This window comes from Schistocerca cancellata, chromosome 2, assembly GCF_023864275.1.
Source record: "Schistocerca cancellata isolate TAMUIC-IGC-003103 chromosome 2, iqSchCanc2.1, whole genome shotgun sequence".
NCBI lineage: Eukaryota > Metazoa > Arthropoda > Insecta > Orthoptera > Acrididae > Schistocerca > Schistocerca cancellata.
This window is the reverse complement of record NC_064627.1, coordinates 588,907,864-589,052,042: the sequence shown is the minus strand read 5'-3', so window position 1 is coordinate 589,052,042 and position 144,179 is coordinate 588,907,864. Positions and strand designations below refer to the sequence as shown.

General features: G+C 41.4%; 1 protein-coding gene across 5 annotated transcripts; it reads left to right on the top strand.

Annotated features, from left to right (window-relative positions):
- Positions 1 to 69,666: 69,666 nt before the first annotated feature.
- Positions 69,667 to 141,686, top strand: LOC126162216 (delta(3,5)-Delta(2,4)-dienoyl-CoA isomerase, mitochondrial). 5 transcript variants are annotated; one of them, XM_049918564.1, is made up of 8 exons: positions 69,667 to 69,739; positions 71,984 to 72,113; positions 80,856 to 80,944; positions 90,822 to 90,949; positions 113,023 to 113,149; positions 121,089 to 121,242; positions 128,009 to 128,135; positions 141,493 to 141,686. In XM_049918564.1, exons 2-8 carry the CDS (start codon positions 71,995 to 71,997, stop codon positions 141,589 to 141,591), a joined length of 843 nt encoding a protein of 280 aa, XP_049774521.1. In that variant the 5' UTR covers positions 69,667 to 69,739; positions 71,984 to 71,994; the 3' UTR covers positions 141,592 to 141,686. The 5 variants fall into 5 exon arrangements, with proteins under 5 accessions (XP_049774521.1, XP_049774518.1, XP_049774520.1 ...); XM_049918561.1 differs by lacking the exon at positions 69,667 to 69,739 and adding an exon at positions 69,768 to 70,182 and having other exon boundaries at positions 71,987 to 72,113; XM_049918563.1 differs by lacking the exon at positions 69,667 to 69,739 and adding an exon at positions 69,770 to 70,004 and having other exon boundaries at positions 71,987 to 72,113.
- Positions 141,687 to 144,179: the final 2,493 nt, after the last annotated feature.

Below are 144,179 nucleotides of genomic sequence, written 5' to 3'. Positions count from 1 at the left end.
CGAGAAACCAGTTGCCAGATGCCGATTCTTATGAGGATAATGACATGCCTGAATAGATCAGCCAAAGGGCCGCTGAAATAGAGAGGGAAAATCGTCATGATCTCATCCTGTTAGATGATGATGACCTCTTTGAGGATGTGGTGGAGTCGCCCAATGATAACCATGTAATCGTCAGTATTCTTTCTTTCACTGCGCCAGCGGCTGCAACACAGCATGGTGCGGACACTGGTGGTGGTGACTAAACCTTCCTCTACAGAGCGGCACCTGGTAAGACATGCATCGCCTGTAAGTGCCCCGCTAGTCGCCGTGAGGGAAGCCACTGCCACCGCCGCTGCCACCACCCTGGCACCCCCGCTGTGGCGTCTGTGGGTTGAGCAACAAACTACCATCCCTCAGGTTACCGGATCAGGCTTCCAGCAGCAACAGCATTGGGAACCATTGCTGCAGCCTTGCTGTTCCCATTGGTCTGACCTGTTAGTACCACAGCATCCTCCTCCATCATCATCATCATCAACATATCAGCCTCGTTAGAATCGGCATTAATGCAAATTTTGCCGGTGAGCGTGAGTTGCATGTAAACTTGCTGCTCTTCTTTGAAGGAGACAGTTATCACTATGTTTGGATCAAAGCCATGATCCAACTCCTATTCTCTCAACTGAATAACAACAGGTCTAAAAAGCCTATTTACTTAAGGTGTCTGATTTGCCTTGGCGCATTCTGATTTGCACCTCCCCAACACCATCATCTATGGCGTGAACACAGAGTAGCATTAGTAGTAATAGAAAAGATCCTGTGGCTAGTGGCAGTTCTCTCTCCCGTCCTTTTAGTGAAGGACATCAGGTCAGTGATACCACACTGCAGTTGGAATACTTGGTGATTGCAGACGCCTTTGAGGAGTGAATCTCATTCATGAGGATTAAGAACCTGGCAGGAGGGTACCGCGACCCTGTTGGTTTTCTAAGGGCGTCCTTTCCAGTCATTGAAACGGAGCTTCTAAAAATAGTCAATGATCAGCTATATCCCGCCATGAAATGCATTGTGCTGCTCTGCATTGAACTATCGCATCCCCACCTCCCCCACCACAAAGTTGATTCTGGTGTTGAAGAGACAACGTTTCATTATCTTTGGGGGGAAAATGGTGTAATAATGCAGAGCATGTCAATTGCTGAGTGGTTTCGTTAATCCACCTTGAATGCTATAATGGCACATCTTTCCGAGATAGAAGTCAGAGGGTCAGCTAAAGCACTCAGCTGAATACTACCCCTGGGCATCCATGCATATGTTTAAGATCTGGTAAATGGAGGGTCTAGGTATATCAAGCTCCCTAAAGAAACAGCTAATAAGCAGGCATGCATAATGTCGAAAATAGAAAGGATCAGGCTTGTTCTGCACAGTCAATCCTGGCTTGCAAGAGAAATTACGATTGAAGGGGTCGTCCTGAGCGTCCCCATACATACCACATAGGTGATAATATTCGTGGGTGTTATAACTTTGATCGTATCGAATTTCCTGTCAAGATCCAGGACATACCTAAATTAGAGGTGCAGAATACCAGAATATCGATTCATGTTTATGGCCTGGAGAAGAAAAGCAAGTCAGATGAGCAAGACAAGCATATTGTTGTCAGCCCCCTCCATTTCTCAAAATTTTGCTGGTGAGCATGAGTTGCATGTATACTTGCTGCTCTTCTTTGAAGGTGACAGTTATCACTATGTTTGGATCAAAGCCATGTCCCGACTCCTATTCTCTCAACTGAATAACAACAGGTCTAAAAAGCCTATTTGCTTAAGGTGTCTGAATTATTTCTCCTCAGACATGGCATGTAGTATATTGCGCTTCCAAGGACCTGGTACATGTTATTATGCCTGCTGAAGAAAACAATATCGTAAAGTTTAAGAATGTTCACCACCAGAAGCGATGCCCCTTTGTTGTGTACACCAACTTTGAACACCTTCTTGCTTCTCTGACCCACTGTGAAGGTGACCCCATGACCTTACATACAACCTTTACAGAAAAACACACACCATATGCAACAACATACCAAATTGTATTGTCCTATGATTCCAGTCTTAACCGCTACAAACCTTTTGTCAGGGATAATACTTCGGTTTACTGAGCTTGAAAACTTTAATGGGAGGTTGATACGCTTTACAGCGACAACATTCCCATATCTAAATTGAAGGAGAGTGGAGATATGTATAATAAAGTGGACTGCTGTTAGACAGAAAGGCATAGGGACCACTGTCATCTTACGGGGAATTTCCGTGGCCCAGCTCACAATGTGTGCAATTTGAAGTACTGCGTCAAGAAATACATTTCATTCTTCATACGAATGAAGCCAAGAATTATGCTTCGCTTCTTTGATATGCTACGTTTTATGCAGGCACCACTCCAGAAACTTATTGAAACCTTAGCTCAGGAGGATATGCATATCACTCGAGCTGCATTTCCCGATGAGGAAAAGTTTCAGCTTGTCACTAGGAAGGGGCTTTTCCCATATGAATATGTGGATAGTATGGCGAAACTCAATGAAAGCAGGATACCCAACATAACTGCATTCTCCAGTAACCTTACAGGCGATGCCATAACAGATACAGAGTATGAGCATGCCGTGAATGTCTGGTGGGAATTCAACATCTCTACTTCAGGAGAGTACGCATGGCATTACATGGACACAGATGTGCACTTGCTTGCAGACATATTCCAGAAATTCCGTAGTTTATGCATTGCCACATATTCTCTGGATCTCGCCTTTTATTACACGGTACCTGGGTTCTTTTAGGATGCAATGCTCAAGAAAACGATGTGCAGCATAGAATTATTGACCGATGCTGACATGCTTCCTTTCTTTGAGTGAGGGATCCCTGGGGTGCTGGGGTGCTTTGCCAACGTGTCCATAGGCATGGGAAAGCAAATAACCCATATATTGGTGACAAGTTCAACGTATCCCTTGATTTGAGTTACCTGATGTATCTGGATGTAAATAACTTATAGAGGCATGCCATGCATCAATCAGCACCTATTTGTGAGTTTCTATATGTGCCCAAAGATGAATACAAGGGATTCGATGGAAAAATCATAGGGGGTATGGCAGCTGATTTTGATGTATTGTATGTGGTGGAGGCAGAACTCACATACCCTAATAGTTAGCATGATGTGCACGCTGTTTGCCACTGTGTCCAGTGCAACTAGTTCTGTGAGGAGGCTCTATGCCAAAACTGATGACAACACTGGGGTATATGCGGAGATACATCATTCATTAGAGACACGGAGCTTCTGCGATGTGTGACTTTGAGAAAGATTTTTACAAATGAATGGATAATTCAATTTTGGGTAAAACAATGGAGAATTTGACAGAACGACGTGTAATTTTGATTAGAACCGAATGGCATGGGCGGGATGGCATAAGAAAATGCATTGCCAGACTTCGAAGGCAGCAGTAGAGTTTACAAAACCTATTTATGTGGGGATGTGCCTACTAGACCTATCCAAACTCCACATGTACAGCTTTCATTAAGAGTTTGTGAAAACTCATTTCACAGATCCTAAATTACTTTATATGGCTACAGACAGCTTCATGTATTGGGTGAAGAACTCCAATCCTGTAATGAGGTACCATGGTAATGAATCTGAAGTGTCCTCATACACAACCGATAATCCTTATGCTATTGTATATTCTTTCACAAACATTCCACGTGGGAAAAATATATCTAAAAACAAAGATGATGAGACTTACCAAACAAAAGTGCTGGCAGGTCGATAGACACACAAACAAACACAAACATACACTCAAAATTCAAGCTTTCGCAACAAACGGTTGCTTCGTCAGGAAAGAGGGAAGGAGAGGGAAAGACGAAAGGATGTGGGTTTTAAGGGAGAGGGTAAGGAGTCATTCCAATCCTGGGAGCGGAAAGACTTACCTTAGGGGGAAAAAAGGACAGGTATACACTCACACACACACACATATCTATCCGCACATACACAGACAAAAGCAGACATTTGTAGAGGCAAAGAGTTTCCCCTTTGCCATCCAGACCTGACACAATCAAACTAAATAAGAGGGTGAAAACTAACACAGACAATCAGATGAACATGTGTGTAAGTAAAGCACACTAGGTACAGATTATTCATTTCAGTTCGCATCAACTTGTTCTGTTCAAGAACAGAAAAGCCCAAATCATTGCAACTATACAATACAGAGACAAAGTTTCCCCAACCAATGTGAAATGAAAATGTGACAAGGATGGTACTCAGAATATCTAGACACATCATCAGTTTCATGGCATGTGTAAGCTACAATCTTGGCTACTCCTTTTGTAAACATTAAGTTATCCACTGTTCATACTATTTGACCTAAATTTTATGAAAATGAATAAAAGTAAAAATTCATAAATGTCCTATTACACAATACAGTAAAGAATCTCATTCTAATCTCACTGAATAAAGTAACCTACAAACATACAGATAGAAACCTATATACCACAAAAGGTATTTTAAACAGTTCATATAACTTCTTGTACACTATTTCATTCCCATCCCCTGACCAGTCAGTCTCGTCTAAACTCCATGATATGAACTTCACTCCATGCACCAAAAATAAGCTTGGCCTGTGACCAAAATAACCATATACACAAGAGTGCATCCCTATTTGCCACCTTCCAAAATAACAGTAAGTAACATTTCATCTACAAAGTTCCTCAACCTTCTTTTATATCCTATCATACTCATGTGCTGCACAATAACTACAACTGCTGTAGCTTGTAGCACAGCAGTCTTAAGTTCTCCATTAGCTGTACCTCACATCTGTTACTCCACAGTTCTCATCCCTCAATATATCTATCCCCTCCAAAATTTCAACTGGGCTGTGCAGTAAATATTACCCCTAAAGTAAACAAATTCCCATGTCATAAATTACCGTTCCTCAATTCTTACACTACGTGCACATATATACAATAAAATAGCCACAATAAAAATGAAACTAACATACACATGACAAAATAACCCCCAAAATATTAACCTAAATATGTACAATTTAACAAACATATATATTTCATATCGGGCAACAGCCTTGCTGCAGTGGATTCACCGGTTCCCGTGAGATCACTGAAGTTAAGCACTATTGGGCATGGCTGGCACTTGGATGTGTGACCATCCAGCAGCCATGTGCTATTACCAGTTTTCAGGGTGCACTCAGCTTCATGATGCCAACTGAGGAGCTACTTGACCAAATAGTAGCGGCTTCGGTCAAGAATACCAACATAACAACCAGGAGAGTGGTGTGCTGACCCCATGCCCATAGCGCTGATGACCTCAATGTTGAGCGCCCATAAACCCCAACACACACACCCATGCACGTCCTATCCGCATCCTCCTCTGAGGATGACACGGCAGTCGGATGGTCCCGGTAGGCCGCTCATGGCCTGAAGACGGAGTGCTTTATGTATTTCATATCATCAAAATTATGTACCTCTCACTATACTGGCTGTTTGTACAGCTGGAGCTGAGTTCCCATTGTCTCTGTGACTTGGGGTACTTCAAGCTGTAGGCATTTGAGTGAAGGTGGCTTGCTACAACAAATGGTCCATTAGAGAGTTAAAAAATGCTTTTTGGTCTCACCATTTATTTTCTTTGACTATTCCTTTATTTTTAAGAGCACCAGGTCACCGACCCTATACTTTGTTCGCACATATCTAAAATCATGCCTACATTTCCTCTGTAATGCTCTTCTTGCCATTTGTTCTGCAATTAGTTTCTGTTTCTCCTGCTCAGAGATTGGTGTACCTGGTGGGAAAGTCACTGCCTCAGCTATCAGGTTGGCTGCCTTCTCGTTTCACATCACTTCATGTGGTGTAAACCCTGTAGTACTACTTTTCACACTGTTCATCACATCCTCAAATGTGGTTACATTTTCTGCCCAGGTAGTATATCTGTGCCTGCAGTATATCCAGCATGCACATTCAAGCTCATGCATGTACCATTCAGTCAGATTTCCTGCTCGGTGATGATAAACTGAGGTCCTGATGTGCTTCACACCTTCCTGCTCCGTGAAATGTTCCCATGTCTTTGAGATAAATTGGGATCCAGTGTCAGAAAGCACTACCTTTCGCTTACCTAGGTTCTTGTCCGCCCCAGTAGCTGAGTGGTCAGCGTGACGGATTGCCGTCCTCCGGGCCCGGGTTCGATTCCCGGCTGGGTCGGAGATTTTCTCCGCTCAGGGACTGGGTGTTGTGTTGTGTTCATCATCATTTCATCCCCATCCGGCGTGCAGGTCGCCCAATGTGGCGCCGAATGTAATAAGACCTGCGCCAAGGCGGCCGGACCTGCCCCGCGAGGGGCCTCCCGGCCAATGACGCCAAACGCTCATCATCATCAACCTAGGTTCTTAAAGTTAGACAGTTTCTTTATTATATTTCTACTAGTGGTCTTTTTCATTCCATACCACTTTACATGTTTAGAAAACACATCTGCAGTAAGCAGAATGTATTTTTGTCCACCTCTACTAGTTGGCAATCAGCCGAGCACATCAATCACGAGAAATTCGCTCACATTTTTGGGCAAGATGTTCTTTATTTCCCCTTGACTCACAATGGTGCTGTTTTTTACCCTTTGGCACCTGTCACATGCACCTAGTTACTTTTGCACTCTACAGTCTATGTTGTTGAACAGTACATAGCCCTGTAACACTCCTACACATTTCTGTGCCCCATAATGTCAATAGTTCAGATGCACATACCGTAATGAGGGCTGTCCATGTTTGTCAGGCCAGCACAGTCACCACTCCTCTTTATTTTCATTCTGCCTGTGGAACAACACTCATTTTTTAATCTTATAAAATTTATTCAACTTCTTATTCCCCTCGGTTCCCAAACTAGTCTTTACTAACTTCAAATTATAATCAACATTCTATAGCCATCTCATGTCCTTACATATACTTCTAACCTCTTCTACACCCCCTCCCCCCCATGTACATCATCCTTAACTCCCTCCTCTCTTCCCTTTCTTAATTATTCCCATCACTTCCATATTATCTGTGTCATTGACATACTCTATCTGATACTGAAATCTGTGCAAGAACATTGACCACTAAGTGAACCTTTTATTCATTAGGTTACAGTTGAAGCAGGAACGTGTGGTATCTCCACTTACAGTCACTCAAGTGCAGTGAACTGGCTTTATCGCCGCGCCAACGCACTATGCTCAAGGGAGAGGCTTGGTGACAGAAAACGACTAAAGAAGTTTCGGGACAGCGAACATTTATTCTTCCTACCGTTACAATAAATGACAAACAACATTCGTCGCTAATGTCCGTCCATACAGGTGCGTTGCACTGGCAGCATGGCTCGATCACCGGTCCCACAGGGTATACACTCCAGTGATGAGCCGTGGTGCGACCGCGTGAGACAAAAAGCTGCGTCACAGAATGTTCTGCTCCTGGCGCGACCGGAGGCGCCGTAACGTCCGCAAAGGAGGGAAAGACACTTTAACGGTGACTGTGTTTACGACCGCTCATACGCATTTACGGCGGAGTCACATTGACTCGACGCATGTGGTCCGCGGTGGGAGAACTGAGAGACGTGTGTCGCGTCACGTCGACTAGCTCACACTGTCCGCCTGCTTTGTTCCCGTGCGGTCCGGTGTGCCACGCACCGTTGCCGGAATTCGGCATAACGGTACAGCTGCCCCTACTTGTGTTGGCAGTGCCGTAGTTCAGCCCTTCGTGCGTTGGATGGTGCTGCCGCAACACAGATCCCCCCTTGGAGAGCGGAGCTCCGTAGCTGCGAAAACGCGGCAATCGTAGAGTGGCGCGCGTGTTTTTAAAGTTAGCGCGCTGTGTGATGGCAGTGCGGCAGCGTTAGTGGGGGTCGGTCAGCATTGGAAGGCATGCGTGCGGCAGGCGTGTCCTGGCAGGCGTGTCCTCGCGCTGTCGGCTAGTGACAGCGGCAGTGGGCTGCGACTGTCCGTAGCAATGCGCGTGAAGGAATGCGGTAAACTGGCGCGGATGCCGATCTGGCCTGAACGCCAAGCGCGGCGGAGGCAAAGCGACATGAACGCGGGTCCAGGAGATGTGACGAACGCAGGAGACGGTGTCCAGGGCTCGACTGGAGTTACCGGCCGAAGGCAGTTGCAGCTGGAGGCTGCGTCTCTACAGCGGACGGCGGCTCGTGGGCGCTGGATTCTGACGGCGTTCGGCGGCTCAGGCGTGTGATTGCTGGTTTGGGTATCGTGGCACGCTGGCGACGCAGCATGGCCGTTTGAATCGGACGCGGCGGCCGGCGCGCGTGACGTAGTCTGCTGGCGGCTGCGGTGGGGGCGACCAGTGCACCTGTGGTGGGCGTGGTATGGGCGGCCATGCCAGCTGCCTGGGCATGGTGGTGGGAGGTGCATGTGGCGGCGCGATGACAGCAGGCTGCAGCTGTACATCACCAGCGGCTCCGGGTGCGGGTTCTGTCTGACCGCTGGCAGAGGGAGTGTCGTCCGTGATCAGATCTTCGGCCGGGTCGAAGAAATGCGTGGCTGATGGAGCGGGCAAGACGTAGGCTGGTTTGACACGGTCGACTGACACTGTCGACGGCTTCTCGTTGTACTTGATCACCAGCGTTTTTTCTCCTCGGGCGATCACGCGGTGCGGTCCACTGTAGGGCGGTCGGAGAGGTGGCTGTACTGCGTCGGTACGCAACATGATGTGCGTGCAGCACTGCAGGTCAGCACGGACGAATATCTTCACGGTGCTGTGCCGCGTCGGAGCGTGCGCTCAGAGGCCGACCATGTGAGTGCGCAGACGTTCTGCCAGAGTGGGTGCCACAGCGTCATGTGGGAGCCTTACATCTTCGACAAAATCGGCTGGGATTGTCAGAGATTGCCCGTAAACGAGGTTGGCAGGTGACGCGTCGATCTCCTCCTTCGGCGTGACTCGTAGGCCGATCAGCACCAGTGGGAGCGCCTCTGGCCATGAGGTGTTGTGGCAGGTTAGAGCGGCTTTCAGAGTCCTGTGAAACCGTTCGACCATGCCATTCGACGCCGGATGGTAGCTGGTTGTCCTGTGTAACCGGGTGCCACACAGTCTGGCGACATGCGTAAACAATGTGCAGTCAAACTGGTGGCTGCGGTCTGTTGTCACGTGACTGGGACATCCAAAGCGTGCCACCCAGGTGTCGACGAATGCAGTGGTGATGGTCTCGGCTGTGATGTCTGCGATGGGTGTTGCTTCCGGCCAGCAAGTGAAGCTGTCCACCATAGTTATGAGGTACCGCTTTCCTTGTGAGAGAGGAAGCGGGCCGACGAGGTCCACGTGAACGTGCACAAATCGGCGTGTCGTGTCCGGGAAGGTGCCCACGGGTGCATGGGTGTGCCTCCCAACTTTGGCGCGCTGACATGTGGTGCAAGTGCGCTCCCATTCGCGACAGTCCTTCCGAAGCCTGGGCCAGACAAAATGCGCAGCCACAAGCGTCGCAGTGGTGTTGGTGCCGGGGTGTGACAGTCCGTGGACACAGTCAAAGGCACTGCGCCGGAATTTCTCCGGGAGGAACGGTCGGTGCGTGCCGGTTGAGATGTCACACCAAATCTTCCGTGCGGAATCGGGGACAGGCACCAGCTCCAGTTGCAGGCTGCTGGAAGTGTCGTGACGGAAGTGGTGCAGTTCTTCGTCGCTCTGCTGTACTTGGGCCACATCCTCAAAGTTCACAGGGGGTGAAATAATGGCACGCGCTCAGGACAAACAATCGACAACGATATTGTCTATCCCCGAAATGTGTTGGATGTCTGTCGTGAATTGCGACACATACTCTAACTGCTGGAGTTGGCGTGGTGAACACTTAGTCTGGTTGTTCTCGAACACGTGGGTAATGGGTTTGTGGTCGGTGAAAATGATGAATTGTTAGGCTTCTATGGAAAGTCGTAAGTATTTCACCGCCACGTACACCACAAGCAACTCTAGGTCATAAGCGCTCCAAGCACGTTGTGGATCGGAAAGCATTTTAGAAAAAAAACCGAGAGGCTGCCAACTCCCACCGACGCGCTTTTGTAACGCTGCGCCGATGGCGGCCTGACTGGCGTCCACGACTACAGCTAAGTCCGCGTCATGTATCGGGTGCACGAGCAGCGCTGCTTCCACAAGATTCCTTTTTGAGTACGTGAAGCTCTGCTCCGTTGTGTCTGTCCAATTCATGAGGGTCTTTCCTTTTGAGGTAGGACCTTGTAACGTCTTAGTCAGCAGCTCTTGTACGGCTGCGGCGTTGGGCAGGTGTCGACAATAAAAGTTCAACATGCCGAGGTAACGTTGTAATTCTTCGTGCGTCTGCAGACGTGGCATGTTCAGTATTACTTTCACTTTCTCCGGTAGCGGTGTCGATCCGGTGGGCATAATTAAATGGCCAAGGAACTCGATTTCCGTCACACTGAAGTCGCATTTAGCGGGGTTAATAACGATGTCGGCTTCACTCAGGTGCTGAAAGACGGTCGTTAAGTTCAGGCGACTTGGAACACACCAGGATGTCGTCGACGTATGCGAAACAAAATGGCAAGCCTCGCAAGACGCCGTCCAGGAACTGCTGCCAAGTCTGGGCAGCATTCCGAAGACTGAAAGTCATAAACAGGCTTTCGAAAAGCCCAAAGGGCGTTACGATGGCTGTTTTTTCAATGTCTTCGGACACCACCGGAATTTGGGTGTACGCCTTTGCGCAGTCTATCTTGCTGAACACCGTGCAGCCCGCCAAGGCATAGCTGAAGTCTTGAAGGTGTGGGACTGGGTATCGGTCCGGCACCATTCGTGAATTAAGGGCGCGATAGTCCCCACATGGGCGCCACAAATTGTCTTTTTTGGGCACTAAATGCAACGCCGATGACCATGGGCTGCTTGATGGTCGCACAATGCCTTGCCGCAACATGGCCTCGAACACTGCCTTTGCTGCTGCAAGTCTGTCAGGCGATGTGGGCGACACGATGTGGGGGGTCAGGGTGTGGTTATTATGTGGTGCACTGTCGAATGTTTGATGTCTCTCGGTGCACCGGCTGGACGGGTGAGGTCGGGGAATTGTTCAAGGATGTCAGCGTACGGTCCGGGGCACTTCACGGGTTTAACACTGTAGTATGCAGCCTGCCAGCGCTGTCCCGCTACCTTTAAACTCGTTGTCGCGTCGATGAGCTGGCCGTTTGCGATGTCGGCTAGCAGCCCGTAGTGGCCGAGAAAGTCTGCACCCAGGATCGGCTCATTGACGTCGGCCACAGTAAAAGTCCACGAGAATATGCAACATAGGCCTAGATTTATATTGCGGCTGTGTGTGCCATAAGTTTTAATAGCGGAATTGTTCGCTGCTGTAAGGCAGAGTGCCTCGGCCCACCTGCGGTCTCGTAACATAGAATGGGGGAACATCGAGAGTTCCGAACCCATGTCGACAAGGTACCTCACGCCTGCCCCCCGTTCCGGAACAAACAGACGCTTCGATATCACACTGCAGCAGGGTGCACCTAGGTCCGGTCACAGCTGGCGTTTGGGTGCGAGCAAGGAGCGCGGCACCTGGTTGCGTCATTGCCGAAGCGGGCGTGGTACTAGCAGTAGCCACTTTGTGCATGCTCTGATGTCTGTAGGGTACCGTTGGAGTGGCTGTTGCTGCGTTGCCGGCTGCGCAAGCCGCGCCGTTTGTCGCCCGGTCTGCTGCCGCTGCGACGCGTGCTGCCCTCTCGCTGCGAGCGTGCCAACCGGCCGACTTGCGTGGAGAGAGCTGCCACCTGTGCGGTCAAGTTTTGCACTAGCTGGTGCAGGTTGGCATCCGATGTGGGTGCGGGAGGCACGTGCCGCCATAGAGGTGGGGGGACGGAGTTGTAAGCTGCCGCAGCCGTGGTGCTAGGCGCCGTTGTCCGAGCGTCGTGCACCCTGTTGGCCAAGTTAGTGACGGCGTCCAGCTGCATCTCCGTCTGTGCGGCTATCACTGCCTGCACCTGAGCTGGGAGGCTGCGCACCCAGATAGTGCATAACATGGATCTGGCACCATATCGGACTGCGCGAGGCTCCGCAAGTGGCGCAGGACTGCGAGGGCCTCAGATCGCCACATTCCTCTTGCTGCAGTAGTTGGTGCACTCGTTGTTCCTCGGACGACGAAATCCACCGGATCAGCTCCTCCTTGAGCCCTTTTTAGCTTGACTGCATCGGCGGGGTGGTGATTATATCCTGCACTTCGGCCGCATAGTTCTGGTCCAGCTGGCTCACTACGTGCCCAAATTTCGCCAGGTCGCAGGTCACGTGGTTGCTCATAAATACCGCCTCAACTTGGCTGAACCACATTACAGGGTCATGCGGCCAAAAGGGAGGCAGCCTGATCAATGCCCGTCCAGCGCTTGTCGGCGTTCCGGCGGTTGTAGGAGGCTTCGGTGCAGCGGGGATTTGCGCGCCAACATTGTCCTGAGCTGTCTGTGGCTGCGCAGCGTCCGCGCGTGTAGTCTGTGCTTGTAGCTCACTCTCTAGCCTCGCATTGCGTGTGAACAGTTCTTCAACGGTCTTTTGCAACTCCTCTAATGTCGCCATCTTAGTTCAGAGTCGAATCCTTGTACAAGAGGAAGGTACACAGTGAAAATAACACGACAAGGGAAACACGAAAAAAGAATAACACTATGCAGTCCGCGATCAAAACAGAAGCGCACAAAAACAATACAAAAAAAGTTAGTTAAAAAAATTTACTACGGAGCACTGTTCGGCGCGGGCGTATACGCGCAAGCCTACTCGCGGTTCCACGTCTCTCATACTGACGAACGTTCTTCACCACGTGTTTTTTTTTTTAGCCTCAGATCACGTCGGGGTCACCAGTGAAGCGGGAACGTGTGGTATCTCCGCTTACAGTCACTCACGTGCAGTGAGCCGGCTTTATCGCCGCGCCCACGCACTATGCTCAAGGGAGAGGCTTGGTGACAGAAAACGACTAATGAAGTTTCGGGACAGGACACATTTATTCTTCCTACCGTTACAATAAATGACAAACAACATTCGTCGCTAATGTCCGTCCGTACAGGTGCGTTGCACTGGCGGCACGGCTCGATCACCGATCCCGGAGGGTATACACTCCAGTGATGAGCCGTGGCACGACTGCATGGACCGAGCAAGACAAAAGGCTGCGTCACAGAATGTTCTGCTCCTGGCGCGACCGGAGGCTCCGTAACGCCCGCGAAGGAGCGAAAGACACTTTAACGGCGACTGCGTTTAAAACCACGCGCACGCGTTTACGGCAGAGTCACATTGACTTGACGCACGTGGTCCGCGGCGGGAGAACTGAGAGACATGTGTCGCGTCGCGTCGACTAGCTCGCACTGTCCGCCTGCTTCGTTCCCGTGCGGTCCGGTGTGCCACGCACCGTTGCCGGAATTCGGCGTAACGGTACAGCTGCCCCTGCTTGTGTCGGCAGTGCCGTAGTTCAGCCCTTCGTGCGTTTGACGGTGCTGCCGCCACACAGTCCTATAAGTAACTAAGAGCGTTATGATCTGTCATCTCAAATAAATCCGAAATTTCAAGAATCCCCATATCACTGCCAGTAATTCCTTTTCTGATATGCCATAGGCTTGCTCATATTTAGTCAGCCCCTTACTGGCTAATGATACACTCCGGTGTTTCACCTTTACATCCACTAACTTACCCTGAAATAGAAAAGCACCTATTCCATAGCCTGCGCTGTCTGTGGCAAGGTAAAATGAGAGATGCATTTCTGGGTAAAAGGGGAAACTACTACTACTGAAACTGTTCGTTATTTTATTAAAATCCCAACCACACTCAGCTGTTCACAACCATGATCCATTTTTCATAGGCAACCATTACAAATTTGGTGAAATTAAACTCCAATCACCAACTAATATCTGGTAGAAACTCATCATTCTGAGGAACGACTTTAACTGCTTATGATTCCTTGACTAGGCACACTCTGTTATTGCTTTTGTTTTGTCTCCGTTAGGTACAAGACCATTGGATGACAACATGTGTACTAAGAAATTTATTTCTGCCCTGACAAACTCACACTTTTTCAAGTTTAGAGTCATACTACCACTTCGCAAAGCTGCAAACATATCCTGCAACAAACAGTAGTGGTGCCTTGAAGTTGACATCAGTAGGTCATCAGTCTTCTCATCAGCTCATTTTCCAGGATGTGATTTAGAGCCCTCACAAATACACCAACAGATACGCGAAGTCCAAAAGGAACTACTTTGTACTGGTCTTTCAAACAGAGAGGTTGTATATGTTCTGGTGTAACCACAAGCACCAAAACGAATATGCGGAATACATGACCAGAGAAGGCGGTGAGGAATTGGACCATGCCACACCAAGAGTGACACCTGGAAGAAGTAAATATAAGTGTCGCTCCTGCTAGCCTCGGCCACTCAGGTCGCCTCAGAGTCCTGGCATTAGTGGAATGTATTTGTGGAGTATGCTACAAGAACAACAAGTTGTGATCCTTAATTGTCTGGACTTTGTCTATAGCAATGACTATTACTGTTTGCATGTTACTTGGGACAAAGACATATCTCCAGAGGTAAGTACTGTCATTTGTTTTATAGCAATAAAAATACTAATGTTATTTGTTTGAATTGTTGTATAGCATTCCGAGATCGCTGCATCCCTTAGGCACCCTATTAGCGATGATTGGGCAAGATTCCAGAACTGGTAACGAGTCATCCACCAAACTACGTGCCGATGACCACAGCCATATTTTTGCATGCACTTTAATTCTCTCTTGTCTTTACTTTGCAGGGGTGCATATTGCTTTACCAGTTTCTTGTCATTTTTGCTAATAAGTGTTTTCAGGTGGGTGTTGCAGAACATTTCTTTGCTTTGTCATAATTTTTGTCTTTTTGTTGCATTTGTGTCTTCCAGCATGCCCACCAATCGTGACCCCCCCCCCCCCCCCCCTGCTCCAGCACCACAGCCACAAGCGTTAGATGCCACACAGCTAATGTAGTTGTTTCAGTTTTAGACACACCAAATATCTACCCCATTCAACACAGTGCAGCAGCTAATGGACAACACTGCATGCCCACCGGAACAAGCTTCGCTTACTACAGCTACTCTATCGCCTTTTCGACAGTTTTGTGACCAAGAAGAGGAATGGCTTGTGTGGTTGTCCCAGTTTGAGGCACACATCATCCCCCACAACGTACCAGGTACTGTGGAACATCCCTATATATTATCAACGGTGTTCTACTCCATTCAAAAACTTTTTCCTAACACCACTTTGAGTGTACTCAATTACGATCAGGTGGCACAGGCCCTAACAAACTATTATGACCAACAAATGAATGTGGTAGCAGCTAGGTATCAATTCTTTATTTGCAAAAAACGGTCAGAAGAAACGTATCGTGGGTAACAGATTTGCAAGGTATGACAAGGAAATGCAAATTCAAATGTGGGTGCGGTGCTTTATATTCCGATATGTTGTGTGGTGCAATCGTGTACAATGTGCCTGATGTCAAAGTCAGAGAACAAATTTTGAAACAGCCCAGTCCATCATTTCAGCAGGTAGTACAAATATTAGATCAGTACAATTTCGATGCCTTATCGGCTCATACATTTGAGCAGCCAGCTATTTGTTGGGTTTAGGCCCTTAGTTCTGATCACCCCACTCTGCACCGGCAGCGTATGCTAGCCACGCTGAGTAAACAACCTTCCATGCTGTGTAAGCAGTTCGCTACACAGGCAGCTATACAGGGGAACAAAATTAAGTCTTGCACTCGCTATTATACACAGCACAAACGCCAAGATTGCCCCTCCCACCGGATTTAATGTTAATCTTGTGGTAGGAAAGGACATGTGCAATCCGTGTGTTTGCAATGCAACAAACATTAGAATTCGGCCCACTCACAAAAATCTAGTCACAAGGCCCATGTCATTAATGCACTATATTCAAAGTCTGGAACAGGCATTAGCAAACTTAGCAAACATACAATTTCATCAGAGATATGCCAGTCAAACAAACTTTTTGTTCATTTACTTATTTGTGGGAAATGTGTGAAATTGCAGTTGAACACAGGTGCCTCTGTAACACTGCTAAATCATCGCACATATGAACTGTTAGGCTCTCCACGCCTGTCTAAAACGAGCACACAACTAACAGCTTATAATGGACAAGACATTCCCATTCTCAGAAGGTGTACTTTACCTGCCATGTCTTGCTCGCATTCGTGAAAAGTGACATTTACAGTGCTACAATCACACGGGAATGAGAACATATTTGGACTTGACTCTTTTGATTTGTTTGACTTTAACATTCAGGACAATGTGTTGTCAGTGTCTGCATTCAATGTCAAAGACAGTATTGATATAATTCCCAGAACTCTTTTCCGATGGTTTAAGCAAAGCTAACAATTTTGTTGCACTTATTACACTGAAAGACAATGCTCAGCCAAAATTTTGGTGAGCCCGAACTGTTCCCATTACATTATAGGACAAAGTTGCTGCTGAACATAAAGAATTGTAAGAGAATGGAGTTATTGCACCCATATCAGCTAGTCAATGGGCAAGTCCACTGGTTTTGTTCTCCAAACCTTCAGGTCGTATTCGCCTCTGTGTTGACTTTAAGTCTACAGTCAACCCACAAATTGTCATTGTTACTTATCCATTGCCACGCCTGGAGGACTCAAGGACAGATTGTGCACTGGACGCTTTGATCTGAGTGACATGTATCTTCAAATACTGCTCGATGAAGAATCTCAGAAAGTGTGTGTAGCAAATACTCACTTGGACTTGTTTAAATATTTGCGTTTGCCTTTTGGCAGTGCTTCTGCACCTGCCATTTTCCAACGGTATTTGGAACAGCTGACTGCGTACGTGTCAAACTGTGCAAACTATTACAAATTAACGTGCTTTGTTTCGTGTGTTGTCTGATGCAGGACTAAAGTGCAGACTGGACAAGTGTGATTTTTTTAAAACCGGAGTTGTAGTATCTTGATCATGTCATAAACAGTCAAGGTGTACATTCTCTGCAGTCACATTTGTTAGCCATACAAGACTTGCCAATTCCTTGTAATATCACATAACTGCAGTCAACTTTAGGGAAAATGGACTATATATATTCGGTTGATTCCGAATGCTGCACCACTGCACATTCCTTGTGTTGCAAGAATGTCCCCTTTGTTTGGACAGATGAGTGCCAAGTAGCTTTTCAAAAACTTAAAGAGGCATTGCTCAGTGATCGATGCTTAGTTCACTTTGATCCTGATAAACCAGTTGTATTGCAAGTTGATGCTTCCTCTTACAGAACTGGTGCAGTGCTTTCACACAGAATTGGTGATAAAGACAGACCTATTACTTTCACATCAAAAGTGTTGTCGAGAGCTCAGTGTAACTATTCACAAATTGAGAAAGAGGCTTTGGCTATTGTGTGTCACCAAATTCCACCAATATTTGTATGGCAGAAAATTCTACTTAGTAATGGATCACAAGCCTTTGCAGTCCTTGTTTCATCAGATGAAACTTGTTCTTGTACAACTGCCCAAAAATTGCAAAGATGGGCTTTGTTGTTGTCTCAGTACCAGTACGAGATTGTGTATCGTCCAACAGCTCAAAATGGTAATGCAGATGTGCATTACATGTACCGATTGGCCCTGACACAGACTTTGATGTTTCTGCTGCCTCTTGCTGTCACATCAATGCTCAGGATTCTGAACTGCTTCAGTCTTTTCCGCTGAACTATAAGAAAATTGCATAGGCCATGGAAGCTGATCCCGATTTGAACATTTTGCTAAGATACATTCGCACATCTTGGCCTCACTCAGTGAATAGCATAAAGAACTCTGTAGAGAGCTGATACTTTGCATGTCAGCATATCCTCACTGTACAGAAAGGTGTGATTCTTGTTCAAAATGACAGTGGACAGACACATGTGTTGATCCCTAAAGCTTTGCAACAAGAAATGTTGTAGTTACTTCACCCAGGACACTGGGGGATTGTTTGTATGAAACAGTTAGCGCATTGACACTGTACTTGGAAGGGTATGGACGCCCAAATAGAACAGATGATGTCACAGTGTCGTGTGTGCGGAAAATCAATCCATTCTGCCACAAAAATTCTCTGCTTGGCCTAAGTCGCAATCGCCAAGGCAACATGTGCACATAGACTTTGTGGAACCCTTTCTGGAACACACCCTGGTTAATTGTGGTTGACTCATATAGTAAGTTTCCTTTTGCTGTGCCAATGAACTCAACAACATCACATAGCACAATTCAGGTGTTGTCATCGATTTTTTGCCCAGAAGGCTTCCCTGAAGTAATAGTGTCAGCCAACGGCCCTCAGTTCACATCACATGAATTTGAAACATTTTGTGAGCACAATGGCATACAGCATACTAGTGGACCATTCCATCCACAGTCAAACACAGTCAAACAGTGAAGCAGAATGTTTTGTCTGAACATTCAAACAGCAGTCAGCCAAACTTCACTCCATACACACACCAGTGATCAAGCATTGCAACTGTTTCTCACCTCGTATCATTTGCACCCATGCCAGCTTAATTGCTTCACGGCTGCTGCCATCACACACTGCTCCACCCTCCTCAGCATCCAGCGCCAGAGAAAGGTCGCAAGTAGGTTTTTTAGCAGCAGCAGACGATGAGCGCAAGGTGAGATCGTCCGTCGACTTGGCGCTCGCGTGTATCTTCTTTCAGGTCCCAATGGGTTGCAGTGCCACCATCAAAATCAACTTTGCCTCTGTCATGTACACAATAATCTTTCAGTCTCTCTTCCCTCAGATTCACGGGTCCAGAGGACAGCACGGCCGCAGCAGCCTCCAGAGAGTGTCATCAAGACACTGCGGGATGACCCCATGTAGACAGAACCTTCGCCTCCTCTCATCCTACCGATGGAGCTGGACCCACCCACACTGCAGTACTCACTGACTTCTTCATCTGGTTCATGACAGCAGGAGATAGACGCATACACTTATGGTAATTTTCCGGGGATGTTTCCACCATAGCGCAGGCCGGACGACAGGGTATGGTTGGAAGCTTGATGCCTCCTGCAGCCACAAGTTCTGGTCTGTCGAGGCACCCACACTCCTGCATCCCCTGCTGTGCTCCTAGTTGTGATCCTTATCAGTTACTTGTCTGGACTTTGTCTATAGCGATGACTATTACTGTTTGCATGTTACTTGTGACACCAATGTACCTCCAGAGTTAAGTATTGTCATTTGTTTTATAGAAATAAAACTACTAATGCTATTTGTTTGAATTGTTGTATAGCATTCTGAGAACACTGCTTCCCTTAAGCACCCTATTAGCGACGAGTGGGCAAGATCCCACGGTGTATTTTCTGCTTTCTACCGTTAATGGGACCTGCCAAAATAATTTCAATAATTACATCTAATATCACCTCTTTTCTTATTAGCTTATTGTAATTCCCTATGGCATTTTAATTCTCATCCCTATGACTGAAAATTCAATATTTTTCTGGTTTTTAATGTGTTCACAAAATCTCTTTGCCACGCGGCATATAGAATTTCCAGTGTCCATTAGAGCAGTTTCATAAACCCCTTCTACTTCAGTATTCATTATTGGCTGTACTTTGTCAATAAACACACCCATCAACTCAATTCCAGCGAACAGGTCCTCCTGCGTCTCATGTATACAGTCGTTAGACATAGCACACATGTGAACTTCACTAAAAGGTTCTGTATCACCGTCCCCTGCAAATAGTACTACAAAAGCCTCTCTAAATTTTAACCTTCCTACACTCAACCCACCTAGCTCTCTGGCAACCATACAATTCTCTTCCTCTCATGCCCCTGGCATTAACTGCTGGTGAAACTTTGGAAAGCGAGCCCAGTCATCTGTATCATAATCACACTCATCCTTCCCCATCCATTCAGTATTTAAATCTCTCTCATCTATAACCATTTGCTGTTCATCAATTGGAATAAGAAAGGCTTTAATTTATCATCCTGAGCACTACCACTAATTAAACCATTACATTCTGGAATTGCACACACTGTCTTTTCCTATCATGAACACAAGCTTTTCCCCCACTAACTGATAATCTTTACTCCCACTGTATATTTCTTTAACTGCAGTTTTATACTCATGATTCCCTTTATTTAGTTCGTTAATTGGGACAGCATAATCACGCTTGCTTAGCTCCCAGTCCTCAGGTGCCCACTTCTGAAATCATTTGGCCTTGGATACGCAATCATTTACATCAAAATCACTTTTCCTTTTATTCTCCCAAGTTTCCTTTGCCTGCTTCACCTTTTTGTTCACACAATTTGCAACAGAAATTATGTCATTGGATTCTGTAGAACTAATCACAGCATTTAACACTAAATTATTCTCTGCAGCACTGTTCTGCACATCACAACCACTATCAATAAAAATATTTAATGCAGGGACCCCAGCCTGCTCATCTCTACCATCATTCCCACTACTAAAACATGTACTTTCCTCCACATCTCCATGCATAATAACAATGTAATAATTTACACTAGTTGAAAATAAAAATTTTTAAGTGTATTACTTCAACATATAATAAAATCGGTGTTTCTGAGTAAAAGTGACAAATAGATTGGTAAATATCTCAAAAAGTAAAGTATGATGCAAAAACGAAGAGTTTTTAAGAAACATGGTCACCATAGCAAAAGAATTCGTAGAACATAAGAGGCAGGCTGACAGACAAAATGATTGATGAGCTACAGCAGTATTATGGGATGGCCATTAGAAATAATACGAGGATTTGTTGAAAATGAAGCAGGCAGTATGGGTTACCTTCTTCCAAGGACTGCCAACTGATGAAAAATCAGTATACCACTTTTGCCCTCCGGGACCTGATTCATGGTGCAATTACTGCAAAGCCCAGTACTCAAACAGTTCATATAGTCATAAACATTCCATCCCAGTAGCAGTCACGGATATCATAAAACCTAAACCTGGCAAATCCTGAATTACTGATGAAGTGTCTGCATGGTCAGACTCAAAATCCCAATGAGTCGTTCAATTATCTTATATGGACTCACTTGTCAAAAAATGTTTTTGTTGCAATGAAGACACTAAAATGGGGGGTCAGTGATGCTGTTATTGCTGTTAATGATGGCAACATTGGTAGGGTGAAAGTGCTACAGCAAATGGGAATTAATCGTGGAGCAAACTGCATCAGAGGACTTGTACAGATGGACAATTGATAAAGCAGAGTATGCAGCACAGTTGGCCACTAAGGAGTCCAGAAAGAAGAGAGAAGAAAGGTGGACACTTGATAAAGCAGATTATGCAGCACCATTGGCCACTAAGGAGTCCAGAAAGAAGAATAAACTTGGAAAAAGATCAAAAGGCTGATATAGAGTATGGTGCAGGGTGCTTCTGAGTGACTAAAAATAAAAAAATGAATCAAATATTAAGTGAGTTACAGTCTTTTGAAACTTTAGAAGCCATTCCTGAAAATTTACATTTTCTGTTGCATTTTTCCCTAAATATCAGAAACCACTTCAAGCAGAGTATTCAGATTTTCAGGGAGTAATAACATACATATCCTGAGTCTACTGATCTAAAAGAAGAACACAATGTTATATACAATTAAAATTATTTAGGATAATGTAAAAAAAAGTACCAAAAATTTTAACCGTGTAATTAAAAATGGCTGCAGTGCAATTATTGTACTTCAGTATATAACACTCCTTTCTGCTACTGTTATACCATAACCACAAAACTGAAGGCAATTTGTAAAACAGAATTATTTTGTTGGATTAATAATGGTATAAAGCAACAGAACAGTGTTACCCTCTGAGAGGAATTTTGCTAGGTTGACCGTGTTGTTCCTAACGGAGGTGGCTTATCAGAAATGAAAGTCAGAATTATGTAAATATTTGAATAGTAACAAACAAAATTTTGCCTAGCTATACTGTTTATAGAATAAGGGAAACGGTCGCCAGCCTAATTAGGCAAGAGAAAGATTAACGTTCTCGTTTATGAAAGTAGGTATAAGTAACTATAGTGAACAAACAACCTAGACTTAGCCACACGCGAGTGCAGTGAATTCTGCATACATACGTTTACGGTAAGATTGAAGCTAACAACTGGAGCAGCACAAACTATTTGCAAAAACATAAGAGATAGCGAAACACACTATAACTTTCAGGGCTTAAAGAAATTATGGTTTTACTAATTAGTGGTCTTTCCGTTACTTGTTACCGCGCATTAATACAATAGACAAACTGTGTATCTTGTTATACTATTAATATGCACTTCCAATACACAAGAGAGACAAACACTTAGCAATCATGAACATATAGTTTTCTACTATTGCAGTTTCCCACTTTTACTACAGCGAAACACAGTGTTGACAAAATTTCAAGAAACTGACTCACCTTTTAGAATTTACTACAGACAACAATGTGATCATTTACTTTATAAGCCTCAGTCTTAAGAACTTTTAATTTTGAAGTTGGCAACAGCACTTTAATAAGCAGTTTTAATAGGAATATTTTCAGCAAACAACATTTACTTTAACTCACTCTCTTGCCACCTTAACTTTAACTTTCTTTTTACTATGTTGAAGAGGCATTAATGAGCAAAATATTGGGCTTTAATATTCTTTTAGTAAGGACACTCGGATATCACTTTAGCTCAAACAGAGAGGAACCTGAGAGGTGTTATGATGAGGAGAAAAAATCAGGGTAGATACATAAATTCAGATATATATTACCTTATATTTGAGCACACTAACACATCCATTAAGCTGATCCTTCACTGTACATCATTGTAGTATTCCGATGTAATGATTGCGCAATGTGGTGGCAACTGCATGTTGTTAGGTTGAATTGCAGGTGGAATTGCTGGACTCTGTCATTTCTTGGTGGCGATGATTGATACCAATCCCAGAATATTTCCAGCTATTTATCCATTCTTCCAAGGCATTGGAAAGTGGCAGGAAAAGCCTCTCTCAGAACCAGCACAATATGCATCTGTTACATGGCAGTGCACGGACTCGTAGCTCGTCTCCGACTCGTAGCTCGTCTTCGACTGACTATCAGTTCCACCTTTTCTACCTAGGCCAACCACAATTTGTGCGCGCTACACAGTTCTGTTCCCGAGGGGAACCACTACACCTTTTACATACAAATTAACTAAGAACCCTAAGTGAAGGTCAGCAGTTTACATAACAGCAAACAAACACATTAAATAAAACAGAACATTTTCACATATTGACACTTCTACAAAAAATTATTCACACAAAATTACAATCATATACAGTAAGTTTTGTTCCCTCCAAATGGGACAAAGAATTTAAATTACAGATACACTACTTTGCATAGAATCAAATCACGACATCAAAGGTTTGACAAAGAAAAGAGTATACAATTTTGTGTTATCTGTTCAATCAAACACATTTACAGATACTCAATGTTATAACATTAAATAAAACAAAAGCAAAATAAATCTGTACAGCAGAAGAGGTATGGTGTTACACGTAGACTCAGAACATACAGTTTAATGTCCTGTAAAAGTTTCATGTCAATGGCTACAGTGGTTCCTGAAATACAAGGAAGCCGTGTCAGTAAATTTAACATTGTCAGGATAGTGTGTTCCAACTCCACTCATTCTCTTCCTCACAGCACACATTCAATTTATCCAGCTGCACAGCTAACATATTTTCGTTACTTAACATAGCTGCCTAGCCCACTCTGTTTATTTCACTATCTACTACATTGTGATCCATCTGATTAAACAAACCCCCAACATTAATTTCCACTTCCTGATTCCTTGAGTTTCTGTTAAATTTTTTTCTATAAGCTCTCCTATTATCAAACTGATTAAACCAACCAACCCCCCCCCCCCCCCCCCCTTTCAAGTAGCTTATCGTGGCCCAGGATGGCGTCAGTACCACATATCCTTTCCTCTCTTGCTTACATACTTATTTTTCCTATAATTATTTTCCTGTTGCCTGGACCTATTTCTGCCATAGCATCTTGTCCCAAATTGGACCCCAGTTAGAACATATCCTAGTTTAAAGAATTCTTTTCCTGTTGCCCTCTATTATTCATCTTCCCTCTCCTATCTCTATCTTCCTGCAATGGCCTTTGCTCCTTCCAGTAGTAATTTCGCCCTGGACCCAGCTGGTTTCTATTTACATAACTGTACATTCCTCTGTTTTCTCTCCAATTTTCATTTTGATTTCTATCCCTAATTCTGTTCCCCCTCCAGTTTTCACTTTGCTTTCTATCTCTGTTTGAATTTTCGTGATTGTTACCCCAACTCATATTGTTACTTTTCTCCCCATGCTCCTTATGATTATCACCTGCATTATCACCTCCTGAGCCTTGCTTATTTATAATTCATTGTTTGATCCATCCTTTCAATGAAACCAAAAAGATTTCAATAGAATCACTGGGACAATATATTAGTTCCCAATGCAAGATCTCTGGTAATCTCCTCCTTAAAGTAAAGATTTCAGTTAACACTCCCAATGGCCTGTCTAAATACACTAACTTCCTTAATTCTGCCCAACAGAATTCCCTGATTGAATTTTACCACCTTGGTACATTTAGAAATTCATTCTGTAGCCCACTCTGCTTTCCTTGGTTCTAGTATCTATTTTAAAAAAAAAGTTCAAACACATTATATAAACTGAACTGTTCAGCACACTAGTTTTCCTATCTCTGAGCAGAACCCTCCAACAATCTTTTAACAAATTTAATTTTACTGTTATCACTTGTTCCCTGTATCAAACAGTGTTTGCATGCTGCAAGAAAATCTTCGGTATGGTACTCTCTGTCCCCTCAAAAAGTTTTGCAACTGGGTGCCTGCTTCATTTTCTGAAGCATCACATAATTCTAAATTCCTTATCCTATGATTTACCTACCTTTTTAATGTCAGTATTATTAACAGCAACTATAATCTCCATTTCTTTTCTAAGATTGCCAATTGCCACCTGTGCCTCCCAATTCACCCATCAATAAAGTTTTTGTTTCATCATAGCTAGCCCCAGTTTTTTTATTTATTTATTTACACATCAAGTTCCATAGGATCAAATTGAGGGGCAATCTCCAAGGTCATGGAATGTGTCAGTACATGAAATTACAACATAAAAGTAACAACAGATAACAATAAAATGTTTATGAACCCAAAAAAAGTCAAGCCATAAGTTTAAGTAAATGCAATCAACAATATAACATTAGAATCAGTTTAATTTTTCAAGGATTTTCTCACTGGAATAGGAGTGATCCATAAGTAAACTCTTCAGTACTGATTTGAAATCGAGTGGATTGCTGTTAAGATTTTTGAGTTCTTGTGATGGCTTATTGAAAATGGATGCAGCAGTATACTGCACGCCTTCTTGCACAAGAGTTAAGGAAGTTCGATCCAAATGCAGGTTGGATTTTTGCCGAGTATTAATTGAGTGAAAGCTGCTTAACTTGGGAATAAGCTGATATCATTAACATGAAATGACAGTAAAGAATATATATATTAAGAGGCCAAAGCCAAAATACCCAGACTAGTAAATGGGGATGACAAGAGGTTCACGAACTTGCACCACTTACTGCCCGAACAGCCCATTTCTGAGGCAAAAATGGCCTTTGAGAATTGGAAAATGTAATACCATAATACATAAGCAAATGAAAATAAACAAAGTAGACTAATTTTGATGTCAAATGATCGCTTACTTCACATAATGTTTGAATAGTAAAAATGGCAGCATTAAGTGTTTGAACAAGATCCTGAACATGGGCTTTCCATGACAGTTTGCTATCTACCTGAACACCTAGAAATTTTAACAGTTCAGTTTCGCTAATCATACGCCCACTACGTGAAATTAAAATGTCAGGTTTTGTTGAATTGTGTGTTAGAAACTGTAAAAACTGAGTCTTATTGTGATTTAACATCAGTTTATTTTATTTTATTTATTTCATGTTCCGTAGACTTAGTATTGTGAGCATGTCACATGAGATGTGGAACGAGTCAAACATACAAAACAACAAACATACAAAAAGATACAAAACAGTCTTCATTAAATGTATAAAAAATGTTCTACATAACTGCATATAGTTAATACAAAGTTTAGAGGAAAAACAGATATTGTACATATAACAGCAGATTTCTTTGAGTGTTAATACAAAATTTCATGTTTTAATTTGGAGAAAAATTGCAAGCACATTTCTTTGTTACCAAGACGGATAATTCTATTTAAATGCTATTTCCCTTTTTGCATCACAAAACTCTTCTAATGTATAAACAGACATATTTAACAAATATTCCTTTAGTTTTGCTTTAAAAAGAGATTCATTTTCTCTTAAACATTTTATCTGGTCAGGGAGGTGGTTAAAAATTTTTGTTCCTGACCATTTGACACCTCTCTGAATAACTGTCAGGTTCTTAAGTTCACAATGAGGATTTTCTTTCCCTCTTGTATTATATTTGTGATAGTTCTTATTTGATGGAAATTGTGCAGGGTTCTTAATTACAAAACACATCAGCGAATATATGTACTGGGATACAGTGGTCATTATTTCAAGCTTTTCGAAAAGGTTACGGCATGATGTCCTAGGGGGTACTCTCCACATAATTCTAATAGGCCTCTTCTGGGCCACAAAAAGTTTCTTTGCCAAAGCTAAATTTCCCCAGAAGATAATTCTGTAACACATAATGGAGTGAAAATACCCATAGTATGCAGACTTCACAGTGGTTAAATCTCCAATGGAAGACATCATTCTGATAGCATACATAGCTGAGCTCAATTTTTTTAGGATCTGTTGTATATGGAAGGACCAGTTCATTTTGCTATCAATATGTACTCCAAGAAATTTAGACACATCCATTCTTTCTATTGGTTGATTTCTAAATGTTACTTTTATTTCTCTCACTTTTTTTGTTTTTGTATGGAACTGGATAAAATTTGTCTTACTTGAGTTTAGAGAGAGACCATTAACACTGAACCAGTTAATCACTTCAGAGAGTATGTTATTAACTGACTCCTCGAAATTAACATCTGATTTTCCACTCATCAAGATGGTGGTATCGTCAGCAAAAAGAGTAAATTTGCAAGGCAGGCTTGCACACAATGGTAAATCATTTATAAACATCAAAAAACAACAGTGGCCCCAGAATAGAGCCTTGAGGCACACCACAACTAATAGAAGTTCATTCAGACTGAGCGGAGGTCTCCCTTGACTCATCTGAGCTGTTTAAAATTACTTTCTGTTTTCTTTCCTGAAGATAAGATTGCAGCCAGTTACCTGCAACACCCCTTATTCCAAGTAATTTGGCTTTCTGCATGAGAATGTGGTGATTTACACAATCAAATGCCTTTGATAAGTCGCAGAAAACACCAATTCCTATCATTTTTTGATGTAGACATTCAAGTACTTCATTTGTAAGTGCATACACTGCATCCTCAGTTGAACAGTCCCTTTGAAAACCAAACTGGCTCTTGTTGATAAGTCTGTTCATTATGAGGTGTTCAGTAATTTTATTGTGCATTAATTTTTCTAGAATTTTAGAGAAGGCTGTTAACAGTGAAATAGGGCGGTAGTTAGTGAGCTCAGCTCTATCACCCTTCTTGTGTAGGGGCTTCACAATGGCATACTTGAGTCTTTCAGGAAAAATGCCATGTTGAAATGAAGCATCAAAAATATGGCACAGAATATCACTAATTCATTTACATGAAAATTTCAATAAATTATTGGATACATTATCAACTCCTGCGGAGTTCTTACACTTTAAAGACCAGATGACTGTTTGAATTTCCTCTACAGTGATAGGATTAATGTACATTTCTGGTGCTATGTTGGAGTATGCACCCTGACATAAAGTCATAGCTTCCTCAACAGAGGGCCTACAGCCAATTTGTTGGAATACTGACAAGAAATGTTTGTTAAAAATATCAGCCATACTTTTTTGATATTCTATTAAGTTACCCCCATGCCTGATTTTTAGGTCACCTGTGTCGCTTGTTTTTGTCTTTGTCTCACTTTTTATAATGTTCCAAATTGTTTTCATTTTATTATTAGATTTATCTATTTTCTCCTTATACACTCCTGGAAATTGAAATAAGAACACCGTGAATTCATTGTCCCAGGAAGGGGAAACTTTATTGACACATTCCTGGGGTCAGATACATCACATGATCACACTGACAGAACCACAGGCACATAGACACAGGCAACAGAGCATGCACAATGTCGGCACTAGTACAGTGTATATCCACCTTTCGCAGCAATGCAGGCTGCTATTCTCCCATGGAGACGATCGTAGAGATGCTGGATGTAGTCCTGTGGAACGGCTTGCCATGCCATTTCCACCTGGCGCCTCAGTTGGACCAGCATTCGTGCTGGACATGCAGACCGCGTGAGACGACGCTTCATCCAGTCCCAAAATTGCTCAATGGGGGACAGATCCGGAGATCTTGCTGGCCAGGGTAGTTGACTTACACCTTCTAGAGCATGTTGGGTGGCGCGGGATACATGCGGACGTGCATTGTCCTGTTGGAACAGCAAGTTCCCTTGCCGGTCTAGGAATGGTAGAACGATGGGTTCGATGACGGTTTGGATGTACCGTGCACTATTCAGTGTCCCCTCGACGATCACCAGTGGTGTATGGCCAGTGTAGGAGATCGCTCCCCACACCATGATGCCGGGTGTTGGCCCTGTGTGCCTCGGTCGTATGCAGTCCTGATTGTGGCGCTCACCTGCACGGCGCCAAACACGCATACGACAATCATTGGCACCAAGGCAGAAGCGACTCTCATCGCTGAAGACGACATGTCTCCATTCGTCCCTCCATTCACGCCTGTCGCGACACCACTGGAGGCGGGCTGCACGATGTTGGGGCGTGAGCGGAAGACGGCCTAACGGTGTGCGGGACTGTAGCCCAGCTTCATGGAGACGGTTGCGAATGGTCCTCGCCGATACCCCAGGAGCAACAGTGTCCCTAATTTGCTGGGAAGTGGCGGTGCGGTCCCGTACGGCACTGCGTAGGATCCTACGGTCTTGGCGTGCATCCGTGTGTCGCTGCGGTCCGGTCCCAGGTCGACGGGCACGTGCACCTTCCGCCGACCACTGGCGACAACATCGATGTACTGTGGAGACCTCACGCCCCACGTGTTGAGCAATTCGGCGGTACGTCCACCCGGCCTCCCGCATGCCCACTATACGCCCTCGCTCAAAGTCCGTCAACTGCACATACGGTTCACGTCCACGCTGTCGCGGCATGCTACCAGCGTTAAAGACTGCGATGGAGCTCCGTATGCCACGGCAAACTGGCTGACACTGACGGCGCCGGTGCACAAATGCTGCGCAGCTAGCGCCATTCGACGGCCAACACCGCGGTTCCTGGTGTGTCCGCTGTGCCGTGCGTGTGATCATTGCTTGTACAGCCCTCTCGCAGTGTCCGGAGCAAGTATGGTGGGTCTGACACACCGGTGTCAATGTGTTCTTTTTTCCATTTCCAGGAGTGTAGAAAAGGGCTTTTGACTTCTGTATTACTTTCTTTAAAATTTTGCAGTACACTCTATAATGATTCCATTTTCGTGTATCATTAGTTGTTCTGATTTTAGCATAAATTTCTCTCTTAGTTCTGCATGATTGTTTAATACCTTCTGTGATACAAGGCTTACTTACAGAATTTGGATTAATATTTTTGACCCATTTCTTTGGAAAAGATTCTTTGAAAAGGGCAGAAAAATCATTTATAAAATAGTTAAATTTGTCATTAGCATTATCAATGTTGTAAATAAAGGACCAGTCCATTAGCTGCAACTTTCAGTTGAAGGATTCTTTTGCCTCTTTGTTCATTATTCTTATACATTTCCACTGGGGAGATAGTGTAACAAGAGGGTTAACACTGTAAAGAGTGATTAATTGACCACCATGGTCTGTGAGACCATTTATAACCTGGTTTACATTAATGTTCTGGTATCTACTTACATTTAAAAATACATTGTCTATCATAGTTTGGGAATCTGATGTGATTCTAGTGGGAAAATTGATTACTGAATTCAGATTATAAGTGGACATCACATTCTGGAAGTTACTTCTATGGTTATTATCAATCAGACAGTCTACATTAAAATCACCTTAGGCTACAATATCCTTTGTTTTTGAAAATAAAATCGACAATACCTGATCCATGAGACTAAAAAACATTTTTGTATTTCCTGACGGTGCCCTGTAAACAGCCAGGACTATTAATGAATTGAGATTAGTTTTTATTTCAGTAGCACATGCTTCAATATGTTGGTCCATACAGTATTTTTTAATGTCAATTACTTTGTAGTAAAAATTTTCCTTAACATATATTGCCACCCCCCCCCCCCCCCCCCCAATTTCTTTATTTACTCTACAGTATTGGGTTGCTAAGGGCATGATGCAGTTGCTAGTAACATGGTTCTCAGCGAAGCACAATATCTGGGCATTATTTATACAGTATTTCTCATTAATGTTGGTACGCAATTGGTCTATTTTGTTAGGGAGGCTTCTCACATTTTGATGAAAAATTGTTAACCCTACCTTCTTTATTTTGTCAGTGCTGTTATTTCTTGACTGAGATTCCAGAGGAGTCTGCCTAAAGTCATGTGGTAGTAAACATTTGACACTGTTTAGGGTATTGGCGTTTTCTTCTTCAGACCTGCACATAAAAAATCATTGAAACGGGAAGGCGGCACGACCCCAGCTAGCACTCAAGCTTATTTCAAGGTGGATATTGAGTTTAGGTTCAGTTGAAAATTCAAGATTGAAAAATCAGCCTGTTACACAGCTTATTTCAAGGTGGATATTGAGTTTAGGTTCAGCTGAAAATTCAAGATTGAAAAATCAACCTGTTACACAGTTTACATCAAGCTGTAAAAATTTAGCTTGAATTAAAATAATTTTCTCAAGCTTGAAATAAACTGTAATTTCCCTGGAAGGCTGTACAGCAGATGCGCGCGCAGCATAGCTTCCACAGACGTCCACGGGAAGCGCCACAAGTGTTTATAAGCCTTGCACTGACTCTGCTAGGTTTACGGCCATTTTACCTTTGTGACGCGCGTTAATGATTGTTGACTGTTGTGAAGTTTGTTTTATACTGGAAAATAGTTCGGTAAGTGTGTGGCGTCTCCTGCCTTACTGCTGCACTGGGTCTGAAGAGGATATATAATGTAATACAGGTATGTTGGTGCATTTTTCTCTGGTGGTACGTTAATATTAGAAATGTTAAATATTATTACGTAATGTAAAGAAATATCATATTCTTTTACGTAGAAAAATTGAGCCTGGATGAAAGTGAAATGGATTACCAGCTAAGAATACATATTACAAGACGTTCAGCAAAAAGAGGTCATTTTAAACTAGCTCTCTAGTACGTGCCACCAATAAATTAAAACTTAATGTTATTTTACCTTTTTAAAATTTTGCCTTTTTTTGTTCTTTTACATTTCAGTTCCACTGAACTGGTAATTTCTGAAATTCATTTCGATTTCATCTTTTATTTCATTTTGATTCCGTTTCACTCGCCAAAAAATAATTGTGGGCAGAATAAAACGTCTACATTTTTCTAAACGATAGTTTCCTTATAAGCTTCCAGTATGAGGTGTATATGACTTCAAGTAATTGTCTCTTTATAATTCAAATTCAGATTAAATGGCCCTGAAACTGTTAGAAATAGTGATGTGTGGCTTCTTCATGAAGTCATCGCAAAATTACCCATATGTCATCTTTACTTTAAAAATTTCAAACTAAAAGTTATTTCAAATTACTTTAAAACTCTTTGGAATGAAGTCACCAGAAGCAGCTGCTTACTCAGTGACGTTTATACTAGTTAATGATTCTTACTACATCAGTGAGTTTGAAGTTATTTTGCTAATCTGGGGCATAAATTATATTTAGGTTGATCAGTTTCAACTTTTTACATTTTTTATGTTTAGGTATGGCTAACATTTTCTTTTACCTGTTACAGGATCATTATACCAGCAGGAGTCAGCGATATTTGATCCTGCTCTGGTCTGTGTGCTGGGGCCGGAGGGGCTTCAGAATAATTAAATTTTAAAATAAAACAATTTTTAACACTTTGAAAATAAAAAATTTTAAACATACATGTCTTGATAATTTTTTTCACACCATTTCCATTCTGATATTTATTTAATTAATTAGGTTCAATAAATTCAGGTTAATAATCATATAGCTTAAAACAAGCTGTAAATATCAGGCTGTATTCCACATGTGTAGATACAGCTGGAGCCAAACTTGATAAGTCAAGCTTGAAATATAGCTTGAACTCTGCCAACTTTGATGTTTGTTTCAAGCTTGAATCCAACTAACAGGCCTGAATATTCCAGCTTTGATCAAGCTAATATACACGAACTTTACATCTGGAAACAAGTTAGAAACCGGCTCGTAATAACAGACTGCAACTCTGATTTTACTGTTGCTCCAACTTTAAGATTTCTTTGACTTGAATTTCTAGAGTATGTTCACTTTGTGCAAGAGTGTCATACTAATGGGAAGAAATTTCATATTACTGCGATTAAAGAGCAGTCAAAGCTATGTAAATAAAAAAGACTGACACCTATGTAGTGACTGTTCTTGATGTACTTTTTCCTGTTCACCATGTCATTACTATTTGTATTCGCAAAGAAACTTTTCACACTTCACGATTATTCATTCATAGTGCAACACACGCGAGTACTTACAAGTAAACAAATGTAATAGGGCGATATATATATAAAAAGGCGAGATTTTAAAAAGGTAAAATAACATTAAGTTTTAATTTATTGTTGTCACGTACTAGAGAGTTAGTTTAAAATGACCTCTGTTTGCTGAACAACTTGTAATATGTATTCTTAGCTGGTAATCCATTTCACTTTCATCCAGGCTCAATTTTTCTACGTAAAAGAATATGATATTTCTTTACGTTACATAATAATATTTAACATTTGTAATATTAACGTACCACTAGAGAAAAATGCACCAACGTACCTGTAATACACTATATATCCTCTTCAGACCCGGTGTAGCAGTAAGGCAGGAGACGCCACACACTTACCAAACTATTTTACAGTATAGGCTTATAAACGCTTGTGGTGCTTCCCGTGGTCGTCTATGGAAGCTATGCTACGCGCGCATCTGCTGTACAGCCTTCCAGGGAAATTACAGTTTATTTCAAGCTTGGGAAAATTATTTTAATTCAAGCTAAATTTTTACAGCTTGATGTAAACTGAAGAACAGGTTGATTTTTCAATCTTGAATTTTCAACTGAACCTAAACTCAATATCCACCTTGAAATAAGCTGTGCAACAGGTTGATTTTTCAATCTTGAATTTTCAACTCAACCTAAACTCAATATCCACCTTGAAATAAGCTTGAGTGCTAGCTGGGGATGATCCTGTTAATGTAGCTTTTGTTGACTTCACCTTTTCAGGTAGACCTACTGAATCTGTCACTGTTCTCTCTGTTGGCATGTTATCAGGAGTTGTATTTACAGTACCATTGCTTTTGAAGTGGTAATCATCTGATACTGATAGCTGCTCGACTGTTTTTGGATACATCATTGGGATGGTTGTATTGTGAAGACTGTTATCTTGCAAACTGAGTCTTTCTAGTGTATATACAATTTTTTCACTGAGTAATCTTTTGCCACTTCTGTTCAGATGCATTCCATGTTTTGTGTAGTTGCACCTTTGTAGAAAGTCCACACTAAGAAAATGTGCATTTTGGTACATTTTGCAGATCTTGTGGAATTGCCTATTTGCCTTTTTAATTTCGAAATTTACGCAGGAAGTAGTCATCAGATCGTGTCTGTGAGGTATTCCAGTTACAATTACGATGCTCTCTCTTGCTGAATGTAAAACTTGCTTCAGATTACCGATAGCAGATGCTAGTTCATTTCTATAAACATCATTGGCTCCCCCAATCAACACAATACTTCTGTTTTTGTTTTCTAAATATTCCTGGTCGATACTTTTGATAACTTCCTTCATGGGTGCCCCAGGTTTAACAAAGCCACATGCTTTCACATTGAGTTTATAACGAAATATTTCTGAGAGATTTCGTCCATGACTGTCAGAGTAAATAACTATTTCTTCACTTTTACCAAACATCTGCGACTTCTTACACTTTTCTTGTGCTAAATTGTTCACTTCAGATTTTTCTACAGCTGCGGTGTTTGCATCTGAATGTAAGTCCTCACAGCCAGTACAACTTAAGTAGTCTGGAGATCGAGTTTTTAGAGTCTCATCATTGTATAAGCGTTTCTTATATTGGCTGTTTTTCTTCTCTAGTTCCTCACATCTGTTATGTAAAGCGCACATTTCACTTAAAAGCACTGCAATTACGTCGTCTTTACTGTCTCTTTTCTGTATACTGAGAGCAAGATTTGCATTGATACATTGCAAACAAAGCCATGTCTTTAGATTGGGATTGATGTTTACACAGTTAAAATGTTACACAGTTCTGCAATTCACGCACATTATACCTTTTACAGCACAGCAATGGCATACCTTCGAGATCTGCTGAACTTCATGAATTGACGAGCTAGTCGCACACGCAATTTTTCTATAACATTTTTCTGCTCTAAAAGTGTCCTTTTTACTACTTTTGCGACAATATAGCACGCCACACATAGCTGATCACAATACAAACCGAAATTATTGCAAGACAAACACTTTTCTTCATTTACCGAGCATTTATTTTCGGAACTCACAAACTCACTTTCCACCACCGCCGCCATCTTGCACCCTAAATCCACGAGCCATGAACTTATGTTATGAACTGCACTATTTGAAACTGAGCCAATGTTGCACACAACATCCTTTACTACCACTCTAGTGTCATCAGCAAACAGAAATATTTTAGAGTTACTCGTAATACTAGAGGGCACATCATTTATATAAATAAGGAACAGGAGTGGTCCCAACACTGAACACTGGGGCAACCCCCCGTTTGAGCGTAGCCCACTCAGACCCCACATCACAGCCATTCTCAACACTGTGAATAACAACCCTTTTCAGTCTGTTGTTAAAGTAAGAGGTGACTAATTGTGAACTACTCCTTGTATTCCATAACGATCCAACTTCTGGAGCCATATTTTTTATCAACACAATCAAAAGACTTAGTTAAATCAAAAAAATATCTCAGCATTCAAAACCTTTTGTTTAACCCATCCAGAAAAGAGAATACAGCATTCTCAGTAGTTAAACAACTTCTAAAGCCAAACTGTTCATTTGATAGCAAATTATATGATATAAAATGATCTATTATCCTTATATACATAGCCTTTTCAATAACTTCAGCAAACACTGATGTCTCAGATATAGGTCTAAAATTGTCTACATTACACCTTTATTCCTTTTGATAAATCTGCTTTACTACTGAGAATTTTAACCATTCAGGAAACTGACCATTCCTAAAGGAAAAATTACAAATACGGCTAAGTACAGGGCTTTCATGTGGAACACTGTACTTTAATATTCTGCTAGGCATTCCATCAGATCCATAAGAGTCCTTAGTCTTCAGTGATTTAATTATTGACTCAATCTCCCCTTTGTCTGTATCACAGAGGAGTATTTCAAACATCAATCTAGGAAAGGCGTTTGCCAAAAGAGCTATATGATTCCCTGTAGAAACTAAATTTTTATTTAATTCACCAGCAATGCTCAGAAAATGATTGTTAAATACTGTACATATATCTGACTTATCAGTAACATAATTATTTTTACTATGAACTGACTTTATATTGTCAACCTTGTACTGCTGACCAGACACTTCCTTCACAGCTGACCCAATGGTTTTAATTTTATCCTGTGAATTAACTATTCTATTTGCATACCACATACTCCTTGCCTTCCTAATAACATTTTTAAGTGCCTTGCAATACTATTTGTAATGGGCTACTGTAGCTTGATTGTGACTGCTTCTAACACTTTGATATAATTCCCACTTTGTTCTACACGATATCATTATCCCACTAGTCAGCCACCCAGGCTGCCTTTTACTGCTAGTACTCTGTTTAGAATTCTCTAATGGAAAGCAACTCTCAAACAGCATGAGAAATGTGTTAAGGAAAGCATTATATTTGTCATCTATGTTATTGGCACTATAAACACCTAGCCACTCTTGTTCCTTGACAAGGTTTAAGAAACTCTCTATTGCTGTAGGATTAACTTTCCTACATAGTTTGTAATTATATGTGACATTTGTTTGAGTACAAAACCTTTTTAGTGTTAAAATTTGTGCATCATGGTCTGAAAGGCCATTCACCCTTTTACAAACAGAATGCCCATCTAGTAATGAAGAATGAATAAAAATATTGTCAATGGCTGTGCTACTGTTTCCCTGCACCCTAGTTGGAAAAAAAAAACGCAGTCTGTATCAGATCATGTGAATTTAAGAGATCTACCAACATACTTTTTTTGCACAATGATACACAAAATTAATATTGAAGTCACCACATATAAATAATTTTTGGTACTTCCTATAAAGTGAACCAGGAACACTCTCCACCTTGAGCAGAAAAGCTCTGAAATCATAGTTAGGGGACCTATAAACAACAAAAACTAGAAGTTTAGTTTCATTAAATTCAAGTGCCCCTGCACAACTTCCAAATATCTGTTCAGTATGATATGTCTATGGGCTCAAATGGAATACATACATACATGGCCACTCCCCCACACCACAAGGAACTCCTTGAAAAACAGCCAACTAATCTGTATCCTGCTAAAGGAAGCCTCTGAATTGTCAAATTATTCCTTTAAGCAGGCATACCTGTGAGCTGACTTCAATCTAAAAAAGGTGCAGCTCTAACACCAACTACACAGGAATTTTTCCACGAGTGGTCCCACCACCACCCACTACACTGTTACCTATAAGCTTTGCTTGCCTGCCCTTCCCATACCTATTGAGGTGCAGGCCATGCCTAGTGAAACCCAACTACTGATAGACTGAATCGGCGCCATTGCAATGTGACCCATGCACTCTGCCATCAGTGCCTCCTCCAGCCCCACCACGTTAATGCGCCTTACAGCTGCATAAAGATGAAGCCGATCATGCTGAAGCAGTTGCACAAAATGCACATTAGTGCCACTAGTTTGAGTAGCTATGTTTACCAATTCACCATGTATGTCATATTCCCTGTCCCTATCAAGACTATTCTCTGCTCCACCCACTATCACTATCTGATCTTCCTTCGCAAAATTCCTACATAACTCCCCTATGCTTATGCTGTCAGTCACCTGAGCCCACCCTGCACTCCACCTCAACAAGAACTTGCCCTGTCTCCTCATCCCTTGCATTACACAACTTCCTGCCTGAACAATCTCAACCCTCAGTTCAGCCTCAACTGTATCAGTTCTGGCAAACACATTCTTTTCCACGTCTCAAATTTTATCGATAAATCCTGCACCTGACTTGTTAATCCCTCAATTTTACCACTCAGTTCAGCTTTTATACTCCCCACAGAACTGTCAGTTTGTCCATACTCTTTCTCAGATTTCCCATCTCATTCATCAATGACCTAAGCATGTCCATCATGGTTGTATCCTCTACCTTTTTTCTGTCTCTGTGGGCTGTGAGCCTCGCTCCCACTAGCTGTGGATTCACAATCACTAGTGTGATTTTCTGATTTCACCACTTTCATTGTCCATAGCTATGGCTGGCACAAAAAGCTGAAATTACAAAGGAAATTGTGCCTGCTCCAACACTTACCTGTCACTGCGACACTACGACTGCTGCTGAGGAATGCTCCACTACTAAGCTGATGTTGTGATGGGGTGTGGAGTGGCTTTACAGTGGTTGAGTGAGCAGCAGCTGAAACCCCTGGGTGTAGCAGGCAGTCTGCATACATGGCACATTGTATGGCAAACTGTGTAGTGCTGGTGGTGATCATGGCTGCCATGGCCTGTACCTCAGTCGTGCCGCAGCAGTGTTGGTGCACTGGCATGTAATGATGTTTGATGAAACTGTTCTACTGTCAAGGTTCTGTTTCACATGATGCAATCCTGCACTGTTTTCTGTATCTGTTCATTCTGAATTATCCTGGAAAGTAACCGCCATATGCAATCATGTGGGTTGTTTGGGAATGTGCACGTGGTGTGGATGATGAAATAAAATACAATCTCTGTCATCAACTCGCCGATAATCAAAGATCTAAACTGTTCACAATTAATTGCGTGGGTTATCTTTAGAAAACCATTAAAGTTCCATAGTATTTCAGACTATAAATTCAGCAATGGCTACATACTGACACCATGTAAGTGTGGCTTGTATCACATGCAATCTGAAAAATAACAAATCCATCAGATGTCGAAAAATGTTGGGTCCAAAAGTCTATGTCTGACCACCTCCCACAGTGTCCAAACATAGATCCCCCTCTAAAATGCCACTTTTCACCCAGGAAACCTTGGTCAAGCATCACTGAAGTCAGCTGAACTACTGAACATGAAAATTGCTGAAATTCTTATTTTTAACTTTTTATACACATATGATAAATGAAACCACATGGAAATTTTCTGAGACATATTATACTGTTATCAGCTTTCTGTAACCTGCCGTAGTTTATCTATAAATAAAAATTTTTATGGTTTTCCTCTGTTTTTAGATGTATAAGTGTTAATGTATATACTGACAAACAATTTAAATTATCCATTAAATAACTCCCTATTATCTAAAGTTTAAAATACTGCAGCTGCTTTAAATGTTTATTTATTTAGTAACAAAAGCTATTTTTAACTGTGGAAAATGTCTGCCCCCGGTAGCTGAGTGGTCAGCACGACAGCATGTCATACCTAATGGCTCGTGTTCGATTCCCAGCTGGGTCGGAGATTTTTTCCTCTCAGGGACTGGGTGTTATGTTGTCCTTATCATCATCATTTCATCCCCATTGACATGCACGTTGCTGAAGTGGCATCAACTTGAAAGACTTGCACCAGGCGAACGGTCTACCCTGATGGGAGGCCCTAGACACATGGCATTTCTATTTACTGTGCAAAATCCATTTTTCGGCCCCTCTTTTAAATATGTGGATCGTTTCAGTGAATCTACTATCACAACCCAATACAGTTCTACGAGGTGTATACCTAGACACCTCATTTGTTGCAATCATGTAATGCATTGCCAAGATATTCACTTCTATAGTTCAGGAACTATTTATAACATTTAACTTACAGTAACTAATAAACTAACACTGATGTCAAAGGCACGTCTTCACATGCGTAATCGTCCATCATTTATGCTTCAAATGAGTCTACTGGATCTTCATTGACACATATGGTTCATTATTTAATAATTTTGGCTAAGCTTACATTTTACACTGGATGCAAGAAGTGGCTATGAGAAACATGCAACCATTGTGCAGTCCAAAGGACAGGTTTTTCTAGTCATGTGGTCACCTTAGTGGCCAGTGGAAGTCCAAAGACAACCCCACCTGTGGAATATAGATTGAAACTGGTCGTCCACGTGCTCCTGTCAAGCTGATTTCATTTGTCTTCACGAATATGATCTGATCTTAGCTGCCGCCTTTGTGTCCATTGTCACATGTTTGTGACTGAAAAAAGTGTATCTTCTCGTTATAATAGGCTGCCATTTTACAGAACTAAGATTGTGGGTGACTTACAGGTTACTAATGTTGTGAATCAATTCAGTATTGTCTTGTGTGTCCCAAAGTTTGCTTCACCAAAATTCCACTATACAGGGCTGTTACCATTTGGTTTACGGAGGAAGAAGCATTGGGCTCAAATTGCATTTCAGTAAGTTCAATTTTTACTTGACAGGTACTCAAAAGTAAGGGCAGGCAGGTAAAGTAGTAGGTAGATGATGTTGAGCATTATAGTCTTCACAATCATTGCCAACAATCAGAAAGAGGTGCCTGATACATCACAGTGGGTACCATTGATTATCAAACCCAGACTCTGTAGTCTTGGGCCACGCATGTTGCCTGGATGAAACTGGATGTAATGCATGCAAATGGTGACCATCAGTCATGCCTCTGAAAAAAATGAATTTGACCCAACCTTTGGAAAACAGTGTGCCTGTCTCGCAAGGACCTGCTGAGGACACCCTATTGTGGGCTTCTCTGAGTGGAGCAGGTTCCTGGAATATTATGGATCAGTTTCATGGAGCATTATGTGATTCAATTGTATCAGCACTGTAATAATTCACAATTTCTATAATAGACCACCTCCTGACCTTAGAGTGTACGGTTAGAAAGACACAGCTACAGGGGAAATTTGGTCAATCTGCTGAATCTTATCTCTCCCATCTACCACTTCCTTTCTCCTTTTTGAGGAATCTACTAGCATCTTTGGCAGAGCTTCTGGGTATCCTTAAATTGTTGAACATCTTGATGTGCGCCACAGTGATATGACTTGGAAGCTGCAATTTCAAATTGTTCATGGTCATCAACTTGATCACCTGTTATTGTGAATCGAATTTCTTTGTTTTAGCCTTAAGAATGTAGGAGTTAGTTAGCATAGCCCAGTGTTGACTGTGGAAATGAGGCAACTTGGCTTTCCCTCTCTACATGCCTTCTTGCCACTTTGGGGATTTGGTATTAGCCTTATGTACCTCATGCCACCCACCTCTTAATTAGGGAAGGTTGACACATCATCCCCAGTTGTGGTCTGTGTAACTCAAAGGGGAAGTAATCTTCCACCCATAGACAACCCATACAGTGACAATTCTACACTCTGATGCAGTTCTGAGTTGTAAGCTACTGCTACGTACGGCACTAGAGCATCTCAGACATTATGATGATCGTTCACATAATAACTCAGCATTTTAACCATGCACTTGTACACTTGCTTTATTTTGACCTTAGACAGGAGATGCAGTGTGCTTACCTGTAATTTCCAAAATCATGGGAGCCAACATCAATGCTTCATCAGCTCAAACATAAATATTAATATCTTGGTCAGTTGGCATGATTTCCCAGGTCCCAGACTTTGAGATCCAATTTTTACCAGTGCTATAGTCTCTGCATGTTGGTTTGGCATGGCAACCATAGCTACATAAGATGCAAACTGATCATCAATGTTAAAATGTACAAATTCCCTGGTGTTTTTGCAAAAAAGCCCGTGAACATACTTACCAGTCATTTGAAATAGGCTGGTTTCTGGTAATCTCTGCAGTGATTCTTGCTGATAACTAAGTTCTGCTCTTTGGAAACAAGGCACACAGTTCTTTACATATTGCTCCATATTCTGCTTGAGTGTTTGCCACCAATAGTTCTCCACAACATGCCATTCCATAGTTTGTCACCCTCCATGCCTTTCCAAAACAGAATTGTGGACCTGCCTCAACACCTCATTGCATAAACTTGCTGTCAGAAATATGTCACCCACACTCAGTTTGTTTATACAATATCTTGCTACCAGCACAGAAATGAGTTTCCATCATGAACTGCTGACAGTCTGGGTCAGTACCTGCACCTTTGCAACTCATCTGCAGAAATGGCAACACTCACTATTGCACACACTTTCTGACTGAGACCTCCAGCATTATTGTGAGTTTTCATGAGGTGGTGTACCACTTTACAGTCAAACTCACTGAGCCATAACATTTACTGGGTCAAGTGGCTAGTTGGGCTCTTCTGGCCCTTAAACCTTCACAATGCTGCTTAATCTCTTACTACTTTGAAGTCTCTACCATACAAATAACAGTCAAGATATGTGATACCATGAACCAGGCTCATAGTCTCTTTTTCTGCGGTGAGATAATTCTGCTCTACATTATTTAGTTGCCTGGAAGCATAGGCCATTGGGTGTTCTGCTCTGGCTACTTCTTAGCTTAATGTTCGTCCTAAGGCATATCTGATACCACAGCATGACATTATAAAATGCTTCTGATAATCTGGAAAAACTGGGACACAACCTGTGGTCGTTAGTCCTTCAACTACACAAAGGCCTCTTTGCAGTCCAGTGTCCAGTGAAAATTTATCCCTTTGTCAGAGGACGTGTGAGGAGTCTTGCAACTTCTGCAACTTTCAGCACAAATTTCCTATGGTAATTAGCCAAACATGAAATGGACTACAGCTATTTTCCAGTACAAGGAGTAGGAAATTCCCACATTACTTTTATCACCCAGGATTCTGTTCACATATAATTCCAATTGATAATATGGGCTAAATAGTGAACTTCCTTTATTACAAAATGCCATTTGCCCAAAGTCAAAGTTAGCTGTGCTGTTCATGATCAATCAAACATGTCCTGTAATCATACGATGTGTTCTAGGATGACCTTGGAATACATTGCAATTTCATCTCAGAATACCATTCATTCCTTTGGTTTCAGTCCCCATATCACTCCATCTAACAGGTGTTGTAATATTGTCAGCATATTCTTTAATACACTTCGCATTCAATTATATTGGTAATGACCAGACGGAACTGTAAAATGGTGTTGGGTTGATCCTATAGTGCTACAATCAATAGATGGTATACTTTTTGCAAATCCACAGTTGCAAAAGATCAGTATTGCTGCCAAGTTACATGAAGAGCCTATGGTTTTCAGAATTGTGTACGTATTCATGATACATATTCATGACAATGTACTGATTTCAATACCAATAGTCACAACAAAATTGGTATGGCTTACCCCCATATGTGCCTTTTCTGGAAACAACAATTATATATTATTGGCAGTCCATCAAGTTCTGGTATGTTCTTCTATAAACCTGTCATGGAGGTGCTGGTTTGAAAATTCTTCCATCACTGATTGGAGGTTACGTGGAACTTGGTATGGTTTCTTGTACAACACCTTCTAATTTCCATTAGAATCCTACTCTGTGTTACCAGAGTTACTGTGAAAGGTCCTGGAGTGTTAAACAACTCTGCGTATTCTTCTAACAGTTTGTCCATTTTCTCCTTACAACTTCTCTGTGTCACACTTTCTCCCATGATGTGGTTAAATTAGTGAACCATCCAAATCTTTCTCCACTAGTACCTCTTAGTTGGTGTGGTTGCTCTCCTTCCACTGAACTGAAATTGCACATGTTGATGAGCACTAACTTATTTCCATCCCATGATACATGATTATCCACAAAAAACTGCACTTTGTCCAGCTCCTCATTTTCCACAAAAGGTTCCATTACAAACAAAGTATTGACTGGTAAATCTGATCTTACATCTACCCAGATGGGTTTTCCTGTACCCATGTAGTATTTTATCATGCCTGTAAATTCTAAAGGACTTGCATGCAGTCTAAGTGGTGCCCCTGCACCAGGTATGAACCTTGTGTCAGTTCAGTATTACAGGAAGAAGTGCCTAAATGGATTGCTGTACTGTATGATATCATAGCTGAAGCCAACTAGTAAGTCCCACATGCTACATCACTAACACCACACTCAGTGAATGGACACATTTCTTCCCCCCCCCCCTCCCCCCCTCAAGCTATTTAGTCTACAATGAGAAGATCCAAATTTCTTACGCCAGATACATCCTTATTTGCAATCCTGTGTGCAGTAACTATTTACATACTCTTTTTCCTAAAAAGCCAGACATTCAATAATCCATCACTGATTCTGCACATGGAAGTCTTGTGCTTACATTTACTGGGTGTGCCACTCAGTGGCTGCAATGCTCCCAGTTCTGTTTAATGCCAGAGTATGATTTACATTCTGTGTCCATCTACTCTGCACATATTGAAACTTATGCTGACATTCCTGCTATAGATGTCAAACCTGCTTACACTTCCCACACTGAGGTTTCCCACAGTTGCATCAGAGGTGAACAGGCTAACGACACTGGTAACATGTCACTTCAGTATTTAAGACCATCCTACTCTCTCTAGGTCTTGTCATTGCATCAATGAGTATTTCTGCCAGAGCCATTGTACATGACTTCAAAACCTCTGCTCATGTATTATGGCAAACTTCGCCTGGTAACCCCCACAGAATGCATCCAGCACCATTTCCTTTGCTTCCTGCAGAATGACTTTGTTGGCACTGTCATTGTAAGTTCATAGGTACTAATAATTAATTACCTAATTCTGTTCACAAAATTTTCTGTGTACTGTCTTACTCCACACCTTTCAGCTGTTCCTGCTAGTACCTAGAAGTATTCTTCCTCCAGTAACATTCCATTAAATCATTTTCTGCAAATCCTGGAAGGAACGAGAATTCTTCAACTTTTCAAGGCACACAACATACGCCATTGCATTCTCTGATAATTTTAGTTGAACTGTTGAATTGTACTCAACACTTGCTCATTATTCCACCCCCTAATTCAGTGTCAGTATGTAGGTTATCCATGAAAATCCAAACATCCTCCTCCGACATACCAGTGAAGTGAGTAACTAATCTGGCTGTTAGGGACACGATAGGATGGGCCTGTTCCCTCCTCTCCTCCTGTAAACTCTAGCTCCTTACATAACTTTAGTCTCCCCATAACCTTTCTAGTTCCTTACGTAACATTAAATTCTCTGTTCACATTTAAGTACACTCATGTTCAGAAAAAACAGAACACCTTGAACAACAGAATGTTCATATTCACAGGACATGTGCAGTAGTATGTTCCACAGAAATGATCAGCATTTCAGCCACCTCGCTTCATCATGTGTCCCATTATCTAATAGGCACAGTGTCCGCCATGACCCTTATAACTTGTTCCATATGCAATGGCATTAATGTGTATAAGGCGGAGGGGTATCCTGTGGTACAACTGTCCTTGCCGCTTTTGCCTGGTTCCAAAGTTCATCTACAGTGGTTGGCATTGGGTCACAGCACTGCACCCATCGTTTCACCATATGTCACACATTTTTGATTGGTGACAAGGCTGGCGATCTGTCTGGCCAGCTTAAAATGCCAACATCCTGTGACACCAAAAAGACAAGTGTTCTTGCAGCAACGTGTGGTTGTGCATTTTCTTGTCAAAAAATGGCATCTGGGGTGTTAGGCAGAAAGGGTATAGCTACAGGTCGCAGGATGTCATTCACATAGGTCACACTGGTAACAGTGCCATGGACATGCACCAACTGTGATTTGTGGTTGCACCCAATAGCACCCCACATCAGTCACAGTGATGCCAATCCCCCTGTCTGCAGCAAACTAAAATGTGGCCATTGTTTTCAAACAAACAGAACCTGAATTCATCCAACAACACTATCTGATGTCCCCAGTGATGTCGTTCCATACACCATTACTATCTAGCATGTTTCTGCACATTTGTCAAAGGTAGGCAGAAAAGAGGACAACGTGCACGAAACCCATGCAATAATGAACAGTGATGGACTGTCATTCCTGATAGTGTATGATGTGTTTCACTCTTCCACTGTTGAGCCAGCACTGAGGAGGATGTAGATTTGTCCTGCAATATCATTTGGATAAGGTGTCGATCTTCTCTTGGGGTGGTCTGGGTGGTGCTACCTGACCCACCTCATAATGTTTTATGGCCTTCTGTTAACTATTGTCCGCAGCTCGTGGTCTTGCGGTAGCGTTATTGCTTCCCACGCCCGGGTTCCCGGGTTTGATTCCAGGTGGGGTCAGGGGTTTTCTCTGCCTCGTGATGACTGGGTGTTGTGTGATGTCCTTAGGTTAGTTAGGTTTAAGTAGTTCTAAGTTCTAGGGGACTGATGACCATAGATGTTAAGTCCCATAGTGCTCAGAGCCATTTGAACCATTTTTTTGTGATCTATTCTGCACACGTCCATTTGCAATTCCAATACACTTCATCCCATATGAGCAGCAACGTCCTGGATGGACACATCACATTCTCTCATGCCTCTTTCAGACTCATTGATTTGATGACACAGTTTGCACATACATCTGGGAGGAATTCTGTATGTCTGCTCAACTCACACTGAACCATTGCCTTTGGTTTATGTTGACAACAAGAACCGCTTCCACATTTTAGCAGTAGGTGGTGTTGTGCCGTGATATCGATGTTGACCTTGGACCCGTTGGCTGACATGGTTCAAATGTTAATCATTTCTTCAGAACATACTAATGTACGTGTCCCGTGAATATACACCCTATCTCTGGTTGTTCAAGGTCTTCTGTCTTTCTGAGCATGAGTGTAACTTGATTAAGTAATTTATAGATTACCTCCTGGGTAGCCACTTTCTTACCCACAGAATCAGACGCTTTCTTGTTCAAAATCTATCACTACCGCAAGCCAAAGCTAATACAAGTAAAATATTACTCAGTTCAGAAACGGAAGAAAAAAACAAATAATGCTACAAGCCCAAATAATGCCAGTCATCAGGGCTTACTTTTCACTCTTCTCCTGAGATTTTTTCAATTGTTGCTGCTGGATCTGCTCTTGTTGCTCTATGTCGATGTCTGACACAGAATGTAGCCTGTAATAGTTCCTTTGATACCAAATATAGAGGCTCGGGGTTCTCTAGTAGGTAAGTGAGCGAAAATCCAGTCACATGCCGGTTGGAATCAGTTGATTTGTTTATTCAGCCCAGACTTGTGTAGCCGTCCACAAGAGGGAGGAGGGTTGTCAAACCAACAGCCCTTGGCAATGAATTGTTGTCATGTAGTTTCATGTGGCTGCTATGCTCAGCATGTCTTAGAAGTAAAGTGAACAGGCCTGGTAGGCATTCCAGGATAATGACAGAGTTGCATGAGATGCTGGCACTGCAGTCGGGCACTGCTATGTCACTTTTTACAGCAGGCTGAACACTGTTCTTGCGGTCAGCCAGAAAGCAATGGAGAACATACGGACCATAGTTTCCAGTCTGCAAGTCCACATTCTTCTTCTGCTCACTGAAACAAGTATTTCTACACTCTATTTACTCAGCAGGATCAGTAGTTATGATCATAAATAAAAGTGATGAGTTGTAACTTATTCATATTTTCAATAAAATTTCACACACACAACATAATAATATTGCTGATATTAATAATAATAATAATAATAATAATAATAATAATAATAATGTCTCTATCATAAACAGCATTATGAGCAGTTCAGGGGGGACCTCTATGGTAGGTTCCCATTAAACTGTCTTCCACCAGCTTGCGTCATGTTCGAAGGTGGTCCTATTTTTAGCTGTTCTGTGCATCCCCCACCATTAACTTCTAGTAGCCAATAAGATTCATTCTCTTTCCTAGTAGCCAGATGCGAGTTGCAAAGTGGACTGCGAGAATCTCTCTGCCAAATGCTGCTCTGTTGCCGCATTTTGCAGCAATGCAGTTTCATTCACAGAGCAACCAAATTATTCACTCAGATGTCGATTTTACTTTCTTGTAGCTGTATAGCTGTGAATGTATATCTGTAAAAGTTTTAGTGTGATTTCCAAATGAAAATGTTATGTCATGGCAATAAACGTGAAGTTCCTCCCTCACAAGCAACTTTAATTCAACTGCATGCCTATGGAGTATCGTCTTAGTCATGCAACTGGTTTCATGATTTGCTGTCAGAAGGATCACTGCATGTAGTTATCAATGGAAAATCATCAAATAAAACAGAAGGATAGAAGTCATGTGGTGCCTCTGGTGCGAGTGCCATTTCTTTGGACTATGTTCTTTCACTTTGCTTTTGTCTTTGTGTTCTCACGCTATGTTCAACAGCCATTTTTGTTTTTGCTCTGTTCAGTGCCAAAATAAATGTTCATTTTGTCTGAAAAAGTATGTTATTACAGATCTACACCACGTAATACCCACAGTGGTGACCCAACATCATCGTGGTGTGTTTGAGAATAATTCTGTGCTTCTTTTCATCATTAATGAACCCCGTGTGGTGGTCCATATTGTCCTCGGAACAATGGATCCACAAGTTTGTGCCAGTGCCTCCGCATCCTATTAACTGTGTTTGCGTTTTTACTAGTGTTCCCAATGTACATTTGGTTAAAAGTGAACAATTACCTGGCCCCAGCCATACCGGCAGTCACTTAACCGTTACCAGACCAACGTAGCCACCATCAAATGCTACTATGCAGGAATGCCTTCTGCATGGACAGTGCACACCGCTTAGTGACATTGTGAATAATAACTGTGTGAAGGACGTTGTGTTTCACATCTCAGCTGAACAGTCACCTTCGGGTTGATTTGATGTATCTACAAAGCTTGAGAACTGTAATTCGAAAGTTCATGTACATGGGGGTAGCAAATTTTTATATACCTGGCGCCCTCCCCCCTTCCTCCCCCCCCCCCCCCCCCCCCCACCCATGCTCGTCTTCCACCCGCTCTCGTAATGGCATCAGCCATTTCATTTGCACTGGTTTCCAGATCAGCCCCCCCCCCCCCTTGGCTACATCGCAACTGCCTCCTGCTCACTGTTGCAATGGCACCGGCTGTTACACCTGCGCTGCGCCCGCCTCCAGTGCCATCAATTGCACCAGCTCACTTCACATCACGTGCTGCCTGCAGCCATCCTCCCACGCAGACCTCGAGCGACGCATCGTCCAACCACTACTGCACTCCCGGCGTCAGGGGTTTCCTACACCGCTCACTCAGATCTTCGCCTCCCTGTACTGCATCAACATGTGTTACCTGGCAGATTTCCTAAGCTACTTGCGTTGCAAAAGGCCAACCCTAAGACTTGGTTCACATTGGTGGACCATCTACTGGATATCCACGGAATTTCGGATGACGACGCACATTTCGTCTGCCTGCTGAGCCAACACCTTGCTCGGCCTCATCAGTGATCTGCTCCTCTCACCGCCTGCCTCGCCCAAATTTTCAATGGCAAAAACATCACTGATTGAACACCTTTCTTGCCCTCCAGTGGAGGCCATGACGAGCATCTCAAAAACCGCTCATCTTCGCAACTTTGGCGGCATCTTCATGCATTGATTGATGACCAAGCTCTACCACACACCCTGCTGTGGACCCTGTGTATGGTCAAGCTTCCGTTGGACCTACAACTTCACCTATTATCTCATGTATCGGACCCTCTCGATATTCATCTATGTATGGCAGATCAGGCCTATGCATTCATTCTTCACTGACACCATCTGTCATGGACGACATTGCTTTCACCTTCAGTTGGCATGCCTGCACCTTTGGTTCTGTGGCCTGTCAGTAGGGGGCAGCGTGTGCACCTCGGCAGCTCAGCGGCCTGCCAGGAGCTGCCTCCTGTCGGCCTACAGAAAATACTGCCTGCAACCTCCTGACAGCAGCCGACCTCGCCCGAGCAGCAGCCTGAGGAGTCTCGGACAACAATGCAGCCAGCTGTGTCCCCCGCCCGTCGCGCAACACCTCACTTCCAAGTTAACCCACTTTGCTGGTACCATGCAACCTATGGGGATGCCGCTCGCAACTGCTGTGAGCCTCAACTATACCCAAACGATTCTGGCGGGCACATTTAGGCGCCACATCCTGCGATGGTCGTCAATGGCACCACCTCCCGACGCAGCACCACGTGCCCCAGTGGCGTGACGCCTCTACTTCACAGACTTGTCATTAGGCACATGCATTCTCATCGATAATGGAGCCGATGTCAGCGTTATCCTGGCCAAGCATGGGGGCAACACACTTTCTCCTGCTAACCTTGCACTGATCGCGGCAAATCACTCTCCCATCATGGTCCTTGGCTCCATCAAGATGTTGCTTCGCCTGTCACTGAGCACGACGTTTCCTTGGACCTTCCACATCACCGATGTGGATGAACTTGTGATTGGGTTGTACTTTCTACACCAGTATGAACTTTCGTCATACCTGCAGTTTGCTGTACTCTGCCACGCATCTGGTTCTACTGTTCCATGCTCGAACGAGTGCGGCACATCTCCGCTCTTCGCGTCCTTGGTTATGCTTTCCACATGTGCATCTCTGCTTAGAGATATTACGGCACGTCTCTCCAATTTACTGGACGTCCGCAAACAGATCGACGGGCTCCGCACACATAACGTGGAGTTACGTTCTCGCATTGCTACCACCTCTGCTGAATTGGCTTATGCAGTCCCTCTGCAGAGCTGCCTCTTTTGGTGCACCATCCTCTTCTCCTGCTTTGTTCACGTATCGAGCTGCACTTTCCCTGCTGCTGGTTCTGTGCTTTCGCAGTTGGACCTGCAGAATGCTCCTGTTCTCACTTCGCAGGATCCCTTGCATCGCGTGGATACTGTGCCATGTCCTCAGTCGTCACCTGCTGCTAATGCTCTGCACATGCCTTCCTGGACAGCCAAGGTCAGTGAACCGCCGCCGCTCGTGCCGCCCCCCCTTCTCGCCCCACCATGTGTGCCTCCCTTCATGGGTCTCGGCAATCAGCAACAGCACTTGTCCCTGAATCCGCACCATGGATGGCCCAACCATACGTCACAAAGCTCGACGTCTTAACGCTTCGAAATTGCTGTGAGCGAAAGAAATCGTTCAGGATTTACTGGCTTCTGGCATGCTCTGGCCATCGGACAGCAACTGGTCTTCTCCCATCCACCTTGTGCCTAAGAAAGACGGTTTGCTATGCATGTGCAGGGACTACAGGTCTCTTAATGCTAGGACAATAATAGATAACTAACTAATTCCTCATATCCAGGATTTTACTCAGTTACTGCATGGCTCAAAGTTCTTCTCTGTCTTGCACTGTTTGAAGGCGTATCACCAAATTCCCATGCGCCTGCCAGACATTCCGAAGATGGCCATCATCACACCATTCGGCCTTTTTGAATACTGTTACATGCCCTATGGCTTGTAAACCGCTGCGCAGACGTGGCAACGTTTCATTGATTAAATTTTGCTTCCTCAACCTTTCACTTTTTACTATTTGGATGACATACTGAACTTTTCCTCGTCTGCTGAGGAACACAAATTTCACCTTGATGCAGTTCGTGTGGCTCTTGCAGCCAACGGTGTCGTTATCAACCACGACAAATCGCAATTATGTTCCACATCTGTTACATTCCTTGGCCATACGGTCTCGGTCGACGGCCTCTGCCCTACAGATTCTCGTATTGCAACCATTCTTGCACTTTCAAATAACTTCCGGTAATTCAGCCAGGTAACACTTTCAGCGACCGCCGATATTTCGGCGGGAGAACACCCCGCCATTTTCAAGGCAAAATGCAACAAACAGGCAACGTACATGCAAATTTAAAACCTCGGTTCTCGGACTGAAGCAGGAAACATAACACACACACTGAACACTAGTGCTACCAAAGATGACCAAAGTCAGAGCTATCGATAGTGAGACTACGAATTCACAGGTGAGGTAGCATTGACTCTGTCCCTCTGTTTTTTGACAAGGGAGAGAGCCAGATTCCAAACAGAGTTCAAACAAAAACCTCCATCCCTGTTAACGAGGTTGCTCGCTAATTTAATCTCAACTGCCTCCTTAATGACACTGTCCCAATAGCTGGACGTGCATGCCAATATCTCGGTGTTATTATATAACATGGGGTGACCAGTATCCAAGCAATGTTCAGCAATAGCAGATCTACTTGGCTGCTGTAATCGTGTGTGCCGTTTATGCTCAGTACATCTGTCCTCCACGGTCCTGATAGTTTGACCAATATATGCCATGCCACAGCTACAAGGAATATGATATACACCCACCTTACACAGACCAAGATCATCCTTAACAGAACTCAAAAGCGCTCTAATTTTAGAGGAGGTCGGAAAACACATTTAACACCATATTTCCGTAAAATACGTCTGATCTTGTTAGAAGTGTTTCCTACATAAGGTAAAAAGGCAGTAGACTTAGGTGTTGACTCAGAATTATCATCAATCACCTGATGTACAGTTGGTCGATAGCACAACGCACGTTCAATCTGTCTATCACTATAACCATTTTGAGGAAATGTAACTTCAAGGTGGGATAGCTCAGTTGGAAAAGTCTCAGCGTCAGAAACGACATGTGCCCTGTGTACCAAGGTACGAAGTACCCCTTCACGCTGAGTCGGATCGTGACAAATATTAGCCTGTAAGTACAAGTCGGTGTGAGTACGTTTGCTGTAGACTGCATGTCCCAATGATCCATCATCCCTCCTCCTAAACAACGTGTCAAGAAAGGGAAGGCAACCATCCTCTTCCACCTCCATCGTAAAACGAATGTTCGGGTGGATCGTGTTCAGATGTTCTAGAATGGCATTCAGATTCTCCCTACCATGAGGCCAAACAACAAAGGTATCATCAACATACCGTATCTAAAGAAACAGGCGGGTTTCAAAGGCACCGACTCAATTGCACGTTCCTCAAAGTCTTCCATAAACAAATTTCTGACCACATGAGACAACGGACTACTCATCGCAACTCCATCTGTCTGCTTGTAATACTGATCATTGAATAAAAAGTAAGTGGATGTCAACACATGCCGAAAGAGATTAGTTAATTCAGCACCAAACCTAGCCTCCATTAACCGCAACGAATCAGACAGAGGAACACAAGTGAAGAGCGAGACCACATCGAAACTCACTAAAATATCAGAGTCATTCAACCGCAGTCCCTCCAAACGACGTAAAAATAAACAGAGTTCCTGATATGATGTTCACACTGACCTACTTGTGGACTCAACAGAGAAGCAAGATGCTTGGCTACCCGACATGTCGGAGTGACGATGTTACTCGCTACAGGACGGAAAGGAAACCCTTCCTTGTGAACCTTCAGAACTCTGTTTGGAATCCGGCTCTCTCCCTTGTCAAAAAACAGAGGGACAGAGTCAATGCTACCTAACCTGCGAATTCGTAGTCTCACTATCGATACCTCTGACTTTGGTCATCTTTGGTGGCACTAGTGTTCAGTGGGTGTGTTGTTTCCTGCTTCAGTCCGACAACTGAGGTTTTAAATTTGCATGTACGCCGCCTGTCCGTTGCAGTTTGCCTTGAAAATGGCGGGGTGTTCTCCCGCCGAAATATCGGCGGTCGCTGAAAGTGTTACCCGGCTGAATTCCCGAAAGTCATTTGAAAGTTGTATACGCCAGGCGAAACTCAGGTCTCATATGTTTGCACTGTCTCTCCCTGAATATTATGCGTAACTCCACCGGTTTCTGGGGATGGTGAACTTTTATCGCTGACATATCCCTCGGGCTGCCTCCGTCCAGTGGGCCCTTACTGACGCTCTCTTTGGTAATAATACAATGGGGAAGCATACGTTGGACTGGTCTAAGCCCATGCTCGACGCTTGTGACAATCTGAAATTGGGCATTGCAAAAGCTATCACTCTCGTGCATCCATGTCCAGAGGCACGCATTGCTATCAGTACCGACGCAAGCGAGTCAGCGTTGGGCACTGTCCTCCAACAGCACACCGCAGACTCCATGCAGCCACTCCTGCTAACCAGGAGTCAGTGTGAATGGTCGGCCTTCTTGTGGTTTATGAGGCAGTCATACACTTCAGGAGCGACGTGGAAGGGCGCGCTTTCACCACCTATTTGGACGATAAACCTCTTGTTGATGCAATACGCAACCCGGTGAAGGATCTCTCACCATGACGCTTCCGGCACATGGAGTTTATTTTGCCAACATTCTTCGGTCACTTATTACATCCACAGTGCAGAAATTGTAGTTGCTGACTACCTCTCCTGTATCTCAGTGATCTGCACCCCCTTGAACTTATATGAATTGGCGCGACTTCAGGCTGAGGAAGTGGACACACAGCAACTGCTTTTGGACGCCAAGTCTTCGCTCTCCATCAAACCTATTACTCTACATGCGTCGTCATCCCCTGTCCTGTGTGACGTTTCTACTGGCTCCCTACGCCCCTTGATGCCGTCCACCCTTTGGCGCGGGATCTTCGATGCGTTACACAGTCTTGCCCACCCTGGGACATGGGCAATGACAAGACTTGTCATCGAACGTTTTGTCTGGCCAGGTGTGCAGCAGGATTGCCACTCCTGGAGATGCGCGAGCGTTCCTTGCCAATGTATTAAGGTGGGCAGACACACGCAACCGCCTTTAGGATAGTTCGACATCCCCAACGGCTGCCTGCGCCACTTGCACATTGACGTTGTCAGTCCTCTCCCCCCCCCCCCCCTTCCGAGGGGTACAAATACATTCTGTCCATGATCGACCATGTAACCCATTGGCTTGAGGTGGTCCCTCTGGTAGGCATTACAGCTGAGACTATTGCTCACACTTTCATATTGGTGTGGCTGGCGAGATTGGGCTGCCCCCTTTCACTTACTATGGACCATGGCCTACAATTTGAGTCGTGGATTTTTGCTGAACTGTGTGAGCTGTGCGGGGTGGCGAAATTTCACATGACAACAAACACTACTTGCCATTAAAATTGCTATACCTAGAAGAAATGCAGATGATAAACGGGTATTCATTGGACAAATATATTATACTAGAACTGACATCTGATTACATTTTCATGCAATTTGGGTGCATAGATCCTGAGAAATCAGAACTCAGAACAACCACCTCTGGCCATAATAACGGCCTTGATACGCCTGAGCATTGAGTCAAACAGAGCTTGGATGGCGTGTACAGGTACAGCTGCCCTTGCAGCTTCAACACAATATCACAGTTCATCAAGAGTAGTGCCTGGCGTATTGTGACGAGCCAGTTGCTCGGCCACCATTGACCAGTCGTTTCCAATTGGTGAGAGATCTGGAGAATGTGCTGGCCAGGGCAGCAGTCGAACATTTTCTGTATCCAGAAAGGCCCATACAGGACCTGCAACATGTGGTCGTGCATTATCCAGCTGAAATGTAGGGTTTCGCAGGAATCGAATGAAGGGTAGAGCCATGAGTCGTAACACATCTGAAATGTAACGTCCACTGTTCAAAGTGCCGACAATGCGAACAAGAGGTGACCGAGATGTGTAACCAATGGCACCCCATACTATCACGCAGGGTGATATGCCAGTATGGCGATGACGAACACGCTTCCAATGTGTGTTCACTGCGATGTTGCCAAACATAGATGCGACCATCATGATGCTGTAAACAGAACCTGGATTCATCCGAAAAAATGACGTTTTGCCATTCGTGCACCCAGGTTCGTCATTGAGTACACCATCGCGGGCGCTCCTGTCTCTGATGCAGCATCAAGGGTAACGGCAGCCATGGTCTCCGAGCTGATAGTCCATGCTGCTGTAAACGTCATCGAACTGTTCGTGCAGATGGATTTTGTCTTGCAAACGTCCCCATCTGTTGACTCAGGGATCGAGACGTGGCTGCACGATCGATTACAGTCATGCGGATAAGATGCCTGTCATCTCGACTGCTAGTGATACGAGGCCGTTGGGATCCAGCACAGTATTCCCTATTACCCTCCTGAACCCACCGATTCCATATTCTGCTAACAGTCATTGGATCTCGACCAATGTGAGCAGCAATGTCGCGATACGCTAAACCACAATTGTGATAGGCTACAATCCGACCTTTATCAAAGTCGGAAACGTGATGGTACGCATTTCTCCTCCTTACACGAGGCATCACAATAATGTTTCACCAGGCAACGCCGGTCAACTGCTGTTTGTGTATGAGAAACCGGTTGGAAACTTTCCTCATGTCAGCACGTTGTAAGTGTCGCCATTGGCGCTAACCTTGTGTGAATGCTCTGAAAAGCTAATCATTTGCATATCACAGCATCTTCTTCCCGTTGGTTAAATTTTGCGTCTGTAGCACGTCATCTTCGTAGTGTAGCAATTTTAATGGCCAGTAGTGTATTATCTGCAGGCCAATGCCCTAGTTGAATGATGGCACAGAACTCTAAAAATCTGCATTCATGTACCATGGTGGGCTTTGGTCTGAGGCTCTGCCGTGGTCAGGCTCAGCACCCGCTCTGCACACAAGGAGCACCTCAGTGCTTCATTGGGAGAGGTCTTGTACGAAGAACCACTCGTCCTGCCAGCTGAATTCGTCGAGGACACACCCTCGAGCGACGCTATCGACCTGCCGGCCCTTATCTAATGAAAGCGTGCGCATGTGGCCTGCCTTCGCCCATCCCTGCCTCGCGCTCACTCCACGCCACCAGTGTTTGTTCACAGAGACTTGGCATCATGAAGTTTCGTTATGCTAAGAGATGACTCTGTTTGTGCAGCCCTGCAACCTCAATACTCAGGTCCACACCGTGTCTTATACCATGAATTAATACATTTGTGATTCTGCTCAATGGATGACCCAGTATGATTTCAGTAACCCGATTAAAACCTGCATGGTCACTCTCGGAGCCACTTACTGTCACCCCCGGCCAGCCTGCCTCCGCCGATGCCTCGCCCGCTGATGCCTCCGTCGCTGCCTTCTATGACTCTCGTCCACCTGTTCTGCATTCCGACACATGGGACCATGTCGACACTGCTTTTGAGGCGCTCACTTCACGCGCTGGACGCTGCCTTTGCCTGCCATGCTGGCACCAAGATTTTTTTTTTTGACTTGAGCTAGCTCTGCCCCATCGTGCTCCTCACTGCTGGAGAGGGGTGAGGGGTGAAGGGGCTCTGTGGCACCTCTGGCGCGAAGCGCCATTTGTTTGGACTATGTTCTTTGACTTTGCTTTTGTCTTTGTGTTCTCACGCTATGTTCAACAGCCATTTTTGTATTCGCTCTGTCCAGTACTGAAATAAATGTTCATTTTGTCTGCAAAAGTACACTCCTGGAAATGGAAAAAAGAACACATTGACACTGGTGTGTCAGACCCACCATACTTGCTCCGGACACTGCGAGAGGGCTGTACAAGCAATGATCACACGCACGGCACAGCGGACACACCAGGAACCGCGGTGTTGGCCGTCGAATGGCGCTAGCTGCGCAGCATTTGTGCACCGCCGCCGTCAGTGTCAGCCAGTTTGCCGTGGCATACGGAGCTCCATCGCAGTCTTTAATACTGGTAGCATGCCGCGACAGCGTGGACGTGAACCGTATGTGCAGTTGACGGACTTTGAGCGAGGGCATATAGTGGGCATGTGGGAGGCCGGGTGGACGTACCGCCGAATTGCTCAACACGTGGGGCGTGAGGTCTCCACAGTACATCGATGTTGTCGCCAGTGGTCGGCGGAAGGTGCACGTGCCCGTCGACCTGGGACCGGACCGCAGCGACGCACGGATGCACGCCAAGACCGTAGGATCCTACGCAGTGCCGTAGGGGACCGCACCGCCACTTCCCAGCAAATTAGGGACACTGTTGCTCCTGGGGTATCGGCGAGGACCATTCGCAACCATCTCCATGAAGCTGGGCTACGGTCCCGCACACCGTTAGGCCATCTTCCGCTCACGCCCCAACATCGTGCAGCCCGCCTCCAGTGGTGTCGCGACAGGCGTGAATGGAGGGACGAATGGAGACGCGTCGTCTTCAGCGATGAGAGTCGCTTCTGCCTTGGTGCCAATGATGGTCGTATGCGTGTTTGGCGCCGTGCAGGTGAGCGCCACAATCAGGACTGCATACGACCGAGGCACACAGGGCCAACACCCAGCATCATGGTGTGGGGAGCGATCTCCTACACTGGCCGTACACCACTGGTGATCGTCGAGGGGACACTGAATAGTGCACGGTACATCCAAACCGTCATCGAACCCATCGTTCTACCATTCCTAGACCGGCAAGGGAACTTGCTGTTCCAACAGGACAATGCACGTCCGCATGTATCCCGTGCCACCCAACGTGCTCTAGAAGGTGTAAGTCAACTACCCTGGCCAGCAAGATCTCCGGATCTGTCCCCCATTGAGCATGTTTGGGACTGGATGAAGCGTCGTCTCACACGGTCTGCACGTCCAGCACGAACGCTGGTCCAACTGAGGCGCCAGGTGGAAATGGCATGGCAAGCCGTTCCACAGGACTACATCCAGCATCTCTACGATCGTCTCCATGGGAGAATAGCAGGCTGCATTGCTGCGAAAGGTGGATATACACTGTACTAGTGCCGACATTGTGCATGCTCTGTTGCCTGTGTCTATGTGCCTGTGGTTCTGTCAGTGTGATCATGTGATGTATCTGACCCCAGGAATGTGTCAATAAAGTTTCCCCTTCCTGGGACAATGAATTCACGGTGTTCTTATTTCAATTTCCAGGAGTGTATGTTATTATGGACATATGCCACGTAATACCCAACATATCTGTAAAAGTTTTAGTGTAATTTCCAAATGAAAATGTCATGTGATGGCAATAAATGTGAAGTTCCTAACAAGCAACTTTAATTAAATTACATGCCTATGGAGTATCGTCTTAGTTGTGCGAATGGTTTTGTGATCTGCTGTCATAAAGATCACGTATGTAGCTATTGACGGAAAATCATCGAGTAAAACAGAAGTGATAGAAATGATACCTGGCATTTGCAAGGAAGTGTTGTAGGTGCTCCTCTGTTCCTGTTCTAATAAACTATTTAGGAGACAATCTATGCAGCCCTCTTAGACTGTTTGCAGCTGATGCTGTGATTTACCGTCTTATAAAGCCATCAGAGATTAAGACAAATTAGAAAACGACATAGCCAAAATATCTGTATGGTGAGAAAAGTGGCAATTGACCTAGATAATGAAAAGTCTGAAGTCATCCACATGAGTACTAAAAAGAATCCGCTAAATTCAGTTTACAGGATAAAACATAGGATTCTAAAGGCTGTAAATTCAACTAGATACTTAGTGATTACAGTTATGAATAACATAAAATGCAACTGTCACATGAATAACATTGTGTGGAAAGCAGACCAAAGACTGAGATGTATCGATTGAGCACTTAGTAAATGCAACAGATCTACTAAAGTGACTACATACACTATGCTTTTCTGCCCTCATTCTGGAGTATTGCTGTCAGGAGTGGGATTCACAGCAGATAGAAACGATCGAAAAAGTTCAAAGAAGGGAAAAACTTTGACAAACAGGTTTCAGGTGTTATCTGTGGAGGTCCGGGTATTCACAGAGGGTGGGTTTTGCTGGTAGTTGGGAACTCCAATGTTAGGCTCGTAATGGGGCCCCTTAGGAATATGGCTGCCAAGTAGGGGAAGGTAGCCAGCATGGTCTCCATGTGCATACAGGGGGGAGTCATTCCGGATGTGGAAAGGGTACTTCAGAATGCCAGGAAGAGTACAGAGTGCAGCCAACTGCAGGTGGTGGCTCATGTCAATGACGTGTGACGCTTTGGATCAGAGGAGATTCCCTTTGATTTTGGACAGCTAGTGCAAATGGTAAAGACTTCCAGTCTTGCTTGAGAGATTAAGGCATCATCGATAGAACCGACTGTGGTCCTTTAGTGCAGAGCCGAGTGGAGACTCTGAATCAGGGGCTCAGGAAGTTCTCTGACTGTGTAGGCTGCAGATTCATTGACTTGCACCATCGGGTGGGCGATTTCCGGCTTCTGCTTAATAGGTCAGGAGTCTACTGTATACTGGAAGTGGCTACATGGGTAGCGGGGACTATGTGGAAGGGACTGGGCGGGTTTTTAGGTTAGAGGGTCTCAGGAAACCACAGAAAGGCGTCTGTCTGAAAGGGGGCAGGTAAAACACAATAAGGTAGTTTAGAAGCGATCAGTATTGTAGTTGTAAATTCTCGTAGTTGTGTTCAGAAACAACCAGACCTCCAAGCCCTAATAGAAAGCACTGAAGCTCAAATAGTTGTAGGTAAAGAAAGTTGGTTAAAGCCAGAAATAAGTTCAGCTTAAATTTTTTCAAACAATCGGACAGTGTTCAGAAAGGATAGATTAAGTACAGTTGGTGGTGGAGTATTCATTGCTGTCAGAGGTAGTGAAATTGAAGTAGATAGTTCCTGCAAAATAGTATGGGTAGAGGTTATGCTTGACAATCGGACTAAACTATTAATTGGATCGTTTTACCGACCCCCTGACTCAGAAGATATACAGGGTGCACGTAAAGTCCGTAACACTTTCAATTATTTATTGCACAAGAACTAAACATTGTACAGATGTGATACATATTGCATTTTGAAGAGAAAATCTGTAAGTTTTTTTTACAAACATTCGATATGCAAACCAGGAGTGACCCGGCAGACGTCAATACGGTTATCAAATTCTTGCCATACCTGTCCCAGCATGGTATCTTTGACTGTAGCAGTCGCTTCCCGTATTCTCTCCCGGAGCTCTGCTACATCATGTGGTAGAGGTAGTGCATACACCAGATCTTTAATGTGTTTTCACAGAACAAAGTCACATGGAGTGAGATCTGCACCTGAACTCCCCATGTTTGTGACTAGCAGCAAATAACCAAACCACACTGTGGCGGTATACATGAAAAAAAACCTTCCAGGGTTTCTCTTCCAAATGACATATGTATGATATCTGTAAAATGATCGGTTCTTGTGCAATAAATAATTGAAAGTGTTCCCAGACTTTATGTACACCCAGTAGTTGTTGTACAGTTCAATGGAAACTTGAGCCTCATTTCAAATTGTTACCCCACTCATACATTTATAGTCGGTGGTGACTTCAATCTACTCTCGACATTCTGGAAAAATTTTTCGTTTAAAGCCGGCGGCAGGCATAAATTTTTATCCGAAATTGTACCGAATGCTTTCTCAGACAATTATTTTGAACAATTAGTTCATGAGTCCATTCTAAGCGTAAATGGTTGCGAAACTGTACTTTACCTCTTAACAACAAATAATCCTGTACAAATAGAGAGTATAGTGACAAATACAGGGATTAGTGACCATTGAAACACAAAGTATAACTATTTAAAAAAAGCTGATAAAAAAGCTCTTAACGCCTTTTTAAGAGACAGTCTTCACTCCTTCCGATCTGATCATGTAAGCGTAGAAAAGATGTGCAATGATTTCAAAGAGATAGTATCGATGGCAGTTGCGAGATATATACCAGATAAATTAATAAGTGATGGTTCTGGTCCCCCATGGTACACAAAACGGGTCAGGTCGCTGTTGCAGAAGCAACGAAAAAAGCAAATTTAAAAGAACACAGAATCCCCAAAATTGGCAAAGTTTTGTAGAAGTTCGAAGTATAACGCATACTTCAAATGTGAGAAGCTTTTAATAATTTCCACAACGAAACTCTTGTCTTGGAATCTGGCAGAAAACCCCAAGAGAGTCTGGTCATACATTAAGCACACCAGTGACAAGATGCAGTCAATACCTTCACTGTGCAATAACAATGGTGAAGTCACTGATGACAGTGCCACTAAAGGAGAGTTATTAAACACGGTTTTCCGAAGCTCCTTTACCAAAGAAGACGAATTAAATATTCCTGAATTTCAATCAAGAAGAACTGCAAAGATCAGAAACATAGAAGTAGATATTCTCGGTGTAGCAAAGCAGCTTGAATCACTTAATAAAGGCAAGGTCTCCAGTCCCTATTGTATACCAGTCAGATTCCTTTCAGAGAATGCTCATACCACAGATCCATATTTAGTAATTTTGTAAGTACACACATCAAAAAAAGTTTTACATCACCTCGGTTCCCAGAACTCCTGAAGATAGACATTGTCTGGGGATATTGTATCACAGACACAGTCCCTCTGACTGTTCAGAGATGTCACTAAACCTGACCAAAGATGTAAACAATCATGCATGAGCAGCGCCTATTAGGCGGATGGGGTCCGACAGCTGATCAGTTTCAGTCTTTCCACCAGGAAGGAGGTACACGGCTTGTGTTGTCTGTAGTTCAATCATGCCTAGACAGTCAATACTGCGGTTCAATCGTGTCCGCATTGTTACTTTGTACCAGGAAGGGCTCTCAACAAGGGAAGTGTCCAGGTGTCTCGAAGTGAACCAAAGTGATGTTGTTCGGACATGGAAAAGATACAGAGAGACAGGAACTGTTGATGACATGCCTCACTCAGGCCGCCCAAGGGCTACTATTGCAGTGGATGACCGCTACCTATGGATTATGGCTTGGAGGAACCCTGACAGCAAACAAAGCCACCATACTGAATAATGTTTTTCGTTCAGCCACAGGACGTTATATTAAGACTCAATCTGTGTGCAATAGGCCGCATGATGGGCAACTTCACTACCGAAGTCCACCGTGAGGTCCATCTTTGCCACCATAACACCATGCAGTGTGATACAGATGGGCCCAACAACATGCCAAATGGACCGCTCAGGACTGGCATCACATTCTATTCACCAATGAGTGTCTTATTTGCCTTCAACCAGACAATTGTTGGAGTCATGTTTGAAGGCAACCCAGTCAGGCTAAACCCCTTAGAAACACTGTCCAGCGAGTGCAGCAAGGTGAAGGTTCCCTGATGTTTTGGGGTGGCATTATGTGGCACTGACGTACAGCGCTGATGGTAATGAAAGGCTCTGCAACGGCTGTACGACACGTGAATGCCATCCTCTGACCGATAGTGCAACCACATCGGCAGCATATTGGCCAGGCATTCGTCTTCATGGACGACAATGCGTGCCCCCATGGTGCACATTTTGTGAATGACTTCCTGCCTCGCTCGACTAGAGTGGCCAGCATGTTCTCCAGGCATGAAGCCTATCGAACATGCCTGGGATAGATCGAAAAGGGTTGTTTATGGACGATGTGACCCACCAAATACTCTCAGAGATCTACACCGAATCGCCATTGAGGAATGGGACAATCTAGACAATCAGTGTCCACTCTAAGCGTAAATGGTTGCGAAAGCATACTTGACCTCTTAGCAACAAATAATCCTGGACAAATAGGGAGTATCGTGACGAACACAGGGATTGTGAACTTGTGGATAGTATGCCACGACAAATACAGGCATGCATCAATGCAAGAGGACATGCTACTGGGTTTGAGACGTACCGGTATGTACAGGAATCCAGGACCACCACCTCTGAAGGTCTCGCTGTATGGTGGTACAACATGCAATGAGCAGTAAAAAGGGCAGAAATGATTTTTATGTTGATCTCTGTTCCAATTTTCTGTACAGGTTCCGGAACTCTCGGAACCAAGGTGATGCAAAACTTTCTTTGATGTATGTATATACAACCACTCGCTCACAGAAAGATCCGTATCTAAAGACTGGAAAATTGCTCAAGTCACACCAATACCCAAGAAGGGAAGTAGGAGTAATCCTCTGAATTACAAGCCCATATCACTAACGTCGATTTGCAGTAGGGTTTTGGAACATATACTGTGTTTGAACATAATACAGTACCTCGAAGAAAACGATTTATTGACACATAGTCAGCACGAATTCAGAAAATATCGTTCTCGTGAAACACATCTAGCTCTTTATACTCATGAAGTAATGAGTGCTATCGACAGAGGATGTCTAATTGATTCTATATTTTTAGATTTCCAGAAGACTTTCGACACCACTCCTCACAAGCATCTTCTAATCAAACTGCATGGCTATGGAATATCGCCTCAGTTGTGCGACTGGATTCATGATTTCCTGTCAGAAAGGTCACAGTTCGTAATAATAGATGGAATGTCATCGAGTAAAACAGAAGTAATATCTGGCGTTCCCCAAGGAAGTGTTATAGTCCCTCTATTGTTCCTGATCTATATTAATGAGATAGGAGACAATCTGAGTAGCCGTCTTAGATTGTTTGCAGATGATGCTATCATTTACCATCTTGTTAAGTCATCAGATGACCAAAACGAATTGCAGAACGATTTAGATAAGTTACCTCTGTGGTGCGAAAAGTGACAGTTGACACTGAATAAAGTAAAGTGTGAAGTTATTCACATGGAAAGAAATCCACTAAATTTGAATTACGCGATAAGTCACACAAATCTGAAGGCTGTAAATTCAACTAAATGCTTAGGGATTACAATTACAAATAAGCTAAATTGGAATGATCACATAGAAAATGTTATGGGTAGAGCAAACCAAAGACTGCGATTCATTGGCAGAACACTTAGAACGTGCAACAGGTTAGCTAAAGAGACTGCTTACACTACACTTGTCCGCCCTGTTCTGGAGTATTGGTGTGCGGTGTCCAATCCACATCAGGTGGGACTAATGGGTGCCATCGAAAAAGTTCAGAGAAGGGCAGCTCGTTTTGTATTATCGCGAAATAGGGGAGATAGTGCCACAGACATAATATGTGAATTGGGGTGGCAATCATTAAAACAAAGGCGTTTTCCGTTATTGCTGGATTTTCTCTTGAAATTTCAATCACCAGTTTTCTCCTCCGATTGCGAAAACATTCTGTTGGCACCCATCTACGTAGGGAGAAATGATCATAACGATAAAATAAGAGAAATCCGGGATTGCACAGAAAAATTTAAGTGCTCGGTTTTCCCGCTCGCCATTCGAGAATGGAATGGTAGAGAGGCAGCTTGAAGGTGGTTCATTGAACCCTTCACTTAATTGTGAATAACAGAGTAATTACGTAGATGTAGATGTAAAGGGCAGCTCGTTTTGTATTTTCACGAAATAGGGGAGAGACTGCCACGGATATGATATACGCTAATTGGGGTGGCAATCATTAAAACAAAGGCGTTTGTCATTGTGGCAGTATTTTCTCATGAAATTTAAGGAGTATTAGCAGTAGTAGTAGTAGTTTTATTCATCCATAGATCTCTTTTTACAAGGATATAGGACATGTCAAACTATTTACAAGATTAGATCAATTTAAAATAAGCTAATTCGTATACACATATATTTCCAGACTTCTAGTTAGAGACAATCGTTAGATTTATTCCTGGTATACAATATTTTCTTTACAAATAACTTATTAAATAATGTAATGCCACACTGTTCACTCATATATCACTATCAGTTACTGCACACACTATACGCACATTGTTTCATAACACTTCACTAACTACACACACACATACACACACACACAAACTGGTGATCTCTGGGCCGTTTCCTGCACCGCAACTTCCCATTTGCTATCCTGAAAGACTGAGTCATCGTCCTTCCATAATGAGTGAGATGTTGAGCTCAGAAAGAGGAAGAGGTGTAGTATTATGCTATGCATAGCTTGGGGGTAATTATTTCTAGAGAGGAAAAAGAGGGAAAAAACATAGAGTGAAGGTGTTATGTGGCATGTTCGATGTTTTATAATCATTATTATTATTATTTATTTGTATATTAATTTTTATAAACCCCCTACTCATTTTATTTAAGTGATCCTTCAATGTATAAACTGTATTGCATAATAGGTACTTTTAGCTGCCTTTTTAAATAAGTGTATTTTTGCAATTTCTTTAATCTCTTTTTGTACTTTATTGTAGAGTTTTATTCCTTTGTAGAAAATGCTGTTTTGAGTTTTATGTTTATTTTTTGTTTGTAAATATAAGTTGAGTCTATCTCTTGTTGCATGGTCGTGGCCAGAGCTGTTTGTGTAATAATTACCAATGTTATTTTCGATGTGTTCGACTGTCTGGTAAAAGTATTCACATGGAGCAGTTAAAATCCCCAATGTTTTGAATAGATCTTTACAGTGGGCTCGACTAGTATTTTTGTTTATTACTCTTATTGCTCTTTTCTGGAGCTTGAAAATTGTGTTCATATTTTGTGCATTTGTTTTCCAAAAAAGAACGCCATAGCTAAGAATTGAGTGTACATATGAATAATATGTAAGACAGTGCATGTTACACACTGATGATAGGATTCTAAGGGCATAACATGCTTATGACATTCGGTTTGCAAATACCTTTCTGTGTTCACACCACTTTTCAACTGAGAATCAATATTCATTCCTAGTCGTCAACTTTCTGCCCAGAATATGAAAATACTTTGTGGGCGCCCACCTACATAGTGAGGAATGTTCATCATAATAAAATAAGATAAATTAGAGGTCGCAAGGAAAGATGAATGCGTTCGTATTACCCGCGAGCTGTTTGAGAGGGGAATGGCAGAGAAATAGCTTGACGGCGGTTCTATGAACGTTCTACCATGCACTTAATTGTGAATTGCAGAGTGACCATGTAGATTTAGATGCTTCAAAAGAAGTCGAGGAGGTGTATATCCCGCACTTATAACTTCTTCAAACGTGAGTCTGAAAGCAATACTTCTAGTTTTGAGATTTTGAAGACATAATAGTGAACTGCAGAAGCACGTGTCAGCCAGGGAACTGTATTGTTCGCGCAAACAAAGTTGACACTCTGCGCGGTGGCTGATGAGAGCTACAGTAAATGAGAAATGCAATCCACGCCGAGTGTCAACTTTGTTTGCACGTGTAGTACAGAGAACAGTAAATAAATGTGTCGGAGCTGTGGAAACCTCGTGAAAATTTGTTTTCGTGTCGCCTGAAAATCATCGAAATCGCAATAAACCTGTAATACAAACAGATGGTTTTGACAACGATGTTTTGAAGTGCTTCATGTTTGGAATGTGTATATCATAAAAACTTGTTTCAATTATGCCTGAGCAAATTGGCTTCAAAGGTAGCGCTTCGTCAATGCAAAAAATTTAAAGGCATTTGTTTGTTAAGAAAAGCGTTTTTAATTAAAAGAAGTGTCATAGAAGCAGCATGAAGCTCACCTTTTATAAAGATGCACGATACAAGAGGGGGAGGTAGTTGTACAGTGTAGTACCTTGATGAAACGTTTGTGAAACAGAATCATTCCATGAATACCTGCTGGAAAATGAGTGATGGTACTGTACAAGTGGTTTTAAAGTTCCCATAGGAAAAGGTTCTCGGATACTTATTCTACACACTGGCTCTTCTTTTCTGATTTGTTTCCTGAGAGTAAACTTGTATTTAGGTGTAAGAAAAACAGTGGTGACTACCATTCGGAAATGAACGCTGTCACTTTCCAGAAATGATTCACTGAACAGTTCTTGCCATACCTAGCTTCGAACTCGGTCATTGTAAGTACTGTTCCACTTATCATTCAGCAGTTACAGAGAAATGGCCAAGTACGACCACCAGGAAAGGGCATATTGTGCTCTGACTGAAAAACAAAATCTCAACTGATATTGATGGTATTTCCATCAAAGTGTTGAAACACACACACATTTTCATTTGTGAAGTCCTGTGCCACATCTTTAATGAATCACTGATATTAGGAATTGTCCCTGATAGACTTAAATATGCAGTTGTGAAACCATTATACAAGAAGGATGACAGAAACGAAGTAACCAATTAACGTCCTATTTCACTCTAACTTGTTTCTCCAAGATTCTCGAGAAACTTGTACACAGAAGGATTCTTGAACATCTTAGTAAATGCAATATTCTCAATAAAAGTCAATTCGGTTTCCAGAAAAACATCTCAACAGAAGATACAATATAATGAAATGTCTCCAACTGGAATTTTTTGTGACCTTTCTAAGGCGTTCGATTGCTTGAACCATGAGATTTTTCTGAGCAATCCAGAATTTTATGGGTTAACTGGAGAAGCAGGGATGTGGCTTGCCTCCTATTTAAAGCACCAGAAACAGAAAGTCATGGTAAACGACACTAATGGGGAACCAGTGTCCTCTTCTTGGGGCACAATAAACTGCAGAGTCCCCCAGGGCTCTATTCTGGGTCCTCTACTTTTCCTTATTTTCATAAATGGCCTTCCAATGTGTACAAGCGCAAAGGTAAAATTACTTTGTTTGCCAATGACACAACGATTCTGGTAGCCAATTCAACAAATATTAATCTTGAGATCACTGTAAATGCAATTTTTCAGGAGACCTTTAACTGGTTTACTTCTAATGGATTATCACTAAATTGTGAAAAAACTCAATTGATTCAATTCCATACAAGCCAAAATATCGAAGGTGAGATTAATCTTAAATACAATGATGGGAATTTAGCACGACTGGAGTCAACAAAGTTCCTGTGTCTACTTGTTAATAGCAATCTGAACTGGTCCTTACACATTCCTTACCTATATAAAAAAACTAAGCTCAGCAGTTTACGCTATTCATGCGATTGCTTCCTTCAGTGACTTAAATACTTTGAAAGCTGCCTATTTTTGTTATTTTCATGCCCTGGTGGCCTATGGAATTATATTCTGGGGAAACCAGCCAAAGGCAAACAAAATCCCCATAGCCCAGAAAAGAGTCATTAGGATTCTGTGTGGTGTCAATTACAGACATCCCTGCAGGAAACTCTTCCAAGAGCTGAGAATACTCACAACAGTATCTCAGCACATTTTCTCTCTGATGTGTTTCTTGTGTAAAAACCATTCCCTTTTTGAAATGAATAGCAAGTATCATAACTATGACACTAGGGTAAAAAATGATCTACATCTTGAACAAAAGAATGTAAGTATGGTACAAAAAGGAGTACACTACTCTTGCATACAAATATTTAATGCTCTCCCTTAGGCAATAAAAATGTCAGTTACTGATCCATCTACTTTCAAAGATCAACTTAAACAATATCTTCTAAATAAAACCAGTTACTCACTGGACGAATTTATGTTTGAGACTACATGAATTGATTTTGATATATTGTAAGTCTGTTCAATGTAATTTGTAACTTTTTACAAAAAACAATTCTTGTAAACATTTTTTCTATGTAATATATTATCATTGTACAACCTATTATTATAAACAATCTCTAATCTATGTAAATGGCACATTCTACACCCAAGCGATTTATCGCTGATGGGTCTACAGAACACGAATGGAATAAATAAATAAATAATAAATAAGTAAATAAATATATTCCGGACAATATAAGCCAGATTCGTCCTGAACTACTGCAGCTCGTTAATTTATAAAAATTATGCAACAGAATGTACAAATTTGACTTTCTTGCATGTGGATGTGATCACACAGTTTTGTGTTTACCCACATATTACTGTCAGTAAAATCCGATAGACTTAATTTACGCACAGGTTACAAACTGCATGGAAAAAAAATCATTCAAGATAACAGACAATGAAAGGCTTGTGCATGAATCAATAGACAGCATCGCCCTTCAGTGTTAGCACACTGTGTGTGTCACACTGAAAAGTGTGGGAGGTGAAGGTGGGTAACAGCCTTGTACGTATCATGCTCAATTCACAATCAGGTGGTTCGGACATGGACTCAGATAGCAGATGGCATTACGATGTAGACTTTGAAACAAAGTAAAGTAATGATATTTCTTGGTTTTAAAGACTCATGGTTTAAAAACGTTATTGTCAATATATCAACTGCATACACTGTATATAAGAACTTCCTAGCTTTTATTGATTGGGAATATGTAGGCTGTGAAGTATTCAGACTATAATGTTCAACACATTGTCCAAGGAGAGGTTAATCTTTACCCAGCCTGTTGTATTACTTACGAGAATGCGGCTGGATAAATTCCTCAAAAACTCCAGTATGTCGACACGTAAACCACTGCAATTTTCATGGCACGAATTGGAAAATGCATGAAAATGAAAGAGAGGGTTACCTGTCGAGATATCGGTGGTTTTCGACGTTATCGGTCAGCATTCCGTCGAGTTATTCACAGAAGATGGTTAATTGTTAGCTTGTCCAATGGAACATAAATGTGTTCTCCCACTATAGTGTCGAAGCAGTTAGTTTAAACTCATAATGCCTGTTACACCGAAAAATGTGATAACATACTGTCAATTTTTTGCACTAGTGTTTTCTACCAGTAATTCTTTTTTACACATAGTGGTTTACATTGACAGCAGTGAAACACGCCCACATACGCGCATTATACACATTTACAAATTATATGGAGTAGAATGAGTTGTCAAGCAAACAAAACGATTTCAGTTTGAGTTTGAAGTTTATTTTGTTATGTATTATATTTTTACTTACAATACAGTCCAAATCGAGATAAATGGCAATTATTGCAACTATTTTCGATGATCTTGTCGTTAGACAATCGTCGTTTTGAGAAAAATTGTTCTTGACGTCTTCACAAAGCTGCATCAGCTGTTCTCGCCTTCCGACGTCACACAGGCAACTGCTGTGGAGCAGTGGACACAACCTCTAAACTCACCTACTAAGATTTCTCTCATGTAGACGAATGATCGAAATCGGTTTTAAAATGTATTATTCCCTCATAGATTGCAACTACAATACGGTGTACCGAAAACAAATGGAACAGGATTGTTGTCTGCAGCAACACAGTTCGGTAACACGGACTTCGTTTGCTCGCTCTCTGCCGCCACCCATGCGCAAACTTCGTCCGCTTCACGACTCCCTATTGCTCCGGCTGTATGCGCGGAAACGTCGTCTAACGTGAAGCCCGCTACAGACTCGGTGGCATTACACAAGGTTCACAGAAAGAAGTACGAAATTCGTTCAACAGATGGCAAACAATGTTGAATGTTAAATGCTCTTGCGACCCCTAGTTGTGATAAATGTGACTGAGATCGCAGCCATATTCAGTAAAGTTGTTGTGATTTCTCAGTCACTGTGACTTGTAACAGATATGTGATGACTTGCTCCCAGCTAGGTGTGAGAGGGATCAGTATATTTTGGAAACACAGCTGTTCTGACTGAACATCCAATTAGATGCAGCCACTCGCTTATAACGGGGAGACAGACGTACAGGTGAACTGGTAGATGATTCACTGGACTGGGCGAAGTCCACCAAATCATGATCTGAACTTTGGTAACAAATGCCACTGTAGTCAAACGCTCTTGTACGTGCATATTGTGAGTTAAAGTTAGAGGTGAAAGATGTTGAATGCGGTAAGAGCGGTGTTTTCCGGGGCTGTGATTTCGCGGAGTAAGTTCGCTATATGTTTTGCTCCTGTTCTAAAGCTTAGACTCGCAATACATCTAATGAGAAAAAAAAGGAAAACTTGTTTCTTCAGATTTCAGCTAGAATATTACTGGTTTCTCATAACTGATTTCGAAGAGGTATTTCAATAAACAGGGTGGCACAGTATCTTACAAAACAACAATAGCAGAAAAATGGACGGAGACGCGTTCAGGGAGTTAACGAGCAAATCTGTAAAATCGGAAACACTCTTAGAAGATACGATTGCACTACAAACATAAATGTAACTACGGGGCTAATCGCATATTCAGCCAGTTATAGTGAATGAAATTTTAGGAGAACCTAAGACCAGAACTGTACTTCGTTTTTTATTATGCTATTAAAACGCCTTGGTTGTATATTGCACGCCTATTTGCGTGTGTGTGTTAAACTGACCTGAGTACAGTGGACGTGTTAGGCAGTTTCTTCTTTATCTACAATTGCATATGTGCGTTTTGAAGATGGTGAAAACTTTAAAATAAATCATCCAAGCACTTTAATTGTACAGTGATACGTACAGTAGCTTAAAAGTCATTTTATTACTAGTAAAGTTTAGTGTTATAGAGGAAAAGCGAAGGAAACACAATATTTAAGTTACTAAGAAACCAAAGGTAGACAATTCCACACCCCCTCAAGCCCAATCATAGTTCGTATAGCAACAAATAAGTAGAACAAAGTTTGATACATTCTGTTTAAGGAGCACAGTGGTTTTATTATATGGAATTTAAATGTCAATTAAACAGCCCTAAGAAATACAATGCTTGAAATTCAGTTTTGTGTGTAGTTTTCATTACAAAGTTCGCAACTGGTAGTACACAACAAGAGTATAATAGCGCCATGTGAATGTGTTGTAGTGATCCAAGAAACAACAACAACTACTACTACTACTACTACTACTACTACTACCACCACCACTACCACAGTCTAACATAACATTTTAGACTGTACTACTACTACTACTACTACTACTACTACTACTAGCAGCAGCTTAGTCACCCGTAGATCTCTCTGTACAAGGATAAAGGACATGTCAAAGTATTTACAAGATTATATCAATTCAAAATAAGCTAATTCGTATACACATATATTTACAGACTTCTACGGTAGTTATAGACAATCATTAGCTTTATTCCTGGTATACAGTACTTTTTTTTACAAATAACTTATTAAATAACGTAATGCCGCACTGTTCACTCATATCTCACTATCAGTTACTGCACACACTATACACACATTGTATCATAACACTTCACTCACTACACACACTATATTGTATAGTCCGTACATATAATATTGGAAAAAAACCAATTGTGCATTTTACAGGTAAATTTGAACAATGTGTTACACGAAGGCCTGTTAAATAACAAAAGAATACAATAAACATTACATACATAGTTTTTGCTAGGTACAAGAAGAAATAATATGCGGTGCAATTAATGACACACAATTGGAGCAGACTGTGAGCAATAATAGGAATAAATACAGACAAATATATTATGTACATTTAAGAAATAATACTTGAGAGAGAATTTATCAGGCATTAATGAACATTTTCTCAGGGATTAGTTAACATTTACAATCTTATTGGTTAAAAAAATTGTATACTGTTTAAAAAATTTAATCTTAAATTGTTGGATACTAATTTATTTAATACCATCATTGACTTGTTTAGTAGTGTCACCAAGTTTCTCTTATTGAAATCATACAAAAAGTATGTTGTATTCTAGTCCCAAAATATTTGGTCACAATGGTTTCTTCGTCTTTCCAGCAGGCCAAAGAATGGCATCAACAGGCCCATCATATGAGGCTCTGGCAGTGTCTTCAGTGAGCCCGTATGTTTATCATGTGGAATTAAACAGGCCTGAAAAATTAAATGCTTTCAATGAAGCAATGTGGCAGTGAGTATTTTCCTATGTTTGGTGTAATTGCATACTTCATTTTTTTCTGGAGTAACCTCGCTTGTTTAGAGTGTTATTCTTAAATAAGTAAATTAATAAACAAAAAGTAAAAAGTGGTACTTATCTGTTAAGGAAATTTAATTTGTCAAAATATGAGTTTTTAGAGAGGTGCTACAAATTTATTGGTAATATACATCATACTTCTGATAATATACATTGCGTGCTTTGTGAACACTAGTGTACCAAGCGTTTGTAAATGGAACCATTTGTAATTGAATAGTCCACTGAATAACTAATAGCATTTAATTCGAAGCTATCTGACAGATTAAACAGGAGGAAAGATCTTGGTAGAGAAAATCATGTAGTGGTTATTGGTGGTTCCAGGAACAGATTGGATCTTAGCAGTAAGTACACAATTGAAAGTGATAGTAGTCACGGTGGTGGAAATGCTCCTCATATGGATGTGAAGATTGTGTCACTCTTTGAGTGATCAGAACATCCTGTTGACTGTGTAAATACAAAGCTTCAGGACTCGCCCATCACACAATGGTTTTGTTATTGCCTCACTCCTCACATGGTCACACCACACTTGGCATGGTCTACATTTGAATGTTCCCAGTAAGAGGTTACTTACATGACTAATTTCCAGAAGCATTTATTGTCTCTCCAAGCCCTACAATTCCCAATAATTTTACTAAGACATTTTTATGGCAAATATTTCTGAAGGAGATAGCTGCCAAGTAACGATGCACACAGTTGCAACAGTACATCTACATCTATACTCTGCAAACCACTGTGAGGTGCGTGGCAGAGGATATGTTCCATTGTACAAGTTATTAGGCTTTCTTTCTGTTCCATTCACGTATGGAGCACAGGAGGAATGATTGTTCGAATGCCTCTGTCCATGCAGTAATTATTCTAATCTTATCCTCGCAGTCCCTGGGTCAGCGATATGTAGGGCATTGTAGTATATTCCCAGAGCAATCATTTAAAGGTGGTTCTTGACGATTAGTTAGTAGACTTTCTTGGGATAGTTTACGTCTGTCTTCCTACCAGTTCAGTACCTTCACTATCTCTGTGACACACTCCCATGGATTAAACAACCCTGTGACAATTCGTGCTACCCTTCTCTGTGTCCGTTCAATATCCCTTGTTAGTCCTATCTGGTATGGATCCCACACACTTGAGCAAAATTCTAGAACTAGTTGCACAAGTGATTTGTAAGCAATCTCCTATGTATAGACTGATTACATTTCCCCAGTATTCGACCAATACACTGAAATCTACCGCCTTCTTTATCCGTGACAGAACCTATGTGATCATTCCATTTCATATCCCTACATACTCAGGTATGTGTACAAGTTGGCTGATTCCAACAGTGACTAATTGTTATTATAGTCATAGGATACTTCATTTTTTCGTTTTTTGAAGTGCAAAATTGTACATTTCTGAACATTAGAGCAAGTTGCCAATCTCTGCACCACGTTGAAATCTCATCAAGAAATGACTGAATATTTATGCAGCTTTTTCAGATAGCGCATAGAAAACTGTATCATCTTAAAAAAGTCCAGATTTTACTGTTAATATTTTCTGCAAGATCATTAATGTACAATATGTACAGTAAGGGTCCCAACACACTTCCCTGGGGCACACCTGAAATTACTTCTATGTCTGATGATGACTTTCCATCCAAGATAACATGCTGTGTCTTCCCTACCAAAAAGTCCTCAGTCCAGTCACAAATTTCACTTGACACCCTATATGGTCCCACTTTTGACAATAAGCGTAGGTGCGGTACTGAGTCAAATGCTTTTAAGAAATCAAGAAACACTGCAACTAACTGGTTGTCTTGATCGAAAGCTTTCAGTATGTCATGTGAGAAAGTCAGAGTTGGGTTTCACATGATCAGTGTTTTCGAAATCCATGCTGGTTGTTACCTCATTATGCTTGAGCTCAAAATGTGTTCCAAGATTGTACAACAAATCATTGTCAAGGATACGACATAGTAGTTATGTGGATCACTTCTACTATCCTTCTTGTAGACAGGTTTGACTTGTGTCTTTTTCCAAGAACTGGGCACAGTTTTTTGTTTGAGGGATCTATGATAGATTACAGTAAGAACAGAGGCTAACTCAGCTGCAAATTCAGTATGGAAGCTGACAGGGATTCTGTTGGGCTCTGGAGCTTTGTTTAATTTTAACAGTTTAGGATGTTTCTCAACACCACTGACACTAATAATCATTTCATTCACCTTGTCAGTGGTATGAGGATTAAACTGGGGCAATTCTCCTGGGTTTTCCTTTATAAAGGAACATTTGAAAATGGAGTTCAGCATCTCAGTTTTTGCTTTGCTACCTTCATTTGCTAGGGATTGAAAACTAACTTTGGTGCCATTAATAACCTTTACATATGACCAGTGAAAGATCACTTGACAATACTCTGCTACAGTAGTCACTGAAGGCATCATGCATTGCTCTCTAGACAGCCAAACACATTCAATTCAGCATCTCCCCATCCATAGCCCTACGCTATGTTTTACAACTGTTGCGCACTAACCTCTGTTTCTTTAGAAGTTTCTTTACAGTGAATGTATACCATGGATGTTCCCTCCCATTAGGAACTGCTCTACTGGGTATATATCTATCCAATGCATGGTCAGCTATTCTTTTCATCTTGAGCCAGAGTTCTTCTACATGCTCCTGCCCTGTGCTGAAAGTCTCAAGTTCCTCATTGAAATATAACACTACTGATTTTTTTATTTAGTTTACTGAAAGTAGATATATTTCTGCTTGTTTCAGTTGTCCTTTGTCAATCAATGTTGCCACAACCATGTCATGGTCACTGATAGTAGTTTCGAGGTCAGATCTATTTGTTGCAATTAGATTCAATATATTACCATCATGAATGTGTTTCCTGACTATCTGTTCTCAGTAGTTTTCAGAGAAGGCATTTAGTAAAGTTTCACAGTATGTCTTATCACAACCATCACTGACAAAACTGTAATCTTCCCAATTAACAGGTGGATGATTAAAGTATTACTACAGAATCATGACATAACATCATTTGGAAGTCACAGAAATAAATAAATAAATACATACATACATACAAACAAGATAGCAAGGTTTTCTGACAACCTGTAGGCCACAGTAGGAAATCTTTTAAACTTCATCAATCCCTTAGAGGGTGGTATTAATAACATTTGGTAGATTTTCATATAGATTATGTCTTGGAGCATTATGTGAAATAAGGGAAAGGCAACTACTCATTCATAGCAGATTGATACGTGAGCACAGAAACACACAACGGCAAACAGCATTCACACTAGCTTTTGAGTACTAGTAAAAGGACACACACACACACACACACACACACACACACACACACACACACACACACACACACACACACACACACACAGAGAGAGAGAGAGAGAGAGAGAGAGAGAGAGAGAGAGAGAGAGAGAGAGAGAGAGAGAGAGAGAGGGGCGGGGGGGGGGGAACTCGAAAGCTAATGTGAATGCTGTTTTATGTTGTGTGTTTCTGTGCTCCAAGAACTGGTCTGCTAGGAGGTGAGTGGTTACCTTTTCCTTATTTTACATACTGTTCCAGCCAAGAACTTCCATTATTGTTATAAATTTTGTCTTGGATATTTCTTATTTAGGACACCTAGAGTTACGTACATCAGGATTTGGTTTTGCCCACATTGTAACCGGCATGAAACAAACTCAGTAAAGCAAATGCTATTGGACATCCAGGCAATAGTAGTAGTGGGACAGATGGTGTGAAATTGGCTACTAAAAGTGTCAAATTTTTCCTAGCTGAAAACATAAGACAAAAAATTGTTCATTAAAAGTAGTACCTGTAAATAGGTTGTTCATTCTACACCACCAGATGTAATTTTTGTCAGCTGATGAGTCAAGAAGTATTTTTTGAAAGATTGAATTATGCCTGATTAAGAACAAAGGTGCCTGTACAATGTACTGAACAATTCACAACTCCAGTACTATAAATAGAAATGATTTCTATAAGCTACGCATCCCTCTCTAGCGTTGGGAAATAAGTTTTGTACTTGGGTACAAAAATCACTAATAGATCGCCGGTGGACATCTGGCAGGATATTGGAAATCTCCAAATATTTAAAAACACAGTGAAAGACTACCTTGTTAGCCACATTGTCTACAGTTTATCAGAATACTTGCACTCAGGAATGTTAATTCTGAGTAACCTCATTATTTTTGTTAGATCATGACTGCTAGTATATAAACAGCTGATAGTGGTCTGTGTAAAATCACATAAATGCTTTGTTTGGAGTATTGGATTGCTACTACGATTGTGTAAATGAGAAAAAGAAAAGAAAAATTACATTATGTGCATAACAAAATAAATTCTAGAAGCCAAAGTAGCTATCATACGAAATTCGGAAACTAAATTCAGTTTTCATTTTTGTTGTGACTCGCTGATCTTTCAAAGTGCTGCCACGCAGTTACGCGCGTCTTCTACATGTGGTGCTGTCTGCCAGCCATGCAGCAGCAGCGCCATCTAAGCGGCCAGCCAGCCAGCGGCCGCTAGACTTGGACTCAGTTATGATTTGACTGTTAAAGTGTACACACGTCTTACTCTGTTTACTTGATCTGTGACTTTCATGTATTGCGTCTTCCTTGAAATATATTTGTTCAACTTGAAGATATAACAGTTTTACCAAATCACAATCTTGTACTTTGGTTCACCATGGCATATCCTGCTGGTTGCCAGATGTGCTACCTTTCAGTGTGAAATGTAGAGGTTGACGTAGGTGGTTTGGACTGCACATGGTAGACAAGGAATAGAGAAAACTCTGTATATCACTATCAGTAAACACCAGTTTAATTCTCTTACAGAAGGTGCTCAATATGACTGCAACCCACTCTGATGCACTTTGTGTTTTGTCTGATGATGTATCGCTGAAACTTCGGAAAGATTTCCAGCATATCACAAATGACTCCAATGATTTCTGCATGTATTCATGCCACAAGATCTTGTGGTGACACCATGGGTGCCTTGTACACCACGGTTTTCATGCCTAGTGGTATCAGGTATGGTGAGTGAGGAGGTCAGGCTATTGGGCCTCCATGTCCAAACAATGTGTTACCAAAGGTGTCATTTGAATGGCCACGTACCACATTGTTGAAGTGTGCAGGAACACCACCTGCTTGATCCACATTGCATGAGTAATGTCTAAAGGCTCCTTGTACAACAACTGGATAAGACATCTCACATAAATACGAGGTAATTGGCACCATCAACATTGGGCATGATGTATGGACCTGTGACAGGGTCATCAGTGAGACTTGGCCCCACACTTAGAACAAAGCACTGATTGCCTCAGATATGCAGCCCGTGAGGATGTCCTTCCATCCGAATATAGCTGTTTCTGGCATTGGAACATGTGACCCCTCATAAAGAGACACTCATCAGAAAACAGGATACATTGTAGGAAATGAGGAATCTGCGTACATTGTTCTAGCAACCATTGGCAAAAGTTGACAAAATGAGGAAAGTCATCCTGAGTCATCGCAGTAGCCTTATGTAGTTTGTAGGTATGGAGGTGCTCATTGTGCCTAATGTGCCGCACTGCCATGCATTTCACACCTGTGGCGCGTGCTATAGCCGGGATGCTCATAAAAGGCTGCATTGCGAGATGTGGACATAAAGCTTCTTCAAATTCTGGTGTGCCCTGTGTGTACATGCGTGTAGTGATGATCAGGACATAAGCTGTCCATTTCACATGAACCCTTCTCCATCCCTGTAAACGTGATGTGGGCTGGGTGACACTTGTTGGGGTAATGTTCTTCGCAGAGCTGGCAAACCCCTCTTGCATTCCTTTGGGTTTCCCCAAACATGTGAAACATGTTAGTGTAAACTCCAGTTATGCACACAACCATCAATGCTCAATCTCATTTTACCTTAGTCACATGAGTTACTGAAAACTACAAACAGTATTAAACTACAGAACACAATACAGTACTGTACTCTACTGTTGTCTATATCTATTGCTGTGTGTATTGTAAACAAATGAAGAAATACCACTGGTAAACATATCCACATCACAGTGTTCTCTCTACTGCTAGTCTGTGTCAATTTGCTTACCTACAGTCCCATTTCAGAGGCCCTACCACATCAACAGTCACAAAGCGACTTCAATATATATTTTTTTCTTTACTCCTTGCCTAGCTTGTGTGGTCCAAACTGCTGACATTTTCCTGCACTTTTCAGGGACACTTGCATGCAAACAAGGCATTTTTGAACATATGTTTATTAGCAAAATATACTCGCAAGGTACCCATGTACAAACCACCTCTAGTAATATAACTTTTAATACTCTGTATACCACATATGCAGAGTTACTTGTAAGTATGTCTGGGGTTTCAGAAGATAACTGTGCGAAAACTACAAGACATACAGGAAAAAGACATATACCAGTGGATAGAGCTCTCTCTCCAAGTGTAATTTCATAATACTTGCCGTGGTGAAGCCGCTCTAGGGTGGAGGAATCTCAAAATGAGTAGACAAATAATCTGCTCCACATTGTTTCATTGAATTAGTTTGCACCTGCAAACAGGCAACCCAGTGAACAGATTTTCAAAGCTGGCTGCTATTGTGCTATCCTAGGCAGTTTGTATTGGTGACTTCAGTGAACCACAAGCACATCGATGTTTGCTCCAGCACAAATGGTGCCTTTATATATACAATATGGATTAAAAACTTGGCGAGTTGGTCTGTCTACCGAAATGAGTCTGTTTTGTATGTCTGTAAAACCTTTTATTCATGCTCCATTTTTGCACAAGGACAGAGAGAGACAGGTATGGAGAGCTGCCTGAAGCTAGTCTTCAAACTGAAGAAGAAGAAGAAGAAGAAGAAGAAGAAGAAAAGGACTCCTACTACTTTGTTGTATTTGGTTATAGAAGTACAAACTATATTGTAACAGTTGTCTTGTATGTTATGTGGACTAACACATCATGGTATTGGTTCACACATTACCACCACACACACACACACACACACACACACACACACACACACACACCTCCATGATGGGGCTCTGTTTCCCCAAAACACTTATAGGCTGCTTGCCGAATGTGACGTCACTCTTAATTTTCTACTTACATCTGAAATGTATAGGGAACAACCCAAGAAGGGTTTTTCATTCATTTCCATCCATACACACAGCGAATATTGTGCCACATGTTGCACATTATTATTTATAGTGTACATATTACTTTGAATTAACGATGACATTTTTACATGGAATGTGCTCATTATTACCTACAATTTATATCCTACAGTGGCTTAAAATCGAGAAATTATTCATGTAATATCACTGTTTGATTCAGTTAAGGAGCATGTTTATTAAGTGTTGCTTAATCTGTTTCTCCTGCCATGAATCGTATCTCACAAGTGAAGTCTATGATTTTAGATATTTCATTCTTGCTGGTCCTCTGGGATGATACATTGGTTTCTTGGTTGTTTCCAAGTATCATAGATGCTCTTCCTCCTATCCTGAGAAAGACTTGCTGCCATTTAACTTGTACTGGCTGTAGTGTCTGGAATCTTCTTGTGGCAGGATTGTGCCTTGCAAGTACACTTTCAATTCATGATGTGATACCTTTTCACATAATCTGTTTAACACGTCATATAATCCACTGCCCCTAACAATATTATAAATGCTGTTTAAAACTTTATATAAATGCTATTATTTTTCAATCTCTCTCTCTCTCTCTCTCTCTCTACCTGTGACATGAGTTATTTCTATGTAATTCACATTTTATGATGATGACATGATCGTAAGCACACAGAATATGTACGTGTGTCTCTGCCTGTTAATGTGTAGCTTCACTCATTCAGATAACTTGACTCGTTCCACATGCCTGTAAGTGAATGACTGACTTTGCTTGGAAATCAGGCTTGGACCTCTCTTTCACACTGAACAGTCTCTTGACTCAGCCATCCAGAAAAGTCTTATAGGCTGTGTAAAAGTGTCAATCTGCCAGTATCTCCCCCCTGTTCTGGCAAATTCCAAGAAATGCAGTGTTCTCAGAAGAGCTGTGTACTCTGAAGTTTCCTATTCTGCCAATCTGGCTGTAAGACATGGCTGGATGGCCAAGTCTAGAATGTTCCCCTGGAAGGCAGAACTTCAGAGTCTTGGTCCACTTAGAGTGAGCACGCTGTGAAAATAATTTCAGGAAACATTCTATTACATACAACCACAAACTAATGTACAAAAAAGCTCTGACAATCCTAATACATAATTGTGGTTGCCACATTTGTGTTTTTTGCTTTCTAAAATTTAACCAAAATGCAGCAAGTTATGTACTTCAGTCAAATCAAGCCATTCAGTTATTGAATACTGTTGATAATTATAATGTCGCAATCAAAGAAAGAGATAGTCTGTTAAAATCACTACACAGTATTATACTGATTCCAGCATTAAGGACCATATTAGGCGTACAGAATGGTGATGAGTCAAGGAAGACACCAGTGAGAGAGAGAGAGTTATAAGTCTGGGAAAAAAAGTTTCTGTAATTTATATCGTTTATAGATACTGTGCTATTTCCAGATTCTCTTAGCCATCAGTACTACCTTAATTTTTTTTTTTTTTTTGCAATGGATTAGTGGTTAATACTCACTGTTAACATATTTAAATATGCATAATCTACATGTTTGGTGGAGAGTATTTATTACTCAAGCTTTTAAAATTAAATTTCAGTAACCTTGGAGAATGTTTCAATGATCTGGGACAAAATGCAGATTGCAGAGCTATTGTTCTGTCAGGTGCAGGGAAGCTGTTCACTGCAGGTACTGAAATTTTTTAATACCGTGGAATTACAGTATTTGTGTACTGTGTGGACACAGTTCAAAATTAGAGTTTTTTGTGTTAATTCATAATGGAATCAAGTAATGAACAATTTGTATCTTCACAGTAACTCTAGCATATAGGGTTACTATTCGTATGATAGCCAACTAGAAACTTTCTCATGATGTTAATCAAGAATGTTTGAAACACTAGTTTTATTTATTATTATCTTAAAATGCAATGCCAGCCTCAATAATATAGTAGTTAAGTAAAAGTTCATAGTCCTTGCTGTAGTGGCATTATTTGCTAAGTTTTTATTGAAAGATTGTGTTGATTAAGAATGCTTTAGTATTCTATCTCTGAACATAAAAAAGACAGTCATGAAAAAACCGACAACTATTTGTTAGGTCCACAGAGATGGATCAACTGTTGCATGTAATTATGGAGTGTTCCATATTTCAGCGAATGAAATGTCTTCTTTTTTAATGGTTCATGAGAATGGTAGAAACTTATATTAAAAGCTCTAAATTTCGATGTGGGCTACAGATACAAGAAGGGAAGCCAAAACTTGTATTAGCATTCAATTTCTCACTCACCTTCAATATGAGAGCTGTATTTCATATAATCAGCCATATGTCTCATAGACTGAGCAGTCCTATAAGGAACAATACTGTGGAGACATGGCATGGCTTAGTCACAGACTCCCCCCTCCCCCCAATCCCCCTATATTTTGAACAGCTGTTTGCTAGTAACAACCTTGCCCAGCTTACTAGATTTTTAGTTGGCAGAGAATCTGAATAGTTCATGCACATTTAAAACTGCTGCTACAACCAAGGTAATCCAGCTGTTAAATCACTGGACTCACTTTCAGAAGTTTAAATCCCTTCCTAACCATATGGGTTTAGGTTTTCTGCAGTTCTCGTAAATTGTTGAGGGCTGGAGGTGGAATGGCCCATTCAAAATGAATGTAGCCAATTTAATTCAAAACCTAGATTGTGCGGATCATTAATAACATTATGGTTGATGGTATCGTGTTTCTCCTCCTCCTCCTCCTCCTCCTCCTCCTCCTCCGTCTTCATTGTTATCTTCAGAAATGCCACATTGTTCTTCAAAGAAAGGGAAACACTGAAGAATGAAAAGCAAGGCAAAAATAGAGTCTGATATCAGTTGCACATCTTTTGAGGGCTCAACGATGATGATTCTACCAGCTTGATAACAACAGGATGAACAGTCAAAAAATCCCGTGTGTTATTACCACTTTGGGGACTAAGGGTACGAGATGAAGCCAAGCCACAGTATTAACTGGCTCCCACATTTTAATGAAAAATGAGAGCCATGTGGTTAATTTAAAGTTCTTAAGATGAACCACTTACTCTTTTTTTTCTGACACTCTTAGGAGACAACCTTAATCTAGGTAAAATAATACAAGACCAGTGCAAAACTTTGCAGGTGTGTTTGTTTCCCATCTATGGCAAACTGCACAGCAAATCCATGCCTAGTGCTTGATTAGATCTGGCATGATAGATTAATGTAATTTGTTATTTTTAACCTTTTCTTCTTGACTATGATGGTTCATCTCGGACTCCTGATTCATCTGTACTCCCATTGCAGTTAAAAACTGGTACACCACATCTTAAATCTCTACCAAATAACTTTGAGATTTCAGAAGTATTGATAATGTTTGTATTCTCTTCATGAAACATACATAAACTTGCCATGCAACCACTTTCTTGATTGTGGATATCATATCTGAACTTGGAATCATAATCAGTAAGAATGTCAAAGGTTAATTACAAATCTATTTTTTTTACAAGTTTCAACTGTTTCTCTCTATGCTTCAGAACGCAATGAATTTCCAAGGCAGATTGGCAGTCCATGATATAATTATTTCCATGTTGGAGCAGGTATTTCCTTTTGTGAAGTCACTGTAATTGCTGTCGCATGTTGAAAAATCACATCATCCTTTGATAGAGCTCAGCACATTAAAAAATAATAATAATAATCCCCACACAATATTTGCACTTCTATGTACGAGATCTTATTGTATAATTCTCAAGTGTATTATTCATCGGTAATTAGATGTAAAGATACACGTAACTCCTCTGGAGAGATACATATCTGCATCTACATCGATACTTCACAAGCCACCGTAAGGTGTGTGGTACCCTGTACCTCTACTTGTCATTTCCCCTCCTGTTCCACTCACAAGCAGAGTGAGGGAAAAATGACTGTCTGTACACCTCCGTATGAGCCCTAATTTCTAGTATCTTATCTTCGTGGTCCTTAAGCATGTTTTTTTTTGGCAGGTGCACAATTGTTTGGCAGTCATCTTCATATGCCGGTTCTCTAAGTTTTCTCAATAGTGTTTCCTAAAAAGAATGCCACCTTCCCTCTAGGGATTCCCATTTGAGTTCCAGAAGCATCTCCGTAACACTTAAGTTTCTTTTAACCTTCCGGTAACAAATCTAGCAGCATTCCTTTGAGTTGCTTTGATGTTGTATGTTTGTACAGTTCTCTGTGTGAATGATTTCTTGAACGTGAAATTTAAAACTTTGGCTTTCATTTTGTTATCTTCAGCTGCCATACCAGAATGGTCAACAAGAGACTACATGGAAACCTTAGACCCACTTAGTGATTTTACATACAACCAGAATTTTCTCGGGTACTCTGCCAGATCTTTTGCTAAGGTATGGCAGTGGCAGTTACTGTATGATTCACGCATAGATATTTTCACAGACTCATGAATCTCTACTAACCTTCGCTTGTCATTTGTGCATCCCCTTTTGAACATAGAGTGCAACAGCCTCTGCTTCCTCAGCATCTTACATGTTTTGTTATTAAACCATGGTGGGTATTTTCCATCCTTTATGCACATATTAGGTACTTAGCTCTCCAGACATCGATTTACAATCTGCTTAAACTTTGCCTGTAATTCCTCTTCATCCATCTTACTTGTACTAAGTGATGCCAATTCACTGTCTCAATAAGATGCCAATGACTACTTGTCTGCTCTATCTAGCAAAAACACTCTCCTAGCCTTCTTGACTGGTTTATTAACTTTCGTAATCATAGTTGCTATAATGACATCCTGATGGCTCAGCCCTAGTTCTGTACTGACATTATCGATAAGATCTGGTGTATTTGTAGCTGCAAGGTCTAAGATATTTCCATTGCATGTGGGCTGTTGAGCTAGCTGCTCGAAACAATTTTCAGAAAACTTGTTCGAAGTATTTCGTTTGACAGTATGTCTGTACTCCCTGCAATGAATCCATGGACATCCCAATCCAACTCGGCAGGTTAAAGTTGCCTCCAAGTAGTATTGCATGGTCTGACTATACGAGATACTGGTAGAAGTAAAGCTGTGAGACCGGGCGTGAGTCGTGCTTCGGTAGCTCAGATGGTAGAGCACTTGCCCGCGAAAGGCAAAGCTCCCGAGTTCGAGTCTCGGTCGGGCACACAGTTTTAATCTGCCAGGAAGTTTCATTCCCGAGCTTTCTACTTCGGGTTTCAGCCAGCTCTCAGTCCCAAGAATAATTTGAGTGTGAGAACTTTCCTGTAGGACAGTAAATTCAAGAACTTTATTACAAATACTTTGACAGTTTACTGATAAAATTGTGACAGTCAAAGTGTCTTTATTCTGAATGCTGTTTGACTTCCCTTGCTGTTAATTGACTGGCGAGTGTTCATCATAGTACCTCAAACTACCGCCTGGCGTATAAAAACCCTCATATACATTCCACAAGTACTCTGCTACCTAAGTAGCTGCTTCCTTTGTGTAGTGCACCTTTGACCTATCAAGGGGAGTCCTGTAAATCCCCACATGGTAACGCAGGTCCAGGAATCCACAGCAAAGACCATCACAGAGTTGACGAAGCATTTGGTTGAGACCCTCCACTTGGCTCCAAACCAAAGGACCCCAGTCAACTCTCGAAATGATGCTGCAAATTGCAAGCTCCACTTGCACCACGTGGGCAAGGGCAGCACTTTTCACCACCTCTGCCAGCCGCCTGTATCAACTGAGGATTGCCTCAGAACCCAGGCAACAGTTGTCATCGGTGCCAATGTGAGCCACCACTTGCAGCAGACTGCACCCTGCATGCTTGATAGCCACCGACAAGGCTGCTTCCACATCTTGGATGAGGCCCCCTGGCAGACATACAGAGTGCACATTGGCTTTTTTGCCAACCCCGAACACTAGCTCCATATCACGCCTAACATTGCAGCACCCAATAATCAATACACCCCTCCCCCCATGTGCCTGCTTGGACCCTGCTGAAGGAGTGGTCAGGTGGCCAGTCCACATTGGCCCTCTGCCTCGAGCAACGCGAACGCGTTACCACCCGCCACTCACCCTGCTGTCAGGGTGGATCCACCGTGTCGTGTGCACTAGGAGGTGCCTCATAAGCTGAGCTCGTGAGAAAACTAGTGACACCTGAGGTGTCCCATCTGATGTGCAAGATTCTCTGCCACTGCTACACCCTGAGGCATAGCCAACAGCACGTTCAGCTGTTTGCGAACTGTGGCCAACTCCTCCTGCATCCGCACACAGCATCCACACATCCTAGCAAGGCTAACTGAAGAAGTGAACTATAAAAGCAGACAATCCTAGATATGTGACTAGCTACCCTCATGATGTATCACCAATAGGCAATGATGTGTTAAAGAACTATGTAGCTGGCTGTTCAGTGAGCAACTATTGTGCTAAAGACTGAATGAATTGACACTTACAAAAACACGAGATTAACCCTCTTAAACAGAGACACAGGCACGAAAGTTAATAAATATACTACGTGGAAAACACAGAAGAGAATAAAAACTTAACTTGCCACTCTTTAGACGCGTTTGTATCACAGTCAAGACCTGTAGCTTGACTGACTGGCTTACTAAATGAATGGATGGTTGCTTTCAAAACCAAACAAATGAGAAACTAATGCACTACAGACTGAATGAATATACACTTACAAAAATGCAAGATTAACACTCTTAAACAGAGACACACACTCACGAAATTTAATAAATTTACTTTGTGGAAAACACAGACAAGGATAAACCACTTAACTTGCCACTCTGTAGGCGTACTCATATCGCAGCCAAGAGCTGGAGACTTTTATGTCGTACTGAGAGCGTATCTTGACGACCACAACTACAGGTACATCACAAGCAGTGATAGGATTGCTCACATATTTCCATCAGCAAGCAATGTCAAGTGTTTTAGGCTCTCTATGGAGCTGTAGATGCAAGGAGATTAAACATCATCTCGAACAATGCAGACGCACATAAAAATGTGTTCTTCTAATGGAAACGAATTATACAAATAAAAACTGTTGTTACAGACAGTATGAAAATGCAATAATGATTCCTACATTAAAACCTAAAAAGGAGTGTACCAAACCACGTAGTTACTGCAGTGTTACTATCATCCCATCTAGAGGAAGTACTTGTGCAGAAAAGGAGAACTGTGACCATGAATTTGGTGAACAAAATTCTTCTGAGCTGCTTAAAACAGGTTACCATTAGTAACAAGTTTTCCTATCACACGAATAATCAACTTTTGTGCCCCTGTAAAAATCTTGCAACATAACTTGGACATAAACTGATCAGCTCCTGCTAACTAGTGTGTTGCTCCACATTTGGAATGAAATACTGCAGTGTTTCTGTGGGCTTGGATTTGACAAGTCCTTGCTAGGTTTCTGGAGGTAAGTTGCACTAGATACCTACACCCAGGTCACACATTTCCCATAAATTGTGGACTTCTGGTTTGTGGACATGGAGCTCACACCTAATGTGTTCCATTGGGTTCAGGTCTGGTGAATTCAGTGGAAGCAGCCACATGAATTCACTATTGTGCTTCTCAGACTACTGTAGCATGAATCTAGCCTTGTGACAGAGAGAGTTATGCTGCTGGTAGATTCCATCACCATTGTGGAAAACTTCAAGCATGAAAGGATGAATGTGGTCCACAATAATGTTCGTGTAGCCCCACATCTGTCACAGTATCTTCAATTACTGCCGTATGTCCATGAAAACTTAGGTCTATGTCCCCCATGACATAATACAACTCCACCAGCATCCATGGCACGTTGTGTGTTTTGAGTAGGTGTTCTCCTGCAACACGGTGTATCTGTACACAGATATTTGGACTGGTGAATCTAGAAATGTGCTTCATCTCACCAGGAGACATGTTTCTATTGATCCAAAGTCCAACCTCAATAATCCTCTGCCCACTGCAGTCGTAATTGACAGTGTTGTTGAGTAAACATGGAAACACGTAAGGGTTGTCTGCTGCAGAACACTATACTCAATAATATGTTCTGAATAGGGTGCTCTGAAACACTTGGGCCTGCTCAGCATTATACTCTGTCATCAATACGCCACAGATCGCCATATATCCTCGTTTACAGAGCAGGAAAGCCTCTGCGCCCGTGTTCTTGGAAGAAGTGTGGAAGTCCAAAAGCTTGTTTCCTAGTCAGTTTAACTCTCCTTCAACCACTTTCCATAAAAGTTCACGACGGTAGCACATGAACAGATAATCAGCTTCACAGTTTCAAATTTGTTCATTCCCAGATATCGGGCCTTAACAATCTGCCCTTGTCAAAGTCTCTGATGTCAGTGGATTTCCCCATTTGCGGTCCTTATCATTGCTACTGTGATTCCCCATGCTTCTCTGCTCTGCTTACATATGTTCCTTACCACATCATGTGCCTGCAATGCCTGCAGGTAGTTCAATCTTGTGGTGGGTAGTGATTGTAATGTTTTGGCTCATCAGAGTGCGAGCTTGAATCTAAGGCAAGTAGCAATTTTGATTGTAGTGAGTGTCTGGGAAAGGGAGGCGCATGGGGTTGGATGATTTAAGAAAAAGATGGGGGAGTGAAGAGTAGAAAAGAACATATAGGTGCATGTGTGTGAGGTTTCTATGAAATTTTCTGCTCTTCATGTAACCTAATAACCATAAAATGCCAACTGTATTTGTTTTGAAAAGACAAGGAGAATAGACAGAGAAAGCCTATATTTGTTATCATCTGAAAAAAAATTACAAATGTGTGAAATTGTTTCTGTTCAGTTTTTAACCCATCGTCATTCATAATGGCAGACAATATTTTAATATTATTGTGTACATGATATCTGGGTCTAATCTTTGGCACCATCTGTTGCAGTCTCATGCAGCATCTATTTAGAATGCTGAATTGGCTGCACAGACAATTTTTCCTGTCTGTATTGGAGCCAGTCTAGTGGGCAACCATCAGATTGGTCTCCCACCACTGACTGGGTCATTTTCAGCCTGGAATCTCATTGACTGGAGTAAATTGTCTTTAGTGATGAGCCCTGATGACTAGCAAAGATGTGTCTGGAGATTCCGTGGACTGTGGTGGGATACCAACCTGTCACCCACACATCATATGGCCCAACAGCCAGTAGTGATAGTGTGAGAATTATTTCATTTCATAGCAGTCAGACTCCTTCGGTTGTCATCCACAGCACCCTCATAGCACAGCAGTATGTTGATGATATTCTGTTCCCTGTTTTGTTGCACTTCATGGAAAGCCATCTTGGGCTCACATTTCAGCAAGAAAATGCCTGCTCACACATCATGAGAGTTTCCATTGGTTGTCTTCATACTTGCCAAACCCTGCCTTGGCCAGCAAGGTTGCTATATCTCTCCCCAGTTGATAATGTTTGGAGCATTATGGGCAGGACCCTCCAACCACCTCAGAAGTTTTTGCAATCTAACACACCAGTTGGACAGAATTTGGCACAATATCCCTTAGGAGGACATACAACACCACCTATCAATCAATGTCAAGCTGAATAACTGATTGCATAAGGGCCGGAGGTGGATCAAGTGTAATTGACTTGTGCTCAATTTTTTAAGCTCTTTCACTTGCATAAATCATCCAAATTTTCTGAAACTGTAATCATTTCTCTGTCTGTACATGTATGTAACATGTGCCAATTTCTGTCCCATTCGGATAATCCTCCGTCATGCATCATATTTGCCTTAGAGTGTATTTAGTGTTGCTATATAGTACTTTTCTTGACTTTCCATAGTAAGAACTGCTCTCTTAAACTGTGGGTATTGAAGGTTTGCTACTGCATGGATCGTACCACATGTAATTTTTTTTATACATTTCATATCTGACTCTCCTTTAGCACTGCCTCTATGTTGATGAAATTACAATACAAATACTCATGAACTTCTGACAAAACAGTATTGTTTGTTTTTGCTCGTATTTACAGTGCCAGTAACTGCGAAGCTTCTTTCGGTATATGCTGTGTCTCATCTTCTGGCTCTGCAGTCTTCATGGCCTTGTTGATGTGCGAACTAGAACAATAATTTGTTTCAAGTATATCTTCCCTGTCCTTTAACAACCTGTCAAAAAATATTTCTACTTCAGACCATCGCATTCCAGATAGAAGTTTGAGTGTGACAGGGTGACATACCATATTTCTCTTTCCTTTTAGCTTCCAGAATTGCACAGAGAACTTCAAAGATTTAATTATCTTTTACCAGCACAATTAAGATTATGAAGTACTTCCAGGGCAATAACATTTTTCTTCAATAGATTGATGGTGTGCATGTTGCACAGCCTATGCTGGCAATGTGTAGATATAATTAGCATGAAATGTTAGTCACAGCCAGCATATTTTGAGCATTTCTTGTTATAACAGCAGCAAACTTTCCATTGCCTATCTCATTGATGACATCATTGGTATATCTTGACAATATCGGGCAAGTGCATGGTGTGTTGGTGCCTCATAATAAGGTCGAATCTTCTTGAAGGAATCTTGCCAGTGTGTAGTTTTTAACATTAAAAGAGGTACACCTGTCACATACACTGCTTTAGCACATCTTTAGCAACTTATTCATCTGTAACAGCTATAGACTGAATGGCAACAGTTCATCAGTCAGCTTAAACATCTCTACAGACTGACATACTTGCTGATGCAGAAGGCATAGTCTCAACACTATTCCTTCCAGCTTCTATTTCCAACTGCTTCTTTTTCTTTCTTGTTGTAGGTTGTGACAATACCAGACATGTATTAAGTTATGCATCTACCTGACATTCATTCAGATGCTGACAGTTGCAATGCCAGTGCATAATGTTATAGCTTTGTTACAATATTTACATAGGGCTTCCATTTGTCCATCCACATTTCCATACATTGTCTGGCTGCAGAAGACTCAGTAACTATGATGGTCACAGACACTTTCATAGATTTATCACAAGAGAACAAGCACATCATTGGATCAAATGTTTATGTCCAGCACAATCTAGCTTCTGCATTTCCTCTACTAAACATTTCCATGTCTAGGGGTGTTTCTCTACCACCCAGGACACATTGGTTCAGTGGTTTGCAGTAGTTTAAGCAATGAAATTAACTTGTCATAAAACCATGCCTACTTCAATTAAACTGCTTAATGTATTAAAAAAGATGATGTGACTTACCAAACGGGAAAGCTCTGGTAGACAGACACAATAAAAAACACGCGAACACACATACAAATATCAAGCTTTCACAACCCACGGTTGCTTCATCAGGAAAGAGGGAAGGAGAGGGAAAGACGAAAGGATGTGGGTTTTAAGGGAGAGGGTAAGGAGTCATTCCAATCCCGGGAGCGGAAAGTGGTAGATCAGCCAAAGACATTCTTTGCTGCTTTAAGAGATAAGAAAAGATTGAGATGATGATGTAACAAGGTGGGTAGAGGACATTTGTAGACATGTAAGAGCGACATGGATGCATATGACTGAAGACAGGAATGAAATAAAATATCTACAGGCTGTATTCAGCAGTATATGTGAAATATCTGATGATGATTACAATCAAAATTGAAATGAAGATCTGCTTTGCTACTGGTTCTCTTGCTAAAATTTGTTTCAGGCATTGACCTAAATTCTATGGTCAAAATTGGTGCTTCAATATCAGAGCAAGATGATGTCGCACGTCGCTGTAAAATTCTGTCCAATTTTATTAAAAAGTACCAAGATGCCATTACATCACTTGAGAAGGTTAGTATGCTTTTTTTCTTTGATGCATAGATATCCTATATATCCTATTCCCTACCCTCTCCTCAGTTACCATTCCTTTTCTTTCTCTAATTATCTTAACACACCACTGCCTTGTGGTTGGTCTCGGGAGGGATGAAGGCTAAGGGAGAAAACCCTAAAAGAAAATCTGGAGTGGGGCCTCAAAGGCGGTTGGAAGGCGCACTACATCCCCTTCCGGCAGCTCCTGCAACCAAAGTGATACCAGACATATTGGCTTGCCTTTCCTCTGGATATCATCATTTAGGTCAAGAGGGAGACCGTGATGATTGGGCAACTCAAGAGGCTTCATATTTATCGCTCAGGCTTGTAGCGTCCTGGAGAGGAGACTTCAGCGACGTCCAAGGACTTTGGCACAACAGGGGAAGAGGCAGTTACCGGTTATAAGCTCTGTCTGATTGGCATAAGACTTGAGTGCCAGGGGCCACTTCCGACGGTGGGAGAGATCATTGCATCTCACTGGACAGCTACCGCCCGCCTCAAGCTGGGCAGCCCCCAGCCAATAAGGTGCTGTCCCATCACTATCCACCTGCTTCACGGGGTGTGTGGAGCTTAGAAGTAATCTTTGACAAGCGGGTTGATATAGTACACCTACCAACAACAAAAATGAAATAATAAAGAAATCACTATTTAGTATTGCCACCTGGAATGTCAGGACCATGTGTCCAACGTATATTGACGATGCCCAAGAGGTTGATTACATCCATAAGACTGCCATAATTGACAGAGAGCTCCATCATTTGAATGTTTACATCGCAGGACTGCAGGAGACGTGGCTTCCAGATGTGGGCTGTGTCAGGGAGGATAATTACACATTCTTCTGGCAGGGGAAGTCTCAAGATGAGCCAAGACTTCATGGCATAGGATTTGCTGTTAAAAACACCCTCCTGAACTGTACTGTGCCACCATCCAGTGGAACAGAGCGAATTATTGCTTTGAAAATATGCTCCTCAAGTGGCACTGTCAACATCCTAAATGTGTAGGCTCCCACCTTATCATCCAGCATGGAATAGAAGGATCTGTTTTATGATTTACTTAGCGACAGAATAGCCAAGGTACCTAGCACCGAGACACTGTATATTCTAGGGGATTTTAAGAATTAGAGTTGGATCAGATAATGACATATGGCCGAATTGCCTGGGACATCATGGGGTGGGAAAAATGAATGAAAATGGCCAGAGACTGCTTGAAGTTTGCTGCTTTTATGGACTCTATATTACAAACGCATATTTCCAGCTTAAGGATCAGCAAGGTGTCTTGGAGACACCCGCGCTCTCATCACTGGTATCAGCTTGACTTAGTCATAGCTAGGCGTACTGGTCTCAAAAATGTGCTATTGACACGAAGTTATCATAGTGGTGATTGCAACACTGACCACGCCTTGGTGGCGTGCACATTGAGGCTCACTGAGAGGTCATCCCCATATCAACACAGATCATGTTCATGACACACAAAGAAAGCAGGATTTTGCCAGTAATTTTGAAAGTGCTTTCTCAAGAAACGTGCAAGCAGAAAGGAATGTTGATAAGAAATGGGCAAAACTCTCAGGTGCAATCTACAACTCAGCAGTATTGGCCTCTGGAATAAAAGGAAAAAGAAATAAGGACTGGTACAAGCAAAATTTGGAAGAAATGGAACCAGTCACTGAGGCTAAACGGAAAGCCCTGCTCGCTTACAAAAGAAACCCAAATGAAAGAACTTGAGATGACCTACGAAAAGCAAAGAACAGGGCACAGCAAACATCCAGGAGATGCACAAATAACTACTGGCTGAATTTATGTGCAGGTATACAGAAAGTGGCCGATTCTGGGGATGCTAAGGCAATGTACAATGGTATTAGGAAAGCAGTTGTACCAACTGTCAGAAAAACAGCTCCTCTGAAGTCCAAGACGGGTGAAGTTATTACTGATGAAGGCAAACAAATGGAACGCTGGGTTGAACACTACCTCGAGTTGTATGCAGCCGAGAACGATGTTAGCAAGGATGCATGTGATGCCATCAAACAAATGCCAGTTATGGAAGAACTAGATGCAATGCCTACTATGGAAGAACTTAGTAGAGAAATAGATTCTCTTGCTAACGGAAAGGCCCAAGGTGAAGTTGGGATCCCTGTAGAGGTTATTAAGTATAACAAGTCTGTTCTTCTCAAACATTTATATTCGATTATCACAATCAGCTGGGAAGAAGCTTATGTCCCGATGAGTATGCGTAATTCGAGGAGAGTTACTATATATAAACAGAAAGGGAACAGAAGTGACTGTAACAATTACCAAGGCATTTCATTACTAAGTGTAGCCAGGAAAGCTTATGCAAGAGTCATCCTAATGCAATTACAAATCTTAGCTTCCAGAATCTACCCAGAATCACAGTGTGGCTGCAGGCCCGGCCGATCAACTGTAGATATGATCTCCTTAAGACAGCTACAAGAGAAATGTCATGAGCAGCAGAGGCCACTTTATATTGCTTTCATTGACCTTGTTAAAGTGTTTGATTTAGTGAGCAGAAATGGGCTTTTCAAACTGTTGCAGAAGATTGGATGCCCACCTAAACTACTAAAGATAATTGTCTCTTTCCACGAGAAAACACAAGCAACAAACTGTTTCAATGGTAAAACATCAGAAGCATTCCTGTTAATAGTGGTGTGAAACAGGGGTGTGTGTTAGTTCCTACATTATTTGGAATTTTCTTTTCCCTTCTGCTCAGATTTGCCTTTGAAGACTATGAGGAGGGAGTGTATCTACATACGAAATCTTTTCAACTTTGCTCGCCTCAAGGCCAAGACCAAAGTAAATACAGTTGTTATCCGTGAGTTGTTATATGCGGACGATGCAGCTCTAGTAGCGAACACAGAAGATGAGCTGCAGTATATAATCAACAAATTATCAAACGCCTGTGAAAAATTTGGTCTACTCATCAGCCTTCAAAAGATTAAGATCATGGCGCAGAGCACTACCAACCTTCCATCCATCAGCATTGATGGCAATCCTCTCCAAATAGTTGATGACTTTACCTACTTGGGATTCACAATATGTAGCAACTTGTCCATGGACACTAAAATTACCAACAGAATAGCAAAGGCATCATCTGTCATGGCTAGATTGAAAAATAGAGTATGGCACAATGGACTGCTTACCACAAAAACTAAATTAAAAGTCTACAACACTTGTGTTATAAGCACCCTTCGCTATAGCTGTGAGACATGGACAACTCTTTCTAGGCACGAATCTTGACTCAACAGCTTCCATCTCCACTGTCTCTGGAAGATTCTTCAGATCTCTTGGAGAGATAGAGTACCCAACACCGAAGTCTTTCATCGTGCAAGCACAACCCGCATCTTTGCACTCCTGAGTCACCGACGTCTAAGATGGTTGGGACATGGCAGGCACATGGAACCTGAACGGATACCAAAACAACTGCTGTACGGAGAACTTCAGGAGGGTGTGAGGCCAGTGGGATGACCGCATCTTCGTTTCAAGGATGTCTGCGAGAGAGACCTGACCAAGACCAGAATCAATCCAAGTCGCTGGGAAAGCATTGCAGATGACCGTGTCAAGTGGTGAGCAACTGTGCGCAACGGCGTCAAGCTCCGAGGACAGACGCCCACAGGAACAAATCAGGAAGAGGACAAAGCAGAGAGACATAGCGACTTCTGTTCGAAGTCCCTCAAATTTCACATGTCCAAACTGCAGTAGGGACTGCCACTCTCGAGTGGGTCTTTTTAGCCACAGCAGACACTGCAGACTCTGAACCAAGCATGCTACACCATCATCCCTCAAGGATGGACAGATGCCATTATTATTACAGATGCTGGAAAAATAGTTATTTATTGATAGTCATTACTTTACATCATCATCTACTGGCCGTTGACTGGGTCTGTTGGGGAAAATAAGCTGTTCCAGCTTTTCCAGCCCTCCTCCACATTTCTCTCTACATTGTGTCCACCTTCTTCTCTCTTCTTCTTGTGTTCTTTCACTCCAATGACCCAACTTTAAATTGCTCAAAATTCATCTTTCTTATATACATTGATCAGCTTGGCCTTACAGTCTCTCCCATTTTTCAATTTTTTTATTCACCCACATGCTGCCTCAAGTAAGTTTGTGAGAACTCCTTGTAAGTTTGAGAGTTTTTGTGAATATTCTCCCTTTTGAGAGGCAATACAGTTGACTATATTACACTAGGAGTCAGAACAGGAGGAATGTTAACTGCTTTTATAACATTATGTAACCTATGGACATTTGCATGCTAAATCTATACCTGTGACTATCTAATTGGTGTTTTATTTTTAAATTGGGCAAATTTTTATCTCTGACATTAAAATCAGTTTATGGAATATGCAAAATTCTATATTGACAAACGTTTGAGTCACACTGTTTGTTGTTATCATAGTACATTTAAGAAATTGCTCATGCCATTGTGCATATCATGCAGAGCAATCTTTTAATGAAGGAATTTTTCAGTAATGTACTGCAAACATCTTGGTACAAAGTGCGAGTAATACACAGGAAAGGAGGCTAAACTTAACCTGAGGCTGGTTTGGGCATAGGAACAATAAGATTGTAAGAGGGTTTGATATGATGCTATGCAGTCTCCTAGGTAACATCTGTTAATGAAAAGTGCATTGAAAAGTCATCAAGCTAACACAGAGGACTATCACAATCCCCATACCTGACATCAATGAAATTTTCAATTACTGCTGCAGTGGGGACTGGACAGTCATAATGACACCATGGAAGGATGAAAATCCATTGCCGTGTAAAAACATTTTATGAATTTTTTTTATTGTTTATCCTTTAGAAACAGCAGCCATTTTTGTTTCAGGCTGCAAGCAGTTTTTTGCATTCACAAGCATCTGCAGTTTTTTAAATTATTCAATGAAGGGTTGCCCCTGACCTTTCAAATAAGAAGTGTTTAGTTCAACACTCTTGGGACTAAAAGTTAAAACCATGCTCACCTAGCTGAATGTATTTCCTAATAAATTTGTAATGGCTCAAAGTTATTGGCCGCCCAAAAAATAAAAAATAGAAAACAAGTTTTGAACAGTATTTTTCCAAAGAAGCAGTAATTTCTCAGCCTTATTATTTTTTGTGCTATTACACTACATAACATAGTTACTTTGTATACCGCATTGATGGTGAGAAGCATACACTTTACAAAAATACAGTATTTTAAAAAACTGATTTTTTTGAATTTTTTTCGATTTTTGACGTGCTATATATTTGTTAGGGGACCAGATAAAAATCTGAAAATTGCACACTTCATAAGCTTTTGATATCAAATATCAGTATAAATTACAGCTTTGAGATTCTATCGGAAGTTAAAAAAATAAAAAAATATTACAAATATTAGTCAGAAATATGTCTCTTAATACCTACAATATCCGGAATAATGGAATAAAGTATATCTATTATATACTTTTAACAAATGAAAGAACACTTGAAATTAAAGCAGTGCATGATTATCTATTGAAACAATCCTCTGCAGGATGTTTCAAAAGGTTATCAGTTAGCATCTTCAAATCTATACAGGCCCGCAGAGAAGCCAGTATAAGTCTGTGTGTTGTCTTCCCCCTTCCACCACTGTCTGTGCACTCACACTCAGTTAACAATGAGCTCTTGAAGTGAAGTGTGCAGTTTAACAATGGAGTATTGGTGTTCTATTGGTGTTCATATTAATGAAGCTTTCCATAAGTGTGTGTGTGTGTGTGTGTGTGTGTGTGTGTGTGTGTGTGTGTTTCCTATAGACATTACTTTACTTGAAGATTATAGTGAAGAAAAAAAGTGTTGGTTTACTTAAGAGTTGGCTCAGAGGTCAACTCAACTTGCAAGTCCCATAAAATTAAATACGCAAAGAAATTGCCTCACCTTTTTGGCCAGTCATGCTTGGACACATTTAAGAAACAGAAGAAGCCTAAAACAAAAGGTCTGAGAGAAATAATGTTTCATTATGTGATTATTATTCTAAAAATAAAAGCCCCTTTATCAATATAATACCAGGAAAGTCATTGTGTCCAACATGTTATTCTAAGATATTTGTCATTGACAAAGAAAGGGATGGTGATAGGTTAGATAAAGAATTTTGTGACCCATCAGAAACTATTTAAAAAAAGTGGATTTTGCTTGTGAAATCATAGGTCTATGGCCTGCTGGTAAAATTGGGAAACTAAGCGAAGAAAAGACATCTCGCATTGAATGCAGAAATTGAGAACATGGCCACTACTGTCTAAAAGAATTTGGAAGTCTCATTTCAAAAGAAAAGTTGCAGTATATTAGATGGAAGCTGTAAAAATTCTCCAACTGAATATGATGATCTGATAGAAAAGCTGAAAACTAAATGTTATATTTCAAACAATGAGGATAAAGTTAAGATTATCAGTTTACTATCAAATTCTTGGAGTTGAGCAGAAGTTGGTTATGAATTTAATGTGTCAGAACATTTGTTCAAATTAACAAGGCAGTTAGTAAAAGAGCAAGGAATTTTACCTGCATTACAAAAGAAAAATGCATCTAATTTCATAGATGAAAACACGATTGAAAAGGTTATTAGGTTTTATGAAGAAGACAATGACAGCCACGTGATGCCTGGCAAAAAAGATTGTTTTTCTAAGGTTCAGAGACAAAAAAGGGTTAATATTGTGTAATTTAAATGACCTATTCACTGAAATCAAAAACAAAAATCCTGATATTAAAATTAGAAGGTTGAAATTTCGCAAGCTGAAACTGAAATGGTGTATTGTTGCAGGGGCATATGGCACCCGTGACATTTGCATTTATTCGTATCACCAGAATGTAAAGTTGATGATAGATGGGCCCAATCTTGCAGTTGACTATAAAGACCTTTTGGAAGTTTTGGTTTGCAATATTGACAGTTGCAGTTGCCTGATCATGGGAAAAATGTTAAGACTGTCCAGAGAAACAAGCTTTACTTCATGTATTCAAAGAATCGGAAGAAGACGATTTGATGTCTGACAATATAGAATACAAACAGTGGATGACACAAGACAGAATGGGAATGGTGACATTACAAAACCATGAGAAGAGGTTTTTAAAGTGTTGGTAGCTAACCTTGAAAACCTGAAAATGCACCATATTATCGCCAAATCTCAGGTTAAATTTGTGAAAGACAAAGAGCTAACCCTGGCAGCTGATGAATGCTTAGTTCATGCCAACTTTATACTGAAAACTATTCCTTCATTATTCAAGATGAAGTACAAAGGCACCATTGGGTAAACAAACGGGCCACAGACTGTTCATTTGTGTTTTATTATAAAGATAAACTAGAGTGTCACAGCTTTTTGTCATAAGTGACTAATGTGAACACCATGCTACCGCAGTGCACACTTTTCAACTGCAATTCACTGCATAAAACAGCTCCAGTCTTCCATAAACAAACTGATCTACTCAAGTGACGGTGCTGAAAGGAATATATATAGCACTTTTGTTTTTTGCATCATGCCATGGAAAGAATGCTTATGATGGCATCGGAGGTACAACAAAGCGAGCTGACGCAAAACCTAGTCTGTGGTGGACCTATGAGAACCAGATCTTGACACGTCAATAAATGTTTAAATTCTGTAAAGGACAGGTAAATGGATTGTCTATGTTTTTATAAAAATGTGAGGAAATACAAGAACTCTGTCAGTGTCTTGGAGGAAAGATTCAGTGCTTGTCAGAAGATTAAAGGCACCTGATCTTTTCATTGTTTTATGCTTCAGTCACATAACTTGCTTGAGTGTAAGTTCACATCAACATACCATGATACTGAGCTTCACCATTGTGGAAAACTTGTACCACTGACACTTCCAAATGAGGACATAATGGCTTGTGTTTATGGCAAACAATGGTGGAGTGCTGAAGTTGATAATGTTGATTGTCAAAACCAAGATGTACATTTTATATTTTACCAAGGCCCTTGTTTAAAAAAGTTGAAAATGATTGAGTCTGGATGCCTGTGAAAAATGTACTGAAGAAGCTGTCTCCCCTGGAGTTACAGTTGCAACTGGGTGAACTTTTAACCTAATGCCCAAACTGAGTGAAGAAATTTCTCTTTTGTTCAGTGAACAACATAGTAAAAAGAAATAAGGTGAGAGAAAGATACCGTAATTAGTTGGCTCATTTTTAAAAAAGTTATCATAGATATGCTTAAATTATGTAACTAGTACACTTATATTAGTCCAGATATTGCAAATATTAAGAAACTTATTTTGGACTCATATTGGTGATGTTTTCATAACTTCCCACTGAATCTCAAAGCTGAAATTTATACAGTAGTTTGATATCATAAAGGTCTATTAAATATGTAATTTTCAGATTTTATCTGGTCCACTAACAAAGATATTTTAGGCCAAAGAATGAAAAAATTCAAAGCATCTATTTTTGAAAACAGATCATTTTTTAAAGTGTAAATTCCTTACCATTGCTACTCAATAAACAGTAACTATACTGTATAGTGTAATAGCACAAAAAAATATTGAGGTTGAGAAATTACTTTTTCTGTGGAGAAACACAGTTCAAAAATTGAATTTTTTAAATTTGTGATCAATAACTTTGAGCCATTAAAAATATGTTAAGAAATATGATGCGTATTTTTAAGTAAGTACTGTTTTGAAATTAAAAAAAGACATGCTAAGATATCTCAATAATTTTATTTTTACATGAAAGCCTGTGCATGGAGAGCTGCATCAAACCAGTCTCAGGACTGAAGACCACAACAACAACAACATGAAACCCTGTACCTTAATCTACTTTTCTACATAATTTCCGTCAATATTGAGGCACTTGTCATAACGTTGTACCAGTTTTTGAACACCCTCCTCATAGGAGTCTGCCGCCTGACTTGTTAACCACTGGGCATCACCACTGTTTTGAGGTCGTCATCGCCTTAAAGACGCTGACCACCCAGGTGTTTGTTCAAGTGCAGTAACAGATGGTAGTCACTTGGCACAAGATCAGGGAATGATCTAGAGTTTCCCATCGAAAAGATGTGACGAGATCTTTGGTTTGATTCACCACATGCGATCGGGCATTGTCTTGCAGCAAAACAATGCTCTTGCTCAACTTTCACGGACTGTTGCTTTGTTTCTGGTTTGACTTAGGCCACCCATGTTTCATTGCCCATAACAATTTGGCTTAAGGAATCATCACCGTCATTGTGGTACCGCTCAAGGAAAGTGAATTCACTGTCTAAACGTTTGGTTTTGTGCACATCCGTCAACATTTTCGGTACCCAACGTGTGCACAATTTTCGGTAATTCAAGTGCTCGGTCACGATGCCATGCAAAACACTACAAGAAACATTAGGAAAGTCATTCCACAAGGAGGAAATCGTAAAGCATCTGTTTTCTCTCACCTTATTGTCCACTTCCTGCACCAATCTTTCATTAACGACCGAAGGAATTTATAGTCCATTGTGTGCTGAGCTAAATGCTTCTGATCTGATATGTCTGGAGCAGCCTATTACTGAATAATTTAAGAAACCACAGATTCTTGTAAATGCAAAAGAGTGCTTATGGCCTGAAACTGAAATGACCTCTGTTTCTAAATGATAACCAACATGCCCGATCGCATGTGGTGAATCAGACCAAAGATCTCGTCACATCTTTTCGATGGGAAACTCTAGATCATTCCCCGATCTTGTGCCAAGTGACTACCATCTGTTACTGCACTTGAACACCTGCTGTGTTGCTTCACATCAGTGTTTTCACTCTGCCATCTGCATAGAATTTCTGTTGGCACTTCCAGTTCACCGTGAATGTAGACCAGTGGGTGCAGCACTATGCAACCAGGGAAATTCACTTATGATATCATGCAACCTTTGGTGGTTACAAATGACACAATAAAAGCTGTGGGCTACATTAATATTATCGTTGACAAGTTGCTCCTTTTGATAGAATAACCTTTTACACCATATTTACATTTCCTGTAAGGCCAGAGTTGTGTTCATGCTAGCTAGAGAAATATGTTGGTGAGTGCCAGTCCCCTAAATTTGTCAATGTTTACCCTTCTGGCGTTTCTCAGAATGACATCGGAAAACTTACAAATGGGCCTCTTATAATCAACAGGACTTGTGCAACCTATTTGTGGGTAGCAGGTGCCATTTTTATATTGCTATACAACAAGAACTTGTAAAATTCATCCAAGATTACCTACACACGTGTTTATGGCAAACATGGAAGAACTCACAATTTGGTGGCATAATGTTCTGGCTGTTGAGAGTATTTATTTTAGTAAAATGCCCATCTTATCTATAATAACAAAGTAACTACCACGTAACACATTATCTATCTGAATTGTAGTAACATTTTCAGTGACAGCAGTAAATATATATACACCACTGGAACTACAATGTATAAACTTTTTCCCCCAATTCAGTGGCATTGATAATTACCACACCGTACCTCATGATGGACATAGAAGTAAATAATGAATCAAGCAGTTTTATTCTTTATTATTGCCAAATAGTACATGCTGACATATTTCATTTTTAAGTCAAAAAAATTGTCATCTGAAGAACTAATGCATGTAAAGCATAAAACCTGAGGATGTTGAGGTTTTACTGGCAACCAGTGCAAAGATATTGAACTCTTGATTTGTTTTGTGATAACTGGCTGGGGAGTATCTATGGAGCAGAGTACTGAAGTGACAAATACTTGTTAAATAACCTGCAGCACAAACAGCTGCACAGACTATGTGATGCTGTGTCAGTGTAACAGAGCAGGGTTTAAACTATGTCGTGGTATGGCCTACATGTCCTATTAAAGATGGATTACAGGATTCTGGTCATTTGAAATCCATCTTCCTGCTCTTCTCAAATTATATCCTAAGAGATGTGCAATAGGACTATCAGTTGGATTTTTTATTTTAGGAAAAAATATGAATTGAGTATTTCATAGCTGCTTGTTGTTGTTGTGGTCTTCAGTCCAAAGACCGGTTTGATGCAGCTCTCCATGCTACTCTATCCTGTGGAAATTTCTTCACCTCCGAGTAACTGCTGCAACCTACATTGTTCTGAATCTGCTTAATGCGTTCGTCTCTTGGTCTCCCTCTGTGATTTTCACCCCACCCACTTCCCTCCGGTGCTAATTGGTGATCCCTTGATGCCACAGAATCTGTCCTATCAACCAATCTCATCTTCTAGTCACGTTGTGCCCTAAATTTCTCTTCTCCCCAAATCTGTTCAATACCTCCTCATTAGTTATGTGATCTACCCATCTAATCTTCAGCATTCTTTTGTAGCAACACATTTCAAAAGCTTCTACTTTCTTCTTGTCCAAACTATTTATCATCCATGTTCACTTCCATACATGGCTACACTCCATACAAATACTTTCAGAAAAGACTTCCTAACATTTAAATCTATACTCGATGTTAGCAAATTTCTCTTCTTCAGAAACGCTTTCCTTGCCATTACCAGTCTAAATTTTATATCCTCTCTGCTTTGGCCATCATCACTTTTTTTGCTCAACTGCTCTTCCAGGTCCTTTGCTGTCTCCGACAGAATTACAGTGTCATCAGTGAACCTCAAAGTTTTTATTTGTTCTCCATGGATTTTAATTCGTACTCCAAATTTTTCTTTTGTTTCTTTCACTGAATGCTAGATCTACAGATTAAATAACATCGGGGTAAGCTACAACCCTGTCTCACTCTCTTCTCACCATTGCTTCCCACTCCTGCCCCTCAACTCTTATAGCTATCACCTGGTTTCCGTACAAATTGTAAATAGCTTTTTGCTCCCTGTATTTAACCCCCACCACTTTTAAAATGTGAAAGAGAGTCTTCCAGTCAGCACAGTCAAAAGCTTTCTCTAAATTCTATAAATGTAGGTTTGCCTTTCCTCGACCTATCTTCTATGAGAAGTCATAGGTTCACTATTGCCTTGCGTGTTCCTACATTTCTCCAGAACCCAAATTGATCTTTGATGAGGTTGACTTCTACCAGTTTTTCCATTATTCTGTAAAAGATTCATGCTAGTATTTTGCAACTGTGACTTATTAAACTGACAGTTCAGTAGTTTTCACATGTATCAGCACCTGCCTTCTATGGAATTGGTATTATTATATTCTTCTTGAAGTCTGAGGGTATTTCACCTGTCTTGTACATCTTGCGCCACTAGATGAAACAGCTCTGTCATTGCTGGCTCTCCCAAGGCTATCAGTAGCTACAATGGAATGTCGTCCACTCCTGGGACCTTGTTTCAATTCAAGTCTTTCAGTGCTCTGTCAAATTCTTCTTGCAGTATCATATCTCCTTTCTCATCTTCATCCACATCCCCTCCATTTCCATAATATTACCCTCAAGTACATCTCCCTTGTATACACCCTTTATATACTCCTTGCACCTTTCTGCCGTCCATTCTTTGCTTAGGACTGGTTTTCCTTTTAAGCCCTTGATATTCATATAGGTGGTTCTCCTTTCTACAAAGATCTCTCAAACCCTTCTGAAGGCAGCATCTATCTTACCCCCAATGATACAAGCTTCTACATCCCTACATTTGCCCTCCAGCCATTCCTGCTTAGCCATTTGCACTTCCTGTCAATCTCATTTTTGAGACGTTTGTATTCCCTTTCGCCTGCTTCATTTATTGCGTTTTTATATTTTTTCTTTTCATTGATTAAATTCAATATCCCTTGTGTTACACTAGGATTTCTACTAGCCCTCATCTTTTTACCTATAAGATCCTCTGCTGCCTTCACTATTCCATCTCTCAAAGCTACCAGTTCTTCTTCTGCTCTATTCATTTCCCCAGTTCTTGTCAATTGTTCCCTCATGCTCCCTCTGAAACTCTCTAAAACCTCTGGTTCTTTCAGCTTATCCAGGTCCCTTTTTGCAATTTCTTCAATTTTAATCTGCAGTTCATAACCAATAAATTGTGGTCAGTCACATCTACCCCTGGAAATGTCTTACAATTTAAAATCCGGTTCCAAAATATCTGTCGTACCATTATATAATCAATCTGAAACCTTCCGGTGTCTCCAGGTCTCTTCCACATATACAGCCTTCTTTCACAATTCTAAACCTAGTGTTAGATATGAAAAAATTATGCTCTGTGCAAAATTCTACCAGGCGGCTTCCTCTTTCATTCCTTCCCCTCAGTACTTATTCAGCTTCTGCTGTTCCTTACCTTCCTTTTTCTAGTATTGAATTCCAGTCCACCACAACTGTTAAATTTTCATCTCCCTTAACCATCTGAATAATTTCTTTGATCTCATTATGAATTTCCTCAATCTCTACATCTACTGAGTCACTTGGCTTATAAACTTGTACTGCTGTGGCGGTGTGGGCTTCGTGTCTATCTTGGCTACAGTAATGCATCCACTATGCTGTTCATAGGAGCTTTATCCACATTTTTATTTCTTTTATTCATTATTAAACCTACTCCTGCATCACCCATTTTGATTTTGTATTTGTGGCCACCTGACCAGAAGCCCTGTTCCTCCTTCCACTGAGCTTCACTAATTCCCACTATATCTAGCTTTAACTTATTAATTTCCCTTTTTAAATTTTCTAACCTACCTGCTTGATTAGGGGATCTGACATTCCACATTCCAATCCGTATAATGCCAGTTTTGTTTCTCCTGATAATGATGTCCTCCTGAGTAGTCCTTGCTCGGAGATCCAAATCATGGACTATTTTTCCTCCAGAATATTTTACCCAAGAGGATTCCATCATCATTGAACCATGCTGTATGTCCTTGGGAAAAATTATGACTGTAGTTTTTCCTTACTTTCAGCCATTTGCATTATCAGCAGAGCAAGACCATTTTGGTTGATGTCACAAGGGCAGACAGTCAATCAACCAGTCGATCGCCCCTACAACTACTGAAAAGGCTGTTGCCCCTCTTAAAGAACCACATGGTTGTCTGGCCTCTCAACAGATATCCATTGTGGTTGCACCTACGGTACAACTATCTGTACTGCTGAGGTGCGCAAGCCTCCCCACCAATGGCAAGGTTGGGGGAGGGGCAATAGCTGAATATTATATCGGCTATGTTCATCGGTATATGAACAACAGATGGTGTTTCACAGACGTCCCAATTGCTTGTAGTATTCTCAAAAGAAACTTCATTATGTTGGAATGTGGGTACATGCTGTTTCAGGGATTGGGATATGATACTAAATATAGAAATGTAGTGTTTTCTAACTCTGCAAACGAGCCAGAAACAATGTAACTTTTTAATTTCATAATTATATTAAAATTTATCAGGAAGAAATGTATTTTTGTCAGTTTTGGTTTAAATTTATTATGAAACATGATATTTTTGCAAGTTTACAGTATTTCAGAAAAATTTTACCGAACTTCTGTGCATAACGGCAGTTCTGTCTCGCAAATGACATACTGAATATCAGCTGTAGCCTCAGAGTTTGGTTGTGACATTTTGGCACATGTTGACTAGAGAACCTTTCACAGAGCAGAGAAGCTGGTTCATATTGTATAATTACTGGCGATAATCAGAACAACAGAAAATTAGCTTTTCTTTATTACTGGCTTGAGACATTAATGGCTGTTACCATGAAGCTGCAATGGCAGTTTGGTGTGACTGGCTAGAAACTCAGCAGCCAGTGATTCCTGTACATCACGACCCAATAGGAGAATGTATAAGATTCAGGCAGCCAAGATAGGTGACCTCAGAATGATGCAGCAAAGACTAATGGGTGCCACTGATCATTCAAGCAGTCCAGGTTTCAGTACAGCATGGTGCAGGGTTTAACACACATTTGGAATGAGTGCTATTAGCTGGCAGGAGGAAAACCGACAATCTGGTCTGGAAAGTAGCACTTGGCAATAGTTATTGTGGCAAGTGGACAAAAGAAGTTGGTAGTGACAAACCTTGGTGGCCAAAAGGAAATGACACACGCTGTTTATGGTGAGTAGCAACAACTTCAGGCTTTCTGGTGGTGATCTACTAAGCTTATTGTCCAATGAAGTGACAAAACTCCAGAGATGTGGTGCCAAATGCTGAATAGTTGTAAATCAGGGACCTTCCAGCAAGATCAAATTAGATGCACTCTTTTGTTTCAATAAACCCGAAATGAGGAGAACATTGGGAATCCGGAACATTCCAAGGAGAGGAGAGAAAAAAAAAAAAATTAAAGGGCGTGTTTCATACATATTTTGAATGCATTTATTTATTAAACTGTAAAACATACAACTATGATATGTGGGACACATACTTGTGAATACCTCAAGTTTAGATTACAGATGTTCAATATGTCCTCCATCAGTGACATGAGCAACATTACATAGATACTTGAATTTCATCACATTCTCGGGTAAACATGTCCATCATCACTGATGTTATGACAGTACAGATCCGATTCTTCAACTCTTCTAGATTCTCTGATAGTGTTGGTGCACAGATGTTGTCCTTAATGAAACCCCAAAGGAAGAAGTCGCGGGGCATCAAATCTGGTGACTATGGAGGCAAGTGCAAAGTCACCGGCCGTTTGACGACCAATCTAGTGGGTCAACAGTGTTTCATTCAGATATCCATGCTCCAGTGTGGGGTGTGCCCCATCTTGTTGAAAAATTAATTTGTCCTTATTAAGCCTCAGAAAAAAACAGTTTTGTAACATAGCAAGACATGGGATGTAAATACATGAGTGGGATATTGCACAAAACACATTGACTTTGGGTGACTCTCGTACCTATTCAGTATATGCACTTGGGTTCTGTAGCCCATAAATTTGAACATTGTGTTTGTTTACTTTTCCACTAAGGTGGAGAACCACTTTATCACTGAACACAATGCATTGTGCGAAAGTATTATCATTGTCAATAGCATTCTGAAACACATCAGAAAATGCTGCATGTTTGGTTTCTCATCATGACGTAGAGCCCGTAACACCTGTAACTTGTACAGCTGCGGAACCAGCCGACATCTCAAAACACTCCAAATTGTTGTTGTTGGCAGCTGTAACTCTTTAAATGGCACAAGGAGTTGATTTTGTAGGATTACATTGGAAAGAAGTTTGAATTCATATGATATTTTTGTCAGAAACACGAGGGTGGCCAGGAGTATTTCCTTTACGTACACAACCTATATCAACAAACAGTCAATACCATCTGCAAATGTTTCATCCATATCAATGACCAGTTTGATATCTCAACCTGAAATGTCTTTCCACTGTAATCACTGAATTACACTTTGCAGACTCGAGAACACAAAATTATTTTTCAAAATTGTTAAGGCTTTCGTGGCCACTTGTTGACAAACTGCCTATTGGCTTCTGTCTCGGGTTCTTCGGCTGACGTTCATCTAATGATTTTTCTGACGTTTCGCCAGCACAAGTGGCTGGCATTGTCAAAGCTTCACCCTCCATTGCCGGTGGTGAACTGGAGGCGAGCTCGCGGCCGCAGGCTGTATGTACCTGGCGCGCCAATGTCCGAGGGCTTCTCCGCGGTCATTTCTGGTGCGTTTCTCCTCTTGCTACCTGCGACGGTCGTTCGCTGCAGTACGGGAAGCCAGGATCCGTTTACCTTAAGGCTTTCCTCTTTCTTGTTGAAACTGTTCGTGTGTTTTTGGATTTCTACAGCTTCTGTGAACAGGCGCGTGTGATAGTGCTTCTCTACAGACAGAACTTCCGTGTCGGCGAATTTTAATACGTGGTCGGTCTCATTCAGTGCGCGCTCTGCCATGGCCGATTTCTCCACCTGCCCCAACCTGCAATGTCGCTTATGCTCTTTGATCCTGGTGTTAATGGATCGTCCAGTCATTCCGACATAAACTTTTCTGCATGTGCAAGGTATACGGTATATTCCCGACATTGCAAGTGGGTCTCTTTTCTCCTTCGCCGATCTAAGACACTCCTTGATCTTCCTTGTCGGTTTGAAAATCGTCTTTACGCCGTGTTTGCGCAATATACGGCCGATTCTGTCCGTCACTCTGGGAATGTATGGCAGAAAGGCCGTACCCGACATTTCTTTTTCTGGTTCCTTACTTCGCCGAGTGTTTGGCTCTGTTACACTTCTAATGTAATTTGTGGAGTACCCATTGCTCCTCAGAACAGTTTCCAGGTGTTGCATTTCTCGTTTGAGGTGTTGAGGCTCACATATTCGTCCTGCTCTCGTTACGAGCGTACTAATCATGCCTCTTTTCGGGTGGTGGTTTGACAGTTTGTGCAGATATCGGTCCACCCGAGCCAGAAAAGAGGCATGATTAGTACGCTCGTAACAAGAGCAGGACGAATATGTGAGCCTCAACACCTCAAACGAGAAATGCAACACCTGGAAACTGTTCTGAGGAGCAATGGGTACTCCACAAATTACATTAGAAGTGTAACAGAGCCAAACACTCAGCGAAGTAAGGAACCAGAAAAAGAAATGTCGGGTACGGCCTTTCTGCCATACATTCCCAGAGTGACGGACAGAATCGGCCGTATATTGCGCAAACACGGCGTAAAGACGATTTTCAAACCGACAAGGAAGATCAAGGAGTGTCTTAGATCGGCGAAGGAGAAAAGAGACCCACTTGCAATGTCGGGAATATACCGTATACCTTGCACATGCAGAAAAGTTTATGTCGGAATGACTGGACGATCCATTAACACCAGGATCAAAGAGCATAAGCGACATTGCAGGTTGGGGCAGGTGGAGAAATCGGCCGTGGCAGAGCACGCACTGAATGAGACCGACCACGTAATAAAATTCGCCGACACGGAAGTTCTGTCTGTAGAGAAGCACTATCACACGCGCCTGTTCACAGAAGCTGTAGAAATCCAAAAACACACGAACAGTTTCAACAAGAAAGAGGAAAGCCTTAAGGTAAACGGATCCTGGCTTCCCGTACTGCAGCGAACGAGCGTCGCAGGTAGCAAGAGGAGAAACGCATCGGAAATGACCGCGGAGAAGCCCTCGGACGTTGGCGCGCCAGGCACATATAGCCTGCGGCCGCGAGCTCGCCTCCAGTTCACCACCGGCAATGGAGGGTGAAGCTTTGACGATGCCAGCCACTCGTGCTGGCGAAATGTCAGAAAAATCATTAGATGAACGTCGGCCAAAGAACCCGAGACAGAAGCCAATAGGCAGTTTGTCAAAATGATTCTTTACCGTAGTGTAGCCATTTTGTAACATGTGACAGTAACCAAGCAGACAAAAGACAACTAACATCTAGTGGCAATGAATATTAACTAGACAATGTATTTGTTCTTTCAATAACCAAGCCTTGGCACAGCAATCAATAATTTTGACAATGTAATACTTGGTAAAATGCATGTTCTTTTTTAAACACCCTGTTTATTTAGATACATAATTTAGAAGTAAAGGTGACAATTCACTGAATAGCAGAAGCATTGAGTTGTCGAAAGGCACACAAAAAAAGAATGAAAACTTTGCTAGCTTTCGAAGGAACCCCTTTTTTGAGCTTAAGTACATTTACCACAAACATGCACACACACACGCGTGCGCGCGCCCAGTCACGCCCACACACACACACACACACACACACACACACACACACACACACACACACAGAGCTGTACAGCTATATTGTGCACCAGCCACACAACTGTATAGCTGTATTGTGCCGGCTGAACACACAATTCTGGAACTGTGATTTGGCAGGTAGATTGGGGGCAAGAGGAGGTGTCAGGTGGAGTGGGTGAGAGAGAAAAGAAGCAGGGAGTGGGAGGGAGAGTCAGGGTAGAATGACTGATGGCTCAAGAGGAGGCAGCAGTTGTATGAATGGAAGGAGGAGTGGATTGGGAGGGGATGGCAGAACAGAAAAGGGGCAGACTGTTGGGAAGAGGGTGTGGTTGCAGAGGTTATCTGACATTTATGCCAGTAGGATTACAGGAATGAAGGGTGTGTTGCAAGGATTACTCTTATCTATGTAGTTAAGGAAAGCTGGTCCTAGAGTGGAGGGTAAAGATGACATCGGCTGTGAAGCAGCTATTGAAAACTAGTGTGCTGTGCGCAGTAGTGTGTTTCACCAAGTGGCCATTCAGTCAGGTGGACAACTGGTTGGTGGTAGTATGTGCTTAAATGTTGTGCAGGAAGTGCAGCAGAGATGGTTAATAGCATGGCTGCGTTTGTAGGTTGCCCTGCCTGTGATGAGATGATATTGGGAGATGAGGGGGTCGGTCATTTGCACATGGTTCTTGGGCGTGGTGGGAAGATTAGTTGTGTATGGGGGTATGTTTCAGGAAATCTGTTTGCGGATTAGTTTTAATTTCAGATAAGATTAGCATACCAATTATAGACTGGGACATCTATAGACACATTGCTGTTGGTGGAGAAAGACATTGTTGTGAAGTAGTTCTGGGCACATTTTTCGAAAATTGTCTTGAGCAGCTAGCTCAACAACCCACATCCAATAAAAATACTTTAGACTCTGTCACTACAGACAGGCCTGACCATATTGATAACGTCAGTACAGAGTCAATATAGAGATAGTGACATAGTTACTAAAGTTTATAAATCCAGTGCAAAGTCTAGGAGAGTTCCTATGCTGGAAAGAGGAGGTAAGTCATTGCTAGCATCCTACTTACTCAAAGAATGGCCACCATTTAGTTCCAATACGATGGACATAGAGGAATTATAGGCAAAGTTTACACTGATTATAAATCATACCTGTAGAAGTATGTGCTGCTTAAGTGGGTTAAGGACTGAAAAGGCCCACCATATTTTGATAACAAAGTTTGGGAAATTCTCCAGAAATAGCAGGCTTTCACTTTTGTTTAAGGAAAGAACAGAAATATCGACAGACAAAGATTAGCAGGAATTCATACATCTATAAAAATATTGATGCACAACACATACAACTACTTTCATCTTCATGTTTTAGCGAAAGATCTTGCTGAAAACCTGAGAAAATTCTTTTCCTATGTGAAACCACCATATGGGTCAATGACTAAGGGAAAGGCAACCACTCATTTATTGCAGATCGATGCATAGAGTACAGTAACATGTAACAGAAAATAGCATTCACACTAGCTTTTGAGCAGTAGCTCTTTTTCCAGCAGTAACACACTCATTCACACACACTGTGTATGTATAATCTAGATGTAGACAGACAAGGGGGAGATTGATTAAATCACTGAGGACTAAGGACTCAGGACTCTCATGGTTATGATAGAGTGCCTAGCAGAATATTAAAGTACTGTGCTGCACACATTAGCCCTCTATTTACCCATATTTGTAATTTTTCCTTTAGGAATGGTCAGTTTCCTGAACGATTAAAGTACTCAAAAGTAAAGCCACTTTATAAAAAGGGAGAAAGGGCTAATGTAGATAATTTTAGATCTATTTCTATGCCATCAGTGTTTGCTTAAGTTATTGAAAAGGCTGTGTATGTAAGGATAATTGATAATTTTATATCACACGATTTGCTATCAAATGTACAGTTCGGCTTTAGAAGTCCATTAACAAGTGAAAATGTTATATTCTCTTTTCTATGTGAGGTTCTGGATGGGTTAAACAAAAGGTTTTGAACACTAGGTATATTTTTTGATTTAACTAAGGCTCTTGATTGTGTTGATCACAAAATATTGCTCCAGAAGTTGGACCATTACGAAATACGGGGAGTAGCTCACAATTGGTTCACCTCGTACTTTAGCAACAGACAGCAAAAGTTCATTATTCACAATGTTGAGAATGGCTGTGATGTGAGGTCTGAGTGGAATACAGTCAAGTGGGGGTGCCCCAGGGATCAGTGTTGGGGCCGCTCCTGTTCCTTATTTATATAAATGATATGCCCCCTAGTATTACGGGTAACTGCAAACTATTTCTGTTTGCTGATGACACTAGCTTGGTAGTAAAGGATGTTGTGTGCAACATTGGCACAGTTTCAGATAGTGCAGTTCATGACCTAAGTTCATGGCTTGTAGAAAATAAACTAACGCTAAATCACAGTAAGACTGTGTTTCTAACACATAATTCACAAAACCTGATATTTTAATTTCACAGAATGGGCTTATGATTAGTGAAACTGAACTGTTCAGAAGCGAGTGATAGTTCAACACGAACATTAGTCTACTTTGTTTATTTTCATTCGCTTATGTCGTATGGTAGTATATTTTGGGGTAACTCTTCAAACGGGCTGTTCAGGCAATACGTGGTGTAAGATCACGAACCTCTTGTCGACCCCTGTTCACGAGTCTTGGTATTTTGACATTGGCCTCTCAATGTGTGTGTGTGTGTGTGTGTGTGTGTGTGTGTGTGTGTGTGTGTGTGTGTGTGTGTGTGTGTCTATATAACTCTTGTGCAGAAAAGTGTACAGTATACTGCTCCATCCATTTTCAATAAACTACCACTCGAATTCAAATATCTTAGCAGTAATCCATGTGCATTCAAATCGAAACTGAAGAGTTTCCTCATGGGTCACTCCTATTCTGTCGAGGAGTTCATTGAAAAATTAAGCTGCTTCTTGTTTAAGCAAGAGTTAATATAGGCTTATTTAAGCAAGAGTTAATGTAGGCTTATTTAAGCAAGAGCTAATGTAGGCTTATTTAACTAAGTATTAATATAGGAACCACTGTAATTATTAATTAAATTGGTTCTTATAAATAGTTCTGAGATTACCATAATTTTAAAATGAGAGTGTAAATAAGAATAGTAGGGTTGATCATACAATTGTGACTGAGATTGCCATGCCCTATGACTGAATGAATCCTTATTGAAGACTATATATAACAACATATTACTGCACTGCTCGTTTTTGGGTAAATGAAGACTTTTTTCCATTGCTGCGCATTTTTCTTTCTGAAGCAATTTTCAGAGGTCTGCTTTGAAAGTGGCTTGACAGTGAAAATTTTGCATAAGGACAGAAAACAGAAGACTGTATGAAGTCAACAAATTACAGCCTGTATGGTAAAATGTTATCAATCAGGAAATTTGTGGTGGCTGTTGACTCTGTTGCAATTAAAATAATTATTAGTATATATAGTGTAGTAAAATTTGACATTCAGTAGAAAGAGCAGGTTTTTGTAGAATTCTAAGTGTGTTGTTGCACTTATTGCCCAGTACTCTGATAATTTCTCATTATATCACTTCTTCTATTTCTAGATATATAGATTAATTAATATTTTATTGTCTAACTTCTCTAGTGTCCTAAACCAGTCATTGCTGCAATCCATGGTGCTTGCATTGGTGCCGGTATTAACTTGGTGACAGCAGCGGACATTAGATATTGCACGAAAGATGCATGGTTTCAGGTGAAAGAAGTTGCCATAGGTATGTGAAATGATTTTCCTCCTTTTTATTTACATTTAAAGACACACACTAACCATGTGCAACTGTTGATTCTGATAGTATGGAATTCTCGTCTCCAAAATGTAAGTGTGGTTTTTGTTTGTATGTAATTGGTTGTTTGTGTTCAAAGTTATAAATTCATTTACCTGAAACTTATATATTTAGATTGATTTTTGTGCATTTACAATTATCAAGGTTATCAAGGAAGATTTTATTGATGAAATTTTGTAACTGGTGGCTTAATTTGGCTATATACAAGTTATGCCGAGGTTGAAGAATTTGGGTAATTCTTGAGGTTTTCAGTTAACATAATTTTCTGTCAACCCCATACCTGACTTTCCCCACTCCCTGCATGGTCTCATCTGTTGATATATTCTTCAGAAGCTGTTTGTTCACAGGCAGCTTTCTAAATAAGTGAGGCTAATAACAAATGGCAGTACTGTTGAATATAGAGGGGGAAGAAATGATCCTGAAGTTACATATTTGAAATGTGTAAAGACTTCACAAATGCTTAAATCTATTAAAATACACAATGTCACTAAAACCAAGCAATGTGAAATAGTTCCACTAATTATAAAACCACTCTTAACATAAATACTAGTTTATTTTTCCCTGTCTCCTTTCCAAACTTAATGTCTTTGCCATGTATAGGCTACATGATATCCCTAAATTCTTACCTGAGCTTAATTTGTCTAAACCTTATTATTTAGTGTGTATTTGACTGATGCTAATAATGTAGCTAGTTCATAAAACACATTTTTCTTAAAATGAGATATTCAGAACTTACAATTTATAAAAACTGCATGCACTTGAAGAATTGACTTGCTAATAACTGTTTATTTTTATTTTTTTAAATGATTTTATTATTGGCATCATGTGACTCAGTGACTAAAAGGTAAACTGCCAAACTACAAGCCAAAAGTTCTTGGATTCAATCCCTGGTCTGTCCTAGTATTTTTACCTATTACTTGTCAACTCTTTCACCTGTGGCAATGTTTGTTGATGTAAAAAATCACAGTTCAGCATCCACAATATGGCAGACCCCTACATAACTGGCTGGGTAAGTCAGTTCAAAGGCTGGAGAAAGACGAGGAAGACAACGGCATACCACCTCCAAAATTACCATGCTTAGTGAAGCACTGTGGTGTTCGAAACAATATTCAGATTAATGACTACTTTACTGTCTTTTTATGATTGACATATCTTCTTTGAAACCCTAGTTTCCTTCTTTTTAATGAATATATTGTATTTTCTGAAAATTGTGTAATTATGAAAATATCTATATTCAAAATTCTTGTTATCGTAAGAAATCTGAAACGTTTGAAACTTGAGAGGTAATCTTTTCAAATAGAAAAAAAAAGCTGGTGTCATTGTCAATCAGCCCTGATTTTTTTGTTCCAAAAAAGGTGTATTTTTATATATGTTTGATGATCCTGAAGAATCAAGTTACTCAAGATCACTAGCAATTCTTTTTATTACTATCACCAGTTTCGACAGATGTATGCTGTCATCATCGGATCTTGTAATATTATTAGTTGTACACACTTGTTACAATACTGAAAGTCACATGGTCAGTTTGTGTCAGATAAAATGTGGCAGGGAAAATCAGTGTGTCAGAAATAAAAGCACATATAATTAAAACATACATGTTGTGCCGGTATTGCTGCGTACACTAATCCAAAGTTGCCTCTCATAAAAGTAGAACCTACTATTATGCCATTTTGAAGGTATATAAGTAATAGTTAAAAAATTCATTCCCTATGAGTTAACTACCTTTGCTTTTTTATGTTAATACTGAAAATGTAATAACTTTGTATTTTACGTTTTATAAAAGCTCTCCTATGTGCATCTTTGAATAGGCGTGGTGAATAATGGCATAGACAGTCCGCATAGTGTTTACAGTGAACAGTGTTTATAATAGTGGTCAAGTCTTCACTGAGTGAAGCTAACACTGCAACAAATACAATCACTTGTGCAAAGTTCTAATTTATTTATTTATTTATTTAACCTGGCAAAATTAGGGCCATCAGGCCCTCTCTTACATCTAACCAGGGATTCTACTTATTTTACATTCATATGTTTTAGTAGGCGTGTTAAACTACATCTAGTACAAAAAGTGAAATAAACAATTACAATGGCTCACCTGGAAAAATACATACATATAGAGTTTATATTCATAGATCATAAGTACTGTTATAATTAGACATTATTGAAGAGACAGATTTTAGATAGGAGTGCTAGCAGCAGGGAGTATGAGAGAGACTGATGGTGAAGGGAGGAGAAGAATAGAGAGAAATGATGAAACATAATTAAGGAAATATAAAGGAAAAGAAGATTGTGTGGCTAATAGAGATAAATGAAGAGGAAGGCATCTCAGGAGCAAGATAGGAGACGCTAGCTTTGCTATTTGACAGATGAGAGGATTGGCCTTGTACATTAATTTTGTGGAGAACATTATGAGGATGATAGTAGGAAATGCTTTAACTTCTTCTTAAAAGCACCAGGAGAGTGAATTTTGCGCAAGGTAAGAGGCAGCTTGTTCCAGAGGCGGCTTCAACTTCTTCTTAAAAGCAGCAGGAGATTGAATTTTGCGCAAGGTAAGGGGCAGTTTGTTCCAGAGGCGGACAGCAGCAACTGAGGAGGAGTTTGCAAAAGTTTTTGTTTTGTGAGTGGGCACAGTTAGGATACCAAATAAGAGTGACCTCGTGTTTCGATTATGATGGCATGACAGTTTTTTAATCTCTGAAGCAAGGTACTGGGGTGCTTGCACGACGAGGAGTTGGTAAAGTAGACATAGAGTGTGGTAGTCACGCAATTTGTCTGGCCGCAGCCACCCTAGCTTGGAGTATGAAGCACTAACATGATCATATCGGTGAATGTTGCAGGTGTAACGCAGACAGGCATTCATGGTTAGTTCTAGCCGTCTTTTGTTTTCACTACTCATGCCGTGTTGAATTACATCACAATAGTGGAGGTTCGGTAGAACGAGTGCTTGCACGAGCTGGCGTTTCAAGTCCTGTGGAAATATGTTCCGAAATTTTTGAGAGCATAGAGACAAGCAGACGTCTTTCGGCACACTGCGACTGTATTCTCAGCCCAGTTGAGATGCTCATCCAAAGTTACACCCAAGTTCTTGACTGTTTTCTGATATGGTATTGGGGTACCATCGAGCAGAATAGGAGGTAGCCGTTCGCGGAAATCTGAACTTATTAATTTCTGATGGGCTTTTAAGATTACTTGCGTCTTTTTTGCATATAGTTTAAGCCACAGGTTTTTCGCCCATGTCACTACTGAAGACAGATCATCATTCATCTGAGCGATTGCAGTGGTTACATCTTCAGGTCTGACGCTTAGATAGAGCTGGAGGTCGTCGGCATTTGACGTAATTCAGCTGTCAGCCATGGAGCAGGAGATTTTCTTACACGGATTGTGCGTACAGGTGCATGTTTGTCATAGAGGGCAGTGAGTTTATCACCAAGTTCATTAATTTTGCCGTCAATTGTAGATTCTCTGATTATTTGATGCCATGAGATTTCTGAGCAGTCGGCTGTTAGAGTGTCAAGGTCAATACGTTTCATGTTCCTACAAGTTATGTAACGCGATTTGATCCTTGGGGGCTGCACAGAGTAGGCCAGGAATATTACATCATGTGCTGAGAGGCCAGGGGCCGATGTTTGACCAACATCTCTTACTTTGTCAGTCTGTTTCGTTGCGATCACGTCTATAAGAGTATGACTGTGCGCCGTATAGTGTGTAGGTTGTAATGGAAGAATGTTCATGCTATTGCAACTAAACAGTCTTCTTAGGTTTATTGGAGTGTCTCTTAGCAGGTCTATGTTCAAGTCACCCATTACGATGACATGTTCGTATTGACACTCAAGTGAACGTATTTCCGACTGAAAGGAACTCATTGAGCTTATTTTTGGCGGCTTGTACACAAGAACTTCCGACTTTGTATATTTATTTCAATGAACATGAATTCAGCCTCTTTTTCTTCAGCAGGGTTTGACGTACATAAGACTTTCGCTTTGAGATCTGTTCGTATATACGCGCCGACCCTGCCACCTTGCTTTTTCGATCTGTCTGCCCTAAGAAATTTGTACCCTGGGAGATGAATAGATGCAGAGGATATATGTGGTTTTAACCATGTTTCGCATAAGAGGATTACGTGTGGTTGAAGAGGAGGCTAAGTTCTTCGTAATGTGCAGGTAAAGACTGGATGTTGCAGTGAGCTACTAAAAGCTCTGACGCGTTCCGCTGAGCAGCCTGGAGTAGGGTGGCAGACTGCTTTGTCCCTTTGTTAGGCACTACCTGCCGCGAGGGGCACTGGCCACTGCTTCCGCGAAGTGACATAACACAGGGGTGTCCGAGATTTTGTGCGCCCTGTTTGTGACTCCGCAAGTGCCAAAAGAAAGACGACTGCAAGAGATTTCCTGAGGTTGCAGGAGTATAGAAAATGGATTAGTGGTATTCGGTGCAAGGAGAATATGACCAAAATAGTGACGGCTGTGTGTCACTGTGTATCCTATGTCGTAAGAGGAGAAATGTAATTAGCGTATTTGAAATAGCTTAGGGTGGAAATAAGGGAAAGGGTAGTGATTTAAGAGGCCGATGCTGCCAGCAGAGAGAAGTAAGCTTAATAATTAATAGATTATCGTAGGAAGCCAGAATTAAATTGGAATTTACTAAAGTGGTACTGGTAGTGATTATCGTAGGAAGCTACAATTCGATTGAAATTTGCTAAAGTGATACTGACAGTGATTTTTGTTCTGAACAATTTAAACCGAAGAGATGGGTGATTAATGAACTAAAGGAGAGACTAATAATTGCAATAGAACTATTACAGGATGGAAGAGAATAAACTGAGAAAATGGAAAAAAGTATTAGCAGTAACTAAAATTAAGTAAAGGTTAGAGCTACAGGTACAAAAAAATAGTAAAAAGTTAATACAGTTACAAAAACAATTAGTTGAAGGTACAAATATGGGTATAATTAAAAAGTTAATACAATTACAAGACTGTATATCTGAGTATAGGGCTGTTGCAATTTGCAAATGGTGTTAAGTTTGCACTTTTGGCTCGAGTAGCTTCACTTAATACTATTCAGTTCTGTCATGTTTGTGACTGTCTTCTTTCCAGTTGCTGTCTTAATGATTACTCTGCCATCCTGAGTCCACACATTCTGAAGACCGAATTGGGATATGGCACTGTTTAAAATCTTTAGCCGTTCGTGTGTCAGATCTTCCCTTATTGTAAGCCCTGTCCTTGCTAACTTCTTCTTCTGGGTAAAGATCTCTGCCCTTTTTCGGTATGAGACAAATTTAATTATTATTGGACGAGGTTTGGTAACACCTGGTAGTTTTTGTCCCATCCGATGGCTCCTGTCAATGTCTGCCTTAATCACTTCAATGCCTAATTTTTCATGCGCAACCTGTATAAGCAGGTTGTCCGTGTCTTCATCCTTATTTTCTGCTACTCCAAACAGACGTAGACTATTTCGCCTTTGGTACTGTTCTAGCTCATTTGTTGCAGCAGATAGTTTCACTTCCAACTCTCGTGCCTTTTTCTCGTATTCAGACACAGACTTTTTTAGTGCTGTAATTTCGGCAGTATTGGCCTCAACGGTTTCACGCATTTTGGCCAATACTGCTGCCGTTACAGTATCTGATATAGTGCCTGCTATCAGATCGAGATTGTGTTTATCGCGAAGCGCAGCGTTTACCTCAGAGCGGACCAGCTCCACTATATCAGGAGCCACGGCCACACCTTCCACCAAGAGCGAGCCCACCGCACCTGCTGCTTCCCCGCCGCTGGACGCGCTGCTGTTGACTCTTCTGTTTACCATTTTCTCGAAGATATTGGCGGTGCACAGAAAAAAATAGCACTACTGCACAAAACACTGTTGTTTACACAATTTCCACTGGTACTAGACAACACCACCTGCGAGAACACCTTCGAATTCAACTAAATTTCACGAGCCGAACTTAACACGTGTTACACTGCAGCCGCCATCTTTATGCTGGTTTAGTGGAGATTCACTGTACACAGATCATGTAAAACAGCCATTCCTATATTTACTGTAGAGTCCACAAAGTCTGTGTAGTTTACTGTTCAGTTTTGTTAAAACTAAAAGTATACTTTTAGTGCATTTCACCTAGCTCCATAAAAGCACAGCTTGCAGTTGCAAAATTCCTTGTGCCACAGTCTGAATAGAGAATGTAACAGTATTATAAATATTACTTCTACTGTACTTCTGTATGTGGCATTTTTGAACAGTAAAACTGACTTCATGTATTGGTTAACTGAAGATAATAAATTACCATGTTACCACGGTTTGAAACCAAGTTAGGCGGCGTACCTGGAATGCATTTTGGAGGAGTGGGGTTTAGGTTCTCATCTGGTGACCATCCAGATGTAGTTTTTCTTCGGCCCTGCCGTCTATTTTGAGCATATTTCATGATGGTTTCAGTTAAGAAGGCTGTGGCTAATTTCTTGCCCTATCAGTCCTCACTCAGAACTTGTGCTTGGCTTCTAATGAGGTCATCATTGAGAGCTCATAAAATCTTAATAGTCAATCCTTTTATCTGTTCAAAGCACAAACATAACAGATATTGCAGTTGAATAGGGTCAAGTTTTACACTTCTATAGTAAGTGTTATTCTTAGATCAGGAAAGAAATCATTTCTGCAAAGGCTTTTCAGTTAAAGTAAATATTTGTATTTGAGCTTGCTGTTTGATCAGTTAGTACACCAGTTGTTGTTGTTGTTGTTGTGGTCTTCAGTCCTGAGACTGGTTTGATGCAGCTCTCCATGCTACTCTATCCTGTGCAAGCTTCTTCATCTCCCAGTATCTACTGCAATCTACATCCTTCTGAATCTGCTTAGTGTATTCATCTCTTGGTCTCCCTCTACGATTTTTACCCTCCACACTGCCCTCCAATGCTAAATTTGTGATCCCTTGATGCCTCAAAACATGTCCTACCAACCAATCCCTTCTTCTAGTCAAGTTGTGCCACAAACTTCTCTTCTCCCCAATCCTATTCAATACCTCCGCATTAGTTACATGATCTACCCACCTTATCTACACCAGTAGATCTATATTATGTAGCCACAGTCACTACAGTTGCCTAGGTTTTCTTTTGTTGGTGAATGTCTTGTGAATCTACAAGTTTATAATTGTCACCTACTTTCATGCACATAAATAAGCAGAAACTCTCATTGAACACCAAATTTCATGAATGATTTTTAAAACATAAATATAGTGATTTTAACACATTAATGGAAAGTCCTGGTAGAATCTATCAAAAATAATTCATTCTAAAGCTAGTAAAGATTTAAGTCTACCTGTTGACGACTCAGTGCTTCTACTATTCAGTAAGTTGTTATCTACATCTACATGGTTACTCTGCAATTCACATTTAAGTGCCTGGCAGAGGGTTCATCGAACCATTTTTGTACTACTTCTCTACCATTCCACTTTCGAATGGCGCGTGGGAAAAAGGAACACCTAAATCTTTCCGTTTGGGCCCTGATTTCTCTTATTTTATTAGGATGATCATTTCTCCCCATGTAGGTGGGTGTCAAACAAATATTTTCACATTCAGAAGAGAAAGTTGGTGATTGAAATTTCATAAATAGATCACACCACAAAGGAAACCGCCTTTGCTCCTAATTTATTTACAAAACATACAATTTTGGTTCTAATATTTTAAGGCCTATTATCATGAGGGGCATAACTGTCACTGCTTACTCTCATAGCAATGAATTTCATATTTCTTAATTTGTGTGTACAGAAAGTATGCCAGATGAGAAAAGTCTTGCATTTAATGTCACATTTAAAGATAGTTAATGTAATTTGTGATATGGTATTTAGTAACTGTGTGTTTTTTTTTTATGAAATTCTGATTTGGTGGGATGGTTGCAGGATTGGCTGCAGATGTTGGTGTTCTGCAGAGGCTTCCAAAAGTGACTGGAAATGATAGCTTATGTCGAGAATTGTCTTACACAGCACGTAAACTTTTGTCATCAGAAGCAAAAGAGTTTGGACTTCTCAGCAAAGTTTTTGATGATAAAGAAAGGTAAGTTGGATGCTGATGGGTATGTTAGATATGGATTGTTAAAACTTAAATTTGTTATTTTCCACATTATTGCATTAGATTTTTTCAGTTCAACAGCAGACTGCTTGCTGTAATTCCCAAAAAGTAAATTATATTTATAACGTATTTAATGTTAACAAAAGAATTTTGGCAAAATCGTAGTGAGACTGTTACTAGTGGAAATGTGTTCAAATTTCATCTGATTATCTCCATTTGAGTTTTTCACTACAAATAAATGATGGGAAATTTCCTCAGACCAAGTGAAGGGGGAATTGTTCTTAAAGAGAACTGTTCTTAATCGAACTTAGTTATAACATACTTTTAAGGATCCTACTGCGTGAGAGATAAAGTACTAACAAAAGAAAAGAACAGAAACCATGTTTTTGAGGTGGCTTGTGCAGTAAAGAACATAATTTAAAAACCATTTTATTAAGCAATAAGCTCATGTTGTTGGTGGTGGTTTTGTATTATTATTAAATACACTTGTTTCCTGCAAGTAAAATATCACAATGTGCAGTAGTAATTCCTGAGGTAGAAGTGCTGCTGGTATTAAAAAATAAAACCAGTCATGCTTATTTCAGTAAACTCTGGTACACTTTTCTTATTTTACCTTACAGTGCTGATCACTATGCATATTCGTGAAGTTGTCCATAGATGTATTCTCAAAGATTGACAAAGATTTAGTTAGAAATAACTACATTAGAAAACATTTTAACTGTTCTTGCAGGTATCGTGCCTCCCTCTTCTCCCAATTATGGGCATTTTTAACATAAAATGAGCAAAGAGAGATTCTTTATGAGACAGAATTAATACATGAGATGGAGAACATCTAAAGAAGATAAGTGCAGTTTATCACTGTTTCATTTAGAAAATGTCCAAGTGTCACTGAGACGCTCTTCACTCTCCAGTGACAGATGTTACAAGAGAGACATTGTGCATCATGAAGAGGATTATTCTCAAAAATCTGGGAATGCACATTCAAAGCAATGTATTACCACACAGTCCAGTCATGTTAATGTGATCACCAGTCAAAAGGCTAAATAGCCTCCTTCTGCAGTGTGAGATGTGCAGGAAGAGTGTCAATGAGTTTGTGGAAGTTACTGACAGGGATGTGGAGCCATGCTGACTTCGGTGCTGTGGCTAGCTGCACTAGGCTCCTTGATAGAGGATCTCTGGTGCAACAACCCAATCAAGGTGGTTCCATAGATTCTCAATTGGGTTTAAATCTGGACAGTTTGATTGTCTTGAAGTATGGTAAACTCACTCTTATGCTCTTTGAATCATGTACACACACTGTGAGCTGTGTACCATGTTGCGTTGTCCTTCTGGTAGATGCCATCATGTCAAAGAAAAACAAATTGCTTGTAGGGGTGGATATGGTCCCCACAGAGAGATGCATACTTGTGTTGATCCATTGTGCCTTCCAGAATGATGAGATAACCTGGAGGATGCCATGAAAACATTCCCCGCCCCATAATGCTCCCTCCTCCAGCCTAAGTCTTTGCTTTCAGACATACACACCAATGGCCATCTGTCTGATGGTGCATACAATGTAATTCATCTAAAAAAGGCCACCTGTCGCCACTCAGTGGATGTTCAGTTGTGGTACTGGCATGTGAAGTTCTGCCTTCGCCACCAATGAACAGCAGTTAGCATGAGTGCTTGAATCTGGTGCCTGTTTGGAGGCCTGTATGCAGGAACGTTCGTCGAACAGTCATTGAGGAGAGTTAGTTTTGGATACCATCATTTCGCCGTGTATGGTATACTTTAACCACTGGGGCATGTAAACAGTTTACAAACATAGCCGTTTCAGAACTGCTTCCACTCTTTGCCTGTCAGCCAATGTTCTTCCATTTTGGAGTCAGGTAATTCACTTGTTTCTGCATTATGACAATGACTTGCACTGTTTTCTGCACCCCCCGCCCCCCTCCCATTGCCCCCACCCAAATGCTTTACATACTCTCCACTGCCAGTGCTGCCACATGCTGTCCGTGACTCGTTATTGCACATTGACGTCGAAAATAGGCAGAGGTCACTCTCAGATGTGATATCCACATGTGCAAAGGAATAAATATGACCCTTATGTGGGTTTTGTCACTGTGCCATCATACAGTACGTTAAAATAAGTTAGTGCAACTGTTTGAAATGACAATACACATTATGTTGTTAGCTTCTTAAAATCAAATGGAACTTTAGTTTACTCTTATACAATCAATCTCATTTACGATGATAACCACACCATGTTTATTTTAGTTTCAAATAGTTACACTACTGCATTTTAATCTGTTGTTTCGTGGCACCGCGTTCAACATACACTTTCTCTTTTTCAAACTTACTCTTCATATTTCCTTGTAACAGTGTTTCTTTTTCCTGTTCTTGTTATTTCCTCAGCCATTTTCTCCTTATCTTCACAGTACTGCTTTTATCTGACATGAGCTATACATGCCAATTGAAGTTCCCGAGTAATAATTACAAAGTGAGCCTTCCTCTCACATAAATTAACCACAGCATCTCTTACAGTCAAATGAGAATCCAATGTTCTTTCACACATATTTGTGGTGCTTTCATTTTAAGATGTTCCCTAAAAAAGAGAATCCTCTTACTACACCCTCACTGCCAAGCGAAACTGCAAGTGCATTATTCACAATTTTTGTGACAGTAGGGAATATGTCTTTGCAAAAAAATTACTCCAGTAAACGTTCACTGGGTTCTTGTCACTACCTGATCTTTCTTGTGATATGAATAGTTTCTCTTTCTTTTAATGCCAGTAATTTCCATTCATCAACTAGCACATACTCACTGTACTCAGTTGGAAGAATGTCACTGTTTCTTCTTGCACTCTCATTGCAAGATGCAAACATCAAAGATAGTACACACAGGTTTATCCAAAGAAGACTTGACCAAACTGTGTGTACGAGCAGATACAAAGTGCTTTCTAGCCTGCAGGGAGTTACGGCATCTTTCTTGTACGCTTAGTTTCACCTTCTATAATTTCAAGTATTATGTTTTTTTATGTTTTTTTTTTTTTTTTTTTTTTTTTTTTTTTTTTTTTTTTTTTTTAAATGGCAAGTACTACTTACCCAAAATGCCCCAGACTCAGTGGAGCAGCAATAAAACAAAATTGATTTGAGTGTGTTCTTCTGAATTGTGGGAGTTCATTGCAGATTAGTTACATTAAAAGATCTCTCTTCTGAAAAAAACCAGTGGGTCATGAACATGTGTTAGCCTTGGACAAGCAAAGATAATTTGTGTTTTGGTAGTTGTGTCTTTTAATAGTTTAACAATATTCTTGTATTGCAAAGAACTCAGCTTGCTTTTGTGCTGTGGCATGAACTGAAGAAGGTATTTTTCTGCAGATAACCAACAGTCTTAGTCTCTCTCCAGCTAGTCCTAATGTCAAGCATCTAGAGGAAACATGTTTCATAAAACAATGACCTGGGAGTTTCATGTCTGATTGTATTTTTCAAAATTTTCCCAATGAGATGTTTGGCCATCAAAAAAATTAAAGAGAAACATTATATCTGAAGCATTTTCACCAAAGCGTTATCTTTTTTGGAATGTATTATGGATCATATGTATGTTATATGTTCCAACATCAGTTTTATGTTTTCTTCCTAACAGGCTCAGAGAGCCATTCATAATATGATAAACAGTTTTGTTAACATTGGGTCCATCACCATCCATCACCAACAGCTTTGAATGAGAAAGCTGTGCATTATGCAAAGCTTAATTTAACTCAGAGTAAATATCACTAACAGTGGCATTGGCAGTGAAGAAAGTCTGTAGATATTTTGATATAATCATTTGTTTGGAATCAGACCAGTATATACCTACAGTTTGAAGCCATTTATTTGAAGCCGCCCTTGCATTATCCTCAAAACTCCTCCAATATCATTCATCAACTGCTGCTTAAAATATGCACTAAAGCATCACATATTAAATATGTTGCCTTTGTTCTTGAACTGTTGAACTCAGAAGAACCGCTTCCAGGAAACACTGCCTCAAAGGTTTCTTTGACATGTGCACAAGCTAGGTGAACAGCAGAGTTCCCTCCAGTCATTTTCAGACACCAGAATGAATTTATCCCTGAAGCAGCTTGTCTAGCAGAATTAAGATGAATCGAAAGTGTAGCTCCCAGAGATGAAATTACACCATCAGTGCTACAACCATGACACACTGAAGACAAATGCAATTGTGAAAAACTCTGTTTCCCTTTACACTGTTCTCTGTGCTTCTGAGTTGAAGCATACTGCTGAGCAGCACTGAAGCCAATAGTAATTTTTGTCAACTTCAAAAGGGAAAAAATAACTCCGTTGTGTACGAAGGATTACGATAACTCCGTTGTGTACGAAGGATTACAGATAAGTAGTAGTCTTGTGTAGAAATTACTTATTACTTCTTCAAGGAAATATATAGTTGCTACGCAAGTGGATTTTTCTTAAGAAGCCATTTTGGTTCTAAACAATTGTGTTGTGTTGTCTTTGTTCAGAATGTTTATGATTGAGCTGTAGATCAGCTTTTCTGTTATGTTGGAGGAGATGGATAGAACAGAGACTGTCTTTAAATTTTGTACTGTTTATCACCTTTCTCAGGAACTGCGACTATTAAGCTGCACTCAGTCTTTCAGGAAAGTTATGTGTTTAAAATACCTTATTAAATGCAGCAGGAAAAGGTTTCTTGAATACATTTTACTCAGTCAACTGAGGAGAAATAATCATTGAAACGATTTGTAATTTCACAGTGATCATGTTTTAAGTTCCCATCCAGTGAATGTTGAAGTAACTGTAGTATTTGTTTCTTACATTTTTAAAGCTATTTGTTATAGCTAGGTGGTATATGCACTTTGGCGAATGGTAATGTATAGTTGCTTCTAATTTTAGTTATCAACCTTTATAGTATTCGCAATAATCATTGAAAAAAGCTTTATTTATGTTTTTTACTATATTTTGCATTGTTATTAGAATTATTGTAATTCATCTAGCAGCTATCATTATTGATCTAGCTACTTTTACTTGTATATTTTGCAACAAAAGCTTTCTTGGCCACTGAGCAAGTGATACTGAAACATTAACAGCACCAGGAATCAGTGGCAAATCAATCATATGTAGAACGTGTTGTTAAACACACATTCTTGAGGCCACTGACATTATCGATATAGTTTAGTCTTTTACATACATACTATTTCCATTTGTGTTTCCTTGGGGATCCAAATGAAGGCAAGCTGGATAGTAATCAGAAATGCCAAGCTCAAGGGTAGAGTCAACACAGAAAAAATTGGTAATGCTTGTAGTGTCATCTGTTTCCATGGTTGATTCATCAGTTGACCAAATTCACTTATTACCAGATCTTACTTTTTTCTAGTACATAATTTGTCAGCACATTGATATTTATTTCTCCAGTAATTCAATGTTTGCTACAGTATTTCTTGCCTATGGAAAGTAGCATTTCTGTAACTTCAGTTAGGAAGCTTTCAAAATTGCTCCAGTCAGTTTGTTCACATCAGTAGTTACTAAACATTCATTTTTTCCATTTTAAATTTGTTTGCCACTACCTGGTTTGTTTTTTAGACTGAAAGCAGTATAGAATGTCATGGACACATTTTCAAATACTAAACCATGTCATCGTGTTGCCAGTATTCAGGTATGACTACTACGTCTTGTTTAAATATATAACACTATGCTTATTATTTAAGTTTGTTGAATTACATTGGGTGATTCTATGCTACCATTATGTCACAGTTATTGAGAGATAAACATCAAATGCTTTTAAGGTGATAATTAATTTTCAATGCTTCATTATTTATGGCACACAGCTGTACCAGATTGTATCTATGTGGATTATTTACAATAATTATTTTCTTGTGTGCTAATTCACCAGAAGTATTTATCAGTCTACTGATAGCGTGCTTGAATCCTGGAAACAATGCATGAATTTCCTATTATGACCAGTCAGTCATTTGAAGGCAAGGTTTACATTATCTTGCACATAAGGCTTCATAATTGTAGTAACTCAGTTTTGTAAAATTGTCCTAACATATTTTCCGAACTTAATATTGTCTTGATTGGTATAGTGGAATATTCATTATTTCTTAAATAAGGTGATTTTATATTTGCCCTTTTCTGATAAGGGTGCAATGTGCAATGTTTCACCTAGCCCACAATTATCCTTTTTATGGATTGTGGCCAAATGACAGCTGATAATCACTGGGGCCTGGTTAATGTTCAGAGGTAGAACTCATTCTTGTAGAAGTAAACTTGAAACAAATCCACATATTTGTATTATTATTAGTAATTTATTCACCTAACCATCATTTTACAATTATAAAAATTTGTCATCTTATACAAGGAAAATATAAGAAACATCTTTAGTGACAAGAGTACAGGGCAGGTGGTCAGCTCTGGGCTTATTGAAGGAACCATCCCAGCATTTACCTGAAATATTTAAGAAAACTAAATCAGGATGGCTGCACGGGCCATGAGACTCTGTCCTCCCAAATCTGAGGCAGCATCTTAACAAATGCACTACCTCATTCGGTTATACCAACATACATTTCTTGTATGTTTATACATACTTGGAACAAGTTTGCTTAATCTTGATTGTGAATATTAAAGGGTACATTCCCTCAACAGAATCACAGTAAAATTATTTGCATTTTGTAAGATAAGAACATCATTATTGAATATAGCACAAGTTATTTGCATTTTGTAAGATAAGAACATCATTATTGAATATGGCACTATTGTTTCAGTATGATGAAAGAGGCATTTTCTGTGGCTGCCTCTATAGCTTCGCACAGTCCTGTTGCTGTCCAAGGTACTAAGAAAAATTTGGTATTTTCAAGAGATCACACAGTACAGGAAGGGCTGGACAATATTGTAAGTACAGGCAATCTGGTGATTTTTCAATGGCATAGTGTCTCTCTCTGCTCTGCTCTGCTCTGGATTATTGATGATAAATTCTATTATTGAATATACATACTGAAAAGCTTTCATCAATATGTGCACAAAAACGTTGTAGCATTTACCCCATTCACTGACTCATGTTTTTCCCTGAAGTTGAGGGATAGTACCTCTTCAGAGTAAGATTTAAAAAAGATTTAGGATGAAAGTTAAAAATAAATTCAAGGCTAGAAAGAAGCACTGACCAGGTGGAAGTCAAAAATGTAGATTGATAATTTATGTACAAATAGATAAATCAGATTAAATTAAGTAAAAAGTTCTCCATCTTGGAAAGCTAAGGTTACACAGTAATAGACAAAAGTGTAAATTACTTAACAAAGACAGGTGTGCAAACAGCAGAAAGTATTGCAGATACAAAGTCAACCAAAACAAATAAAATCTCAAATGGAACAATGCAAATGCAACTGTTAAAGAGAAGGCAAGGGATTCTAGCAAATGATTATAGAAGATGATGGAATATACAAAATGAAACATAACTATTGGGAAATGTCTCAGGGAACATGAGAAATATAATGAATATCAGTAAGAGAAACATTTGAAAACAGTAATAGTGAGAAGAAAACAAAACAATTGATGTTGATTATTAGTCGACCACAATATTATTGTTCCTGTTAGAGAGGCAAGGGATTCTAGCAAATGATTATAGAAGATGATGGAATATACAAAATGAAACATAACTATTGGGAAATGTCTCAGAGAACATGATAAATATAATGAATATCAGTAAGAGAAACATTTGAAAACAGTAATAGTGAGAAGAAAACAAAACAATTGATGTTGATTATTAGTCGACCACAATATTATTGTTCCTGTTAGAGAGGCCCCTTCAGTTGGCTTACCATAAGTTTTTATTGTGATATTTCATGAGAACACACTGAACCACTTGATAGTACATGTACAACTATCTTGAAATCACCCACAGTGCACAACTATCTTGAAATCACTCACAGTGCAATGTGTTTTCCTTAGTCAACGTTGTAATTATTTGTGTAATGTCACTGTGTGTCTAAAATATTGTGGGCGGATAGTAGACACCATATTACATCAGTTAAAATGAAGGTTAGCACTGTTATTAGAAGAAAAGAGAGGAAATTATCCAAGGATGCCACGATCCTCTATAGCATTTGAACATGTCAAATGAAGAATCGAAGACAGACAGGTATTGTAGTATATGCCATGTTAGGCCCTGTCTTATCTCTGGAGGTTGTTTGTCAACTGAAGAGGTGCTGAGCTGTTTATCACCAAGCCTCCTGCAGCATCTGGGAGTGCAAGCTGTGCCAATAAATTGCACACAGTTTGCAGTAAACAGCACTGCAGTTGCTGGTCCTAGTTGTGTCTGTGTGGTCACATGTCCACATGAGCATCTCACCTGTTTTCCTCCACTGATGGGTACTTGAGTCACTGTTCTTGATGACCAGTTCAGGTCTGGGCACCAGGTCAACCACCAGTTGCCCTCAAGACTACACTTTGGACCACAGTGCCCCCCATCGCTGCTAACCATCTCGCACTTTACCAGAATCACAGCTGCTGTGGAAGGTCCTACTTTGCCTTCATGTGGATCACAGCCACTGGATTCTCTTCAGCCACTCGACTTTCTTCAGCCACTCTGGAAGGCCCAGTTTCGCTCACAAGTTCATGGCCTCATGGGACAGTGTTGCTACAAATCCATGGCTCCTCTCTGCTGAACTGCTACTGATGATCATGGACTTTATCATAGAGGTCACTTGCTACATACCGTCGTAGGACATTCAGTTGTATTTATTTGGGGAACTTTGCCCTTTAAAGCTGTACTGAAATTAATTCATCATCAATAAACAGACTTTGTCCCTGTAACATGTGCAGATCAATGACTATCTTGGTACACCATTCGGTCAAAGGTAGTTCAAGTGGCAATGATGATTACGGTTTCATGGTTCATTGCTCTTCCCTCGTTCGCCATACGCTTCAACTGGTGACCACAATACAGGTTTCGTGATACCTGTGACATTTATAGTTTGTGTGAATTCTCAGTACACCACTTACTTATAGTTTGCTGGCTGCGGTGCCAGCTTCTGGTCTCATCTGTCACCCAGCTGCCTCCCCTTTGCTATGCTGAGCTTGATGCTGCCATGCCACGTTGCATTTTGCGTGGACGATGCAGCCATGGCCAGCCCATGTTCTGTGAGTTGAGGTGCTATCAGGTGTTTGTGTTTCTTGAGGTGTCTTCATTAATTTTTGCTGGAACAAGGCTTTGTTCTTTCTCACTTGTTTGATTTTGCTAGTATATTAGTTCGTCTTGATAGGGCAGCATTTTCTTGTTCTTCTGTTGCGATTCTGTATTTGATTCCTATTTCAGCGCGAGTGTATCCAACCATCTACCGGACCAGGAATGTTGATGCCTTACTATAGTGGGACTGTGTCAACCCATTTACTCGGTGTGGACTGATCACTTCCTGGATTCAGTACCTGTGTTCAGTTGTACCGTTGTTTTGATTCTGGTCCCCCCCCCCCCCCCCTTCGATATATGTACATGTTGTTTCTCAGCAGAAGTTTCCTCTTCTGCATAGTTTGATCAGTCCATTCATGTGTTTTTCTAATGGACATTCTCTTACTTACTGTTTTAAATTTATGAATTTCTAATTTTTCTGTGTTCAGTCAGATTCTCGTTCATTTGCAGTGCATTCTCAATGGGAGCTATCATTGCTGACAGCCCTCCAGTTCTGGGGTCAGGCAGTTCCTTGTTGCCTTCAGCCCTTTTATTCAGGGGCAGATAAATTCAGTAAATGCTGCAAAGCATCATTCGCCTCTGTTAGGCTCTCCAGTTTTTCCACAGTGTTTGGACAGGGCATCCTGGAGTTATGCGTGTGGCAAGCTGGGCCTCATGCCATCAAGTGTGATTATGATGTTTTCATGCCATACAGCACTCTGTTGTTATTCCCAGAATTCCACAGACAATGACTCACTCATTGTTGGCCCATTCGGTGTTAGTCCAATCATCATTGGCCAACCTTGTCTGCTTTTTCATCTCTGCAGGGGACTCTCATCCCTTGTGTGGGTACGTGCTTTGCCGGAGTGCCACCCCTTGAAGCACTACTTCCCGTTCTGTACTTGCAAGACTGTGCTTCTACTATTCTTTTTTTCCACTCTGTCTTCCCACTGTATGGTTGTCTTGGTGCCAATTGTGCTTGGATCTGGTTTGTAATTTTGGACAAATTTTCTTACCTTCCAGCATTCTAGAACTCTTCATTCTTAACTATTTGGTCCCCTTGTTGGGTTTGATTTGCTATTCCTTTTCTCAATTTTACAGAACTACAGATTGTGCTGGGGAGGTCGCCCCTTTGGAGACATTCTGTCTTTGCACCCTTCCTTTCTTATGAAGGTAGTAAACTCAAACCTGGCATAGTAGCCATTCTGTTATGGAGGGGTCATAAAATAACTGCACAGTGTGACCATGCAGGGATTGCGCTGTTGATGCCTGAGCTGGAAACTCCCCATGAAAGCCAAGGAGTATGTACCCATGGGGAGAGCCCCTGTTCAGATGGGACCTACCGTGATAGAAGATTAATACATGAAATGAATTAAACTTTCTTCTGTTAGTGGCTGCAAGGCCCCAGCTGTCTTTTCAAATGGGAAAGATTATTAAAATTCAGAGAGGTACAATCCGATGATGTTTCCTTCCCTCAGTACACTGTGGAAAGAGGGACAGGCCAAATTTATGGGAGCAAAACGTGTCCCCCCAATACTTGGTAAATATTCAGATTTATGGGGGTAATTTTAATTTGATGAAACAATTTCATTTTGTCAAAAACACTTAAGACAGATTTGGGAAGGTTGATCTGTGGGGAAAATGCAAAATTATTCATTATTAATTAAAACTTTCTCTGCTGCTCAATCTACAGCTCTTCAGGCATGTGATCATGTGATCATGTACCTCTGACCATTGCCCCACATAAAACTTTGAACATGGTCCGGGGAATCATCTTACACACTCCAGATAGATGAGGAGCTCTGGACTAATCTCCAGCAGTGAGGCGTACATTTTATATGATGTGTACAAAAAGGACCCAAGGATAACTGTATGGACGTGGATGCCTTTGAAGGAAATGTCCCCCATAAAAGGATAAGACCAAGGTGTACAGGTGTGACTGTGAAACCACGCCTATGAAGTGCTTCAGATGTTTACGCTTTGGACATACGTTGTCCCTACGCTTGGTGGACCCAAAATGTGGCAACTGTGGATTATCACTCCATGAAGGAACCCCTTGTGAATATCCTCCTTTGTGTGTCAACTGCACGGAACACCACCCTCCTCATTCGCCAGTTTGCCCAGATTCAAGAAAGAACAAAAGATCCAGGAATACAAATCTATTGGCTGCCTGTCATATACTGAAGCACAGAAGGGATTAAATGCCTACACCTTGTGGATATGATGATTAAGTTCCCTAAGATCACGACCATTGCTGCCCCCTCTCCCCCAACCTTCCCCAAACTAAATCTTGCACCACCCTTCTCTGCTGTGGTTCCTGCAGTAACTTCTTTGGGAACCACTTCCTGCACCTAGCCAGAGAAGCATTTTCATACTTTGGCATCTACCAGTGACAGGGCTCCTTCTCCCTGGCAACCCCCAGACTGCAAGCCCAAAGCCAAACAAGGGCTTCTGGTGCCCCTGGAGACACCAGATTCCCCACTCCCATGCAGATACTGAGCCTATGTTTGTGGATGTGGTTCCATCCCCATTTGGTGACAGGAAGTAATCCTGCATTGTGAACAGTCCTCCTAGCCCTGTCACACCTAACCTGGCGACCAGTCACATGGTCATTCATTGGAATTGTAATGGGTGCTACTGTTCTGTCATCTTCTGCAGTTTGCATTGCTTTACAAGTAATGAACTTCACTGATGACCATTCTCCAACAGTCAGTGTCTATTGTATGTTCTGTTGGAACTGTGCTGGTCCAAAGGGGGCATCTGGAAGGGTCTGTACTGTGGTTCATAAAGATGTACTCGGTGAATGGATTCCTCTTTTTGCCTCGTTGGAGGCAGTGGTGAAGGGGGTGTAAATGACCTCAGCGATTACCATTTGCTGTGTTCATCTACCTCCAGACAGGCCACTTACATTGAATTGACCACATTAATTCAACAATCCCCCCCCCCAGCACCATTTTTCTCCTGATTAGGACTTCAACACACACCACCCCCCTGTGGGGGAATACCATTTCTTCTGACAGCAACCTTCCAATTGGCCAGCTTCTTACAGACCGTGATCTGTTCCTCCTAAGTTCAGGTTCTTCTATCCCCGTCTATGCTGCCCATCACATCTTTTCAGCTATTGATTTAATGATGTCTTCCCTTAATCTTGTCACTTCACTACATTGGTCACTACGTGATGACCCTTGTAGCAGTGACCACTTTCTCGTAATCTTGATGTTTCCGTTCCATTGCTGGACCAACTGACTACCATGTTGTGCACTTCACAGAGTAAACTGGTCTTTGTATGCCTCTGCTGTTACATTTGCCAACTCTGTTGGATTGTATTGATGAGGTTGTGCAAGGCATCTCAGATGTGGTCATCTACACTTCTGTAACTTCTATTCTCATTTTTAATGTCTCCATCCTCCTACTACTCCTCCTCCTCCTGCTCCCCCTCACACACCCACCCACCCACCATAATGGTTGGTTGGTGCCATGGAGATTTCATTAGCTGTTGTGGATTGCCGATGAGCCCTGCTGTGATTCAAACAACATCCTCCGCCAATAAATCATAGTACTTGTAAGCGACTTTGTGCTAAGGCTCGCTGTCTAATCGAACACAATAAGAAGGAATGCTGGGAGTGCTGCGTCTCCTCCCAGGGGATGTATGCCCCCTTCATCTCAGGTGTGGGCCAAGCTCTGTGGTCTTATGGGCCACCAACGATCAACATTTGTTCTGGTTCTTGTCCCACAGGGTGGCCTTTGTGCCAGCTCATTGGTTTTTGTGGAACATCTTGTGACCCACTTTGTTATAGCAGTGGCATAGTTTTTCTATCTGGCCTCCTTTCTACTGCAGAAAGCCCTTACCTCATCCCATGGCATAAGCCCTGGGATCCAACACCTGGATATTCCCCAAAAGTACTACTTCCTCAGGCTCTTCAGTTGCCATTGGCTCAAAGATGCCTTCCCCTTGTAGCGATGAGATAGCATAATTGTCCCAATCTTTAATGCAGGCAAGAACCTAATGTCTCTCAACAGTTACTGGCTGATTAGCCTGACCAATGTACTCTGTAAGCCCCTCGGAAGAATAGTTGCCCGCAGATTATGCTGGGTTCTCGAATATTGGGGCCTATAGTCTGATTTAAAGTACTTGTCACTTGACAGGCAACGGGCTGCAGGGCTCCCGCCACCAATAAACCAATGGCAGCCGGCGCTGTCGGCTGCCACTGCGTTGCCACTTCGCTCTGCCGAGCTGACTAAGGCACTGTGCCAGCCAGTCCTCAGCGAGCCGTTGTAGACGTGCGGGTGAGAGATTTGAGTGACTTGTAGCTTCGCATGTTTACGATGTCTGATGGAAGCAGTCGCAAGAGAGGGAGGCCGAGGCTGCACACTCCTCGGAAACCTACAAAAAGTGGCGGACATGGCGTCGTTATACGCAGTCAGGCGCGTGAATACGTGTGTTCCTTAAGGTAGTATTTTGAGAGAGAGAGGGATGCAGGAGGGCCTCTCGTTCCTTTGGGTAAGGTGGTGGAGCGAACTGCAGCTGCTCTGCAAGTTAGCGAACGATCAGTAATAAGAATCTGCAAGGAGAAATTCATAAAAGAAGGCTCAAGTGACTCATCTAAATTGGAGACACCTGGGAAAAAGATATTGCAGCCTGGCGATGCCGCTTTCTTAGAGAATTACTGGGGACAAATTTTGATGATATCGTTTGGCTTGATGAAACGTGGGTGAATGCAGGACACAGTTTAAAAAAAAGGCTGGACAGACGGTACCATCAACGGAAGTATGGCAGCTCTGATAGGCAGAGGAAAAAGGATAATTGTAGCACATGCCGGAAATTCAAAATGTTTCATTCCAAATTGTCTGCTGCTATTCAGTTCAAATAAGACCTCCGAATACCACGAAGAGATGAACCACAATACTTTTGTGAAATGGTTTGAAGACTGTGTGCTCCAGAACTTAACAAAAAACTCTGTCATTGTAATGGATGACGCTCCTTATCATTCAGTAATACAAGACAAAGCACCCACAAAGGCAACGAGGAAAAACGACATTGTTAGCTGGTTACACAAACATAAGGTGCAGTTCGACAGTAATTTTACAAGGGCAGAATTATTAGAACTTGTATCGCAAAACAAGCCAAAGAACCCGATTTACATTGTGGATGAAGTAGCAAAAAATACGGGCATAAAGTGCTCAGATTGCCTCCTTACCATTGCCATTTCAACGCAATAGAGCTGATTTGGGCTCAGGTTAAGCGGCATATTGCTGCAGAAAATAAGAAATTTACATTAAGCGAAGTGGAACGCCTTTTGAAAGAGGCAGTTGAAATTGTGACATTGGAAGACTGGCAGAAGGTAGTACATCACGTGAAAGGAGTGATACAGGACGCATGGAACGATGAAAGTATCTTACAACAAAGTGTCGAAGACTTGATTATAGCCGGCCGCGGTGGCCGTGCGGTTCTAGGCGCTGCAGTCCGGAACCGCGGGACTGCTACGGTCGCAGGTTCGAATCCTGCCTCGGGCATGGATGTGTGTGATGTCCTTAGGTTAGTTAGGTTTAAGTAGTTCTAAGTTCTAGGGGACTGATGACCTAAGATGTTAAGTCCCATAGTGCTCAGAGCCATTTGAACTTGATTATATCTGTCAATACGAGCAGCGAGACTGATAGTTCCACTGACTCTGACTCTGAATTAAGCGGTGTTTTCGTATTGTCTGATTAGTGTGTAGTGTACTTACTGCCATTAAATAGTGTGTTTGTGAATTTATTTCGATTTATTCTTATTCTTGTTGTGAGACTAAGAAATACTGTTTGGCCAGCTCTCGTCATCTCCTTACGGTAAGTTGGACTGAATTTTAATTCTATTTCATTTTGTATATACACCAAGATGTTATTCAATGTGTGTAATAGTTTTCGAGATTTGCAATCTAAAGAAGAAAACTTTTCCGGACGCGAAAATTTCTCACACTTCAATAGTTAATGTAACAACGGCCCTAATTAAAATTAAGAAAAGATATTTGATTTTCTTATAGATACTACTGAGACCGATACTGTACGTAAATTTCAAAATATTTACATAATATTTATAGGAGATAGAGATTTTAAACGTCATACTTGTTTCGAGTTCAGTACTGATAGGGTTGCTTAAAAATGCTGTTTTCAGAAATTTATATACAAGAAACGTGATGCACTACGAAAACTTTTAAGGATTCTTTGCTGAGTGCATTATTTTGTTAATGAATGGAAAAAAATATTTTGTTGTGGCACCAATAGTTTTTCAGTAATGACGTGATAAGTTAGAAGCTGTTTGCGAAATCGAGAATGTAAATGGTTTCAAACAAATTAACGTAACTCTTGTCCTAATTAAAATTAAGAATAGATATTTGACAGATTGAGAGACATTGTAGAGATATAAATCATAGGGGGTTTGAAATTTTTTACTTACTTTTTGTGGAAGATACAGGCTTTAAAACGATTTTCTATCGCCGGGGGTAGCGATGCGCTGAGGCGGCAGCCTCCAGCGAGTGCTTGACGTGACAACGCCGCAACTTCGCAGCGCAAACGTCAAGTGACAACTAGTTTAAATCAGAGTATAGTGTCCTCCTATCAGTGTGATTTCCAGGAGAGACAATCCACAACCAAGCATATGCTTATGTTGGAAACAGCAATCCAACAGGCTTTTTCTAAATGCTGACACCTTCTCTCAGTCTTCTTTGATCTGCAAAGGTGTAAGATATTGCTTGGTGTCATCACATTTTATTCACCCTCCATGAATAGGGCTTTTGAGGCCTCCTACCAATTGTTATTCATTAGTTTTTATCCCACTGGTTGTTCCAAGATGGAGTCAGCATTTCAGTGCGTTCCTCACGGGTCCAGAGAACGGCATTCCAAATCGCTCTGTATTGTGTTATTATCTTCCTCATGCCATCAATAGGCTAGTGACCTCTGTTGGGCTGCTGGTCACCCCTGCGTTGCATGTCATTTATTTTTGCATTTGGTACAGCTCCCACTCAATAGCCTGTGCTGAATGCCAGCTCCAAAGTGCCATCTGGCACGCCTCCCATGAGCTCTTTCACGTGGTTTCAGGTCCCCCCCCCCCCCCCCCCCCCCTACAAAAATACAGGTCATTCCTGCCATTGTAGCATAGTCCATCCTAGTCTGGAACTCTTCTTAGGTACCCAACCCCTGAACATTGTAGTGCAGTCACTTTTCTTGGACCTCCTTTTTGATAAAAAGCTGACTTGGCTGCTCATATTCATCATGTGGAGACTAGATGCATGCATAAACTCAACACTCTGCTTCCTTACCTGAATATTTTGAGGTGCAGATTGTGCTACTCTTTACCTTCATTGACTGGACCGTGGTTTTGTCCTGATTGAACTACGGTTGCCAAGTTTATAGCATGGCAGCTCCTCCAGCTTTGAAACTGTTAGACCCAGTCCATTTGGCAATTCCCTGATTATCTGATGTCACATTCTCTTCACATACAAGGGGTGTTATCTTCCCGATTCCCTGCCCTCGAATGGGCTTACCAGTTGGAATGCAACTTGCTTCCTTCTGCCAAGTTCTCCATCTCCTCTCCCTGGACTGTGCTCCCTGTGTTTTTTTGTGTACTCCCCCTTGGATGGTGTCCAGACCATGGATTTGGACCGATCTCTTCCAAGGTCCTAAAGTCTCAGGTGCCCCTATGACCTTTATTGGAGTCTGTTATATCCTGTTCCTCAAGAGTTCCAGTATGCTACCATGTTTTACATCAGTGGCTCTAAAACTGTGTGTCAGACAGGATATGTTCATACATCTCCTGCCAGTATGGAATGCCATTTGCTGTAGGGAATGTGAGGTGTGTGTATGGCAGAACTGTCAATTGTTAGCAGAGCCCTCCATTTTATTAATGGGCCTCCATTGATGGTGTTTTAATTTGTTCTGTTTCAATGACAAGTCTCCAGGCTACTGACAGATCTATTCTTGCCACCCTTTGGTCTCCCACTATTCATGGCCTTGTTGACCTTCATCATGCTACCTGTTCAGTCTTCTTTCTCTGGGTCCCAAGTCATGTGGGTATCCTGGGGAATGAAATGGCCAACCATTTGGCTCCTTGTTCACTTCGCCACCCCCAGGTACGGATTTTTGGGTGCACGTGAGTGTGGTTGCATGTGTGATCTCTGCTCACTCGGAAATGGAACAACATCTAGTGGGCTACTTTTCCATCTAATAATTCTGCACTATCAAGGAGACTACTGCAGCATGGTGCTCTTTCTTTCGCTTCTCCTGAAAGGAATCCACAGTCCTGTGTTGTCTCCGCATCAGTCACTCCAGGTTAACCCATAGTTTTCTTTTTTTGTGTCACAAATCACCTTCATGTGGTTGTTGAGCCTTACAGACAATAAAATAAAAAAAATAAACAGTAGCTCATATGTTGGTGGAATGGCCCCCTTTTTTGGCCCTCCATCCTAAGTATAGATTTCGGACTCATTGCCTCCAACATTGGCACACAGTTCAAGGATGGTTGAATTGGTTCTTGGTTATCTCTGTGGAAGTGGTTTTTTCCCTCAGTTATAACATTCTAATCTACCCCCAAAGCAGGCCAAGGTCGTTGGGAATGGGGCATCTCCTGTTTTATGTCCTCTCTGCCACACCCAGTTGTTTATTCTGGGTGTCACAATTTGTTGAACAGTGGGCACTCCTGACTGTAATGGATCAAGAGCTCCAGGGACGCCCACCACTGTCTTCTCTATTTCCTTCATCTTACTTTTATTATTGACTGTACAACAGACGTCCATTACATTTTTAGCCTCCTCTTTTTTACTTTTATGAATCTCCCAACTAGATCAGAACATGTTCTTAGTGGATGTGTCTATTTGCAGATGCACCACTCATGAATCAAGGGACTAATGACCTTGTTGTTTGGTGCTTACGACCCCCCCCCCCCCCCCCCCCCACACATCAACTAGTCCTCTGGATCCCATCCCTGGCTGTTGCGGTGTTCTGTGCAGCCTCCTCCCGTCATCACCAGCCCTCACGATCCCTTGCCCTGCCTTCATTGCCACTGCTGCCATTGTTGTGGGCACCACTGCAGCTGACCATGTAGCATTCTCTGCAGTCATTGCTGGCCCTTTTGACACCATTTTTGGTGTCACCTCCTCAGCCATGCTTTCGTCCAGCCAGCCATCCCTGCTGCCAATGCTGATGCTGTTGTGTGCTCTTCTGAGCCTGGATTGCACTTTGTTGGACACTTCACCACCAGCACTACCTTCCTCACTGCCTACAGTGACCAGTTGTAGTCCCCTACACAGATACAGTGCACTTATTTCATCAGGTCAAATTTTTGGTTCATTGACTGATTGCCCTGATGTTTTGTTCCAATCTTCTCTGGTGGCTGCTAAGTGCCGCCTCCTGTTGGTGCTGCGATTCTCTGAGATGGTTGCACTATCACTCGTAAGGGGGTAGGAATGTAATACTTGCTGGGCGGGGCCCCTGCACGTACAGCTATCATGCTTGTGGAGATGCTTAGTAGGCCAGGTAAAGGCCGTGGATTAACTCTGGAGGTTGTTTACTGCCAAGCCTGCCACAGAGTCAGGGGCTGTAAGCCAAACCAGGTCACACTAAGCACTGCCACAATTGTAAGCACTTACAAGCAGTCACATGAAACTGCACCTGTGTTCCTCCACTGATGGGTGCTTAGGCTGCTGCTTGGCTCCTTGATGGCCATTTCAGCTCTAGGCTGACCAACAACTGCCATAACCAAGGCTTTGGACTGCAGTGCCTGCCGCTGTTTGTGTCTGGCAGACAGAGCCGTCTTGAACCTTTGCCGTGATCTTAGCCGTTGGGCACCCTTGTGCCCCTCTGGAAGGCCCCTTTCACTTTCACCTGGATCGCAGCCATTAGACTGCTCTCTGGAAGGCTCTGCTCCATCGGACCACCTCTTCAGTCGCCCATGAGCTCATTGGGACCGTGTCGCTATTTATTCATGGCATCTCCCTGATCATCACTACTGCTGACTGTCATGGATTTCATCACAGTAGCCACTCGCTACGCATTGTCATATGAGAAAATTCGGTTCCACTCATCTGTGGACCTTCATCATGTACAACTATACCCCAGACATTACTAAAAATAACAAGATGCTGGAAATAATACCATATGAGACATAGCGTTGCTCAGTAAGTAATCGAGAGATGCGTTACAGGGGTTATTAGAAGATACAAGAGGAAAAGAAAATAGACTATGGAACAGGTAAGTGGGAAATGTAATTAAGACTGCAGTCAAAATGAAATGGAGATTGGCAGGTAAAGTTCTCGGGTGATATGTGAGCCAAAGGGGTTCTTTGCTGGATTTCAAGGTATAAGAAAGACAGAGTTTATTACGTAATGGAATGTAGGTAGATGACATCAGAAAATGTGTAGGAGCAAAATGCATATTAATAGTTAAAGAGGATGTCTTAAAATTTAAAGATGATGATGCACAATAGGCAATCAATTTTGTCCCCTGGTTATAACTATGTAATCGATTCTGGGATTCCCGAGTTTAACTTTAGTTGATAGTGGTTTCTGTACTGGGAACTTTGCAGTCACTATAAACTCCATAATCTTAAATCATATTTTAGTTAATTGATGTGTTGCACTCCTTATACAGACACAAGAAATATGTTGGAGTAAAGGAAACCACACTCACCCAGTAAGAGAGGCAATAAGTAGGTCATCGACAGGCTAGCTTTTGGAGGAAATCCTTTACAGACTTGCACATTCTCTCTCTCTCTCTCTCTCTCTCTCTCTCTCTCTCTCTCTCTCTCTCTCTCTCACACACACACACACACACACACACACACACACACACATTGTGCTTATGCCAGCTGGACACACAGTCCTGATAATGGTACACAGGTGTGCATTTCTATGTGTATTTGTATTCTAGAGCACATCAAAGTATTTCTTCCAAAAGCTAGCAGAGTTTTCATTCTCTTTTGTGTGTGCCTCTCAATGATTCAACACTTCTGCTATTCAGTGAGTGGTCTCCTTTACCCATAAATATTTACATTTTGCCATAACTTTCCCACACATTTGTACAGACACAGATGTATTAAAAAAAAACTTCCTGTTGCAGCATGACTGGAACATGGTAATGCTTCAGAGTGAAGATTTCATGAATGCAGCAGCAGCTGCAGCAACGAAGAGTGGTGCTCCAGAATTTTCGAAGCTATAAATTATATAAATTTGTAACTGTCTTCTTAATTTAAAGAATGTTTTTATAATTACTTTTGTACATATTTTCGCATAATACAATGTATTTTGAAATCATTGCTAATTTAATTTCCTCTTTTCGACAAATATATATCCTTTTTGAAGTGTTGCAAAGATACGAAAGATGTACCTTATTTCGCGTTCACACACACGCTCATACTCTCCCCCCCCCCCCATCCCCCCCCTCTCTCTCTCTCTTCTGTGTGTGTGTGTGTGGGGGGGGGGGGGGGGTCGTGCCTCGGCATAAATGTGCACTTTTTCAACATTCTCCGTTAAGCTGCACACACTTGTGCCATCAATTTGGCAAATTCTGTTGAGTCTTGCACTCACCAAAGGTCACCTTCTCACAGTTTCTGGATGTATGTGAAATTAAGTCTGTACAGAGATTTCTTGATAGCCCCAAACAGTTGGTAGCCATAAGGAGCCAATTCAGGAGAATATAGTTGGTGTGGCAGTACCTGGGAGCCTATCTCAGTGATGACAGCTGTAGTTATGTTAAATGTATGGGGACAAGGGTTGTCGTGTTGCAAGAGCACTCCTTTCACTCATTTTCCTGGCTTTTTCTTTGGAATTGCACAGCATGACCTCTGAAGAGTCTCCATGTATGCTGTATTGTTAATGGTAGTCCCTAGTACCACCCAGTCAATGAAGATGATTCCAACCTTGTCTCAAAAGACTGTGGTCAAGTGTTTTTCCTCTGAAGTTGCTGTGGAGAACTCCTTCAGTGAGGGAGCTGCCTGTATGCTTCCACTGTACTGACTGGGCTTTTGTCTCCAGCTCATGGTAGTGAAGCCAATTCTCATTGACAGCCATGAGTTTGGACATGAAAGTTTCTGGATCCTGGCCTTGATGTTCACTCCATACATCCTTTTGAAGTTGTGTTTGTGCTGAGATCTGGGAACCAACCTGCCAGATGCCATCCCAAGGTTGAGTGGTTAATATACTATGCAGTGCAGAGTGCTTCTAGTGATTCCTGTGTCCACCTCCAGTTCTGTGACTGTGATGCACCTATTCTCTTGAATAGGTGCCTTACCACACTTGAAATGTTGTCTGGTGTTACCATAGTCACTTTCCTCCCAGATCTGATTCCTTTCTCTGTTGATGTGTGGACACTTTTCCAGCCGTCCACCTAGTTGCGCAAGGTTATTCATGACAGCGCATACTCTCCACACACTGTGCCTGTGAATATCTGCAATGTTTACATCTGCTTCCAAAGAAACCGTGTTTTCCAGTGCTGTCCTTGTTGTTATACTCCATTTTGTCCATTCATGTAATGACAGCAGTTGGGAAAATGGGCTGTACTGTGCTGGGATTACACTTGTAGTGATTTCCCTGCCACTTAGGATAGACCAAAGTACAAGGTGATTCAAAAAGAATACCACAACTTTAAAAATGTGTATTTAATGAAAGAAACATAATATAACCTTCTGTTATACATGATTACGAAGAGTATTTAAAAAGGTTTTTTTTTCACTCAAAAACAAGTTCAGAGATGTTCAATATGGCCCCCTCCAGACACTCGAGCAATATCAACCCGATACTCCAACTCGTTCCACACTCTCTGTAGCATATCAGACGTAACAGTTTGGATAGCTGCTGTTATTTCTCGTTTCAAATCATCAATGGTGGCTGGGAGAGCTGGCCGAAACACCATATCCTTAACATATCCCCATAAGAAAAAATCGCAGGGGGTAAGATCAGGGCTTCTTGGAGGCCAGCGATGCTCTGTCACGGGCTGCCTGGCGGCTGATCCATCGCCTCGGGTAGTTGACGTTCAGGTAGTTATGGACAGATAAGTGCCAATGTGGTGGCGCTCCATCCTGCTGAAATATGAATTGTTGTGCTTCTTGTTCGAGCTGAGGGAACAGCCAATTCTCTAACATCTCCAGATACTGTAGTCCAGTTACAGTAGCACCTTCGGCCGTCCAGAACTTTTCCCTTTGCACAAACACCCATTCTCTGTAAACTGTTTATACCAACGTTTAATACACCACCTATCAGGAGGTTTAACACCATACTTCGTTCGAAATGCACGCTGAACAACTGTCGTCGATTCACTTCTGCCGTACTCAATAACACAAAAAGCTTTCTGTTGAGCGGTCGCCATCTTAGCATCAACTGACGTTGACGCCTAGTCAACAGCACCTCAAGCGAACAAATGTACAACTAAATGAAACTTTATAGCTCCCTTAATTCGCCGACAGATAGTGCTTAGCTATGCCTTTTGTCGTTGCAGAGTTCTAAATTCCTAAAGTTGTGGTATTCTTTTTGAATTACCCTGTACTATATACTTGGAACTTTCATGATGCATTACATGGTGCACCATGAATGATGGGAATAAGTAAAAGTGTAAATCAATAAGGAACACCCCTTGTACCTTACGCAAGGAATTAAAGAATTGGACACTGATTTATGTCATAAGACATCAAACAACAAAATTCTGAAGCTTTAACTCAACAAATAATATGGTAATGAAGTAGCTCAGACAGGATACAATTAAGATTTAACAACTCATTAAATGGAAGAGACCTTGAGCTGCAGATCATCATC

Bases quoted from the DNA above. Each gene is read 5' to 3' on its own strand.
- LOC126162216 (XM_049918560.1), top strand. From the start codon at position 70,134: ATGTTGAATGCGGTAAGAGCGGTGTTTTCCGGGGCTGTGATTTCGCGG. The intron at 80,945-90,821 runs GTACTGAAATTT...AATTTGTTTCAG, and splicing joins AGGGAAGCTGTTCACTGCAG to GCATTGACCTAAATTCTATG. The intron at 113,150-121,088 runs GTATGTGAAATG...GGATGGTTGCAG, and splicing joins GGTGAAAGAAGTTGCCATAG to GATTGGCTGCAGATGTTGGT.